General features: G+C 37.9%; 1 protein-coding gene and 3 long non-coding RNA genes across 4 annotated transcripts; all 4 read left to right on the top strand.

The window, feature by feature from the left end:
- Positions 1 to 5,587: 5,587 nt before the first annotated feature.
- LOC121343276 lies at positions 5,588 to 27,144 on the top strand. Its single transcript, XR_005953676.1, has 3 exons — positions 5,588 to 5,778; positions 12,187 to 12,365; positions 27,061 to 27,144. It is a non-coding gene; the product is annotated as an uncharacterized LOC121343276 (long non-coding RNA).
- A 459-nt stretch (positions 27,145 to 27,603) lies between these two features.
- LOC121343279 lies at positions 27,604 to 30,938 on the top strand. The gene is made up of 3 exons (XR_005953679.1): positions 27,604 to 27,718; positions 28,630 to 28,748; positions 30,719 to 30,938. It is a non-coding gene; the product is annotated as an uncharacterized LOC121343279 (long non-coding RNA).
- Positions 30,939 to 35,976: 5,038 nt separating this feature from the next.
- Positions 35,977 to 111,391, top strand: DNAH11 (dynein axonemal heavy chain 11). Its single transcript, XM_041418255.1, is given in 23 exon segments — positions 35,977 to 35,986; positions 36,832 to 36,898; positions 36,900 to 36,989; positions 37,825 to 37,981; positions 38,065 to 38,128; positions 38,131 to 38,224; positions 38,872 to 38,912; positions 38,915 to 38,975; positions 39,793 to 39,931; positions 42,087 to 42,175; positions 42,274 to 42,472; positions 43,882 to 43,952; positions 83,971 to 84,022; positions 84,490 to 84,675; positions 85,446 to 85,547; positions 89,535 to 89,601; positions 94,882 to 94,964; positions 99,243 to 99,402; positions 99,836 to 100,089; positions 101,461 to 101,558; positions 108,574 to 108,649; positions 108,651 to 108,766; positions 110,714 to 111,391. Coding segments are annotated over 23 exon segments (2,691 nt in total). The 3' UTR covers positions 111,129 to 111,391.
- On the top strand, positions 43,205 to 55,142 carry LOC121343277. Its single transcript, XR_005953677.1, has 5 exons — positions 43,205 to 43,657; positions 43,882 to 43,947; positions 49,505 to 49,590; positions 53,934 to 54,090; positions 55,008 to 55,142. It is a non-coding gene; the product is annotated as an uncharacterized LOC121343277 (long non-coding RNA).
- Positions 111,392 to 121,047: the final 9,656 nt, after the last annotated feature.

Below are 121,047 nucleotides of genomic sequence, written 5' to 3'. Positions count from 1 at the left end.
GGAAGGAGAAACTGTTCTTAACTGAAGTGTATTGGAGACCATAAATATTCAGAGATTTCTTTACCCAGTACACATTTTACAGCATTTCTGGAATTTTTCACTTTCTCTCTTGCATCTGTTCCCTCATGCATCTGTGCTGTATCCTAGCCTAGGTTGCCATTAGGACCTCTCTCATTGCATTTTCAAATGCTATAGCTTTTTATTTGAATAACCTTTTGCTTCTTGCTAAACACATTGCAGAAACACATAGACCAGACAAAAGAAGTACTCTCTCTTAAATACTTCTATTGGAAAACTCCTTTGGAAAGTATTTCAGTTGAATGAGATCTCTGTTCCATCCCCACGTATTATGGAAGCTTAGTCCAAGCTGCAGTTTAAAATAAAAGTTTGCAGGGCAGGGAGTGTTTATCAAAAAAATGTTTGTGCTGCTGATCTAAAATTCTGTTAAGCATTTATTTTTATGTTGTTTTTAATTGAATGCATAGCTTTGTGTCACTTGTATGTATTTTAAAGGAAACTCTTGGACCAAATAGTCCAAGAACTCTTGGTTCTTCTTCTTCGAGGAACCTAATTTCAAAGTTGGCTGACCTTTTGGTGTTGACACATTTGTCAAAGTTCTAAAAGATTCTTAAAGCTACTGAAAGCAAGTGGCAAGAGAAGCATTCTCTGCATAGACCTAGACACATTCAGATTTTTTTTTAAAGTAAATTAATTAACAACATATTGATTTACTTTCACAGCTCAGTTTCCTAACTTAAACTGATGCTGATATGTGTGTCTGCTAAGTGGACCTATATATCTTTCAGGACTTAAAGGCTCTTGAGTTTGTACATCAAGTATATAAAACACTATTCACTTGCTAACTCCTTTTTGTCAGCCTTGCAATAATAGATTTATTGATATACTTATACTATATTTATATATATATATTTATATACTTATATTTATTTATATACTTTATTTATTATATACTTCAGCCTTGCAAATATAGATTTATTGATATACTTATACTATATTTATATATATATATTTATATACTTATATTTATTTATATACTTTATTTATTATATACTTCAGCCTTGCAAATATAGATTATCTGCTTACCGTTTTAAAAATCTAAGGGATTAATATACATAATTAAACAGGTGAGTGGAAAAAAGCAAGAAAGTGAAAGCCAAACCAAGTGAAGTAATTTTTTCCAGTCACTCATTTTACTTTTGTACTGTCGCAATTTTTGCTTAGGTATGCCTGGTTTTTCATCATTTTATGTCAATTCCTAACAGGAAACTTCCGTAACTAGATGTGGAAGAAGTGTTTATTTAAAGGACAAAAAAAGGTAGCCAGAGCATAAACAGGATGCTGGTTGGTGTACCTTTTCCCCCTAAAGTCTTCCATTTTTATTGACGGCAGTCACTACAGTTTACTGCTGCTCATAAAGAGAAAAGAAGTCAAGATAATTGAAGCAGGCAAGAATTACCTGAGAGTGGGATGAGAAGGGTGATAAAGTACTTAATTAGGAAGAAAAAAAAAAAAAGAGTACATTACGAAATAGGTGACTGAAGAACTAAAAGAAACCTGAATGGAGTCTAAAATTATACAACACGAACAGGAAAAGCAGTAGTTACCATTAGTAGTTACCATGTGGAGCTAGAAAGAGGTGGAGTAATAGGTAAGTCCCTTTGCAAATATACATTTTTTTATGCTTTTTACTTTTGGCACAGCACATGGTGCTGGCAGCTTCTTTCTATCTTGAGCAGAAGTCACAGAGTACTCAGGAGAGTCACTATTGAAAGGTCTTTGGAAGTGCAAATTCTTCATAGTGTTTGTTTTTCTAACTGCTGGACTTGCAGAGAGAGTAGAATATGATTAAAAGTAGATTCCCCTGGGAGCTGTGCATGGACATAGTAAATGTCAATCATCCTGGATGTTACCATCTGTTTACATTAAGAGAAGCAATCAATTTTTGCACATTGCTATAAACCAGAGAGATTTTTCTACTTACATAGAAAAAATTCAATTTCCCTCAGCTTTTTTTCTCTTCCTCTTTTATAGCAGCATGAAACTACACAGAAATAAAGTTGGTAGCCTTGATGGAATAAAAATACTCTGGTTTACATGGTAAGAGCTTAAGACATGAACTAATTATACATTTAAGCTCCTGCTCTTAAATATGAGCAGAACTGATTTCACTGGCATCCAACATCAATTTACTGAAAACATTCAAGTGGTGTAGTTCAGATGTATTGTAGTAAATGTGACTTTTGCATTAAACACAATCCACACTTCTACATTGGCATCTCTAAGTTTCACTTTTGTTGAAATAAGTGCCTGAAGACTTTTCCGAAACTAAGATTGAAACCTTTGGGTAGTCTTCTATTTTTACACTTATAGATTTCAAAATTAGTTTGCCATTGAGGGTGACCTTGCTATTTAATATTGCTATTTAGCAGTAATAATTAGTGATTGCACCCTTGTTCCTCCTTTAGTTGTGACTGTTCAATAGCCTCTGTGTTCTGCTTGTTTTAGCACAGTAGTCTGTTACCACACTGTTAGAATAAAATTTCTCACTCTTAAGAATTCTAGTCTATATTAGATTGTTATCTAATTAATTGGTGGTAGCTGACATGGTAATATGCATGTGAAGAGTAGAGAGCTAGAGAACAATGGAGTATGTAACAAGCCAATATGTAAAGAGGCATTACCCACAAAAATGCTAAATTTAATCCTGTCTCTATTTTATCTCATTCATTCTTTCAAGTTCTGCTTGTGCCCTGTAGGAAAAACCAAAAAAAAGAAGAAATCATCATCTGTGGTCTTGAGGAGATATCTAGCAAACACACAGGAGCACATGCAGTGAAAAGAAGCTGACTGAGACAAATATTTGTTGCAACAAACCCCTACCAGCTGGACAGCAATGATACAGGGAGGAAAATCAAAAGTGAAAGTTTTTGTGGAAGATGATAACAGATTTCAAACGTGTTCAGACAAAGAATATGGAGATTACCTTTTTGTCATATTGAAGAAATAAAAATACATGTACCACAATAATCTGTATGTACCCCACGTACCCCTTCATTGAAATGACTTGACAGAATGTACCAGGTGATCTCTCAGCTGAACTAAACAAAGCTTTCCACGAAAATTCTACAGGCAGTTTTTAATAATGATCAGAAAATTACTTTTTGAAGGGGCCAACCTTTTTCATTTCAGAGAACAAATGCATCTATTATGTTACTTCACTGAGATCTTAGAGATCAATATCTTTTTCAAGTCTAGTTAACTAGTCAACTGTCACCTTATATCCCTCAAAATGTATTATTGTGATCTCAAATTACTGTTGAATTTGTCTGTTAACAATCTGTTAATTGTCCATCTGACTGGCCAACTAAGAAATTCAAATATCTACTCTATATATTGTGTTGAATATATGTATTCATTGTGCTACAGCTCCAGTTGCTAACTAGAAAATTTGCATCGAACCTTTTACCCATATTCTTGCTGAAGCGCACTCCTAGAAGACTTTCTGCTGAATATTTGAGATAAGATTTAAAGAAACAAAAGTATTATCAGAAAACAATAAGGCAAGTAACTCTTGAGGACAAATTATGAAGACAGTCACTGAGGTTGCAGAAGTCAGGAAGATACTTTGGTCAACTTTTAGGATATTTCAACCTTGTTTGATTATAGATATTTTAAGTTTTCTTTAAAGCATGTTTTATTTTATTTCACCATAGGGAATGGGGAAATTACTTGCCTTCAATAGATAGATAGATAAAATTTTTTCAGCAGTGCCCATTTAGTTTGTAGACTCCTGTGGCTGTGACCCAAGAGACAGGTTCATCAAGGGAAGCCTGGAAAATCCCCTGTACTTACACCAAGACAGGTGTTTTCTCTGCCACTCTGTGATTCCAGAAAAGAGAGAGGAAGCACAACCTTAGCTGTGAGGAGCTATATTGCACAGATCAATGTCTCCAAAGAGCATGAGAAGTAAAATTTAAAAAAAAAAAAAAAATCATTTTCAGGGAGAAAGGTTAAAAAGTGCTCTGAAAGTTGGTTAAATGTTGACCAAGTGAAGCATGAAAAGCAAACGGATGGCACTGGTGAGAGAGCCAAGCTCCCAGCCCTAGCAACACTGCTGAATTCTGGCTGACCCCTGCAGAGGGGAAAGTAATCGCCTTCTCTTAGAACATAAGAACAAAGGTGCTCACAGAAAAGAAACCAGGGGAAAAATGTAATGTCCAGTGTGCTGCAAAATAAGGAGAGTAAAATTCATCAAGCAGCACTACAGTTTTCTGCACAAAGAAAGCAAGCCAGCTCCAGAGGTCTGTGGGGCAGCAGCCTGGCACGAGGTGGGTTGCTGGGCATTGCCTCACTGTTAGTGCTCAGCTCCTGAGAGAGCTGTACACACAGCAGCAGAGAGCCCTGTGCAGTCACAGGTACCGCTCTCTAAGGTACATTGGTAGTAGACTCAACTCACAGTTCCATCCTAGATGTTTTCCTGAAAATAATGCCATGATCACAGAGGTCTCCAGATGCCCATGCCAAGAGCAGGCACATATTTTAAAAGGGTGTTTTTGCATTAGTCACATGATAGAAATCAACTTTTTCTGGGATGAGTGGCTGTCTACAGAGATGGTCTACAGCTTGCAGACCACCATAAGCTGGTAGAGGCATGAGCAGCCTCTAAGTGCCAAACTGAAGAAACCTCAGAGGGAAACCTGTCACACGCCAAGTGAAGCTGGCTTTCCTTGCAGCTGACATAATGGCTGTTTTTCTCAGACATCCACAGATATTTTGCTTTCACTGGGTTGAAAACATGTATTATGAAAATATCTGTGTTTTGTTTGTGCCTAGTCAGATACAGTTAGGCAGCTTTAGCAGCTGTGAAGGCAAACACTAGTGACCGGTTTTTGGGTTGTTTTTCTTTTTTTTTTTTTTTTTTTTTTTTTTTTTTCCTGCAAAAAGCACGCCAAGGAGCAGTTTTAAATCCCGGTAGGAAATGTTTGTTGCACAGTGAGCATAACTTCAGAGAGCAGCTGTCCTCCCACCGCGGTGGAAGAGGGGGTTGCTGCTCTCATGGCCTGAAGTTTAACTAAGAGTTGCCCAAACAAAACCGCTGTCGGCGCATTGCTTCCTCCTGAGCCCCTTGTCCTTGTGTCCCCGCGGGATCCGGTGGGACCTGTCCCAGTGGTTGTTCTGAAGCCCCGAATGGGACTCGGACATTTGTTGTCCGGTTTGTGTCTAACCACTCCCTCTGGACGCGCTGTCCTGGCATCCCCAGGGCGCGCCTGGGAGCAGGTACGGGCAGGCAACAAACAGTTAATTTATGGCACTTTTGTACACATTTGAGGAGAGAGATGCTGAGACGGAGATTCGTATTTCACACCCTCCCGGCGGCGCGGGGGAGGATGCGCCGGTGCTGCTCCGTAGGGACTCGATGCTGTGAACGGTCCCGAATTCCCTCGAACCCCGCCGCGCTGCCGTGCCCTCCGCCCCCGGCCCCTCCCGCATGGGCTCCGCTCCCGCCCCGGGGCCGTCCGGGCGGGGAGACCGGGCCGCCTCCGCTCCGCCGGCGGAGGGAGCGGCGCCGTGCCCCGGCTGCGGCAGCGGGAAGGGCCCGGGGAAGCCATGCCCGGGGAGACGGGAACGCGGTGAGCGGCGGGACGGGACGGAGCGGCGAGGGGAATGTGCGTGGGGGCAATAAATGTCTGAGCCCGCGGCAGCGGAGCTGCGTCCCGTGCCCCAGCACGGCTCCCGAGGCGGCCCCGGCAGCGGCAGGTGAGAGGGGCCGGCCCCGAGCCCCCTGTCCCCGGCCGAGCCTCCTTTTCCCGGCCGAGCCTCCTTTTCCCGGCCGAGCCTCCTTTTCCCGGCCGAGCCCCCTGTCCCCGGCCGAGCCTCCTTTTCCCGGCCGAGCCCCCTGTCCCCGGCCGAGACCCTGTCCCCGGCCGAGCCTCCTTTTGCTGGCCGAGCCCCCTTTTCCCCGCCGAGCCTCCTTTTCCCCGCCGAGCCCCTTTTTCCCTGCCCAGCCCCCTTTTCCCGGCCGATTTCCTTTTCCCCGCTCCGCGGTCCCGCGGGAGGCAGCGGCCGGGCAGCGGCGGGGGCCGCCGCGGGTGCCTCCTGCCGGCCCACCGGGCGCTTTTTTTCCAGGGAATTTCCGAGGGTGTTATTTCCCCCTCTCCCGGGGTGGATAGTAGGGAAATGCAGCGGGTTTGTAGTTCTTATTTTCGGTTCCGAAGGGTTTGTTATTTTGCAAACCTGAAGAGCGACCAACAACCAAGGCAGTGAGAGTGTTGTCTCCTGATGGAATTTAGTGTCAGTCTGAAAAAAAAAAGTTGTTTGATTGTTTTTTTGAGGGAACGAGGGTTGGACAAAACCTCAGACTGATTCCACAGCCTTGGTTTGACCAGCAGAGCAGGTTCAAAAATTAATTCTTGGTGCATCTTTTCTTTGCATCACCATGAGGCTCTGCTTGTATCTCTTATTCACTAAGCTGGATGCATTTTAAGAATAGTTTAACTCTGCTAGAACCCAAGAGGTAGAAGTACTGATGCTTTACAGTGTCAGTCTTCTTCCTGACCTCTTCTCCCTTGACTGTGAATGGTTTTGAAGGTCTTCTGTGCCATTTACTTTGACAAAGGCCATTGATTTCTCTGCTGTACAGGCTCTGTCACATCTGTGTTGAGAACTAGAACTGCAAGAACTGTATAAAACTCAGTCCCAGTTAAAATATTTGTAGCAAATGAGTTGTTTTCATGACTGTAGTGTCCAACAGGAAAATCTGTGAACACTTCAGTTGTGCAAAGCACCGCTCCCCTTCTCCCTCCCATCCTTCTACCGATGGAGTCATGCTTATGCACTCAGTTTAGCCTGTACTCAGTAATGGCTGTTAAATCTTTCAGGTAGGCTAAAAGCATTTTGATTCAATGAAAATTTCAGTTCTGTATTTCTGAGCAAGCAGAGAAATTCACAGTAGCTTGCAGAGCTGCCAAGCCGTGAAATACTGAGCCCTGGCAAAGAAGATTCTGAAGAGGTGGTTTATTTTTGGACGTGAAGACACAATTTATGATGAAATTATGCTGTCAGAAATATTTTCTAGTTCCCACTAATTTAAGGAGTCAAGTATATACAGAAGAACATAGCTGAGAGTCTTGGTTCATCTCCTAAATGCAACTTGCTGGTATCTGATTCTATATCAGTTATGTACCAATAAGGGTCTCTGGAAGATAAGACTATACAGATTTTTGACAGGACGGAGATGACTAAATTCAGTTATGTATATTAAAATATGGCACTGATGAAAGGTGTTATGGCATATCCAGGGATGGTTTTCAAAAGATAGTGTGTATGATCATATTTCCAAGCCCAGAGGCTTGGGAAAGGTCAATGAATATCTGTAGGAGAGCTGGAAAAGCAAGTTTAGGAGGAAAAATAAGGAATATGTATGTTTGCGTAGTATAAGTGTTCGGGAAAACATTTTCTGGATTAGAAACTTTCCTATTTACATATCATGTTTTCTTCACTCTGTCCAAACCAAACGTGCTGAGGTTCTGGCTTCTATTATGCATCAGTTGTTGGAGAGCTCTGATGGGCAGCTGAAACCATCCTCATCTTTAGTCTGTCTGAAGAGAAATGTGGTAAAAATGTGGTATTGTCAAACCAATAACCTGCCTCTCACCTGATTTGGGTGCCATGTGTGGTGGTGCAGAAAGCTGTCTGTGCTGTGAGGAACACTACAGAGTACCTTGGGATGGAGAGCATCAGAAAAGACCTTCAGTTTGGGGAGCTGGCTCGAACACTTCTCCACCACACAGTGGCTTTCGTAGAAGAGGTTTTTGTGTCTGAATACTTGTGATAAAGCAGGAAAAAAAAAAGAAAATAAAAAGAGAATGATATTTTAACTGGCACCAGAGACAACTGATGCAAAATAGCTCTTATGAAAGTGCCTCTTTTTAGAAAGTAGCTATCCCACTTCTAATGTAATCATCAGAAGTGACTTGTTGCTGGAGGCTTAGTTCTGTGTACTCTTAGTTCTGTGTGTCTCCCTTTCTCTCTGTTGCCTTTTGTATAATGGATGTGACTGCTGTCATCTGAATTGTTTACTGCATGAAAGATATGTTCTTCCTTGTGCTCTAGTCTCCAGAGCCACCCCCAGCAGAGTGCCAGGTGATGCACCTCTTGTCCAGTGTACATCATTGTGAGAGATGAGGCATGAGTCACTTCCCTCGTGGGCAGTGTGACTAACTGCCTCTCCTGCATGTGGAGCTGCCACACCAGAGCTGGGCACACGAGGAATCATCACCTCCACTCAGCTCCCTGATGACGACATGATGTAAAAGCAGTTTATTAAGCTGCAAGATGAAAGACTTTTGCAGCTCATAAAGGGGGAAAGCTCATAAGAAGATAATAAGAGAAGGAATATTTAATTTTGCATGAGTCTTCCTAAAATTATGCTGCTTCTGAAATGTAAATCAGAAGAGATTTGTACACAAGATTTCACAATGTGTCACGTAAGAGTTATTAGGACTACACTATAAACACAATTTCTTGTATAAGATTTTCTTAAAGAAAAACACCTTTAGTGTACATGTCATAAAGCTCTTTAGAAATCTCTTGCTTTATTAATAATATGTAGAAGACACTTAGAATTAGGACTAGGTACAAAATATTCAGGATAATTTTTGTGCTGTAAATGTTCTGGCACTAACATGAAGTACTTAGTTTTCAACTTTTCAGCTGAGTCTATATGAACACTTTGAAGAAAAAGGAGAGAGAGAGACTGCAAATCAGACCAGACTCCTACCTTTGCAATAAAATTTCACTTAAAATTGCTTTGAAAACTCTGTCTTATAGCAACAGTGGATTTACACTTGGTACAAAAAGGCAACATCATGGATTAAAGGTTTTGTACTGTTCTTTCCAGCTCCCAAGTCATGCCTCTGGTCCTGATCTTGACTTTTTGGGTCTCTTTTCCAAAATTTTGCAAAGGTTTGACTAATAAAAGTAACATGTTTTTAAATGTAAATACTCCAGTCCTGTGGAAAATTTTCTGATGTACAGAGGCAGGTCCAAACTTTGGCTGGAGGGAAAAGAATGTAGTGATTCTTGTCCATAGCTTAGAGTTGAGGAAACCCAAATTTAAGACGAGGAAAGCCAAGCAGTTTTCACAGAGGTTTTTAATTATCACTCCTGCATTTTTATGGAAGAAAATGAAGTTTCAAAGAGGGAATAAATGTGTGCCATTTTTGCTACAGTATTACAGATATTGTTATAAATACCAATGGCAATGGCAGGAAGATGAAAAGTATTCTTTTTGTCTGCTAGTACTTTGTTAGCAGTGTTCAGATTTCAGGCTGGTCATTATCTTTTCAGTTTGATCTTGAGAGGCAGTGGTTATGAATAGGGGCAGGGATAGAACCACAACTCCCCCACCGAGACGGAAATCTCCTCCCGCTTGAAGCCCATGACAAAACTCCCATCAACATCAAAGCAGAAAGATTCCAAGCACAGCAACCTGAATGCATCTGAAATCCACTGTTGGGCAGCTTGGAAAGGTCAAGGTTTTTTTCAAAGATTAGTAGGGAAAAGAAAAAGACCCAGAGCAAATCATGACAAGCATAAAGAAAAGAGGAAGTTGACGGCTAAGTTCACAGTTCATTGCTAAATCTGTGTTTATTAAGGAAGCTAATTTTTGTAAAAACTGATACAGGCATTCAGCTGGCTTAGGTGTTTCTGCTTCAAATGAGAATGGGATTACTTTTTTCCTTGGCTTGATGTTAGGGAAATAAATATATAAGTTTTGGGTGTCACAAGTGGTATCTGTAGCACTATTGTGGCTGTTTACTTAACTAGCATATTCTGCAAAGAGAAGACAGGATTTCCCAGATCACCTGCTAAAGTTTCTATCTTATGTATCTTGTAACTTTCAGTTTCCATGTTTATGTTATTTTAAAAAACAAACCAAAACAACAAAGTATTTGTAATCACAAAGTGCTTAAAATTTATTTTAAAATATTTTACAACCTTTTGCAAAGGAGAAACTGAAAGAGAAATAAAAGGTTTTGACATGAATTTACTGCTCGCTCAGTGTGTACACAAAAAGAATTTAATTCATAACTTTGGTATTTAAATCCAGTAGTTACATCTCGTAATATGGCTTTAGTGTTCAAAAACAGAAAAATAACCCCTCCAATGACATTTTTGCTCCTTTTTCCTATACTGGAGCAAATCCAAACCCTATTAGATTTATGAAGGCCGTTAAAGGTTAAGGAGTTTATTGTGTTAAGGAAGCATAAATTACTTCATAAAGCCACAAATGAACTCATTAAATTAATGTCTGCCTTATGAGTCTCCAGGGAGCACACAAGCAGGGTAAGGCATGCCCTCCTCGTGGATGAGATGGGAGCTGACCAGCGTGACAGATGTCAGGAGGCTTTCAGGAGGGGAGGATGGGCTCTGGGAGAGCAGACTTCTGCTGCCCTGGAGCAGCTGCTGGTGCTCAGGGGCAGGCTAGGATGGAGCCTGAGCTTCGAGGTGCTGGAGAAGCTGTTTGTTGCTCTACCAGGCCCTAATAAATTAGATTTTGGGAGAAGGATGATGGTTAAAGTAGACAAATAGAAGTGCTGTGGTTTTCATCCTAGCTCCTCCAGGTTTTTTTGCCCACTTGCTTACCTGTTGCTTTTGCAATTGTTGGTCATTTATGCTGAGGTTGTTCTTGTGCTGTTCATGTCTTCACTATCAAAACAAGTTAAACTGCACCATGAGTTTGTAACTACTTATGCAAAAGCAGACTTTCACCACTATTTTCCTTATTGCTTCCTTATGTGTTATTTTCCAGTTTCTTCTTCTGTAAGTCACTGGCACAGAAAGGAATCAGTGGGACACATTATGGATGTAGCAGCACACCTTTAGCTGCACAGAGCCCTAAAACTGACTTCATAGCAAGGGTTCATCACCCTGAATTTGGTAACTCAAAGGTTACTTATCAGTTTTGATGTTTGGCACTGAAAGATGTCTTAAATTTTTGGTACAATTAGTGTTTTTAAAAGTGCAATTGTTTTGTCATATTGAAATATGAATTTTCAGGAATTTATATTTTGGGTTTATTAATTTCAAAGGTAAGACTTAAGCAGTCTGTAGAGAATTTGGAATCAGTTGAAGCTACACTTCCAGGGTACAAAATAGGGTTATTTACTTGAATTACCTTTTAAATGTGTTTTCAATAAATTTCACTTTTCTGTTGCCTTGAGCATTTAAAGTGATTTAAACTTATATCATATTGGGCATCTTATTGTGTTTGATGAGACTAACACTAGTATCAAAGGATGGTGACATCAGAAAGGAGAGTGACACTAATTATTCAGGTGTGCCTCTCTTACCTGCAGAAACAGCAGTAATATGAGCTGTGTTCCAGAGAGCTCACAGCTTAAGCAAACCTAAGTCTTGATTTCAGTTTGGGACTGTGTAAAGAGATGATTGATAATCAGTTGTTGAATAAATTAGGTTTATGATCCTGTCAATAACAAATGACCTGAAGGCTCTGGCCAGGGTCAGCTCCCTGCTCTGTGTCATGGCAATGAAGCAGGTGTGCCAAGCAGAGTAGTGTAAGTACTAAAAACTCAGCTAAAACCGAGGCAGAACTGAGGAACTGGCTTAAGTGAAAGGAAAAAAAATGAAGTGTGGAACAGAATGTAAGCTTTAATGCTCCATAAATATTTTATTAAAATGCTTTGTTGTGTATTATTAGTTTCTCTATTTGTAAACACTGGCAAAGTGTAATCAAATCTATTAAATAAGATCTATTTAATATTTTATGTTTATGTTAACTCTCATGTTTATTTGGAAAAACAAATTACCACATAACATTAGGAAAGTAAAATGCAAGTTTTTTCACTTCTGGAATAACTGCAAGGAACCATTCAAAGGATCTGCAGCCAGTAATTTTTGAGAAGGTGTTTGGGCATGATGTTGATTAATAAATACAGCTGAAATATGATCTGTGTCTTTATAAACAGTCTTTTAGCTCTGTCTTCAGGATTTTTTCTTTTTTTTTAATCTTATGCTAGTCAGAGCTAAATTCTGAATTTCAGTGTTGTTCATCCTTAAAGTGCATATAGGAATGGGGGGTGAAGAGCTCTGTACTGTCATGGATTTACTTTGAAATTCAGGGGCTGTCTTTGTATTTTGCAGACAAGGTTCTAATTCCAGGACACTGCTGCATGCAGTTGAATCAATGGTGATCACAGCAGATTCCTGACACTGTGAGAAGAAATTCTGCTGTTCTTCTGCAGGGTCTTCATACGGGCCTCCAAACTGAGCTGAACTTCTGGAAAGCAAGAAAAGACAACATTTTATTTAAAAATAAACAAGTAAGAGATTTCAGATATTTCTGCAAACATCAAGGAGAGCTTTCTTTTGGATTGTCTTTCTCTATGCACTTTGAAAAATAAGGCACCAAAACAACTTTATGTTGTTTTGTTTTTGCAAATAATTTATAGTAGTTTCCCAAAGTAATCAGGGTTTGCATAAGTTACAGAAGAAAACCTGAGTTAAATATAAGAGGAAGTCAATGTTGAGGGGTTAAATATCTGTAAGGGATTCTGTTGTTCTCATCCATCTCTTCTAAATTTCTTCCCATGACGTTTCTCACACTCTGGAGAAAATGAGTTTGAGAACAAAGTTTATATTCAGGAAATTATTGCCAAATTTAGGCATGAATCATACAATGTTGAATAATGATAACAATCATGGCTTGTTATAAGCGAAATAGCTCTTTTTAATTCGAAAGCACAGGCAAGGTTACTTACTTTCCAAATTGTTGGGAGCTGTGTTATTTCCATGCTTGTTATTCATAGCGTTGTGATGCCATGATGGCAGGTGAGTGAGAATTGTGAAGAATCCAGTTCATTCCCCACTTTTTTTGACCTTTCCAAGGATTTCAGCCAGCATTTATCAGTCTTTATTTGCTAGTAGGCTTGGGACATATTTATTCATTAACTCTCTGAGCATACTTGTAAGCTCTATATTTTTGACAGGCAACCATGATCTCCAACTGTTTTCTTTTTTGTAAAACTATAGTTTCAATGTTGTTGGATTTAAAAAAAAAGTGTTAGTATCTTAAAAGCCAAAGAAAGCAGCTGTTACCCAGCTTTCCAGGACATTCTCAAGGAAATAGAAGATGCTAAGGGTCAAATGAGTGAGATGCATATTTTGTATTTATGTATGTTGTAAGTCACAAACTACTTGGTGCTCAGGTAGCTTCAAGTAAGGATTGTAAACCACCTAAGCACCTAAGAAATAAATGTTACTTGGTACACAGGACACTATTAAAAAAGACATGGACCTAGCCTGTCTTTTAACTGCCTAATAAACACTAAAATTACATTACAGATACTTTCAACCAGTTTTAGATTATTAAATTTGAAGATGAGATGAATAGTTGTCAGATAGTCATCAGGCATACAGGTACTGTGTACTTAAGAAAAAAATATGCTTCTTGTCTAGAAACAAATTCTCTAGAAGCCATATAACCTTTTCAGGACGGGTTGCTGCTCCTTACTCTCTTTTGTTGGTATAAGTTTGCTGCCTCTTTTCTTATCACATATCTTAGTAGGTATTTCTGTTTGTGAATTTCAAAATGCTGGTAAGAGCTACACAAGCCAAGAAAATATGGGCTTTGCAAACAAGCTGTGAATGACCTGCCTTGAGGCATTTTTTGTGGTCAATAAGCTTTCCCCATGCTTCCACTGAAACCAAGTGGACTGCTGGGGGCGTGAGCACTTTTGAATGTTGGCAAGCAAAGACATTCTGTAGGGTTCTCTGTTCTGGAGTATTTTGTTGGTCAGGAAGTAGGAGAATTACACATTGTATATGCATGTGTACTAGGTTTGATTCTGAGGTTGGGGAAGCCCTCTTCTGCAAGTTTACTAAGTGATAAAATCTAAGAGGACTCAATTGCCTCTTTTGTATTTGTTGACACAACATATGCCACAGGAGAATTAGTGCCCAAAAGCTATGGCAGTGTTATGTCAAACAGGTGAATAAATTTCCAATATCACTTTTACTGAGAGGAAGGAACTCCCTTTGCTGTGTTATTTTCTGAATGTTCACTGTACAGAAGAAGAGTCAGTCTAGCTGGGCAGGTTGAGGATGCGCTGGAAGCACCTCAAAAGTGAGAACTGCATTATGAGATAATTATAAAACTAGAATCATTAGAGATAAAAATTTTAAAATATAATACATGTTGGTGTTTGTGTTCATATATAAATTGAAAAGTAACTTTATGACTGATGTCATGACTATGTTTTGAAAAGTAACTTCTAATTTTTTTTCCTGTGGTTCATTTATTTACACTCTAGTCTAGATTGTGTCTTTCACCAAAAATCTTTTCAAAGAAGAAACTGAAGAAGCATTAGAACATGTAAAAACAGCTAAAACTACCTTAAAAATCATTAAGGATTTATTCTTTAATCACAGAAACATGTTGGAGAGTTACTTTGCCTGTGCCAAGGAATTTAAACCATGGGATTTCACATTTGAGATGTTATTTTCCAGATTGGATATGTTCCCTAAAAGCTCACTGAAGATGGAGGTATGGCTTATTATCTCTGCTGTTGGATAAATACAGTATCTGAGAAATATGGGCTATTCTCAGTCATGCAGACAGCAAGTCTTAGATTTCTACTATCCAGAACACAAAATCACAGTGCTTAGAGGAGGGTTAGGAATGTTGAACAGTATGAGAATGTCACATGCTGTGCAAGGAGCAGACTAGTAATAGCATTATGAGGAATTGCAGAGGTGATTCCTAAATCCACCCCTTCTTAGGGTTTTGGAAGCTGCCTTAGTAAAGTGCTGGTCTCCACATGCAGCCCACAGCTTGAACTTTCTCCTGAGCATGGCACCTGCCTCTGAACTAAGGACTCATCTATTTATAGATATAAAAATGTAGTGCTTTAGGCTAGTCCTTGGATGAGACAGAACCCCCTTCATCTTCTTTTTTAAATCTCGGCCTTTAAGCAAGGGAAAATGAAAAATCTGAGGTCAGGAAAGAAGTGTAGAATATTTATCTATTATTGTGGTTAGCCAGCTGTGTAGGATGGGAGCAGCCATTGCTTTTGGTTCCTGCTCCTGGGGCTTTTTTGTTGTTCTTTACTGAAACGGGAAGCAGTTGTAGTAGGACACAGGACTGGCAGCTGATTAGAATTACAGAATCATAGAATAGTTTGAGTTTGAATAGAACTTTGAAGGTCATCTAGTCCAATTCTCCTGTGATGGGCAGGGTCATCTTCAACCAGATAAGGTTGCTCAGAGCCCCATGCAACCTGGCCTTGAGTGTTTCCAGAGATAGGGCATCCCCAGCTTCTTTGGGCAATCTGTTACAGTGTCTCACCACCCTTATACCAAAAAAAACAACTTCTTCCTAATACTCAGTCTATGTCTACTCTCTTTCAGTGTAAAACTATTATCTCTTGTCCTGTAGCAACAAGTCCTGCTAAAAAGTTTGTCCCATCTTTCATATAAGTCCCCATTAAGTACTGAAAGGCTCTGATAACGTGTCCTCAGAGTCTTCTCTTCTCCAGCCTGAACAATCCCAATTCTCACAGCCTCTTCTCAGAGGAGAGGTGCTCCATCCCCCCAAGCATCTTTGTGGCCCTCCTCTGGACCCTTACCCTTCCAGGAAATGTGAAGCTCACTTTTGGGGTCTGAGCTGGAAAATTATGTACTTTAGCTCTGCAGTTATTGAGATGGTGTCCTTCTCCATCCTACCTCCACAATGGTGCTCCACAAATGACTATCTGAGAAAGAAATCAAATCTTACAGCATCTGACAGTGCCCACCAGCATGATCTGTGAAAGGGATTTGGGGTGAATGTGTTGGATCTTGGCTGTCTGTCGTCAGAAAGACAGGTTGAGGTGATTTTATAGAGAAGAGCATCCTGTGCCAGCAGTTTCACAAAGGTGGGATCTTGTTCCCATCAGAGACGTTGTGCACAGCCATTGCATGTGAAGGAGCTCTTGCTGGCAGTCTTGGTTCTCCTCAGTCAGGTGGGGCCACAGAGAGCCCTGCCCCGTGCCAGGGGTGAGGGGACTCTGTAGATGACAGTGGTGAGAGCAGGGGTCTGCAGTGACCAGGGGTCTGCTTAAGGAAGCTTGTGCTTTGCTCATAGGGAGAATCGCTGTTCTGATTTCTAGACATACAAGAGAAAAATTATTTTCATCCCTTTGGGGCATAAAACAATTACTTCATTCGAGTGAAATCAGAGGCCATAGAAATTAATTTGGCACGTTACTAAAGAGGCTAAAGTGTGTTCAGTTTTATTCCTCTGGGAAAGATTTAAGTTTAATTTTCATAGCAACATTTTCTGTTACTATAATAAACCATGTGTTTATACATGAAAGTACATGTTTAGGAGTGTTTGCTCTTTTTCATCTAGGTCTTTTTTAACTCAATCTGCTGAAATTGAAATGCAGTTAAATGTGTATGCTCCATGGGACAATTCATTTCCACTTGTGTTTTAATCCTGGAAGTGAATCAACCAGGATGAATCCTTGCTGGAAATACCTTTTCGTTCATAGAAATTATTTAAGATAGCACAGGCTTAACTGCTCATTCTGCCAAACCAGAAGGGAAAATATCAAATTGCAAAGACCCATCTCAAACATAGATTTGTTACTGACTTTTCTGTAGTTATTTTTTATTACTTTGATTGAGGAAATCTCCATTATTGTGTTGCAATTTCAAAAGCTGAAAAAACTGGTTTTTGGTGGACTCAAGGGGCATAGTTAAAGTGAGCAGAATGACTGAATAGTTTCTGGAAAGCTCTTCAGAAAGGGAATATGCAATCCTTTAGGTTATAGTAATATGTTAACATTGTACCCTGTACAAAGGGTGTTATTATTTCCTTGTTAATTCAAAAGTATCAGTATCACAACTTGGAGTTGTGACTCTGGGAATGTTATAGTGCTGAATTGAACTAGAGAGGCATGAGATGGGCTTCCAACACAGCTGGGTACAGTGTCTACTATTTGTTCTTTAAAACAGAAATTAATTTTCTTAACATTAGATTTCTGGATGCATTTTCCTAATCAGGTAAATTATTTAGAAGTGTTACATGTAGAGACACATTCAGATGGCTTTCACCAAAGATTTTTAGTGGATAAACTAAATTTAAATGAATAAAATAAATCTGGATAAAGTGAAACAAAACACCGCAGCAACATTGCTGAAAATTAAAGAAAAACTAAAGAAAAGAAGGTTATTTTTTCACATATAATATATAGAACTGTAAGTTCTGTAAGCTTTTTTCCCTGAGTGCTAGGATGGAATTTACATGCAGTTCTGGTGCAGATACAAAATCAGTTGATTCTACTCAAAAGACAGAGAATGTTTTTAAAATGTTAGTTTATAGAAGTGTCTTGCAATTAAAGCTAAAATAATTCCTAACACTATGCTCACCAGCAGTCATGGTATATCTTTAAAATAAAATAGAATATTTATTACTGTACTTTTTTAGACACTTTGTTTTGTAATTTTGTTTTGTTATTCTTTTGTAATTCTCAGAATTTTGGTGTTAATTCATTGCTACAAATATCTGTGAACTTGAAAAATTAGGTTTTTGGAAGGATTTAATCCCCTTCTAACATAAATTCAAATAAAGAAGTACTCTATCATATTATGTAGTTGGCTTTACTGCCTGCTGGCTAGAGCACTTAGCTGGCAGGAGGGCAGCCAAATTCTGTCTCGCCTCCTTCATTTTTACCCTGCAGCTTTGTGGAGCAGGGAGATATTGATTAAATTCCACTTGAAGAGAGGGGGCTGGTGAAACCCAGGTGTGTCCAGCTCCAGGTGCAGATGTAATGGGTGCCCTGGGATGACTCTCTTCTTCACTATCCTGATCCAGAAGGGATTCTCCTAGCTGTGTCCCTGCCATTTCCCTGTACTTCTGGCACCTGTGTACCTACAAGGCTGCTGCGTTTGCCCAGATGCAGACCATTAGAAGGTGGGCTGTAAGCTTTGCTGGTCTCCAGGAGCTTGGATCTGCTGTGTGGCAATTTTGGCAGTGTGCTAAGGAGATTGCTGCATGTGTGGGGAATGCTTTTTTTTTGGTAAGGTGTTATTTAAACAGGCAAATTTTTGGAAACAGAAACAAATATTAAAATTGTTAAAATGATAAATACCAAATAAAAATAACTTGATAAATATAATAATGATACTTATAAGAAAAGGATTAGCAGAATATAGAGATTTACTGTTCCATTAGATGGGGTAGGAAGTATATTCTCTGTATGCATACACTGATCTTTTTTGCAAGTGTGTATCTTAATCTAGATTATTAAAAACCCAGAGGAATGGTTATAAACCAGATCTAAACTAAATGAATGGCACATGCTTAGTTCATGCAGAAGTCTTGTAAAGTTGTTAATACCTTTGGACTAAAATCCTGGTCCTTCTTTCAAATCCATAGCAAAGCTTTCCATGTCTCAGGGTCAGGACTCACTCTACTGTAGTTCTGAATTTCATTGCTCCTGATAAAATCCCTTGCAATTCACAGTAAATTCCTGCTGATCCCTGCACAAAGCTGCCTCAGAAAGGAGAAGTGAATGGCAGCAGTGACCTACTGCTGCCTTTTTTCTTCCCTCTGAAGCACCAGGAAGCTCTGAACCAGCCTTGTCTGTGGCAGATGTGGATTCAAGACACCCCTTCTGAGGTCTGTGTGCAGCTTACCCGGTCTTGCCTTTTCCTCTGGAGGATTCCCTGCATGCTCAGTATATAAACACAAATTTGGTGACATGCTTGGAAAACAGTTTGAAGCTGCTAGGTAGAGTACAGCAATTTGGCCAGATGTAGACTGTAAGAGGGTTTGAATTGATCAATTTTTGAGGTGATGAGTGCTTCCTTAGTGACTTGACTTACTCAGGACAAAAGCAGGCTTTTAGCACAATTCTGAATGAGCATTCTGCATTATAAATTTGCTGGCTTTCCAGCTTATTGCCAGGTAAAACACAGTCAGTGAATATTAGTTTTCAAGTCTGAGCCATTCTTCCTCATGCATGCAGTCTTAGTGTTGACAGAAGAGGTACAGGTGAAATACCAAGCACCAATTATTGCGCTGGTTTTACTGTCACCACTAAAATATTTATTTTTCAGGTTCTTTAGAAACTATTTGCCTTTGGGTTTTACAATCCTAATCCAGATCTTTATCAGATAATAGCTGTCATCTTACAGTTAATTTATTTGTCAGAAGCTTCAAGTTTCGTGCTGTTAAGTGCATGATATATGAATAGTGTCCACATATTTTCAGGAACAAGCCTTACACGCTTCTGGATAGGCAGGAATGTGTTTGGCTAAAGTGTGAATGGAATTGCCTGAAAACCTGAACAGAGGAATGATCTGGTTTGTGGTGTGACTGGGGTGGGTCTGATCCCAAAGAGGATCAAAGTATGCTTAGCTTTCAGGGCATAAATGTAGGCTTCTCAGACTTTCTGTCTTAAATGGATTCTTGATGAGTTAAATATATGTGGCTAATATTCTAATTTAGCCACAGAACTATATCTAAATTCCTTTATTTGCCTTGGAGAAGTGCAGCAGTTCATCCCATCATGTGCTTTGTGTATATATGAGTGGGTTTGTATTGTGTATTTAAAAAAACTCAAACGAACAAAATCCATGTTAGTTGAGGGATGGAGGGAGTTAGAAAGGAAGAAGATTCTTAAATAAGCAAATTCATTTATATGCCTGTTCAAAGATGCTGGGTTTTTATTTAAATGTCCATCTCAGCTGCTGATACTTCTATTTGTTTGTTTATTTATTTTTCAAGTGGCTTACAACATAAAAGAGATGCAGACAAGCTGCAAAGAAAAAACTTCTTGGAGATTGTGAACGTTTAACATATTTAGGAAAGTAACAAATGTAGCTTTACATGTACATGTTGCTGTTTGTGTTGCTAATGGAAAAAAGCAGAAGATGCTGGAGCTCTCCCCTTAGAGCCAACATGAGCTTGCATTAATATGCACATGTATTTTCTGTCCTGCTATTATTTTTCCAAAAGTCTTCATCTGTGAACGTGGTTAATTACCTTGAGTATTAATAGAGTACATCTGTGCTGTAGAAAATGACTTGTTCTGTTGTTTGATACCTGTGGTAGCCATGGATTAAGATTACCTAATTAAATGTAACAATGATTCAGAATCAAAAGATACTGTTTACTTTGTGAGTTGACATCAAGAATTTGAGCAGCTGAAGTCTGATGTGCATAATAACCTTCTTAATGATACTACACAGACATAATTTGGTCTTGTAAAAAACTGTTGAGAAGATCTTTATTTAACAGGAGGGTTAAAAGAATGAAACAGTATAAAAGTAAGGGGAAATATAGATGGCTGTACCTCTTACTATGCTTCTCAAACAAAGATGTCCCTAGTACACACATGATTTTGCAGTGGTACACTTGCATTATATCTTAAACTGTTATTCAAAATAAATCTGTATTTCTCAGAAAATGCCTCGGTTGCTAACTCAGTTTCTGTTAAGAAAACTCCCAAAACAACTATCACTTTTAATAGTATAAATCATTGCTTGTTGGTTCAAACAGCACTGAAAAAATCTCAGAAGTGTGTTCAATGGCAGAGGTGAGCTATGTGTTTAACATACCATATGCCATCCATCAGATTGTTCTGCCATTGGAAAAACATGCATGTTATTCTTTTTTCTGTGGTTTTTGTTGTTGGATTTTTTTTTAACATTGCAAGAGTTTGGAGATGATTATACTGATTTTAAAGCCAAAACACTGAATCTTGACAGATGTGTTGCCTCAGTTTTGTGTAGGATTTCACGACTGTTCTAGTTTAGAATCTGTGTTCAAAGCCAGTATCCATATACATGAAACTGTTTATTTATAATTAGGAAGATAGTTTTGTTCATTGCTTAAATTACAGCCTTAGTTAAGCTATTTGTGAATTGAATGCCTTGAAATACTGACATATGTATTGCAGCTGGGAATCAAACCATGTTCTATGATTCTGTTCTTGCTTCAGTGATGTTCTGACTGCAGGTTCCTTCCAGAAGTTAATCCATAGCTAAAAGCAGATCTAAAACGCAATTCAAAGAAACAGGAAGATTTTCACACATACTGTATGAATACAATACATACTGTATTTTGCACTTGTTTGCATGAGGCACAGAGAATCCATGGATGGAGGTGTGTCCAGGCCCTCCATCCAGTGAAGCACGTAGTTAACCTGGGTAGTTGGAGCATGTTTCTGCTGGAGCATGTATGATTCTTATACAGGAATAATGAAAACCTAAGATAGGAAAGAACTGATTAGAAACAGTTCTTCAAAATACGATTTAGGTGTTGTCATATGTCGAACACAAGTAAGTGAAGTCATGTTATTAAGAAGGAGGTAAGTATGTAAATGTTCAAATGAGTGGTTGTCCTGAAAGGCACAAGGATGTGAAATCTCACATTTCAATTAGCCTTGATGAAACCTCTAGTGGAGTATTGTGCTCAGGCATTGCACTTCAGGAAAAAGGATCTTTTGATAGTCATTGAGGCTGAAGAAGAAGAGAGAGAACAGGCATAAATCTTCAAATACAATAGAGATTTCTGCATACAGTAAGGAAATAGCCTGTATATTCTGTACACCCAGAATATACTGAACTTAAAGTGTATAAGGTTCAAGTCTGACGACTGAGAAAACCACTTTATGCCAAGCATAATGAATTGCTAGAACAGATTGCTAGAGGAGGTGACATTCATTACTGAAAAATCTTCCAGGGAGAACTAGAAAAACCTCTTTTTCAAATTGCATAGGTATAGCAAACTTCTTCTTGGAGCAGGAACATGGACTAATTACTCTTGAAGTCACTTTTAGATGTACATTTCTATGACACTGTATTACACTCAAACTGTGCCAGAGTATTGCAAATTAGTTGTGGGTATAAGGCTGTAATAATGAATATTTAGCTACTAATTTTGAATGAATGAATTTTCCTTAGGTAGACACTTCTGGCATTGTTAGCAATTAAATGAGTGTCTTGCATTTTATGTTTACCCTGTTTCCTTCTAAACTTGTTTTCTCACTGATTCCAGATAATACATACATTGTTACATCTACTCTTTCAAAAGGCTGATAACTTGTCTTAATTTTACACATACCAATGAGAGTGGAAGGTGACTTAAAGAAATCACTTCTCTTCTGCTTGCCACTTGTTTGGTAAGCTTTTACAGGAGTAGGCACTTTTTTCTCTATAAAACATTAGCTTACAAGACTTGGAATTTTCATGAGACTCGGGAGGAAGAGCCTAGTGACTTATGAGAGAGAATATATCGAAGATAAAAAAAAGAGGAGAAAATGAGCAAGTGAGAAAATTACAGGATAGAATTTTGCTTAGGAGGTGGCCTTGATCCTTGTGTCCCTTTCAGCTCAGAATATTCTGTGATTCTGTGTTTTAGAAAGTATCCAGAGTGTGGGGTATGTGTCTAGATCTGGAAAGCCTAGTTGCATACTTTTTAGGATCTGAGCTAATCTGTAATTCTTTAGCATTCTAGAATTCATCTGTTGGGGACAATTTAAGCACACATTTAGAAATATGTGGTTTGTTGGTAAGCACATGACAATTACCAACAGTGTAGCTTGGTTCAGTGCCAATCTCTGCACTTCAGAAATATTTTGGATGAGATTTCATGTTGAGAGTATTACAGAAAGAGAGCTCTGCTGCTTTCTCTGCTATTTGGGTTTCTTCTCTTTTTATTTTCATTTCAAGCTTTCAACCATCTTGGAAGCTTTCTAAAAAAAAACCCTGTCTGAGGAGATAAGTAGCCCAAATTGCACTATTTCATTGCAATTGTTTAGTGAAGAACTAGATAACTGCAAACGAACATGATGAACACATTAAAAAGGTATTGAACAATGCAAAAATAAAAGTGCATTTTCCTGCTTGTTCATAATACCTTAATGTATATTCTAATAAGTAGGGGGATGAGGGGGAGGTTATAATTAAATCATTAACAAAAATATGCTGGTGACTTTGGGAAAGCTTAATTGTTCTAAAGAACTGAAGGAAAAAGTACAGACATTTTGGTCCTACTTTTCATAGGAGTCTATAAAGACTTTTTTATTTTCTATGGGGACAAGACCTTCAAGGATACTTCTGGGGGACCTAGGCATCCAAGTTACTTGAAAATTGTGCTCTGTCCCTTCCTCTTGTCCTGATCCTAAGCAAACATGCTTTCAGGCAGGAACACAGAGGATGGAAGCTCCTGTGAGAGCTTTAGACACACATGTATTAAATTACCGTGTAATACCGAGTCCAACATTGAAAACTGACATAGCTAATAGCATGCAAGGAGGGGGAAACTAAAACTTTCCACCAGCATTTGTTCATCAGTAAAAGAAAAGAAAAACTGATTAGGTGGGGGTTTTTTGCCTCGCAGATTTTTAGAAAGTCCAGAAAATACCTTTATTTCTCGGAAATACGTGGAGAAGTTGAAATCTCTTGAGCCGTATGAAGATCAGACCTACAGTAAGTGGAATGTTCAGGTGGATTAAATTTCTCAGTTTAATTTAAATCAAACTAATTAAGTATAATCCTCAAAACCAACTCCTGATGGTGAATTTTGATCCTTAGGTGTGTACTTAGAACTGTAATTAAATATGTAACTCATGTTTGTCTTTGATTTCATAGTCAAAAAATGACAGTAATCTTCTAGGGTATGAATGAATCTTAGAATCTTAAACCTCACATATTTTTATAGAATCATGCAATCACTCAGGTTGGAAAAGACCCCTAACATCATGAAATACAACCTTAAACCCAGCACTTCCAGGTCCACCACTAAACCGTGTCCCTAAGTGCCCCATCTATGTGCCTTTTAAATATTCCAGGGATGGTGACCCTACCACTTCCCTGGACAGCGTGTTCTGATGCTTGACAGCCCTTTCAGTGAAGAATTTTTTTCCTAATATCTAATCTAAATCTCCCTTGCCTTTCATATCACAGGCAGCAGTAGCTTGGGATTGTTCAAATCTGTTTTCAAAAGGTAGAATTTGATGGCTGTCAGGCAGTGCTGTCTTAAAGACACCCTCAGCCACCTTTTTCTTTCTATATTCTGCCCCACACCACTCCCAGGTATAATTTTTGTGAGTAGCAAGTGTAATTTTTCTGAATTAAAAAAAATTTGGTGAGAGGAATAGATGGGAAACCACTACAGCTGTAGTGTTTTCTACTGGCATTAAAAGAAGAACTTATTTAACCATTGTTTTAAGAGCAGCATCTGCATATGAGAAATGAGAAACCTTTATTTGGTCTTTTTTGGGATATGCACTGCCAGTCCACAGTGAAATTTCTATTTCTGTGCCTGTCTGGTCTAATATTTTTTGTAGGATTTTTTGATTGTACCTTTAGCTGATTTTCTAGTTATTGTGAAATGATTCAGATTCAAGCTTCCCTTTCTTGTACTTGTGATATAGACAAAAACCACATGTCAAGGTATATTTTTCATCCTGATGGATTTTTTTTTCACATGGTTTACCAAATGTTTTTTTGGGGGGGAGATTTGTGGAATAAGAAAGCTACTTCCAGGTCATCTTTACATATTTTAAAGTGTGTATAGCAGCAGGAGTAGAACTCTCAGTTTCACTGTGTGGAAGATTCCCAACATAATTAAAATGAAGTTTTATGTGATTATACATAAAATAACTGAGTTTATTAAGTTCAAATAGTTTGTACTTACCAGTGATACATAAAATAGATTCTAAAACATTCTAGTAAAAGCTATGATATAGAGTATAGTTTTGGTTAAATAATTCATCCACTGTAATTTCTTATTTATGAGTAGATGCAGGGGTATTCTCACTGTTAATATACTGATCTTACTGGTGTATTCCTACCATGTGTGATTCTTTTTGTTTAAAGAAGATGTTACTCTGTTAAATAGGAATTGCCCAAAGAATAGAGTGCCATTAAGAACAGGGCTCTGTCAGTATAGCACAAAGTAATTCCTCTTCAGGCAGCTGAAATTGCAGTTATTCAGAAGAAAATGCACTTTACTTGACATATGTTGAATTCTGGGTTCAGTCTCTGGGATTTTGTCTCTGTTTTTCTTAATAAGAATGAACATAATCAGTGACAAATGTCACTACCTGTTCTTCATGGATAAGCAGATGGGATTCAGAGAAAGATTTAAAATGGAAGCTCCCTTTCTGTTTGATGCAGAAAATCCATATGTTCATCTCAATCAGGTGATGAGGATTCTCAGAAAAAACATATTTGCTTGTAATATTTCAGTAAAAAAGTGAATGATATTTCAATGTACACATTGAAATATTTGTGAGTTGGAACATTTGGTTTTTTGCTGGGTGTTTTTTCTTTGTTTGGGTTTTTTTTTTTTTTTTTGTTTTTTTTTGGGGTTTTTTTTTTTTTTTTGGTTTTTTTTTTTTTTTTGTTTTTTTTTGGTTTTTTTTGGTTTTTTTGAGGGATTGTTTTGGAGGGGTTTTTGTTTTACTGGTGTTTGGGGAGTTTTGTTTGTTGGTTTGGGGATTTTTTGTTTTCCAAGATGGTGGTATAATTCTAGTGCCACCAAATTCAGGTTTCTTGTTTCTCTTCCAGTGTTGCCTATACTTACAATTTTTTTTTTTTTTTTAATTCTGAATACTTTCTCATGTTCCTTTACACAGCATAATGTGCTCTTGAGTAGAATAGCCTAAAGTAGACTATTAAGTGGCTCTTTTTTAAAACATCATGAGGGGACTTTGTTAACATTTATACAACTTTAAGAAGTGGTTTAATAAGTTAAAGAATGCAAGAATATAAATTAACTTCTTTATATGCAGATTTTATTTTGTGGTTTCAATGCAGAGTCATTTGCATGATTTTGGGTGCTCTGAGAGGCAAAGCGAATGCAGCTTTGTAGCCTCTTTGCCATAATTCTCTCAGCTTTTCTTATCTTGAATCATATATGCAGGATCTATAGATTTCACTGGCAGGTTAAGTAAGCGCAATATATCCTGCAACTGTACTTGGAGCATTCCTTCCCTCTTTCAGCAAATCAAGAGCTTGAGATGCTGGAAAAATAAATGTTTCTAATGCAGGAATCTATCTACAGAACTATTTGAAGTATCTATTCCAGGCTACAAGCACATGAAACAATATTGAAAAGTGCAATTGCTCAAGAAAGTGTGGGATATTCATGTTTATATAAATGTAAGAGTTTTCTTTAAATTACTTATAAATTACTTATGAGTTTAGACTGTATTTGAATGTTATATTTTTAATTTGATCCTAGAAGTGCTATAGTTTTGATTTTTTAAAAAAAAATTAAATACTGAAGATTTTACTATGCCTTTTGTTTTTGAAATAATAGTTGCTATGTTTTAGGATACCCAGAGTAAAAATATCTCTGTTCCCAAGTCAACCAATTTCAAGATAATCCCAAAGCAAAACAAACTTTGTCGTTTCCTTTAGAGCTTTTTTAATACTCAGAACTGGATTGGTTAGTTTAAGTAACGGAGTAAAAACTCAGAAATCCATAAAATCCAATTCAGAACTCAGAACTGTATATTGGAAAGCTCTACAAATCTAGAAGCAAGAGTCCAGAAAATCAGTGTACAGATCTGTATGGGGAATCAGTCTTGCAAAGTTCTGTTTCCCTCAAGATGCTGCCTTCCATAGGCAAGGTTAAAAATACATGTACTAGATCTTCTTTCTGTAATTTTGTTGGTAGCACCCCCAAGAGGAGTTGCAAAACATCTTCCCAAAATCTCCCAGGTGCACTTGTATGTTACCTCTTGGTATAGGTGTGTGTCTAATAGCACAAGAAAGTTGTGCAGGTATATTTTTATCAGAAACATGAAACTGTTAAAATGCTTGGTCTTTGAGTTGAATTTAGAGAAGATGGATTATTGTGTGTGTTTGAAAAGTAATGGGGGTGTAGGAAAAAATTTAGGCCCTTGAACTCTTGCTGTAGGGTGGGCTTCCCCCTGCATCCATTTATCAGGTTTGTGGCAGAAGCTTGTCTTCACCAAATGTTGTTGATGCTTTTATCTGTACTTTCTGTTTCAGAGCAGCATTGATGATTGGACTAAAACCCAGTGGAGAGAGATTAATGTGGAACAGATGGATGTGCGGCTCAGAAGGTTTGCCAAGGCATGTCCCACAGCCATCTATTTCTGCAATTTATCTGTCTCAGTGCCACCCCTTCCTCACTCTTCCCACCCACTTGGATGTTTTGGTGGGTTTATTACTCATGTCCAAGCTGAATGTTCTGGAACATGCTTTGTTCTGGGGACTTACCTTTAAAATTTTATTTTTCTGAATGGGTTTGCAACCCCTGTGGAGTTGTATGTAAAATCATGCTGTCACTTTGGTGACTTCAGGCAGTATGGGAAATAAAAAAAGCGGGTGGGGGTTTATGGCAGACCCCTCCAGGCAACAATCACTGTTACAGGTGGAGTTTGCAGAGGTTCATCTGCTCTGCTCATCAACATAGCTCCAGAGGGTTGGGAGCTGCAGGGAAGCCACTCATTTTTAAAGGGAGGGCACTTCTTTTGCTTGAAATATTTCAATGTTTTGTTGACAGTAGCCCTGCAGAAGAAAATTCCAATGGGACAAGAGAAGTATGAAGTAAAAATAACAAAGACTCCCCAGACTATTTGCAGGACAGTGCAGCTGTGCCTCACAGACAGCACAGTGGTTGAATACAAAGTCTTGAACCTAACAGGTATAAAGTTTCTCCTTGTTTCATATTTGTGTAATTCAGAAATGAGTTATCTTTATTGCATGCCCATTTATTTGTCTTTTAAGAGAAAAATCAGATTTCATCATAGATGTCTTCTCTTAAATTGCTTCAAAAGTGTGAACTCCACCTCCCCATTTCTCATACTTTTTTTTTCATCAAAAAAAATCCCACTGGTTTTGGTTCATAGTCTATAACATGGAGAAGTTGTTGGTTTTCAAAATTTTAATAAAATTCTTTTGAACCATTTTGAAAAAAATATTGAAGACAAATTTCCATTTCTTTTTTTTATTTTTAAAATTTAAAAATTGTGAAGCTGAATGCGTAGCAGAGAGTGTAACAGAATTTTTCTGTTTTTCTTCAGTATACAATGTTTAATCACATACAGTTTTCATAAAAGCACATTTAAACTTCTTTTAAAAAAAAAAAAATTGACTGTTATCTTCTCAAATCATTGGTAAAAATTTTAAGGTTTTTTAAATTTAATTTTATTAATCCTACCAAATAGCAACAAAATACTGCAAATATCTGCATCACTCCCCAAGGTTTCTAGTCTCAGATACTGAGTCTGTATTTTATATCAGCTTCAATGGCAGCTGTGCAAATAAACTTACCTTCAGTATTATAAAGTACAGAACTCCAGAATAAAAGACAAAACAAAGCAAAAAAACCAAACCGAAGCAAACCAAATCTGTAACAGCATCAAAAAATATTTCTGCTAGGCTGATGAAGTCCACACTTTGGTGGCAAATCTAAAAGTGTATCTGATACCTAGAGTGCATTTAACTTATTTAATTGTGTTTTTTATTTAGATTCCATTTGAACACTTTGTTACATGCTTATGTCGGACTTTTTCATTGACTTAATTTGCTCCTTGCTGTCTCTTTTCTTTACAGGTTAGGCTTTCAGTAGCAGAAGATCTTCTCAGACCTTCTGGGACTCCAGTTTCATAAAGGTAGATGAATAAGTCAAGAGTGTAGTTGTCAATGCTGTGCAAGAGTTGAGTACTGAAAAGGTGAGAGATGTACTTTTTTTCCCTTCTGTTTTTACAGAATAGTATTTAACAAACTATTTGTTTGGGTCTTGTTTCAAGAAATTAATCATAAGAACTAAATATTTTCATGTGACTTACCTAGGTATCAAAATTCACAGCCTAGCAAAATGAACTTCTTGTCTGTGGTGTAGTTTACCATCATGTGAATCACATAAAATTCAATTAAATTCCTCGGTTCCAAATATGAAATGTGATATATATAGAGAGATGTTATTATTGTTCTTATTATTCCCAGACTTTAGAAGAAATCAGCCAGACATGGTCTGCCATGGAATTTTCTTACCAAGAGCATAAAAGAATATAAATTCCTTTAATAAAGTCCAATGAACAGCTCCTCGAAACTTTAGATAATAATCAAATAAGAACTTAATTATTAGAAATGTTATTACTGTATCAATATTATTCACTCCCTTGATATACTTGGTAAGTTAAAACTTTTTCTTCCTGAATCTTTATTGCAGATTTATATTTTCTCCAGATGTTAGTACTGGGAATTTACATGTATGCTGTGCAACTATACATATTCTAAAAACATTCCTGTCTCCATGTAGGACTGAAAAAAATAACAACTTTCTCAGCCTGTAATTCCTTCAATTTTTAAAAATCCATTAATAATATGCTGTCCATTTTCAGTGTTTAAAGATGTCTTCTCTTATGATATACAATAATAACAACTACAGAAGAATTTGTTAAGCTCTTATTAGCTTTAGTTCTTCTGTTTGATAAATAATTTTGATTAGTGCAGTTTTTTGGGTTTTTTGGGGTTTTTTTTGTTTCGGTTTGTTGGTTTTCCTAGTTTTAGATATGAGTGATTCTGAAAAGTAAATGTGTGGTATATTTCATTGAACAAGTGAAAGGCTGGCAAAGTAAATTAAACATGGCAGATTCCGTCATTTCCATTTGGATGGAATTTCAATGCATGTGGTATCTTCATCGTTATCTGCCTTGTTTTCCTTTCACACCGACTGGCAGTTCCTGGTGTCACAATTTGAGACAAAGATCTGGAAGTCACTTCTTCACACATCTTTAATATCTTCTGTTGCTTACTCTTTGTTAGCTTTTTAACCTCCTGGAGGCACATAGAAATACGATACTGCTGAGGTGCAGAAATCTTTTCTGCAAAGTCCATTTATGAAAGTGATGGTTGAAATACAACTTTAATGGCTGTTATTTATTAATGGCTTAAGGTAACTACAACAATCAACATAAACTCTTGAACTGACACAAAGCATTGTGCCTTAATTGTTCATTCTGCCCAAAAGAAGTCACTGAACCCTTGCATAGTAAAGATGATAATTTTGTGTTGCCAGTATACCTGTAATTCAATCCACAGATCTAAGGAAAGTCCTCATCATGTACAGTTCTGAAAATCTAGTATAGGATTATGTTCTGTAGGGAGCTTCTGTGCTTGAAATATCAAATATATTTCTAATTGTTTAAATCTGCAATTTAGAAACATTGACAGCAGCATGTTTCACTATATGCTAAAAATGTATATTTTTTGTCCAAGTTGAGAACCCTGTTAAGAGGAATGAAATTATTTGTGGTGTTTAACATGCTGAAGTTTCTTCATGGTGCATATTGAAAAAGGCATTGAGCTTACATGAGCAGAAATACTCTAAGTTACTAATTCTGCTAAAATCTGTCATTTTTATCTTGTTGAAGAGTTTTAAGGTATCATCAGTGATATTTGCAGTTCTCTCTGTTCATCTTACTTTTCCTTCATATTCACTTTAAACACTGTCAAAATATGTGTCTGTGGCTTTAATTATTTTTCTTTTTCCATCTAAGAAATAGAGCTTAAAACAAGCTGATTAGGTGTATTCTTCCAGCTCTTTTCCCCATGTTTTTCTTGTCCCAGTTTAGTAAACCATATGAAGTAGAAAAACATTAATTTGAGAGTTGAAATAGCTCTCTTTCTTTGTGTACAGCTGTTGTTGACTGACAGATAAAGAAAATGTGATGGAAGCTACAAGGAAGCCAAAGGTGTGTGGAAGCTCTGAAGCTCTGCAACAGAGGTAAAATTTCCTGTATGATTACAAACTGTTCCAAAGTGTAGTTCTGCAGCAAGCAGGAAATGAGAGCTGTCAGATTGTTTCCTTTTTGTACAGGTGTGAGATGTCCCAATCATTTTTTTGTCATTTGTTCCTGTTTGACATATTGGATTTCTGCTGCTTTTTACATGACCAGCTCAACTTGAGGCATAGGCTTGTTATTTAGGGATGGCATGATGTCAAAATTGTCAAAGGTCTTAAAAGTGTGTTCTGTTTGGATCAGATTCACTTTCTCCCTGTCCGTACTCTGGGGGTCTTTCTTTCACACCTGCAACAGGATGTGGTGGATTTGTGCAGCCAAAGTCCTCCTTCCACACACTTGCAGGAATGCCTTGAACTTGCCACCTGCACTCACTCTTCCTGGCTTTAGACGCAGCCATGTTTAGAGTCACAATCTCTTTCTTCTTGCAGGAAAATGTTGCAATAGGAAGTTAAAAAAAAAAAAAAAACCACACAAACCTGTTTCTTGACATGCCACTTCTGTTCTGAGAGATACCAAGCTAATAGCTGGAGTGCATCACTCAAACATAAATAAATATGGCTTCTTTTTCCTTCCAGATAGGCATATCATTGAATATTTTTATTCTTAGTACTTTTTGTGTCAATATCAATGTGTGTTTTCATGTTTTTAACTCTTTGTACATCAAAAATAATACATCTACCTTTTTAAAAAGTGGTTTCTTTGCTCCCCCACTCAAGTGATTTTTATCTACTTTTTCATTTGATGCTTTGTTGGTTTTCTTTTTAAGTTTATCTGCACGTTACTGCCCTGTTGAGTTAGAAATTTTTTTTTTGTCATCCTTTACTTCCTAAGGCTGGACTCTTTGGAAGGTTGAAGAGGAGTTTCCCTTGCCCAGACTTACCTTTTTCTGGCACAATTCCATTCCCCTGGTTTCTTTGGTCTGAAAGAAATGTTTCCTTTCATTTTCTGGAAAGGAAATGTGAAAGTCTTGCCACCTTCTCTGTTCCTTACAGCTGTGTTCATCATTATTATTTTAAATCAATAGTGGATTGTATTGTTCTGTTCTAATGTTTGGTCTGATTTTTACCTTAACTGGGTGGGAATTCCTGGCTTTAAGGTGATGGTTAAAATCTCTGTCTCTTTTTCAGACTCTCTTTTTGTGAAAAAGCTTTGGCTTTATACTTAGAAAGCAAGCACATACTTTTTCCTTTCTTCTGTTTTGGCTTTTCAGCAGACTTGCTAGACATCCTTTAAAGAGGAGCACAGCCAAAACAGCTGAGCCACTTTGTGCATTAATGTACTTAATTTTCTTTACAGAAAGGGAAGTTTTCCAGCTAACCTGTGAGCTGATAATATCATTGAACTGCACCTTTGTTGTGAACAAATTTCTAATTTACTTTGAAAATAGGAACATTTTGCCTAAGGAATGTAGAAAGCATTTTTTTTCTCCCAGCTGAGACGAGTACAAGGTGTTCAGCAAGAAGAGATGAGAGACATGTTACAAATCCTGATCTGTCTTTGCTGGAAATTTAGCCACAGAGAAGTTGCATTTATTTGGATTTTTGGGTTGTAGGTTTGCAGGAATTAGAAAAGGAGAAGGTCAATGAGATCATCAAATCTATTCTTCTTCTAGCAGGGATTGGGATTGATCAAATTTCAGGCAAGCAGTGCCTAGTGATGATAAGTAACACTGGAAGATCTGTGGTGCCTGCTGGGCTGTTACTGACTGTGCTGCTGCCCCTTGCATGAAGAATGCTTTGTAGCTATCCTTCCATGCTCCTCCCTTGAACAATGATCTCCTATGTTTTCTGACACCCATCTCTATAAAAACACAGGCACTTTGATGTATTTCAGAAGCTTCATACTGTGTTATCTCCATGCCAGATGATACTCCTGGCCTCGGTGACTATCCAGCCACAGCCATCAGTTCTCTGCGTGCTGCAGCTTTGAGTGTGCCTCAGGCAAAACCTTTTTTTGAAGGGCTGTGACTTGTAACTCAGAAGAACTGATGCTTTCAGAGGTGATGAAGGCTTGAACATGGAGCCTTTTCAAACATGATGGTAGGCCCTTACAGACTCTCCATGTAACTAAATCTCAATGATTTGTTTCATTCACACATAAGACAAGAAAACAAGTCTTCTGTTTTAGGTGTCAGGCATAGAGTGTGCTGGTGTGTAGACAGTGATTTTCAAATTCCATGGTCTTTGGAGAGATGTGTAGCTAAAAAAGGCATTTAGACCTTAATAAGGCAATTTGTAGAATAAGCATTAGCCATAAATAATAACAATTTCAAGACTCCTCAGTTTTATATTGATCTTTGTCCTTCAGACCCTTCTGACAACTGACAGAAGTGTAATTAACTCCATTCACTGATTTATCATTTTGGCCCAGCTTTTCCCCATAAAAACCTTGTGTGTAGTAATCATGCAACAGTCAGAGAGTCATCCACTTTAACAGAGGCATGCATTAGTGTGATTGACACAAATCTAATGTAAATGGTTTCCTTATATATGTGGTATTTTTGGATGCAAATAGCCCGTCATCTTACCAAACTTTTTGACAATCTTGCTGATCTTAAATTTCAAAAGAATACAGAGGAATACATAAATGTTGCCCTTGGGAAATACAGCACAGAAAAGGAGCATGTTCTGTTCCATGACACATGTAGATTTAATGATCAGATATGTTGAGTTATGTGAAATCTCCTTAATGAATTTTGCCCTCTTTGGGATGTAGATTAAATAGATACTTTCAATTGCATGAAATGTTACTTTTAGTTGTATAAATTTGGAAAAAAAAATAACGAACCTAGAACATTTTGTTACCCAATACTGTGTAAATTACTATCATTTAATAAATTGTCTATCTTTCTCTTGTACATAAAATGTTTTTTAACAGAAGGATACACAGTTTACTGTTTGGAAGTAATGAAAATGAAAATACGAGTACTAAAAGTCATAGAACTGATCAAGACTATGGTTGGATATTACATTTCTCATACTTTCTCTCTCCTGCTGCTCTTTTTACCTTGTCTTCTGTTACAGTTTCAGATCCCCTCCTGTCTTATCCTTTAGCACACACCTCTCCAAACCTCCAGCGCTCTCACACGTCTCCTATCAGCTGAACCTTTCAGCTGGTTCTGAGCCTCATATTTGCCGAGTGGCCAGCCAGCAGTGTGCTAACAGGGTGGCTGTAGGTCAGGGAGAACAGATCAGCAACTTCTGAGACAATAACTTACTGTTCTCAGAACAGTGCTGAATGCATAAGCATCCACGTTGCATAAAATCAATGTTGCCCGTGGTTCTGATGATTGATTGTCACAGCAGGGAGGCCCCAGACTGAATGGACAAGTATATGCAGCTTGCTTCTTGGAGAGTTTCTCCAAGATAGAGCTATGTTTGAGCACATGGAGACAGAAAGTACTGTATTGTCTGAGCCTCTACTGGGGCTGTGAACACAAAAAACTTCAGGCTTTCATATTTGGAGCTTTAAGACAGTATGTCTGTGTTCAAATCAAGTGGATATGTAAAAAAACCCCCAATATCTGATGTCACGTCTGAATCCTGCTGAAGGTACAGTGACAGAGAAAATGGATGGAAAATCCACTCTCATTTCAAGTTTGCAAAAAGTGCTGATGTAACAAAAATCCTTTGTGAAGATTAATGAGATGAACTTCCTTTATTTTTAGTACAAAATATACCATTATGCATAAATTTATGCATACTTGGGGTTTTTTTGCTTCAAAAGGTCTTGATTGCTACACCTTGAGGAACCTGTATACAATGCAGTACATTTCTGCTCCATGGAGGCATGAAGAGAGGCAGAGAGAACAGTGAGTTTTTGACCACCCAGCCCAGGCTGAGCTTAGTACTTCACAAACCTGATGGGTTTTAGATGTAGAAATGGCATCTGGCAGGCTGATAGAGAGCTTGGCAACAGCCCTCAAGGATTGCCACAAGAAGCAGGTTTGGACATCTCCTTTTTGTTTAATTCACAGAAAGTAAATACAGCATGAAAATAGTCATATTGGTATAGTTTACATATTAAATGTTAAACATATGAACATATTACTGGAACATATTAAACAATACAGCACCTACTGAAAAAAGAAACATGGCTTTTTCTTCAATTTCTGCTACCTCATGGGCATTTTTATCACATCTTAATTACTGGGATTTTGTAGGATTATTCTGAACTGAGACAAAAGCTAAAAGTGAACATTCTGCCACAATGCTGTGCTAAGAACAGAGTACACATTCAGTATGTATGCATACAATCCAATACATATATACCCATATTTTTGTGTAAGGAAGCCAAAACTATTCGGTTTGTTTATGTCAAACCAAGCAGTTTACGTCCATGTTTAGTTTTAATCCCATTTCAGAAGGATACCTTGTGCGATTTAATGTTTTGCTTTACCCTTTTTTACTTCAAACTTCTCCTGAATGTTCTTCTCCTGCTGTGAGGACTCTTTCTCTTCATGAAAACTTTCAGTAGTTTTGGTTTTGTTTTCCAACATAGAATATCTGCTGAAGGGAAATACAAAATAGGAAAGAGACTTTAAAGAGGTCATGAATATCTGACAGAATTATCTAAATTTTCCCTGTAATAGAAAATGCATTATGTCTTTCTGTTGATATTTCCATGTATTTTTACATTTGCCTCCTTAGAATTACATGCAGTAGCTGACATTAGGGTTTTCCCCCCTATTAATATGAAACCTGTGTAATTCCATAGTCACCTTGTATTACATAACTCCATGTAGTCATTTATATCGTATTTTGTATTCATCCCCTTATTGCTTTGTCTATTTTTAAAATGTCTCTGATCTTTCCTAAGGACTATTTTTAGTTTGCCAATAAATGTTCTTGTACAATTAGTACAATTTTATAAAGTCTGGTACATATCGCTATGGAGATTATAACCACAGAATTTTCAATTCCATTTCACGTACATCTTCTCATCCATCCATTTCTCCTACCGTGCCTAGCTGACCATCTGCAGCATTTGTGCTCACCTGGATTGTTGCTGTTTTGGAGATGGTTCAAATTTCTGTTTAAACCAGGATTTCTTCTGGCATCTCATGCTGAATATCAGAAAATTTGTACGTACAAGCCAGTTTTTATGGTGAATTAATTCATGATGTAGGCAGAACTAATTTCTAGAAGTAATGATGGTAGAGGGTACTGGAAGCCATCTGGTTTTAGAGGGTTCCCTAAATCTTTTCAGGTCACCGAGCTAAATGCTCTTTATTACCATGCTGCTTGGAGAACTTTCCTCGGGTGATCATTAAAAAATTATGTCCATTTGCACCAAAGATGTTCATGGCAGAGAGGTATCAGCAAGCCTTCAAGCCCAGAGGGTGCATGTTCGAATCAGCTATATTTTGCATTCACAGTTTGTTCTGCCTTCAGTAATGCACAATGTGTTTTGCTCTCCTTTCAGAGGCATGTGCACCTCCAGGGCTTCTCCTCTTCCTGTGGTGGCACCTTTTAAAGGTGCAGACAACTGAAATTTTGAATGTTTATTTCAAGCAAAGTGCTCACTGTATGTATAACTTTAGCTCAGGTAAAAGTAATGCTTTTGGTTTGAATGAACACAATGTTTCACTGGATTGGAATTGAAATAGGAAAGAATTCTTATTTTTCCCCTGAGCCTCAGAAATAAAAAGGGCTTTTAAGGTGGCATTCAGATAAGAGGAAACAAGGCTTGAGGAGTAAAATGAAACTCATTGTGGTCAAAGTAATGTCAGCTCCCTTGCAAAGACTGCATTGTTTGTATGGAGAGCCCTTGTGTTCTGCTGTAATAGCTCAATTAAAATTATCTTCTATTACATTTGCATCTGTATAAAAGCACAAATGCCTCGAGGTGCATCTAATCCCTTGTAATAGATTGTAGTAGTTATTAGTCCTAAGTGGCAGGAATGAGGTGTGAGGCCTGCTAATGACAGCCGCAGCTTTCTGATGAGTGGCACTTATACCACCTGAATAGCTCCTACCTGGCATCATGACTCTTTGATGGCTCTTAGGTCTCCAGTTCCAGAGCTTTTGCTTGCTGTCACAGGTATGCCACAGATGGGATGTTGTCCAGAAACAGTTTTGCCAACATTTGTCATGCTCAGTTTCAGTACTTTTATGAGTACTTGGGAAATACCCCTTGGCAAGTTATTACATCTTTGACTGACAGGTAATGACTGCTATAAATAACAGTGCCTGCTTTATCTGTTTCAGAAATGAAATGTTAAATGTTTCTTAAAAGTTCAGAGTTCTCTTCTACCTCATAGGTATATTATGAGGTTATCAAGGCACAATATATTTCAGAATCTGTGTGCATGTATGTGCACATACTTAAGAAATTGTATGATTTTAATAACCACTACCTTTATAAAAACTGAAATATTTTTGCATAACTTAAGCTATATAATCATTGTCTAGTCTGAAGGGGAATATGAGCAGATCTTTGCCAAGGTTAATCAGGAGTTTTCAGCAAAGATTTTTTTTCATTTTTAAAAGTCCGAACCATTGGGTTTTGTTTTTTTTTTCATGCCACATACAGTGAAACTTTTTCTTCTGGGCATGTTTTAGCTCCAATATGGAATTTCTTGTTTAAATAAGTGATCAAAAAAGATACACTCAGGCATCCTGGCTAGCTTAATGCTTTCAAACCTCAGCTGGGAGGCCAAATTCTGACGTTCAAGTCTTTGAAATTCTGACATTTGAGTTGCTGCTTTGAAATAAGCAAAGCAGCAACTACAGCCTCCTGTTTCCTGTCCTGTGTGATCACTGATAGGATCTTCCTTCTTGATAAAAAATATTGATGTAGTTAGTTTTCTTTTCTTTCAAAGTAGTACCACACCATGATTTTGCATGAATATAGAAGAGATACATTTGTGGTTTAGGTCATTAAGTTGTAATGAGAAAGTAGACTTGGAATCATCCATGAAACATAAGGGTTATAAAAAAAGCTCCTGATATTGTAGAAGTTCATTGCAATCCAAAAATATCCCTTTTCATATGTTAAGGTGTCCTATTACTCCAGCCCCGGCTGTCCACCTAGCAGTGAGTGGTGCTCCTGCAGGACCAGCTGGCACAGAGAAGACGGAGACCATGGAAGATTTAGGCTGTGCCCTTGGTATGACAGTGAAAAATTTCATCTATTCGGAATACATGGATGACGAGGTGAGATATTCTGTTAAGCAGTATGGAGATTGCTGTTTAGCTTCTTTTTCATGTGAATTACACTGGAAACTGCTGCTTTCAAGGAAAATATGTTAAATATTTTAATTTTATCTGTAGGGAATATCTCTAAAGGTTTGGTCCAGCCAGGAGCTTTGAAGAATTCAATCATCTCTTGGTAGAAGTCTAGTCAATAGTGGCAGTACAAAAAAAGCCTATCCACAATAAAATTAGGAAGAAAAAGAAGTGAGTGTGCTTTGTCCTTTGCAGGCTATAAATTCTGAACCAGTAATATCTTCCTCTGAAGTTCCTCTGAAACTATTTGTAAATGAAAGACTAGATGGTAACACAAAATCATCTGTGTAATGTACTACCCAAATTAACTTTCTCTTCAAACTGTAGGAATAAATGTGAGTAAACCCTGGTCCTACCAGATTACAGTTAAAGTTTTGCTATTGAAACTGGTTCAAGTCCTACCATGTGAGATTGTGGCACCCTGTGGGTGAGAAGTTTGGAAGGATTCAACTTTGCAAGAAACCTCAGTGGTTCCAGGACTTGCCAGTGCTTTTGAGACATGCCTTATTTTTCCACTGTCCTATATTCACCTTTCTCCGTTTTGGGTTTTTTTTTTACTCAATATTGTCTCCTGGCCTTTTCAAACCCTCTGTATCCCTTCCAATTTTCTTTTATTCTGTTTCAAAAGGTGATTCTTCCTATAGACATGCTTCAGCCACATGCACTGTCTGTGGCTCTCAGTGTTTTCCTTCTGAATTTAATGCCAGACAGATTACTAAAAGCTGAAATACCTCTGCTTGCTAAGGTCTAATAAGTTTTCTTTTTTTGTAAGTAGTATCTTTCTTTTAACACTTCTTCGTGTTATCTTTTTTTAACAGATTTGTATTTCTTAGTGACAACATTACACTGAAATCCAGAGCTGAATATTTATTACTATGATCCCTACATGTGCAGGTCAGACAGAACTATATGAGAACCTTTGGTTCCCCATTCATACTCAAATATGACAAAATTAAAACTGGTCTTTTAGTTCAGCAGTATATTTCTGGATGGAGAAAAAGAAGAAATATTGGTGTTTTTTTCAGTAGTAAGAAAGAGCTCTGAGGGACAAATTTGCTGGTTTGTAACTGGCTTGAACACAAAAGTCAAGATCTCCTTTTTTGCTAGTATGTAACTTAAGTAATGATTATTAATGAGGAAATTATGAAATTGTTTAGCAATAACATTATTACTTCATGTTCCTTTAAAAATGAGATTTAATGAGATTTTTTCATTTGTGTCATTACAATTTCTGGGTTTTTGTTCTAAGAGTTTGAGCAGTTATATTTAGAAAATAAACAGTAAAGCCTCTAAAGGCAACCAAGCCTTCACATAAAAGCACTAAAACTTTCCAAAAAATTTGAAAAGCTTTAAAAAAGAAAAATTTTTGGCAATGGTTGTGTTGTACTTGGCTTCCAGGCCCTGTACAGCTGCTGGCTGTGCCCCCAGTGATCAGTGACAAGTGCCACCACTGCAGCCTGTGCCTGCTCTGAATTTGGGCAGTACCTGTCTGTGTTTCTCAGATGCCTCTTTTGTGCAGCAATGTTATGGAATATTAACAATCAACAGTGCCTAATTAGCTCATTTGGCTTTGAACTAGGGTCCTTGTCAGCTTTGATTGACACTCTTAATTGTGACTCTCTTGAGCTCTGTTTTTTAAAATGTTTGCACACATCAGATATTTGATTTAGCTGACTTATTCTCACCATGTTTAAATACTAATCTGTGTATTTGGATTATGGGTTTTTTCCCTTCCCTAGAACCTGTGCCATGGTTGTCCCTGACATTGAACTGGTCTCTGAAATGATGTTGGCTGCTGAAGGGTTTATTGGTGCCTGTTTGTTAGCCAGGAAGTTCATCACCTACTAACCTCTCTGCAGGGAGCTGCTGCCTGAACAGGTGAGGGTTCTCTGGGCTTCTGGATTTCATACATATCCATTAGCACACACTCCATACCAGTGCAGCTGAATATTGCATAATAGGAGGGATTTATGCACATGGTCTTATCTTGTATTTTAAAGGCACTTTAAATCACATGTCCATCCTTAATAAATCATCAGACATGAATTTGGAAAAAAGTGTCCTTTCTTCTTACCTTTGGATGTTTGTAATGTGTTTGTTTTGCATCAAACAATTGTATATCACCACTTCATGCCTGGGATGACTGCCTACATTGTGCTGCTGTGTAACCCCCATGTAAATAACCATCTTTTGGAGAAGAGAGTAACAGAGTATAAATTATTCTGAAAAACACACAGCGTATTGTAATTGAATGAACGTGTCTTGAAACTTTCCCCAATAAAAGCAGTGACAACTGTTTGAAAAAAAGGAGGGAGAAAAGCATTTCTAAATAATTTAATTATTATACTAGAAAGAGGCCATATTCAGAAATAATATCTTAAAAATGCAAACCTAGAAATTGTATGATCTCTTCCCTGTATGTATGCTGGTTTAATAATCTCCAGCTCTATAATTTTTTGCAAGATATTCCTAATATTAATTTTTATCAATGGAATTTGAACTTGAAGAATCCTTCAACCTTAAGCCATAAACTCAAATAGCAGGCAGGGCCTTTATGAAATAAAAAACAACTTCATTTTCATGCCTGCATAATTTTCAAAATTATGTCTAAATATGCTGAAGATTTCCTGACACATCCTTGCAATTTTCTAGAGATAATGAAATTAAACCATGCTTATCTAAAGATAATTAATATTGTTTGCTCCACTAGAACAAAGATTCCTTGAGTGTAATGATTACTTTGTCCTGGAGGCACATTTTGAATTGAGAAAAGTAATTTATACTATTGTTTGCCACTTCAGTATTAATCATAACACTAATGTTTGAAGCAAAATCTCGAATGCTCTTCTTTGTTTACTTCTTAACTCTCATTTGGTTTACTTTTGATGGACATGGGAGAAATCAAATACCTCTGAGAAAAAATTCTGGGCTTCTGCATAAAATATACAGCAGTTCAGAGAGTTCTAAGAGTATTGCTCCAGTGTTGGGACTTTTAGAATTTTAAATATTCCTTTGGGATTCTAGCCTATGGAAACTGCTGCAGAACAGGGTTATCAGGCAGGGCTTTTAGTGCATATGTTGTCAAGGGACTTCTAGTCCTGTCAGGCTATGGCAGAGAAGTCCTTGTACACTGGACAAGCCACTCACCAGGCTGCTTTTAAGATGCGTATTCTGCTCTTTAACACGCTAACAACAAAAAAAAATTTTTGGGGGGGGGGGGGGGGGGGAACCTAAAAAAATAAAACCAAAAAACCACCAAAACAAAACAAAAAACCCCAAAACACACAAAAAACCCAACTTGCCTAAGTCTAACCAAAATCTTATTAAGCGCAGTCTATTCCTAAATATCCTGGTTTCATTATCAATTCTGTTTTAACTTCTTTTCCCAGATGTACCATTTCTAAAATGTGGAGACTCATTTTCAATGCAGATAATAGATAAATAATAATTTACCTCAGAAATGTTTTCTTGCTGATCATGAACTGTCCTGAGCTTGGAAATTACTTTTCTTTAAATTCTTTTTTGTGCTGTATTTAGTGCATTTGATTCACACTTAGAGTTACCACTGTCATGGAAGAGGATAGAGGCGTGGCATCTGTCAATTTCGAAGGTGTATGTTAAAGTTGTGAATTTACTTCCAGTTTTGTTGTTGTTTTGGGATTGTTGTTTTTTTTTTGTTTGTTTGTTTTTTTATGGGGGGTGGGTGGTGGAATTGATAATACTAATAGGCTTTATTTATATTAAATTCCTAGATGTGGCTGCAGAATATGTTTTCAAACTTTACTCAGCTGGTAGCCAGTTAAGAATGGGGAACCAAATGATGGAATACTGAAAATGAAATGCATATACAGTTATATATATTTCAGCCTTTTATATTTTTTAGTCAACCTCTAATACTGACCAAAAGCCACTGAAAGACTACAAGTGAATAAATGTGCCTTGTTTTACTCTGTGTGTAGAATGATTGTTTTCTTCATGAACATTACCACTTTTATTTCATGTGCTGACATGGCTGGTTAAAATGTCTTTGTAGGGTTGTTATGACTGGGGTCTTCATGCTATCAAGGCAGTTTTGGTAATTTCTGGGTCCCTGAAACAAGGAGACAAGAGCAGACCTGAGGATTGGGTAAAATATGTTTCTAGTGTTTTGCCTTTGAATAAAAACAGACTCCTTAAAAAATTATTTAATGTGCTTGTGATACATTGTTTACCCTCCTTTTCCATGTGCTTATGTGAGTCTTAAGAGACTTCAATTTGCATAAAATAGTGACAGATGATATCCCAATTTTCACAGGCGTGATCAGTGACCTGTTTCCATCTCTGGATGTTCTGAGGATGGGGAACCTACAGTCTGAGCAGATGGTTAAACAATCTACCCTGGAGCTGTACTTGCAGCCAGAAGAGAACTTTATTCTCAAAGTAAATGAATTAATTGTCTTTAATTACTTAAGATTTTTTATCAAGATAATTGCCAATGGGTTGTTTGTATCAGACATGAAGATTATTTTTGAGTGTGTTGAAGCATTGATAAAGTGTCTCTCAGTGACTCAGTATTTCAAAAGCATTTCATCACAGCAGTAATGTTCTTCAGTATGATAAATATGTCCAAGGAAACATGTGTCCTGTTTGGAAAAGCTGTGTACAGTGACAATCTAGAGTGACAACAGCGTTTGTTTGTGCACGGTAAGAAGAATTTGCATTTGGCAGCGAATTCATTATTGGTCAGATATTTATAGTGAGGTAAGAAGAGTAAGGGAACAAAAACATAAATAAGAAGGTGTGGATTTGGAATGCGCATGGTTACATGTGACTTTTATGTACTCTGGCTTTTATGAAAAGGATAATGCACGTTATGCTCTACACATGACATGCATGCAGGTACGTGTATGCATGCATGCATACTCACAAGAATTAGTTGCCCGTAAGCTAAATTTAAGCACTAATTTATTCTAATTACATACAGAGTGAAAAAGTGAAACATAGAAACACTGGTTAGTGTACAGACCAAATAAAAAGTGTATTTATTCCCACCTTCCTTCAAGGAACATCCACATCTGCTGTATGTGGCAGCAGATCCTTACCTTTATTGGGGTATATTGGAAATAACCAAGCTGGTTGAATGTGACTGATCAGAAGATTTATAAAGGATTTTGTGCTTTTCTCTCTTGTTCCATTATCCTGAACAGAAGGGTAAAAAGCAGTAAGGTATGTCTTGAGGTATTATGAACTTCACAGTCAGCCTTCTACAGAGTATTTTGTTTACCCTGCTAACTGGGTAAATCAGAAGACAAGCACTGAGGATCATGAACTTGTTCCTGTTAGGCTTTGGAAAATCAGAGTGAATACTCTTCACTAAAACAGCAATCCACAAGCAGCCAAGCTATTTCTAATCTGTGACTCATACAACTATTTCTTTGGAAGTAGTGTATTACTTTAGGAGACTGACTTTGTATTTTTTGAATTCCAGCTGTACAACTGATTGCAGAATCCACTCTGCTAAAGCAGTGGCAAAATTGTGATAACTGTTCTGTATCCTTGGGTTCTCACAGTCCTGCTGGACTGTGTGGCTGTCTGTCAGAACAGGATTTGTTCTCACTTGCTGAGGTAATTGCTTTAATTCTTTTGCACTAACTCTTTTATCATTTTCTGAGAGAGCGTGTTGCTTGATGCAACATTAGTTTTGCTGAGGCAAATCTGCCAAGAAAGTGCACTATTAAAGGGAATAAGAATGAGGAGGGGGGAAAAAAAATCTTGTGAACAATTGTCTCTGTGATAATAACTACAACAGGAGAGGAGGGAGCTCACTGTGTGTCCCTTCTGCGTGGTAGGATGTCAGCTGGAGGAGCAGCCGGCAGTGTGTCACTCTGTTGGTGGAATTGCAGGGAATGGAGAGGGTAAGGTACATTCCTTGCTGTGCAGCATGTTTTCCATCTCACCTTGTAAAGAAACTGCCACGGCTCTTGCATAACAAATTCTTCATGTTGCCTTTGCCTGAGGCTGCAGGGTAATAACACAATGCTGAGGCCACTCGGTCAGCCACATGATGAGCAATAGAAAGCTCAAACGTTGCAAGCAAATTCTACACTTATGTGTTCTTTGCATGTCCCAAAGGACAGTTAATCATGGCATGAAGTAATGAACATTCAATCTGACAGATTAGACTGAGTAATACTTTGTTCTGGAAGGAGAAGCAGGATGTTTTAATTAGACTTCTAGAAGGACATCATGGAGTGTCCTGCCAAAACACTACACACATAATTCTAATACATAATGCTTGCTTATTTATGCTACTAAATGCTGGCAACTGCATAGATTTTCTTCTCCATTTAACACTTTCTATTAGAATTGAGTGCAGAATATGACTATTACAGACTGGGAATCTCCTTTCCTATCCTTAGGCTTAATGGAAATTTGGGGCGAAACTAGCATAAAGACAATAATAAATTAATGTAAACTGTTGGCTGAGTACAGGGATTCAGTCCAAGATCCAGTTCAGTAAAAAGTGAAAAATTCCTACTATATGAAAATAGTGTCACTAACATTCACCCTGCTCCTTCCCTTCAGGTTCTCAAAGTTCTTCATCACATGTATATGAACACAAAAGAAATGCCCATTTGGAATTAATTTAGTTCAGAAGTTCTGACAGCTGATGAACTGTGTGGTTTTGTACACCAGGAAACCTGAGAGTGGAAAGATGGCAAGAAACACATGTGTTCTTGCTAGGATGTCATTCTCCATGCAAAATGGACAATACCAGAATTCAGAGAACATGCAAGAGATAGAATTCTTCCATTTTTCTGAGGTTTTGATGCAACTGGGCGTGGGTGCAGAGAACTGGTGGTTTGGAAAGGCTAGAGGGCAGGGCAGGATGCAGGTAGGCAGAAAGTAGTAGCCTGCACAGTTCTATGCAGCTGCCTTGAAGGGCCTGTTATTTTCTCCTCAGACCCACGGTACCTCCCTTATATCTCCCACGTCATGAAGACTAGTGACCAACTCTCCTGTAACCAAAACAGAAATAAGTCACTATTACTTAAAATGCAGTCATTTTGCTGTATTGAGTGTTCACTGAATTTTTTGTTATTTTAAATAACCACCTAATAAACATACAAAGGAGGAAAACTTGGGTTTGATGTTACAAAAGCTTCTTGTTTCAGTGATGTGTCATCTTCTGAAGTTTTAATTGCAATACAATGTTGTTGTTTAAGCACTTAAGCGATAAGATTCTATTGAAATACAATTTGTAGTTCTGTCATCTTCTCTGAGAGAACAAGCAAATATAACCCATGAGGGGCCAAAAAGGTTTGTTTTAAATAGGGATATAAATCCTATGTAGACTGAGTCCCTCAACACTGTTATGGATAGTAACAAGGTGAGCCTTTGAGACACAATTACAGTGGCTTTCCCTTTATCTGTTTTCCCATTTCTTCTTCCTCTATTTTTCTGGAGACAGTTTTGCACTGTGCATTCCTTTTTCTTTTATTCTTATTGTTTCTTTGGTTTTTGCTATTGCTAAGTAATATTTAATACCTAATTAACACTTTATGTCTTGCCTATTTGGCACAGAAAAGAGCCTTAAATTAGCCTATGAATACTGTATTGCTGAATGTGCCTTCTAGATGTGAGCTGATGTAACTCGAGGTATCAATGATGAGATTATTGAAACTGGTATTTGGAAAGTCTCTCAGTAAAATAGACTTAAGATTCCATTATTGAAGTCCTTGCATCACTGTACTATGGTAGTACAGTTTTAGCTTTTATATTTTTCAGATTCTGTGCTGCTTTAGTGTGTGGTTCTGAGCTTCATATTAAGGAATGGTAAGCTCTCATCACAGAATAGCTAGACAAAACAATTCCTTTCTAGCTTGGGACCAAGGACAATCAATACAAATTTCAGGCCCAAGAGCATAAAAAACGGTGGAATGAAGAGAGAAAAGCAAGGGTGGGACTTCATAACCTAAAGCTATAATTGGACAAGTAATTCCAGTAATGCAAATGGACCAAAACTTATAGACGTGTGACACTTTGTGACCGGTCATCCATTTTGTGACCATTTTGGGTCCATCTTGGGTATAGCCCTGGCTGGGCTCTTGTACTGCCCAAAGTGTGCCCATTGAGGCCTTTTAATAAATACCTACTTTATTCTTTAACTCTGTCTAGTCTCTGTTCTAGGTCAGCCTTCACAAAGCATCAATGGAAGGTTGGTGTAGGAAATCTAAATCAGTCAGTCTAAGCAGAGTAGGATACAGACTTCTTTCCTTCTTATTAATTATACAGCTAAACCACTTTTGCGGACTCTGAAATGCTGGAATGTAATGGAATCCAAATCTAAGATCTGAATGTAACCTCTGGAAAGTGATGGGAGTTTTATGCTTTCCTGTCTTAGAAACTTAAATACTAGTAATCCTCTGGTTATTCAGCAAGGTGCCTGGTGGGGTGAGCCATATAGTCTAACTTTATCTGTGAAACAGGAAGTGGCTTTTTTGAGAAACATTTTGGAGCACCTAAATTTAGACTTCTGCTCTGAATCATCTTCTGATTATTTCCATTGTCCTTGAGAGAGATTTTTCTCTCCTCTGCTTTAATTTGCTTTCAGGAGAATTCACATTGGCAAAGCAGGCTAGTCCCCTTTTAAATTAATTAAACTCCAACAAACTCATACAAGGTCAAGTAAAACCTTTTGGATTTGTCACCCTCTGTGATTCTGGTAAAAAAACTCTAAGGCATGTTCAAACAGAGTTTGTTTAGCTTGTTTAAGGAATAGTGTATGCATTGTGTTGCAGATAATCCTCTGTGGGGTTGTAATAAACATGACTGCCTTGATCACGTTGTTGTTAAACAGCATATTTTAACCTTCTTTTGCTAAAAAGTTTACTGATGTAAACTTTGCCCTGACAGAGTCATAGGCACACATTCATTGCTTGTAAATGTGCCTCCTGTTCAGGTACAAGTTTAAGAGCTGCTGCCCCAGCTACAATATCCAGAGCTGGTATTCATTACCCGAAACCCCAGCACCTGCAGTAGAACCTGTGGGTATCTGATGATATTAGTTGGCATTTTTAACATCTAGTTTGAAGATTAATTGGAACAAACTCCATCATTTATACTGAGTCTTCCTTCTAATTTTTATTCTGTTAATTTATTATTTATTTGGTGGTCACATATATCCCCAAGGAGGCATTTCAGAGAATTTTATCATCAGTTAAGTGGTGTTTTTTCCTCTTTTGTGCGTACTGCTTAATCCGAGCAGTAATGTGGAGGGTTGACCCTGGGTGAATGCCAGAAGCCCACCAAGCCACTATTACTCCCTCTCATCATCTGGACACTGAAGAGAAAAATACGATGAAAAGATTCTCGGGTCAAGATAAGGACAGGGAGATCAAATACTCAGCACACTGTCATAGGCACAACAGACTCAACTTGGGGAAATTAGTTTTATTTTTTACCAATCAAATCAGAGTAGGGTAGTGGCAAAAAAACACCCAAAATCTTAAAAATACCTTCCTTCCAATCCTCCCTCCTTCCCAGTTCAACTTCACTCCCACTGCCAATTTTCTCTCCCTCTTCACCCCATTAGCACAGGGGGATGGGAAATGGGTTTGCAGTCAGTTCATTGTTTTCTCTGCTCCTCCTTCCCTCTCAGGGGAAGTGCTCCTCACACTCTTCCCCTGCTCCATCACAGGGTCCCTCTCATGGCAGACAGGCCTCCATGAGCTTCTCCAGCTTGAGTTCTTCCCTTGGGCTGCAGTTCTTCACAAACTGCTCCAGCGTGGGTCCCCCGTGGGGTTACAAGTGGTGCCAGCAAACCTGCTCCAACGTGGGCTCCTCTCTGTGCGGGTTCACAGGTCCTCCCAGAAACCTGCCCTAGCACAGGCTTCCAGCACAGGACTTCAACCTTTTTTAGCCATCTACCAACTTCTCAGTGGAGTACCTTTTATCCATAGTAAGAGAAATTCAGCCTCCAAGTCCATTTAAATCATTGAAAGTAATGCCCACAGCAGCTGTGCACCACAAATTGAAGCCTTAACCTTTTCCTATGGCCACATTTATGCACAGATAATTTTTTGCCAGCTAAATTAGCTTCACACAAACAAAGTTTATGAGATCTAGAGGAAACAAATCACTTCTGCTAGGCATTTGAACAATTTATAAAGTTAGAGTTGTATTTCTGGAAGACAAATTGTAGAAGGTATGATAGCATGATATATACCTGTCAGTGGAGGATGGAAAGCATGAGCTGTTATTTGTAATCACCTCAGTTTGAAGGTATGGTTATTTTGGTTATTTTTTTTCCCTTTTTTCAGTGTGTTCTGCATAGAATATTTGCAAGTGATTCATGGTGTTTTGGTTGCATTAACTTGTACTGTACAATTTTTTAATGCTTCGATGAATAGGAATTTTCCTGGGGAGATTAGAAGTCTGTGGACATAGAAACATGGATCTGATGATCAAAAGATATAATCAAAAGATAAACTCCTGTTGTCTTTGAGGGTTAATATTTTATAGGAAAATACAGAGCTTGTAAAATAAATATTTACCAGAAAATTGAACTTGGAAAAGAAAGATTTATCACGCAAGGAAGCTTTTAGGTGCTCACAATAAGTAAAGCTGTTTATTGCCAATTCTGTCCAAATGGATTTAGGTAAGTTGAAAGCCAGGCCAAAAATTAATTGAAATCATTCAGAAATTAAACCACCTACATCTTTCACCAGTCTTTGCTTCTCTAACAGTTATAGGGAGACTGGTGTTCTGTAAAGCCTGAGGTGGAACAAATGCACTTCAGGTACAACCAGATTTCAAAACCTTCCTATTATAAGAAGCTGAATAAAAATTTTCAAGTAGAAATATTGTGTAAAAAGTAAAACAATTTTAGTAATTCTTTGAGAATAAAAGAATGGTGTATCCTGCTTCATCACTTTTTTGGATTTAGTCCTAGCCAGAGAAAGAGACAGAAATTACAGTTTTCTTTTAAAAGTAAACTGTGATGTGCAAATGTTTGGGGTTTTTTCCCTTTCAATTTTAGTCAGTCTTTGTTCACACATTTTAGACTGTACATCTCTAGTACTTCATTGACTGACTCGTAATAAAAGGCAAAGCATTCTTGCTTCTTGGAAAAACAGTGTTTATAGGTAATAGGCATGGTGCTGTCTCTGAAGACAAGCTCCAGACCAACAATCCATTCAACTACCATGCAACATCAGCAGTGCTCCAAAGTTCCATACAGATGTGAGAAACTTATCTTCCCTCAACAGCAGAGATAAAATATATTCCACAGTTTTTACGGTGTTATCACAACCATTGGCTGCTGCTTGTCTGGGCCTTGGCAAAGTTCATTGCTTTGCAAACTGGAAAACTTTGAAAGTTGTGGCAGGCAAGGGGAAAGGAGGAGGATGAAACTGCTTGATGCAAACTGAAACTGACACTGTGCTCCCACAAATTGCTGTCTGATTGCAGATGAGAAAATTTGGCTTTACCTCTGTTCACAAGAAGCCTTGAGCCAGCCTTAACCTAGCCTGGGTGTCTCAGCATGGTGTCTGTAGGTAAGCCAAAATGGACAGTCAGAAGTTGAGTTTACTTTTGCCAGGTACCATAAAACATCCAAGGAGGGTCGATCCCTGTCTGGTGGAGTTTGGAGTCTGTAGATGAGATGGATGCAGATCAAAGGAAATGTTAATATAACACACAAATGGAGAGGGCTGTATGTTGGCCAAAACTGTTATACTGGTGGTAGATTTTGGAACAAGAGGAGACAGACAGTCAAAGCAAAATAGGCTCATAAAAGCTGTCTGTTTTGCTCTTCATGAAGAACATGATCAAGGGAGAGCCCAGCTGTCAGTGGATATGCCCTCGTTGCCATCCATTTTTTTTATCCTTCCTGTAAGTTGAACAGGAAACAACTATACAAAAAAAAATTGTGCCCTCTTTTTTCATGCCATGAAAAGCACTAGAGAAGTAAGTTAATACACTGGCTTGTCCTTTTAAATGTCTGGGACAAGATAGCAAAATACATTTTTCAGTTTTAAAAACTTTCTACAATTTTAGAAGTCTTCAGAAAAAAATCTTTAAAAGCATTTAAGTGTGTTTGATGTGTAGTTTAACTGCTTTTGCAGTCAGTTACCTAATTTTCCAGCCAATCTACATTGCTGATAATGGATTGCATTTTCACCAGGTTTAAAAAAGTAGGTATAAATCCACAAATCTTAATTGAATAAGCTTTTGCCCTGTTTTCTCTTTCATATCTTGTATTAATTTCTTCTGTATTCACATCAGATAAGCAAAGATCATTTTGTCTTCTTTATATCTTAGTTTATTCTTTGAAGTGTTTCCAAATTCATGTTAACATAGAATCCTGCATTAGCAGAACTTAATCGCCTTTTTCCCATCAAAATTAATGGAAAGATTAGGAGAAAAGAAATTTGCTGTGCCTCAGAGTGAGATCATAAACTGTTGTAAACTGTCATAGCTCCTTTAATGGGGCATCAGCCTTAAAAGCTTTCAGAAATTCCTCTGATCAGGGAGGGATTTTTCAGCTAATGACTGCCATTCCAATACCAACCACAGCCATGGCTCTAGAGTACAAAAGCATAACACTTTCCATTGCAAAGAGGAGCTTATGAAAGGAGCTCCTGGGCAGCAAAGGCTGTGTATTCTTCTTGCAGGAAACTTAAATAAACCAAAGATGTGAAGTCAATATCACAGAGGCTTGTTCTCCAAGCATGCTACACCCACCAACGGTCTCGTGGCATAAAATTTGAGAGTTTATGAACCTTTAAGGATTTGCTGTGAAATTTTAGTAGTATTCCTTCACATTTTAAGTCAGTATTGTAAACCATCCACTGCTTCTTCTAAGAAAAATTAAGGCATGTAAAAAGCAGTGGACTCCTCTCATTATCTGTGGCTCTTCCTTCTGTCCACCACTCTTGAGCCAAGTTCCTTTTGTTAAATGCTCTTCTACCGAGTCCCTCCACTAATCACAGCAGGTAGCTGCATGACAATCCAGAAACAAGTAATTGTGTTCCCTTCCCATTGCATTTACAGCATTGTCTCAGTGAGCTGTGATGGAATGACATGTACTGTCATGTGTAGATCAAAATGATGGCCATTATTTTTGTGTTTGTGTGTCCCAATATTTCTTCCTGGTAAATGCATTCAAGTGATACACTGAAGTGCCTTCATGTGTCTTAAGCCATCACTCCAAACAATTGTCTGGAACAGTCAAATTGTGGATTGTTTTCATAATGGAAAGAATCATTCACATCAAATTGCACAAATGAGCAATCTAAATTGTCTTAGTTCATAAAAAAGAGCTTAAGAGATGAACTTGTTAAAGTACAGTGATTAACTACTGTTCATTGCTATGTTCTTTCCATAGTTGAGAGGTTAAAATATTTTTCTTACAGATCATATCGCTTTTAATCTGCAGTATTTTCTGTCAGTTCTAATCTTATCTGTAGCCACATAACATTTTTTGAGGTATCTGCTAGAGTGGGTGAGATTAGCATGTAGTGTAGGGTTTTATTTAGCATTCCCCTAGGCATATGACTCACCCGCTCTGCCTCTAGAACAGCAGAAAAGTTGAAAATGTTGCTTGATGGAGGCACGTTCTGATGCAAACTAATATGGATACATTAATTCTGGGGCCTCAATAATATTTAAGTCTGGAACACTGCCACAGAGAACAAAAATGTGCAAGTGTTTATAATTGTGGACATTATTTAAAATTTAGATCAAGAGAGATGATTCCCAGTGTGAGGTTTAAAATTGAGCTAAAAGAACAAAATCGTCTTTTATATAATTAAGAGACTTTAGGCCTTTCATATGCACATAGTTTCTGCAGGAAGTTTTTTCCTTTTGTGGTAGGAAAGCAGGGTAAGTGCAAACACAGCTTTTGCCCCTAGAATTTATGATCATCCAGTTGCAAATATGTTGAGGTTCTCCATTTCTGTCCTGTCTTCCGGCACACCTTCACTCTTTATCTTCTTGTTTCACTTCTTCAGTCAATAACCATCCTTTCAGCTGACTGTGACTGGACAGAAATGGCCTTGGAAGCATTTGTTATCTTCGTTGAGATCGCCAGTCAAAATCACCGTTGAGGTTTGCAGATGATTCATTTCACTGAAAACCTATGACAATGCTTCCGTAGTCCCACTGGAAACTGCTTGCAGTGACGTGTTTGCTTATTCTGCTTTGCCCAAGGCACTCATAAGTCTGCAGTGAGTCAGACTGTGGCAGTGCTGGGATGTCCAGCCTTCAGCTGTCCCTGTGCAAGGGCAGTTTCCATTTCCTACAGGCTCTCATGGACATGTTATCCAGCTTTTAAATAAACAAGACAAGTTCAAAACCATATAATTACATTTCACTCTTTTATTTTGCCCAACCCAAAGTATTTTAATACACTGTGCAATAGAAAAAAAAATTAAATCTGTAGTCTGCACTTTTTCCTCTTCTACTTACTACACATGGAACTCATAATTATTTTTCCTTTTTTTTTAAAATACATATAGGCATTTCTTATTGACAGATATTAAAGTCTTATTAAATTCTGGCTTTCATCATCTCAAAATCAATAGCAGGTGTATCCCAAATTCATTATTGACTGAATAAAAAAAAATCTGGGTTAAATGTACAAAACTTTTGAGAAATCTTTTTCCTCTTGCCAAAGAGTATGGAGTTTGTATTAAATGCTCTGCTGTGCTGTAAGGATTTTAACCACTGTATTCCCTAAGTGTTTCATAACCCTCTTTGGTTCAAATCCCAGCTCTGAGACAGAGAGAATTTAGGCTGCTTTTTGAAGATGAGAGCCTCAGTCACTGTGACAATACTGAAGTTTTCATTGAAGTCCACCTATTACTGTGGTTTATTTTGTGCAGAATACTTTCTGTGATAATTTGAACAACAAAAATATATGACCTAGGAAGGAAGATTGTGAGTTTGTTCCAGTTCTGCTTTAATAAATTCCTGGTGTTTTCTGCAGGTTTTTGTTTCCATGCACAAAATTGAAAAAGTGCAATTAGAAATCAGACTTCTGTGAATGATGAATCTCGTCATACATATCTGTGGAATACTTCACTAAGTGACAAAATTGAGGATCACATAGTACCAGAGTTCAGCATTATAATAGTTCTTAATAAAAGTTGTTTTATTCTATGTTTTCAACATGACTTAGCAGCCTTCTGTAGCTATTTTTTTCCCTTACACATCTAAGGGAAGTAGTGCAGTTGCATAAAAATTGTATAAACTCAAAGGTTTATGTCTCAATATTTTGCAGTTCTGATGAATACCTAAGGGTCTTTGAATTAATTTGTTCACTGTTATAGTAAATTTGTAAACCTGATGGTCTGCACTGACCATCGTGCAAGCACCTCGTTTTGGGGAATAGGCTGAAATTTAGTACAATCACCTTAAAATTCCCTTGTCTGGGAGATATTATTGCATATTTTTGCACTTTACATATTTTCCATATTTTTGCACTTTACATATTTTGGTAAAGATCTTATTTAATCTTTCCCAGGAGAAGGAGAAAATAATCTACTCACTGATTAATTTTCTGAGTCTCAGGATACCTGGGGATTTCACATTCAAAGTATTTCAGTTTTAAAGTATGCAGATGGATATGGTGTGAAACTTTCAAAGGCTGTGTAGTCAATCAACTAAATCAGCAAGACTTTTCTGAAATTCAGAATCCCAAGGTAATATATTCTTAAAGACTATCTGTGGGTTTCATTGATTGCTAAGGATTCAATAGTTAAAAAAACCTCCCAACCTTGTACATGGTGGAATGTTTCAGAAATTTTAGCCAGCATGATTTTGAATTCTTGATTTTGTTTAATTTCAGTGTTGCTTCATGTGGTAATAATTTCTATATCTTTGTGTTACATTTCAGGGGTGTTTGGAAGAACATGGTCATACTGATGTTCCAGTAAAAGAATGAGAAACTTTTCTGTTTTATTAGTGATCTGAATATGCCTGAAGTGTGTAGATATGAATTTGTATGTGACATGCGGTGACATGATGTGACAGCATATTGATTGTGGACACTGGTGAGCATTTACTTCTTACTTAATGTTACAATTTTTGTGGTTTGGTCCATGATGGCAACCATAAATCACAGATAAAACAGAAGCTTCAAAACTAATGGATTAAAGAGAAAAGCATATGTTCCTGGGAGGTTATAAACTGTTTTAGAAAAGAGAAGCAGAAAGTGAAGGGGTTATAGGGTCTTGGAAGGAAAGTATCCTTCAGCTGCTTTTGATGGAGCTGCTGGATGTTGGCCCCACTGATTGACTGCAGACAGCAGGGATGGCTGAGATACAGAAACTGATTCCCTAAGTTGCAGGTGTTTAGCCTCTAACCCTCTATGTTTTCTTCACCTGTAAAGACAACAATTTCTTCACCTGTAAAGACATCAGACAAAATCCATAGAAACTTTACGATACTGGTTCAAATGAACAGTCTTTTTCTGCCATGAGAATAACAGCATAGAAGATGGCCACTGAAAGTCATTCAGTTGATTTGGAAAATTAAGGTAATTACAGAATGACAGAATCTTAGAACTGTTAGGGTTGGGAGGGACCTCTGGAGATCCTCTAGTCCAAGACGTCAAGGCAGTGCCACCTAGAGTAGGTGACAACCTTCTTACTTTCCAAATGAAAATGTAATTGTTTTGGCTATTAAAATATATTGTATTCCTTCACCAGAACCTGTGTAAATATAAAGTTTCCAGTCCAAAATCAACAGATTAGTGTTTTAGTTCATTTTGTTACAGGAAGACCAATACTCTGTGTAAAGACTTCACTGTTATGTGAAATACATATTAGATTCTCGTTCAGATGTCATGTCTTCATGTCATCTTATATGACATGAAGAAAATACATGACTTACAAAGAAAACATTTTGAATTATCTGTACTGTTCTTACATCTTTTCATGCAGATGAATTGTATATTTTTTTTCCCTAGGTCATACTTCATCCCATGAAGAAATAACACAAGGCATCAGCTGAATATCTTGATAAGGAACAAGATGTAAAGAGAGAAAACAAAGGAAGTGACAACTCAAATCTGAAACATCTCTGGCTTGGAGAAATCAGTCAGGTCTAACTTGGTGACATGCAAAGCTAACCTCTCAATACTCTCCTATTTTCTTCCCAAAACTATATTCTTTTTGAGACAGGAAACCTTTTATTCTTTCACAAAGATTTCAGAGTTAAGATCTCAAAATCTTTAGTGCTTAAAAGGGTTGTTGCTTCTTTCTTTTGAATGGTTTTGAATTCTTTTAAAACAAAACCTAGACAAAAATTAAAAATTTCAATTTTTACAAAACAGATCAAATCAAGTAAATGCTGACCATTAAATTCAGGAATTGAATATAACTGGTTAAGAATTCTAAAATAGAGTGAAATTCATTGCAAACACATGGAAAGAAAGAGAATGCATTACCTTATGAAGATCTGGGAAGAAAGTATTTGTTGATTTGAGCAGGGAATAACTGCATTATTCATGAGTTTTCCTTTTACAGTATTTCTTTTAAAGACCTGCTTGTCCTAGTTGACATGTGCACTATCATCTAAAGAAACAAGATTCTCTTCCCAGCTGGAAAAAAAGAATACAAATTTCCAGCAACTCTGAGCCTTTCAAAAGTTTATTTTATTTTATTTATTTATTTTATTTATCTCTATCCACTTTTTAGGTGGCCTCCTTTTAATTCACCAGGAGCTGTGTCGTTTGGAGAGCCAGAAGGAGTATTGGATAATGCAGCAAACAGAGGAGCATGTCCCCCATACTCCATGATAATATTTGCTGTTTTTTTTCTTATTGAGATCAGCTACTTTTCCTCTAATCTGTGATGAGTGATGATTGTGTGCATTCTCAAACTGATTTGTACTTCTTTTGACCATGCTTTACTCATCTCCAAGTGTGTTTGGAGCCAGTTTCATTACAAAAAGACCCTTTATCATCAGAAGCTTTGTGAAACTGTGGTATCTTTATTGCAACAGAAATTTTGAACAAAATATTATGTGATAGAAAATGTGTGATTATTCTTAATTTTAAAATGTCAATCCCAATTCAATACTTCTTGGATATTTGTATTTCCTGTGGGACAGAACTGTTGATTCTTCAACTGAGGTTAAGCCTGGAAATGTACAGTACTTCAGCGTTTTGTCACTAATATTAATCAAGTTACATTTTCTTTCTCAGTTCTGATAGGCAGAAGGTAACTATTAAAGGAATTCATAATTTTCAGTATGTTGCTTTTATGAATCCAGCTGCTGGGAGCTTCATTATCAAGCCTAAACTCCATCTAGGGTTTAAAGTGTCATATTATACCAATCCTGTATTTAATACGTGAAATAATTACTATTTAGCTTTCCACTACAATAGGTAGCAGATGAAAGGTAATAGGAGAAAATATGGTGTTTGAAATTTAGTGCAGGTTGAAAATCTTGCTGTTCTTATAGCTAAATGGAAAGAGACACACTAGATTTATTATGACATTGAGAGTTCCCTGAATTGCAGTCTCATGTGGTCATCCACCTGTCAGATGTGCCCTTGGGGCTCATAATCAGACGTGCAACTGCTGTGGAACTGCATCAGGGATGAGGCTAGAAATGAAGTATTTTCTGTGACACACAAGTAGATGTATGCTCACCAGGCTGTCTTGTCACTTAACACTTCATTGACTCTTATCCGCTGTCTGATGCTGGAGAATCTTCACCTCCTTTTCCCATTTTATTCTCAGTGACGTTTTGCAGTATTTGCCTCCAACTTCCTGTCTTCAGGTTCCCTGATTACCATCTACAAAAAGGTAGTTGGCTTCCATTTCCAGCCATAAGCTTTTGTTCCACCAGTAACCAAGAATATTTGAGCCGTAATACAAGCAGACATATATCTTCACCAGTCAAGGATTCAAAACTTCCCAGCGACTGATATGAGGTTCCACTGCATCCTTAATATGAGAGACCTCTCCAAGGGCCTTCAGGCCTATGTCATAGGCTAATGTACCTGACAACACTCTTTTGCTGATCTTTACAATCTAATGATGGACGTTGGATTGTGGGCTGGTGAAGAACAGATGCTTTTTGTTCTAAGTAGAAGATAGTCCCTGTCCTAAAGTGATCGTGGTCAGGTAGATCAGATGGGTAGAAAGCTGAGACAGAAAATGCATTTCGTGGAAATGTATCAATGGTTTGCAAAGTTTGCTGTGCTTACTTTTTCAGTTGGTTTGTTTTTGAGAAGAGAAGATCAATATTTCAAGGATAAAACGACTTTTGGAAGAGTGGGTAGAACAAAACAGAGATTGAAGAAGCTCTGAAACAGTAATCATAAAATCATTTATGTGGCAAAAGACCTCTAAGATCAACAACACCAGCCATTAGTCTAGCACTGCCATGTCCACCCTTAAACCGTGCACCTAAGTGCCACATCCACACATCTTCTAAATACCTCCAGGGATGGTGACTCAACCACATCCTTGGGTATCCTGTTCCAGTGCTTGACAATTTTTTCCATGAAGCAGGGCTTTCAAAGGGTAGCTGAACACCGGGGCAGAGATTCAAGACAGAGGGAAGGACACAATAGGGTCAGCAAATCCTGCCCTTGCTTGTAAAGACATGTGAGTCTGATCCTGGTTTGTTTTTATCTGCTTTCCTGTTCCTTGGAGTGCAGCTCTGTTCTTTTACAGAATATTTTTTCCTCTGCCCACCCCATGGATCACTGTGAAGGCAAGGAGGCAAGGGCTTGTCAGGTCCTCTTGTACACCCCAACACCCTGTTTTGGGGTGGTTGCACTGGCCCATCATGCATGTTTGCACCGCTGCTGGCATGAAAGCTGGGAAAGAAGGATGTTTGAGGTGACATTGAGGAAGTGCTAATTTTGTCATGATGACATCTCCTGTTTTCTAGGGCAGTGTTGAAAAGCAGGACTAGTGACCATGGAAGGTCCTGGCAGTGCTGATGTTTCCATGTGTCCTGTACTGCCCTGGAGCTTCAAGCCATAATGGCCAACCCAAGTGTGCCAGTCAGCGGAGAGCAGACATTTGTTTTAACTACATTTTGCACGTTCAACTGGCTGGAGAACTTGCTAATTTTAGAGATATCTTGGTCCATGTTCAAGAATATATAGATTCAAGCACAATGTCTACTGGCTATCTACTAAGTATAACTAATGTCTTTGCAGAATATATCTGTTAGCCTTCCTTAAGACGCCCTATTTTGATGCCAGATGACAACATTACAAAAGACAATATTTTTTTATCTTTAGAGCATTTTGTTTGCTACACCCAAGTGCTTACAACAACCAAATGATACTCATTGTCTCTGGTCATGAGTCAGCACATGTCTGTGGGGATAAACTGGTGGAAAAAGACTGTAATTTCTTTTATAAAATGGTGATGGACACTACAGACAAATATTTTGAGGAATGTTAGTAGCTGGAAAGTATTTTGCCATGTGCCAGCAAGTTAAAAACTGAGTGGTGACAGGTCTTACTTACTGGAGCTCTATGTAGCTGTGGGGAGCTACTTGAGGAGTTCCTAGGGAGCTACATTGACATGCCTGCTTCTGTGAGCCCAGCCTTGTCTAGGGTGCCATGCAGTGGGTGTAACTGGAATATCTATAAAGGGAACATGTAATCCATCATGATGCTGTGCTTGCATGAAGTCATTGCTTTTTGCTGTTCAGGGCGTGTTGTGGTGCAAACTCATAACACTCTTAATGGAAGGTTTATGCAGGGCACCATGCAGCAAGAGAGCTGATAAATGGACTTCATTGGTGCCCTTGTGGAAGAGCAGATTGTGCCTCAGTGTTAAAAATAACCTCCATTTTGTTTGTTTGAACAGAGATTCACTGGGGTTTTTTTGCACTCCACAGAAATTAACGCCATATTTTCTGAGGCTGGAGAGATAATCTATAATGCTGTATATAGTTTGTCTTATCATTTAATTAGTTAATTATGTAGCAGGCCTTTATAAGAAAAGCAATATTTGTCTTTTGTTACCAGGAAAGGGAAAATGCTTTTAAATTAGATTGGTTTAAAGCAAGGACAATACCTTAAGCATACAGTAAATAATGCCACTGCATAGCTTACCTGGAGTTGCTTTGCTGCCCAGCTGCTGTACATTTCAAATCTAAACAAGCCAGAACTTCTAAGTGTCATCATAGATTTACTTTATTTATCCATAACTTTTTTTTTCATCAGATACCATCACTCTGGTCATGTGTAATATCAGTGATTTCCAGAAAGAGACAGAGGCCCCTGCTGGCAGAGATTAGCTTTGCTGAAGCAGTTTGTATTATTTGCAGCATCAAATGGTTCAACACACAAACTTTTCTCCTCAGTGAGTTGTACCAGGATTTCAGTGTCATCAGCTTTCACTTTGCACATAATCAGACAGGAGCTATATAAGAGAAGGTACTCTTGACAAAGCAACCTATTGTAGGAGTTTTGCTCCAAGTGGATTAAAGAAATGCTTAAATTTCAAAGATAATCATGGGGACCTTTCATAGGGACTGTAGATTTTTTTTTTTAGGTTGATTTAGAGGTTGATGTGATAATCATCAGACCTGCAGACAGAAGCCTTCTCAGGTATCGCTAGTTTTGCTTGAAAATGTTGGTAAGCTATTATCTTCTCTCTAGTCTGGTGACTGAGAGTGGTATCTCAGTTTGGCAAACAAAGTGGCAGGCTGTCTTAGGCTTACAGTTTGGCAGTCCTGGAAAAGTGGTTGTGAAATTAAATCCTGTAAGTTTTTTCTGCACCTTTTTGTTTTTTGGTTTTTTTGTTTTTTTTTTTTTACAGATCCATTGTGAAATCATGAATAAGACTGACAAAGTTCTACAGTGAAGTCAAAGAGAATTGGCTTCCAGTACTGTTTCGGTTGGACAGGTTTTTAGCTCTTTATTAGATGCAACCAGATTAGACACATTATACCTTTATTTAAGAAGGTTCTCATCAATGTTTTTTTCAAGGCTATTTTCAATAATTTTTTTCAGTGGCATGAGACACAAAGAGAATGAAGGGAATGTCTCAATGATACATGTAGGAAAAATTAAGCAAAAAGTCCAACCTGCTGTCTCCAAGCTCTGGTCTTTCATCCCTTAGAAACTGCATCTGATGTTAAAAAAAAATGACATCTTGAAAATAATTTTAGATGCTTATATAAATTATTATAATATAAACTACAAGTGATTTCTTTCAATGTCTCAAACATAGTTTTCTGTGGTAGAAATTACCTCAATACACACATTTCAAAATTTTAGCAATTGGATCTTATCTAATTTTGGGCCAAGTCCTCATCTGGCCTCATGCCTCATATGATATTCTATGATCAGCAAATAACAGTATGCTTTAATTAGTCTGGGACAGATATTCCAAGAGTTAATTAAAGTTTGATGCAAATTTGTCATTAAGTGATTTATCACCCTTTCTGGTTCAAAGAGCCAGATGTGAAATTCTCATGTGCTCCTACAGCCCAATCAACCTCCTTTCAAGTTCACTGGGTCTCTGTTCTGGGTTCAGTCAGGGCCCATCAGATTCCTGGTGGGATGCTTTGGAGCAACTCAATGTAAAGAATATGTAACCAGACAGCTCTGCTCCTTGGCAGACCTTCAATATTTGATAAAGGAAAAGAATGGTTTTTTCCACTTGCTGGAATATTGCCAGCAATAGCAAATGCTGAGGGGAGGATAATGTACCTTTAGGTGTCAGGAGAACATTATCTCAAAAACAGACAAAAAAAAAAGAAAGAGTGAAGGGATAGAAGGCTTGGTGAAATAAAAATGAATTGAGGAACTTTACTGAGGAGGTTGTTGAAGTTATTTTACATTACTGTTACTTTATTGATGTTTGTCATCAGGTGCTGAATTAGTCCTATCTTATAAGCTTCTAGAGGTTATGAACTTCTGATTGGAGTAGGTGGTAAACAGCGCTTGTCTGCACTGGCAGGATACATGTGTTCCCTGGAGGTTTTCCAAATTACACAGAAGAAACCAGTGCCTCAGGATAAACTAATAGATATTATTTTAGTCTGTTGAGTTCACCACTTCAAGAATGTGTTTTGTTGTTGCACAAGCTTGATAAAATCACAGGCAAAACAGTGGAATTTACACTAACAACTCCTATGGTTCCTGTGGTTTCGAGCTGTATCTCTTTTCTTTATTTTTGAAAACTGTGTGGTCAAAATATATTTTACTGTCTGTCCCCTTATGTGCTTCACAGAATTTTAGGAGCTTTCCACTTTTTGCAAGGCAGCTGCTTCACATGTTACAAAGATGTGGTTGGAATTCTGGTGTTTATAGTTAGTGACAGTATAAATTTTTGTGTGTCATTGAACATGTATTGGTTTAGGGGTGTAAAGTTGAAGTGGGTGAACATACGAAAATATTTCGTCCTTGTTGCATGCAAGTCCTTTAGTCACCTAAACCCCATATGCAGAGATTAGGAATGTAATTGAGTGAGATGTTCTTATCAGGTTTACTTGTAAGGCTGAGCCCTGTGTGAGCAAACAGCAAAGGAGGGAACACTTTTGGTTTCACTCCGTGTGGACAAGCAATATTTCTGAATCTCAGATGTGGCTGAATAAGGATCTGATTGTGGCCAATTTGGTGGATGCCAGTCCCCAAAAAGCCCTTCTGTCTCCTTGGTCCAGGGCCAAACTACCAAGGCGTGTGTAGCTCTAGGCTTTCTCAGTCTCTGGTTTTCAGGGGAAGGTAGGTGCTGTTCTGCTTTGAAAAAGGCAGTGTGCTCTTCAGTGTGTTCATGGTGTCTAAATTCTTGTGCCCTTCTTCCCTGCTCAAATGAGGTGCACTGGTAAGATGTGGACTTACGTGATCATTTCCTCCCTACTGTTTCCAAGCAGGAAAATTTCTAAGCCCCTGTTAACAAGCCTGAAGATTTGCTTTGCTAAGTTTTGTGACAGCTTGGTCATAACAGCCAGCATTGACCTTATTCTGTATTTCAAATGTGGTTGCACTCAAATGCAATGGATGTGAGTCGGTTTCTTTCTGGAAACCCAAGCTAAAAAGCATTCCATGTTTATACCACCTGGTGCCACACCACATCTCCCTCAGTGCACACCTCTGTTTTGTTGGGGATTTTTGCAGATAAGAAAGCTTTCCTAAAATAGATTCACTAAATAGGCACACCTCTGTTTTGTTGGGGATTTTTGCAGATAAGAAAGCTTTCCTAAATAGATTCACTAACAAACAAAAAAAAAATGTCTTTCAGAAAAAACAGAATTTAAAATGGATCTGATTCTTCAATGCCATTCCCACACATTTTTTGGTATGGTAATGGCTGTTCTTGATGTGAGCTTTCATGGCTGCAGTATCCCTTTTCAGTACATTCATGGGGAGATTTCTTCAATCATTACCACTAGGTGATGTCAAAACTTTAGTGTCTGATACAGGAGAAAAACTGGCAAACTGCATTTCACTTTGGATGTTATTCAGCAAATTAGTGATATGTAAATAAACTGAAAAAAGTCAAGAGAAGTCAGCAATGTGTTGCCACCACAAACATGTATTTCACACTTTTTCTGTATCAACATTTTAATAGAATATGAGTGATTGCCTCCTTTCCTTACAGGTAGATCTTGCCAGTTTGTACGTCAAGATGGGTGCCAAGAACATGCCCACAGTGTTTTTGCTGACAGATGCCCAAGTTCCAGATGAATGCTTTCTTGTGCTGATTAATGACTTGTTGGCATCAGGTGATTAAACCAACAAATTTCTTGAAAGATCTTTTCCAATGACAAATGATCTGTGTTTTCCTTGAACTTTAAAGAGATTATTTCTCTTTCAAGTATTTGTAAGGAGAGATTTTAGAGAGGCCATATCAAGTCATCTGACCTGAGCATTAAGTCAAATTTGATTAAGAAAGCATGGCCTGTTGAGGAGACAAATTGCTAAGGCTTGTCGTGCAAAACTGTATTGATTTGGGAGGAAATGAGAATGTTTCTTTGACTTAATGTTATTTTTGCTTTGGTGTGATTTCACTAACTTGAAGCAATGTCATCATGACTGTACAAGTGTAGCATTTAGCAATGAAGCTTCACCTATGTTTTGAAGATTAGAGAATCTGGAATCTGAATGTGGGGGTGTGGGGATAAGATGGAAGAAAAAAATGCACCTCTGGACAGCTGGAGTGCATCTTGAAAGAATTTTTTGTATATTTACTTTTGCAACCAGACTAGTGAACAGTTTAAACAGCCTGTGGAAAAAAGAACCACCATTCTGAAGGGGACATCATTTAGAAGTGAACTTCCTATCAGGGAAAATTCAAAACAAAGTTATTTCCTATCCCTTAAAAAAAAAAAAAAATTTTTTTTTAAAAAAAAATTTTTTTTTAAAAAAAAAAAAAAAAAAAAGAATCGTCCTTTTAGGCAAAAAGACATAGGGATAAGGAGGAGACTGTTTTGTTACTAGATATATGTAGCATCATACTGTAGCTCTGGTTATGTGCTTAAACCCAGTTGGGCTAAATAGCATGTAGAAGATTATGTGTCAGTGCTACCTACACCTTTGTCTTTTCACAGGAGGGGCTCCAGATCTGGTCAGTTTATCACTTCATCCTGCAGTGATGAAGACATGAAGGTCATAACTGCAGCAGTTAGAAAAGAAGTCTGAGCCCTGGGCCTGATGGACATCAGCGAACACTCCTGGAGGTGATTCCTGAGGCTGTGGCTGCAGTAGAAAGTAAGGCATATTTCAGAGGCAAGAAACAGTGATGAGCTGATGAAAATAGCAACATATTTCAGTTATCTCATAACCCAGCATATATTGGCATACTTTTCTTGAAAGCTTACTTGCTGATGTGTGGCACCGAATTTGCCTCTCCTGTGTTACCTCTGTAATAACCTGCCTGTGTGGAGGTTGGTGTACACCAAGTTTTGCTCCTAGATCTGGCTGTAGACTTCCTGCCTGTTCACAGGAAATCACACAGCTGCTGTGTGTCTCAGTTTCATGTCTTATAACATAATGAGGCACTTCAGAGAGAAGATGTTCATGAGGAGTCCATGGTGCTGTTAATGCAATTGTAAATACTCTTCCTGCTTATACACGTAGTAATTCTGTACGTGTACTCAACTCTCAAACTTTTACACAAATGATTGGAATTTCACAGGAAATGTTATTTTTTTCTGCTTTTACTATGTCATATAAAACTGGAAAAATTAAAGTACATATGTAGGTGTTTTCAGATTTAAAACTGTTTAGCAGTACACAGTATGATACCATAATTGCAACAATTGTCTCACCTAAACTCTGTTTTAGAGACATTGTTTTGGAGGGAAACTGGAGCTCTCTCCTGAAAGCTGGAGAGCAGTAGCTGGGAAAACTGGTTTTGCAGTGGCATCTTTAGAAACTTTCAGGTTGTGTAGGCTTCAATTCACTCATCATCTGAAACATCTGTGTAGCTGATAAGAAAATGAGAAGTCTGAAAACCATTAACCCTTAAGAACGAGAATGTTTTGAAAGGGATATCTGCCTCATACCTTTTGTATTAAAATGATCTCCTTGACTGGGGATTAGAAGAGCCTTCCCATAGCAGATTATTCCACAATGATCTTCTATGCGAGTTCTGTTTCTCAATTTTCTGAGGTGTTTAACCACCACTGTTCTAAAGAGCATTCTGATTTGACTTTTTACCAAGCTCTTATACTTTTTAACATACCACTTTCTCTTTTTCTCCCCCTCCTCTTCCCTTTTTTAAATCCTGCTTAGGTTTTGCTGAAGTTCCCTCCTAACTCTAATTTTGTTACCATTACTTCTTCATTCCACAAATTTATTTTGCAACTTAAAGGCCAATGGAGACTTGTATACAATCTAGTGTGACATCTTCTGTATAATTTTCTATTTTACAGACTCCAGTGACATGTTCAGTAGTGGTGCTTACCTTCTGCATTTTTATTTCTGACAGTGCTATTTGCCTCTGTTTCATTACCATTGCGTTTGTATATTTTTATAAGAAAGGACAGGGAAAAGTTACTTCTAATACCTCTCTTCATTTTCTCCTCTCACATTTTTACCCTTTATGCTTTCCTTATTCCCATAGTAATTTCTTATATTCTTTTCTTTTCTTTCCCTTTTTTTTTTTTCTTTTCTTTTTAAGGGCTTTTTAAAGCCAGCTTTCAAACTCCTTTTACCTTGCAACAATTTCATCAGACCCCTACTGTGCAAATTAGCACTTCTGTAGGCAAGAACAGGAGATACCTATTCATGTTTCAGGGGAGCAAAGTAATGACATTATAGTAGTGAAGGAGACATAAATTTTGTGAGTTAACACACTGCTAGATATCCATATGAAATTTTAGTTAGTGCAGGGTGACCTATCACCTCCTCATTTCCCTAGATTTGAATAGAATACTAATATAATGAGAAAGAGAACAAAAGAATGGATTCAGACAGCTTCATGTTAAAGCTCAGTGAAGTGATATAGTCTAATTTTTCCATTTCATTTTAGAAAAATCAACATCCTACATTAAGCCACATTTTCCCTTGAGCTCACTTATAATCTTACATCCTGCAGTTGTGTTTATGATGAGGAGTCTGTAGCTCAGGAACCAAAACTACACAGTACTGTTATTTGAATCTCTTTGGTTTTGTGTTGGTTTTGTTTTGCTTCTTTTCAGTCTGATGTTACAACCAATTCTGTTGTCAATGTACTGAGAACACACCATGTAGGTGCAAATTTGAGTCGAAATTATGTCAGGTGAAGACAATGGGTGATACCATTATAAAACATTGGTCCACAACTGAAGGGTATCTGATAGGCACCTGAGAATTTCAAAAACTTTCATAGCAAATGATGACATAAATTCTAAAGGAATAATGATGCTCAAACAAACAAAGTTGATGAACACTGTAGATGTTAATGTGCTGATAGGTCTAAGGCACAAGATGAGGCATTTCTGGAGCTCAGTCATTTACTTGGGTTCTAGAATTTTTTCAATATCCTAAATTTCTGTGCAGTAATCACTCTTAAATACTCTGCACATCACCAAAATTTCTTGGAAAAGTAAAGGCCAGAAGAAGCAATTGTTTCTCAAAAGCATGAATATGATGAGATCAGACAGTCTTGCTGTCTCTGGAGCTGCATCTGATTTTACTTTACTTTACATTACTTTTTTGGTCATGGTAACCCTTCAGCGTTTCCCCAAAGATGTGAACACCATGCCTGAATGCCTTGCAGCCCTCATGCCCTACACAAGCATACCCTTAAATGAACTCTTTCCAGTAAGTATGCTCTTTGCAGCATTTCATCTTTGCGTGTTTTCCAGGTTCTCACTTCAGTCTCCTCAGTGCTCTTGAACCTTACTATACATTTCAAAGTCAGACATGATTTTTCTTTTGGACTGAATCTCTATTATTCAGTCCATGTGCAGCCAGTTTTTTTCCTGAGCTGCTGATGGGTTCTTCAAATACTTGCTCCTCCGTCCTTGAGCAAGTTTCTTCATAGTGTATTTTCCTCATATAATGTTTGCAGTCCCTCAGTGGTTGTTGAACTAAAGAACTAAATTTTCTGGTTTTAGGGGAATGCCATTTCTCCAGTTTCCTTCCAGCTTGTCATGACTACTTTAGTCATCACATCCTTATAATGGTCTCCTCTTCTATAGTCCTGTCAGGATTTAGCTGGCTCCCCATTTTCTATAGAATTTAGTAGTACAGTAATTTCATGCTTCAACCAGAATTAAAGTCAAACATAGGCAGAGTGGGTGTCCTGCATTGCCACAGGCAATCTCGTCCATATTTTTATTATTTCTTTACTTTTAAATTATTGTCTTTCATTTCAAAATCCTCTTTCATTAGGACACATTAGCCTTTTCCTTGTGGTTTGTCTTGCTACTGACAGAACATCTATTTTTATCCATGAATCTGAGAGGAACTTGTGAAGCCCCATCAGAGCTCAGTTTTGGCCAGCTTTCATGGTTTTTCCTTTGAGGGCATAAATACACATCTATCTGCTCAAAGGCTTAAATCTCAGCCAAAAAGAACTATGTTTTTAGGGTTTATGGTTCTGTGTTAAACTAATGCTGACCCCAGATTTGTTTTGGGTTTTGGTTTTTTTGGTTTTTTTTTTTTTTTTTGTTGTTTGTATTGTTTGATTCAGTAGGGAGTAGCTATCGAGGATTTCTAAGTTCTGTAGCACAGAAAACATCTGTTTCTTCTGTTGGCAGGCTCTTACAGAGTTCCTGTTTCTGTATGAATAGCTCCAGGGTTTTCTGATTTGGATGTCAGCCATCTCTTCTTGAGCACTCAGAGAGCTGACTTTTAAGGATACATCTGTATTAGTAAAATTATGAAGGGCATTTTGTGGTCCTGAGGACTAGTAGCATGAAAAGGCTGGTATCCATATGGCTTAGCTTTACCCATGCTCTACTCACAAAATGATGGTGGTAGCATAGAGCTGGGCAGGACTAATTCCTGGTCTGTGCAGCCCCTGATTTCTGCAACAGCATTGCTTAGTTTCATACGGGAAAACCATGAGAGTGCACTGACAGTTAAACAGGATGGGCCCCGTCAGACCAGTGACCAAGTATGTGCCAAGGTGCTGTTTAGTTTTCTCTCTTGCTCTGTTTGAAGCACTTAGTGAACCTAGAGGGTCTGCATATTTGAGATGAGCAGGAGGAGGCTGAGCCAAAAAAATGAAGTGTGAGATGCACATCTGTAGTGAGAGTGACATGTGTGAGGCTCAAATAGACTCTTGAGAAAAGAGGAGAGTTGTGTTCTTAGGAATAGTGAATGCTACACGGAAGTTGATACTGATTTCACAAGATAATGGTGCTTTTTTCCCCAATGATCATCTTCATTACTCCATTCTGTGTTTAAATCTCAAAAATCCTCAAAGAAAAGGATGTGTCTATCTTTGAAAACATACCACATCTTTCTATTTCTAGATTAAATACCTTCACTGTGATATTTATATCCTGGTTGTCTTGCAAGACATTCTCCATTTTTTACATGGAGAATTTCCTATTCTTTGGTGTTTTTTCCTTCTGTCAAATTAAACTGTGATGTATGGCTTGGACAAAAGATAAATGTTTTCAAAATAAGACCCTCTTGCTTATGCAAAGATTGTACAAAATGTAGTCAGTAATAATTACTCAATTTTCCTCACAGCTCTCTTGCTAGCAGATCACATGGCATCTTCATTATTCTGTGTGCAAAGCAAGCAGTTCACAAGGTCCTTTGTAGTATAGAGAATTCACTGGGGAGAAAGCAGATGAACCCTGAAAACATGCCATATCAAATCTATGCCTGGTGTGAATTTACCAAACTTCACTAAAGCTAAAGGAGAAAGAAGGGTTATGCTGCGGTCAGGATCTGGTTACATTCTTTCTGTGACTACCTTTCCAAGTATATGCCGTATCCTATACTTTTGTTCACAAAAAGTAATTAACAAATTGATAGTTATCTAATCAGGGTATTATATTATATCCAGGGCTGTGCTGGAATTTCCTGCCTAACAACACAGTATAGTAAAAATCTCTTAGCTATGTGTTTTAAGGAAAAATAATGGAAATTTTGAATAGTGTGTCACAGTTTGAGCTCCAGGGCCAGATATTCCAAGAAGTAATTTATTAAATGATTGAGAAATTGTTCTTCTACACTACATTCTGTCACAATAAACGACAAAGTTTTTGTGTAAGTAATTTATTTTACCTATTACTGCATTTTTATTGGATTTGATAATTTCTCTTCATTCCCATTGCAATTCATTCCCATGAATTGCAGAATTCATTTACTTTCTCTCTTCTTAGCCTATTTAACATTTTAGTTCAATTGTTACCTACTACTTTGTAAACCTGCACTTGTAAAATTGTATTTGCACATTTGAATACATCTGCCAAGGGCAAGGAGAGAACGAGAACAGAGGAGTTCTGGGTATCTGTTAGTGAATCTAGAATTCAGATGCTAGAATAAGGTTTAAAGCAAACAATCCTAAAAGCCCAGTATTGCCTTCTCAGGGGTCTGCAGTTCATATAAATTAATGCAGCTCCTTATATATGCAAGTAATTATTCTAAATCACTCCTAACAAATTACATTGGATAGGGAAAGCATCCTCTCCCCTAAAGTTCAGTCTACGATAGATATAAACAGCAATCATTCCATGCAAACAATTTTTCAATAGTCAGGGAGATTAAAATGTTGCTTAGAATATAAGACTAAAGAAAATACTAAATTCTGATTTTTTTTTTTTTTTTTGGCAAATGGCCTGAGACTTTGATTTGAACTCTTCTTACAGTCCAGTACTTAGAGAGTTAAGTCCAAATATGAGCAGTGTGAGGAGCGTAGGCGGGTGTAGCAGATGAAACTCAAGCAAGTCTGTGTATGGTTTGCAGCTTTGGAGGTGTGAGAGATTCAGTTTGGCACCACTGCTACAGCAAGGGCACTTGGAACTGCACATCAGAGCAGGGACAGGGCTCTCCAGGTTCTCCATTGCTGCTGCTGCCATAGCAGGGATGGTGTGCAGGTCTGAGAAGGCGGCCACTAGGGGAATGAAGAGGAGAATATTTGGTTCCCCAGGCTTCAACACTGCTCACCACGAGTCTTGGTGTTACAACTGAGAACAGAATTTTTTCAGAAAATGAGGTGATATGGGGGAGAAACATCTAACTGAAGGATACATAGTGTAACCAAGAACCAAATTCAGAAAACTCAATAATGTCCAAGAGTTGTGAAACAGACCTAGCAGATTCTTCCCTTACATTTTCTCCTCTTTTCTGATTCAGAGTTTTGTGGTAGAGACCATTTATTCGTGTATCTTTTTGTTTCTTCTGTGTGTGCCCATCTTTATCATCTGCAGTAAATTCCAAGATCTTTCTGTGTCTTTGTACCGTTTCAGTATAATTTTCACCACTTGGCTGGAATTCTACTTGGGCATTTCTGCCATTTGCCTCTTCAGACATTCAAAGTAGATTATTCCTTCTGTACCTTAAGCCAACTTGTTGATTGGCCCATCTTTGTAACATTCCTGGACAACCTGGGTATTCTTTGTTTGACTTGGTTCTACTATCTAGATTATTTACATAAACTCCTGTATTGTGTTTTCTAGTGCAGATATGTATTTTTAGAAACTATGAGATAGTGGCAGTTCTTTTCCGTCTTCCACTTTATCTTCTTTCCAGACACCATTGAACCATTTTCCATTGTTACTATCTCCACATCACTTTATCTCTTCTGGCTGCCTTAAAATTCAGTGAAGTATTGAGCCAGGTCAACCTCTTCCTTTCATTGCTTCTTTTTTTTACTTCTTTTCTTTCAATTTTCTGCTCTTCTTCCTTTTTTATCCAGTTTTTTCTTATAGGAATGTCAATTCCCAATTAGCTTAAAGGAAGAATAAACTTGTTGCTTCCCTGTCATGCCTGAGGGTTCTCCTGGCTCTTGTGGCTGTTGGACAAGTTATAAACTCTTCTGAAACCTTTTGGATGTTTTCTATTGGAATTAATAACATCAGTGATATATAGTTTGAGAGGCCCTGCACAATAAAAATAGCTCCTTTAGTAAGAAGCATAGAGGAGAGTCTCCATTCTTGTCTTAACAGCCTGATGTCTGTCATTTTACCAATTAACCAAGAGCATATACAGTAGCTGCAGTAAGGAGGTTCACAGAATCAGCTGAGGACTAGAACAAATCTTCCTTCTCAAATGCAAGCTGCTTTGTGTAGACCTAGTCAAGACCCAGTCAGAGTTTTATTTTCCTTTGAATATTTTGGCCTACCCTTTTTGTACATCTCTTTCCACTTTTATTAAGAATGATCCCTTAAAATTCCCTTGCAAGCTAAGATCCAAATCTTCTTTTCTTCGTACTCTTTTAGAGGGGTTGCACTGCACATAAAGAGGCTTAAATAGATTTAGAAACTCAATAACAGGGTTTCTGTCACCATGACCAGCTGAATGAGCACCTTTTGGCTGTCTGCATGCCAGCCAGTCCCTGTGCCTGCCTTATCATCTATAGCTATCAAACTGAGAAACTGGTACCGACATGGAGAGAGCGGAAGGAAGCTACAGAAGTGCCATGTTTGTTCAAGGGAAAAGGAGCAAAACCTATTTACCCAAGGTTGCTGACAAAGTTTATTGGCTGCTAAATTTGGCTTGGAGCCTCAGCTGTGTTCAGGCTGGTGCTGGACCATGGTTCATTGCACGCCTCTCTTTGAGGGCCTCAACTTGCCCTGTGATTCTTTTCTCTCCCTGTTCCCTCCCTCCCCTCTGCAGATTGTCCTGTGTTCCTGTCCCATCCATGCCATGCTGGGAACTTCCCAGCCATAGTTAACTGCCCTGCTATTGACTGGCTTCCTCAGTGGCCATGGGAAGCCCTTCCCTTCAGCAGCAGGAGGTTCATTGAGGGAGCTGAGGGAGTTGAGGTACAGTTTCAAGCTCGTCAGTTTCCTAAGAAAGCAATGGAGATCACTGAAAGATTGATAACTGAATAAGCTTGGGAAAAACAACGCTCTTTTTACTCCTTGCTGCATACTTATTGCCTTTGGTGTTGTTCAAGTTCATCCCTGCTAAAAGTTGAATTTTAATGGTATGTCACTGCCTGGTTCCTTCAGGAGATTTCAGGGAGCTGTCTAGCACAGGCAGTGAAGTGAGGGGAAAAGAAGCACGTAATTCATAACACTGTCTTTGCAGAATCCTTTTGTCCAAGTCTTTTTAGGATCTTATACACACAGAGTTCATTTAACCCTTTCCAATGCAGTTAAACATATTCACTAGAGCTGTAGCAAGTAAGGCTGAAATACTGCTGTGCACAGTCCAGGTGAACCAAAGACTTCTCCATCTATTCAACAATTAGACAGGTAGAATTTTCCCCTGGAAAGGCAATCCGTGGCACCACATGACAAATGCATTTAGCACATTAATATCTGGGCAATTATTCTCTTCTTGTTGCTGATTGATGCACAGTGAGGCAGGTTTGTTTCCAGAAAAAAACCCAAACAAACCACATGCATTAGTGAGTTTCTCTTCAGGGGAAAGGAATAATCTCAGATTCTTCTAAGAGTTTTAGCAAGCTGCCTCTGATGTCGTTCCTAGCATGGGACAACATGGAGCAACTTCCATGCTGGCAGCAAGACTGCTGGAGTTATTCGGGTAGAGCTCGAAAATGCTTAATTTCCTTCAGAGATTGCCATTGCAGAAGTTTCACTCTGGAGTGCTGTTATATTTGAGACCATTTATTTGTATAGGGGGGTTTTAATCGGGTAAGACTGAGGATTTCAGGAATTCCCAAGGAAGTGGCGTAGGGTTTTAGTTGAGTGCTGCGCCACTCTGCAGGCAACTCTGCATTTGCAGTGTTTCCCCTCCTTTCAGACCCATACAAAACACAGCAATAGTCGTGAAATGAAGGTGAAGGAGAGGGCGAGGGATGCCTGGTTCTGCTTCCAGGGGGGCGGCGGGCGCTCCCCCTCCCGGGGCCGTGCGGGGAGCGGGACCCACCCGCTCTAGGCTGCGGGGCTGCCGCTCCGGCGGCGCTCCGGCGGCACACGGATGCCTCCTGTAGGACTGCAGGGGAGGGAGAGATGCTTGCAAATAAACTTGGCATTTGTGTGTTCAATCAGCTGCTCCTGCTTTATTTTAACAGACTTCTAGTGTCATCAGGATAGTTATTTGTTGTCTAGTGAGCTGGGGGGGATATCCAATTACATTAATTTTTAATGTGATGCCAACTCCTTATTTGAAAGAAACAGATATGTTTGCATGCAGAAAGGAGATTTTTTTTTTATTTAAACATTATAATTCTTTTCTTTTTAGATAATTAATAAAGATTTCTCTGATCTTAGCAACTGTTAATGAGTTTCTGCTTTCACATTGTTGTTAACCGCTCCTGGTAAGTATCTTTCTTGTTTGATTCCCAGCAAGAGAAATAAATGTCAACTAAAAGAATGACACTGTACTGACAGGGAAGTAAGGGGTTTGTGTCATCAATGTACATAAAGCAGTACTGGGTGTGTGAGTCATGTACAGCCGATGGGGAGACCAAAAAACAAAGAGCAGAATGCAAAAATTAATAGGATGAGGCAGGGCAAAAGTTTTAAAGTGATGAGGAAAAGGTGCTCAGAACAGAGGCATTGAGGTAACAGAGAAGGTATGTCAGTGTTGTGGGTGGGGAGAGAAAGGGAGACAGGAAGAAAAAGCAAAACCGAAGCAGAATGGTAGGAGAGGTGCAAAGCAAAGGAGGAGCAAGAGGCAAGTCAAGGGAGGATGCCCAAGTTAGTAATGGGAGGGGCAACAGGACAATTGCAGAGATGTATTAAGGTATCAAAAGAACGAGAGAGGCTGGGTGGAAAAGGATCACCCTGAAGAAGAGGGAATCTTAGAGTCTGCCGTCCCCTCTCCATCGAAGATTTATAGGAGGTGGTGTCCTCTCCTTCTCTCTAGTGCTGGTGTGTTAATGTGTCATTTTGCTTGCTCCGTTTTAGATACTTCAAGAAAGTCCTTCATTTGTTCTTGGCACAGAAATCTTGTTAGCTAGTGCTCACCTGAGTCTGGCTCATGCTGTGCCTTATCATTGATCAGCAGTGTGAGGTATGCTACTGAGTGATTATTTTGGCATAATTGACACTTAGCTCCTAATTGTCTTTTTCACACTTTCAAAAAAAATTGAGCAATAGTGGTTGATAAAGGATTTTTTGTTTAGTGCTATATAACAAAATTACAGATTAATTTTAGTTAGGGTAGCTTAAAATTAAGCTAATGGGATTTTTTCTCTTAAAAGTTCAATACAAATATGGCATCATATTTATATTGCTTTAATAAAAAATGGAAAATTTCTCAGTTTAAATGGTGAAGGAAAACCATAAAAAGCTCCCAGTGATTATGGGAACTGAAAAGGTAGTTTTGGGAGGTTTAGCTTGGAGGTTTTTTCCCCTCTATCTCTTTGTTTTCAAAAAACAATTGCCCTTCTGGAAGATGCAGTTTATCCAGGGAAAGAGGTGGGTCAGGTTGAGCTCAGCAGGGAGATGGTGAGCTGCACAGTATGTTCTAGGAAGGGTGCTGCTGTGAACATCCTTTTTAGCCTGTGTGAAAGTGTCTGAACACAAAGAACAATGATCCCCCCGATCGTGGTGTCTGTTGGAAGCAGGTATTGCAAGACCCTCATCCTGGGAGGATGTGGGCCAAATGTGTGGGTTAAGGACAAGAAACAGTGAGTTCAGAGGTATTTGAAGGGAAATGGGAAGTATCAGAAATCTAATAAATTCTGATGTCTTTGATTTCTTGGGGGAGAGGAGAGGAAAAGAGCCCTCTTCTGTTTCAGTACTGAAATTGCTAAGCTTCATTTTAAAAGAGCACAAGAAAAGAACAGGGTGTAGCAGCTCTAAAATCCATGCACTGAGCTTCACGAACTTACAAAGGTGCTTTTATTCCTCATTTGATATAAGATATGGTCGACAGTATTTTAAAATAATCTGTGTCCAAATTCAGCATGACAGGCACCCTCCCTTTCTTACTTTCATCTGGTGTCACATATCACTCAGTGCAGAATAAAAGGATCAGGATTCTTACTTCGCCTCTTTGAAAATAACAACCATGTACATCTCTATGATCTTTGAGTATTTTATTGTTGCTGTCTTTTATGCTGCTTTTCTGCTGCTTAGCACCAAACAGCACCCACTGTTAAGCATACCAAGGATAAATTAATTATGCTCTTGGTTCATCATACTCCAAGATATTTTATAATGTTCAGTGTGACAGAGGCCACCTGGAGTAATATTTTGCTTTCTCTACTTGCCTCTAAAACTACCCCCTGTCCACCCACTCATGCTTCCCAGTTACCTTTTCCTTCTAGCACGCACTGGCTTTTTTTTTCCCTCAGTTTTGATAATTGCCTGCAACATGTGTCAATTTTCAGTGATATTGGTCTTTTTTGTTCTTTGTTTCAGCTAGCTCAACCTAACTGTAAAGATATTAGATTTATATATTTGATAGTAATGACTATTTTGCTTCTTGAGAAAAGATGGAGGATGCAGGCAAAATCCCTGTACAAACTACCCATAACTTGCCTCTTTTTTTATGTTGAAAGTCAATCAGCTAAGGCCTAGAGTAGAGAGATTGTATAGACTGAACTTACTTCACCCTCATATTTTCTTTCAAAATGTATATAGGTTTAATGCTCAGTTGTCTTTAGCACTAATGAATGGTTTTGATTTGTACCAGCCTAATCTTCATTTTTGGCTTCAAGCTACTTTATGTTTTCTAGTGAACTGCTGTTAAATCAGATTTTGTTACTGTATCAACTCTTTTTTGTTTGCTGCTTTTTTTTTCCCCTGCAAAGAAGGCTAAATTAGCAATAATAATTTCCTTTGCCTACAACCCTGAATGGGCATATATTGAAAAGTACAATGTAGTATTAAAAAAAAATCCTGGAGATAAATGAATGGCAGAATAAATAATTTATGCTAATGAAATTACTGCAATTAGTAGTTCCACAATGACCCTTTTAAAAGCCACAGCTGTTAATGTCAGGAAGTGCTGTCACCGCTGACCTTATCATAAGTGAAAGTGACAAATTGAAAATGCAGGGAAGACCAATCCTCAAAGAGGTCTGTTCGGGAACGATTAGTGTTTTCTGAAAACCAGTGTGAATTACAGCCAGCTGCTCTCTGGCTCGGCGTGTCTCCCATGCTGTGCCATTTTGTTAAGCTCGATAACAATAGTTATTTTGCCCCATTGAGACAAGTTGTCTCGGGCCACTTCCAGCTCTACCGGAACCCACTCCGTCCCTCGCTGATTTACAAATGAAACTGTTGTTAGAGGGCTTTTCAGGGCTGCTGAGTAGAGACCTCTCATAAGGATCATGTGTGAGGAGGCTGTCTTTCACTGGGAAGAGCTCTACTGCAGGGTGCGTATGTGTCGCAAACAATGAAAAAAGGAGAAAAGGGCTGAAATGCATTTCAGTTGGAAGCTAAATGCTGCTCAAATCTGCATGAAATGTCTATTCCTGCTGACTAGCCTTCCTTTTACAAGTGATTTTTCAAAAGATGAATTTGTGCTACTTTGCTTCCACTAATGATGTTCTGGTTTTTCCTGTTTGCAAAGCAATTTGCCTCCGCTTTCCCTAAATGCAAATCATTCTTTATTTAGTTCTTGCTTTAATTTCTGTTTTTCTGATCATAGGTGAAATAAGTATTCTTCTAAACTAGCTCAGAAAAGGCACAAGGAAATAATGAGTTTTCTTACTGAGAAAAATGGCAAGCCTTTCTGCAACAACCTGATTGTAATATTAATGATGTAGGCTTAAAACATTTGACTGCATCAACAGCCACTCATGAGCAATTTTCCCAAAGTTCCCTAAGCATTATTGACAATGCTTTGGTAAATTATGTGTGACTTTCCTAAGAGTTGGTGTAGCTCATTTAATTCATATTAATTGATTTTTAGGCTTCCCTTGATTAATTGAACTGGGTTCGTCTTGTAGAGAATGCAATAAATAATCATTAAAATGAGGGAGATGTGACTCCACAAATGATAAAGTTTAAGTGTGCTAGAAGTCATAGAGGACAAAATGAAAGTTAGTTACAGTGATGGAGTTAAATGGGTTTTCTTAATATTTCCCTTTTAATTTTGCATACAGTACTCTTGCTTAGACATGTATATGATTTTATTCTGTTAGTGTATGTGGATAGGGTCCTTTGAAATGAACAAAAATTATTTCTGGAGATTTTCTATCTCTTGTTTAGCCTGGGAAAGCATACTCTAGTTCAAAGGACTGGAGTGATATCTTGTAGTTGCTAGTTCAGTTTTCGACAAATTTAGAAAATGGACCTTTGATCCTGAACCCCTTTTCTTGCTGTCAGAGGTGAATAAAGACAGGCATTTTATCTCTTCATTTTTCTCAGAAACACATGACTTAATGACCATCTGGTGCTGTTTTAAATGTGCCTGGCCTGTTTTGATTTTTACGTAGTACGCAAAGAGAAATTTCTGGCCTCCAGCTGCATTTTGGTCTCTGTGATGAGAGGGAAAGCCCATGTGGTGCTGTGTGGGACCCACTCCAGGGCCACAGCAGTGCTCTGGGGTCCCTTCTGCACTGTGCTGAGATTTGCTTGCATCTGGAGTTATAGTTGGTGGTTTGATGCGTGGCTGGCACACAGGGAAGAGCCTCCACTGTCACAGCTGGAACTCCAGGAACCTGAGCTCTAGGAAGTCATAGCTACTTTTCTGCTTAATACTCCTTGAAGCTGATAGAGGGTAATTTTAGCACAGAAAGTTGCTGATTTTCTGACATTTTATGGTATCTAGAGGCTCAGCCTTAGGGGGAGAACTCCACAGTGGTCTAAATCCTGCCCTTGTTACAGTTTGTTAGTCTATCTTTCAGAAGCACAGGTAAGCAGGGGTGGTACAACTTTGGAAATACAAATTGTGGTGTCCAGTTCTGTTCAAACTGAAGTTGATGGCAAAGATGCACTTCACTCCAAACAGGAATTTGATGATATATGAAGTGTGTGAGGACCAGTGTGATTAGAGCAACCACTCTACTGTGTTTCTTTAACCTACAGAAGATTTCTCTTTGACAGGAGTTCCAGAGGTGAAGTAGAAAATCCATAGTATATTAATCCTGCATGTAGCAGTATAGTGAGCTGGTTTAATCTCTGCTCCTAGTTTTTAGGAATGCTTATTAAAAATAATAAAGTATGTTGGATCACTGAGCTGCTGTGGCGATGACTTGATGAATGCCAGTGCAAAATTAATTAATTTATATGCAAAACAGCTGGGGAAGGCTCATTTTGCTTTAGTGTTTTTTACATGATGACCGCATTATATTTAGGATAGATTGAAGGAGAGTTTTGTGAATAAGCCATCCTTAGAAACGTACATGGACATACTTAATTTATATAGATATACTTAATTTTGGAAGCATTTCTTTGTTCCTGTGTTTCCATTTGTTCTTTTTCCTTGGGTATGTACAGCCACTCATCCAGAACTGCATGGTTTATGGGGATTTTATGGTTTCTGCCCACACCAGTGTGAATGTCCTGAGTGCCAAGTACAATAAGCAGTACAATTGCACCACTCCAAATAGTTTTCTGGAGCAAATCAGGCTTTATAATGTCCTCCTAGACAAAAAAACAAAACAAAACAAACAAAAAACCAAAACAAACAACAACAACAAAAAACCAAACCAAACAAACAAACAAAAAAAACCACAAAAAAAACCACAACAAGAGGCTACCATAACACATGGAACACTTGGTAAATGGCATGCAGAAGCTTTCTTCCGAAAGGGGGCAGCCAGGGGGCAGCTTTCCAGGTAAACTGTGAAACTCACAAACTTTTCTTTAATTCTTTATAAATAATCTTTGTTTTATTGAAAATCATCATCATCTTTTCATTAGACTGATTAGTTGTGGAGTGGCATTTTTGTGTTTCATTGACACTACCTGATTTTTGAAACTGAGGTGGTTTGGTTTTTTGGGGTTTTTGTTGGTGGTGGTTTTTTTTTAGTTTGTTGTTTTTTGGTTTTTTTGTTTTTTTTTTTTGTTAATAGAAGCTCTTTAGCTGCCTTTGGAAAGAGGAGACAATCCATTTAAGTGAGGACAGAGTCTGGAGGGAGGGGGAGTGTAGTGGAGCTACTGTAAAATGATGGGAGGGAAGCGAGTGTCTCAGTAAAAGCTAAACCCAGGGAAAGAGAAGAGGCAGCTCCATATGTATGAATTTTGAGGGGTAATGAAAGCAGGGGGAACATGTGTGAAGCCTTTCCATGAGGTGCTGTCACCTGCTTGTGAGGCCAGTGCCACTTAGCCCCAGTCAGTGCTTCTGCTTGCAGTCCCTTGGTGGTTGACCAACCCACAAAGACAGAAAGGAGGGGAAACACTGCTTAGAAACCTTTACCCCATCCCACCCATACACGTGTTCCCTAATCCCCTTTGCAAATTCTGAAGACAAACCATAATGCAGCGATTTCTTTATTAAAAACTAAAATTCTGTGTGCTTTTTTGCAAATGAAATGCTCAGCTGCAGGCTTTGCATAACATTGCATCTTGATGCTGCTGCATGAGGTTAATAATGGGAGCTGGCTGGCTTATTCCCACTTTGTCAGCTGAAGGCCTTCTGAAAAATGGTCAACAGAAAAGAGTGGCTGAGTTTTTAAAGTCTGTTTTTAATAAAGTAGCCCCTGGTAGTAAATTATTAACATGCTCTTTTTTCTCTGATTTCTAATTTGATGAGGACCAAATGGTAATTGGACAATTTCATGTGCTGCATGCTGTGCTGGCTGACAGACCCAGAGCTCCAGGCACTGTCTAGCCAGGCACTTGAATACTGAGCCATTTTTGCCCTGCACTCTGGAGCTTTACAGAAGAACATCAAATGAAGCACTGTTTAGTATTTTTCTTAAAGAAAAAGACATAAAGTCACCTCAAACAAATGGAAAAATAAATGAGTGGAGAGATTTCGGATCTCTACAGTCATCTGTTAAAACTCAGTACTACAACTTTGTCAAATAAAATGATCAAATTTTGAAAAGATAAATTCAGTTTGTTTTGTAAGACTTCAGGAGCCCACCAAATCAGGAGAGTCCTCAACCCCTTCTGTGTGATTAAAGTTTAAACTCGCTAATATTTGTCTTCCACTTTATTTTATCAACCCTATCCAGATCAGATTACCAAGATCCCTCTGGTTAAAATATATCTTGATTATCTCCCAGACAAAATGATTGGTAGGTTAGCAAAAAAACCTCAAACCATGCCAAACTCACAGTTATTTGAAAAAATTTCTTTATATGTGATATTGTTGCTGGATATCTTTATATGAGTTTCTCAGCTGGCAGGCAATGAATTGCTATTTCAGCACAACAACAGGTAGTTTTTGTTCAGCAGTCTCTGAGCGTGCCTCAGCCTTTCAGCAAAGCTCTGCTGGAGTTATCTGCTCAGAGGGAATACAAAGCATTTTCCGTGGCATCCCTCTGCCTTTGCATTGGCGCCTTTGCCGCGTGCAGCAGCTGCACCTCTTTTGCACCGCTGAGACACCTGAGTGCAGCCCCAGCCTCAGCAGCAGGACAGACATCTGAGCTGCTCAGGAGAGCCACAGGGTCTGTGGGATGTAAAAATTATTTACGTCCACAAAATTCTGTCAGGTACAAATGGAAAAAAAAGATTAAAAAAATGAAAAGACAGTGCTGCTTGTTGGAGACCCACGAAACATGAATTTTGTTTTCAGTTCAGCTTTTGGATCTCAGAACCATGCCTAATGTTCTGAACAATGCATTACCTTTTGCCCTGTAGGTAGAAGATCTAAAATCAAAACTTGCTACTCAAGAGGCAGAACTGCAACTGAAAAAATCAAGATACTGAAGCTTTGATTGCTAAGATGGGGTTTCAAACTGAGAAACTAAGCCAAGAAAAGGCCATTGCAGAGGCAGAGGAGCTAAAGGTCGGTCTAATTCTCCTATTTACTGATGTTGAGCTATATTTAACACAAAATAAACCTTTTTCGGAGAACAGTTTTGAACAACTTCCTCTCTAGGGAGCATAAAGTCTAAAGAATTATTATACTTACACGTGTAACAGCATTTCACACCATGATGACCACTTGACCTTTCTTTACATTATGCCTTTTCCTAACCTTTTAGCTGTTTTAATGAGATGAAAGAACAATAAATACTGAACTCATTCAAGCATTTAGTGGATGTGGATCTTGAGAATCAGACCTATTTGTAATAAGTAAAGGTCAAAGAGTCATGTCTTAGCACTTCAGATTTCTAAAGTCTTTGAGGCTCTAGGTAAATTGAACAACTCAATTGATACAGTTCATTCCACCATTTTACAAGGTACAAACCTTGAATCTTAAGACTATAATAGCATTCCTGACAATATATGTCTTCAGTGTTGACTCTCCTTTTTGCTTTCAGCTCAGCCTATTAGCGTGAGTTATCAACATCTGTGTTGGAAACTCAAAGGCTCACATGCTTTACTGTTCACCACAGAATGAATAGAAATGCATAATTTCATCAGGAGTCTAAAATTTCCATCTACAGTTGCAAGCATGGCTTTTGAAACAAAGCCCCAGTAGTATGGAGTGCTGTAAAGTGAGTTCCTCTGCCTTTAGAGTCTGGAAGCCTCATTCAAGTATGACATTTTGCTGCAAAATCTCATGTACATTGTGTCATTGACCAGTAGTGGAGAAAGGAGTTCTTAGTTGACTTGTAGTAGTTGTTGATAGCCTGATTTTGACATATGGAAACTTCAAGTTTCCAAGGATTTTGTAGTTTCCAGATATTGACCAGCAGGGTCAGACTGTCCTGTCTAAACATTCAAAATAGCCTCACATTTTCTTCTATTTTGTTTCTTAAATACTTACCACCAGATGATATTTAATACCTTTCTAAAAGCCTTGTGTCTAATCCTAATTTTACTGAGAGAAAAGTAATTTTTGATACTGAGATAAATGAAGACATGATCAGGACCTTTATATTTCTCTGGATTATGCTAACTACAGACTTCAGCCTTTTGCTGATCCATATCTCACCTAAGACTTGAAAATGGCCATGAAGTTTCAAGTCCAAATCATGCAATTAAATAAACTTGTACAAATGGGATCCAATAGCTCAGCATCCTACCAAACACTTTTCATGTGATTCTTTTCCTTTATTGGTTCCATATGCTTCTGATAAATTTGGATGTTCAAAATACACCCTTAACACAATTTTAATTACTTCATTAAGCAGCTAGGTGAAACACATAGAGTGATTATTGTGAGATAATCACATCTTTGGGCCACTTTGTTTCAGGGATGAAGTTCAGCACCTGACACTAATGATTACTGTACTCCACTGTTCATTGCTTTATTGCACTTCTGAAATGTTTTCATTGGAAATGAAAGCGTCATTTTGTGCTACATTAATTAAAACTGTTTCATAAGGTTAATGATAGTTTCTAAACACTAATCTTCTCTCATTTTTTGTTACCAAAAGAAGCCCAGCAAATGAGAATACATCTTTAGCTAAGTAATTTGTGAAGACTCTTCCTAATTGATTAAAATATGTCACCCTTTAAAAAATTATTTTTGCTTTCCTGTTCTATAGATTTTGAATTGGAGTTTACAAGAGCTTTTTGGGTTTTACAACCTTAAGCAAGTAAATACTTTGGAGGTATTGACTTGGAGTGAAATATTACTTGGAGTGAAATATTACTTAAGAAAGAATAGGTGAAGAATCGAAATCACTTTAGATCCGACTTATTAGGAAGAGTTCAGTCTGTTTTCACATAACTGTGGCAGGGCTGCGCACCTGTATAGTAATGAACAAGAGTTTTACCATGAAAATGACACTGGTAAGGTTTTAAAATCGTGGACAGTAATGCTGCTGTCATTTTGTTGGCCATTATTGTGCTCTGAATGTTGTCAGCCAGAGCAGCTTACACGTGAAAGTGCATATGCCATTGCCTTTTAAAAGAGGACCTACCCCTTTAAAGACAGAAAATGTGCAGGTCTTGGTGTAGGTATATGTGTGTGACAGTGACACCAGCTGAGAATTAGGAACATATCATAAAACCTCCATCACAGGAGATGAGGGAGATATTTGATTAGTGACTTGTCATTTATAATGTAGTGCATATTGATTTTTAATATTTGTTATTGCCACAGACAGTAGCTGTGTGTGTCCTGTCTAATAAATGTGTACATGGAAAATGTCCCCAACAATTGTAGAAACAGGTTTTGTAAGGGTATTAAATTTTTACAGAGGCTTGTTACTGCCAATGCAGAGTGCTTGATCCAAGTATTAACATCTTGATCACTGTAATATCTTCTTTCTCTGTAATTAAAGTAGGTTTAAGCAAGACCTGACAGGAAATGAATTTGTGAGATGAGCGTGAGGTACATGGATAAGGATGAACCAAGAATAACTGACTTCAACCTCAGGCAATGTATCTTTAAAAGTGTGTATGGTAATCTTCCAATTACACAATCGCTGGTGATACAGAATGCCCCCCAGGTTTACTCTCCCACATAAATTTGCAACGATGAAATCATAATCCGCTTTTAAACAGATAATTAAATTGTTGCAGAAGGTTGTGGAGGTACTCAGATTTCATGTAGGACTGATGCTAACTGATGTAAACTCACTGATCTAAGCCACTGTTAAGCCAAAATAAGTGTCTTGACAAAGCTGCTTGAACTGATGATTATTCAACTTCCAAACTTGAAATTAAGTATAGTGTTTCCATATAGCGTATTTCCATTTCTCCCATTCCCTCCCTTGTTCTGACCTATGGTTTCAGACCTGATGAATAAAAAGAAGGCAATTTTGGCAAAAGATGGAGGCTGGTTTGACAAATTTTTATTTGTTTTCCTATATGTTTTCCTATACCTCAAGACTGGAGTGAATATTTTGCTGTTTAGGGAAAGCTCCAGTGAACCACTGACCCAGTCATTGCCTTTTTGGTATACCCTCTGATTATCTAAAAGAAAACCCTTTGAAGGGGAAGAAGGGGCAGTGAGGGGAAAAAAGTTCAAGGGTCTCAAAATCTTAGCAAAAAGTCTTCACTCTCTTGTTTAGCTCCAGCTTTTGCATCTGAACCTAGATCATGAAGGGCTTGTAGCTTACTACTGCAATGGCAATGGTTGCTGAGTTCCCCTCTGTGTTCAGTAACTCCTCATCCCTCAGGCATGGCAATCACACCACTCACTTTGGTATCATCTGCAAATTTACTGAGGGTGAACTTGATCTCACTGTCTGTGTCACTGATTAAGATATTAATTTCTTCTGGCTGTGTCTCCTCCCAGCCTCTCATGCATCCCCAGACCCCACACCAGCATGGCAGTACAAAAGGCAGAAAAGGCCTTGGCTCTGTGTAAGCCCTGCTCAAAAGTAACAAGAACATCTCTGTATTATCAACCCCGAGTTTAGCACAAGTCCAAAACACAGCCCCATACCAGCCACTCTGAAGAAAATTAACTCTACCCCAGCCAAAGCCAACATCCTGTCACATTAAAGGAACGGGCCCAAGGACAGAAGCTGGAAAGCCACAAAACTCTTTATAGGAAAGGTAAATATCTAATGGACATCAGATAATATCTGAGATGAAAGAAGAAAATAACAGTTAAAAAAGAGAGTCAGAGAAAAAGAAAATAAATCACATCTTCATTTTCTTGCAGCTTGAATTTAGGGGGAGAAGATTTGACCCTGCATCGCTCTTTTCTGTGTACTTTTGGTGACAGCCTGAGCACCACTGGGATTTATTGAATGCAGAACCAGGAGAAAATGAAAGGGAGAACATTTCATTATATTTATCCAATTTTCCCCTAATTTCCCAAGCAAGACATAAATCACAGATTGTATTTGTGACAGTGAATACTTCTGTATTTTGGGGAAAATATTTTTGCCTTGTACAGAATAACATTTCTAAATCAATAAGCTAGTGCAGGATTCCAGTTTTACCTTTGAGATGAAAGTAGGATTTAGCTTCTGCTTCTGAAAAAAATTGAACGTTACATACACTGGAACTTCTCACAGGTTGATGACTCTTTGCAAGATTTAATCAGCTATGATAAGGAGCATATCTCTCAGCATTTTCTGAAGGTCGCCAAGGAACATTACTTGAAGGATCCAGACTTCAACCCAAATTATGTTCATACAGAATCCTTTGCAGCAGCTGGTCTCTGTTCCTGGGCCATCACTATGGTAAAAATCAGTGAGGATGTATATATCAGCTCTTGAATTAGCCCTGATGGGGGAATTTTGGTTATGATTTTTTTTGTTTTTTTTATTAGACTCAGCTTGGTGTTCTGGGGAGCGTGAGGAAATTCTCAATCACCAGAGATCAAGTGGGAAGTGCTCAGTACTTGGCAGTATGTATGCATGTATTTCCTTCTAGTAGGAAGTGGTAAAAAAGATGGAGCTGTCCACGACTTTTCAACTGTCGTTGCAGTTGTGTTACAGATGCAACAGTTGGGAAATATTCTCCAGATGTACATGGTCCACTTGAAACATCCATCCTTGGTCTGGCTGTCTGGAGTATGAGACAGGGCTTATCGCTTGTGATTCCCTGGAGCACCTGGCAGCAGAATTTCTCCATTCATCCTAGAATGCTCATTTAATTACTGAACAGTAAAAACTTATCAATTGTAGATGAAATCTACTCAAGTGTAATGCCTGTCTGATTTCCACCTGTATTCTAAAATCATGAAAGTTATACTTATAAATTAATTCTATTTGAAGAGTAGACGCACTAAGGTTGCATTCAGTTCTGCTTAAAATGTCCTTCTATAGATTATCATAAAATCTGCTGTAGTCAGTAATGAAAGAAATCTTTGCCTGACTCACTGTTATGTAGAAAAATGGGTCTAAAGCAAAGATGAAAGACTACTGGGATTATCTTAAAGTCTTTCATCAGGAGTAATTTGTAATTTCTGTAATAAAGTGAGACCAATTTCCTCTCTAATGTATCATTGTGGTATGTCTTGTTCAAGGTGTATTGTGAGAGAGAACCAAAATGTTGTGCACTGGCTCAGGCTAACACTGAATTAGCAGCAGCTACAGGAAAGCTAGAAGTCATCAGGAAAAAGCTTCTTGTAAGTATGGCTTGATTCATAAACTTCATTCTCTAACACCTTGAGCCCCCTTAATTTCATTAATATTTTAAATTTATTTTTCTTAATGTGTTTTATTTTTATTGATTTTTTTACTACCTAGTTCAAATATTAGAGGCATGCTCTCATTAGGAATTACCACTATTTTCCCCTCAAATGTACTGAAGAACATTCTGCAGTTTGGGTGGAAGCCCATGAAGCTGTTTACCCGAAATAACTGAATTTCCTCAAAGCCATCTGGGCACATCATAACCAATAGGCTAATAATTGGAATGGTGGTTGATAAAAATAACTGACTGTGAATTTTCCAAGGAATGTATGCCAAGTTTTTATACCAGTAGTGACCTACTGCAGTGTAGCAATAACATCCAGAAAGGACTTTAGAAGCTCACACTCATTTGTGTTAATATTTGTCATTAAACATACAATAAAAACAGCACCAAATGTCTGATTTTCTGAAAGACCCACAAACACGGGTACACGTGTGTGCTCGCATGCACACAGAAGAGGAAACTTCGATTAGTCTTTTACTGACAAGTGTCTTGTGAGTTAATGATGTAATTGAAGACCACACTTGTCATCAAGTATCTATTGAACTTTTGAGAGGGATTATTTGTTGTGTAAGTGTGCATTTAATGGAGTGACTGCAGCACAAAGCACTCTTAATACAAAGACATCTCATGGTATCTTGGGAGATGGTGGGTGGAAGGAGTTTCTGCTGCAAGCTAATCAACCTTACTAAGCAAAGAAATCTTCAAATGCTTTGAAAGCTGTGACATTAATTAGGTTTAAAAGACTTTGACTTTGCCTCTGAACTTTTTGTTGGTAATATTTAGATCTGTAACCTCATAGTTTAAGATATCAAGCAATAAATAAAGGCTGAACAAATCTGTAATGAGGCATTTATTCTCATTGCTTTCTCTTGAACTGGCACTTTAAAAGAATGACAAACATTCACTTCTATGGAAACCCTTGCAAGCCTGTGAGTTACGGTATTTTAGAATTTAATTCTTTATTTCAGGAATTTCCTGGTTTTCTTCCTGCTATTTTAATATCCATTTTTTTCTTGTTCTGAAGGAGATAGAGTTTTAATGGCTAAACAAAGATAGATTATACCATCTGACTTTATCTTCTGATCCCTCTGACCCCCACCCCAAAAATCCCATCAGCTGTTACATCAGGTATTTTTCTTCCCTGTGAAACAGCCTTAGCCTTATGACCTTGGAGCTGCCCATTTAGATCAAAATCTACCCTAATGAAGCTTGTATCTGCACTAAAACACAGCTTTATGGAAGCATCATGTTTTTTATTTCACACATCTATACTGATGTGTGTCCATTAAGTACAAACACTTTTGACAAAAATAGTCATCTAGTGTTGTTTTGGGGAGATTTTATATTTTTTGGGTTTTTTTAATACACAGCAGTCAACCCTGAAACTCATGGAATCTTTTATTGTTTTAATGTGTTCCTCTGAAAAAAACCCACTAATACATCTCTTTTCCTTGCCTGACAGTATCTCAAATAACCTTTTCCTGGTTTAGGAGACCTCGCATTCAATCAGCCTCCAAATCCTAATCGCACTTTTTTGCATTTGTTTATTTCCCTTTTTTTTTTTACATTTGTTTACTTAACCTTTTTTATGTTTATTTACATATTATTTTATGTTTATTCTTTCCTCTCTTTATGCATTTTTCTGAGGGTTGTTAGCAGCACTATTTCTCTCAGCTGTGCTTAGTTCCTAATAGGAAGAATTCTGCACTACAGGTGAAGTTGCAATTCCTTTTCATTTGTCTGTTTCCTGTGCTAGTTCAACACTTGTCATACTGTCATTTACTATGAATATTTTTACTAACCACTTTTTAAAATCCATACTGCCAGGATTCCCTTTGCATGTTGGGAGGATCCCATTAAAACTATAATTTTTATAACTGATTCATACCGTTGCTGATCCACCTGATGAACTTTTCTAAGGAATTGTAGCTTTAATTTTTAATTCTCTAGCAGGTATTACTCATAATAATAAGCTCCAGAGCTCATGAGGTTGTTGAATTGATAACTCTACAGTTGGACAAATTCATTGCTGACAAATGCAAAATAACATATTTGAACTTTTTATGAATTCTTCTTGATTGCTGTTCATTGATTCATAGCTTAGGAAAGAAGACATGGGGGCTGATCATAAAGAATTTAAAGACAGCTTTGAAGTTATTCCTGTACTGAGTTGAGAGTAGGAGTGGATTACCCTCAAAGATCCTTCTAAACTATATCATTTTATGATTCCAAAAATAAAATTGAAATTTAGTTAATCCAGTAATATTTTATAAGATTAAATTCAGCAGAAGAATGAATAGGAAATAGCTGTCTAGGCAGTGTATCTACTATATATGCTAAGATCTATTTCTAACATTTAAGTAAGTGTTATATAGTAAAAACTCCTGCACACATCACTCAGGAAAACTTGGTTTTGACTTGTTTCTCATAACTGACTTGTGATTAGTCCAGAAATTTGAAGATGCCAAGAAGAGATTCAATTTTATGAAAAACCTTAAAAAAATGTACCCTTACATAATTCATGTCATAGTCTACCATTTCTATACTGCAGATTATTGGCAAAATTATTCTTTTTGAGGAAAATTATTCTTCTTGGGCATTTCTCTATTTGCTTCTTGTGGTCCACTTGTTGCATTCATCTCTCAGGAAGAATGCCCAGTTACCATTTTTAGGTGCTCTACTATAGAGCCTCCAATCACTTCAAAAGCTCCAGTTACGGTGCAATCCTTTGCACAGGCCAGTGCAAAATATTGTGCATTCTAATGTCTTTCAAATTCCAGATAGGAATAGTATTCTCATCTAATGTGTCATCCTTTCTTCCATTTGTGAGGTGATTGAAGTTACTGAATTCCACAAACTGCTTAACTATATAGATGCTATATCCAAACAGCTTCCAAACACTTGCACTAGCAATGATTTCTGTATCTATTGTACTCAAACCATATAATTCCTCAGTAATGGAAAGAAAACATTAAAATGTTATTTAAAGAAAATATCTGAGGGTGATTGAAGTAACCTAGGTTTTAATTACATGTCTAGTTTTATCTAATAGCTGTGTGGCAGACTGGAAATTATCACAATGTCTGTAAGTAGTGCATAGCATTAAGACACATATAAATGACATTGATAGCTTCCCGAGGACTGGCAACTAGAAGGAAGAAAAAAATAAATTACAAGTTAGCATGCACCAGAACCTCAAACAATCTATGAAGCTTAGAAGGAATTTTTTTCCAGAATTGTAACAAGTCAGGATTGTGACACTCACTTTATAAAATGTTAATTCAAAAAGTTTCACCTATAGGAAATTATATGGTTGAGAGATGTATTTCTTCTGATGGTTAGTGCCTGGTTTCCTGCCTGAAATATTAGAGGATGATGAGTGACTGAGTTCATTAGAAAAGTTCAGCAGATGGAATGAAGTCTGCAGACTGGTGAGTACAGGATTCCTTCCTGTCTTTGCACCTTGCTCTCTGGGCTCACCCTTTTTCTCCATGTAAACATGTACAACATGGTCAACAGTGAATAAATTTCTCTGCAGATTTTCATCCCTATTCAGTGATCCTGAACTGCACTGCTCAATGTTACATTTAAAATGAGCTCGGCTTCCTCAGCTGGAAACTTGCATTAATCCATATGCTAAAGGACATGGTGTGCAACATGCTGTTCATGGGGATGGCTGTTGTGTGCAGCAGTAGCATTAAACAGAATTAGCTGATGAAAATTGAATTAGCAGAATTAGCATGAAACATTGACATTTTACTGTCATCCATCTTTAGAGTTCAAATAAAATGCAATAGATATTTCAGGCAGTTTTCTTTGTCTTGTCTAGAGAGTTTTACATCTAGCAAAGTTTCAACAGTTCAATTTTTCCAGCCATGGTACTTCTCGATCTGCTTGATTTCATTTGTCATTTCAGTATTATGTAATGTGGACCCCTGGCCTATGCAACCTGTTCCACCTGGTTCATGTCAGGCTTTTTAAAGGTAAGATTCAATGTGTAAGGAAGTCTGTGAAATTAGTATAAAGGGAAGGCAAACTTGTATTTTTTCCTGGGAAAAGAAAAAATGAACCATGCATTTCTTAGCAACAGGTACTTAGATTTTATTTACCTTAGCGGCTGATAAACCTGTGTAGCCCATCAACCTGTAGAAAGCTCTTAGTGTTTGACTGAGTTGTTTGAGTAAACAACTCAGAGTTGTGTCTGTAAAAACAGGAATTCTTCTAATGTTAAAGGAAGGTCACTCTCTGTATATGGACACTTTTTTTGTGCCTGTCTCTCTGGGCTATCACTCGGCTGTATCCAGTCAGCAGCATTGGCCCCTATTCTTCAGTTCATTTCTTGCCCTTTTCCCTTTATTTGCCTGTCTCTTTTCCATCTTCCTCTATCAATTTTCTGAAGAATAAACCTGAAGGCAGAGCATCAGATGCCAGTGATCTCTGCTTCTGCACTCATGAATATTGTGTGCTCCCTCGCTCATAATTCAGCTTCTTTCTGTTGGCAGAGAGAGAGAGGCAAGGAGAGTTGTACGTATTTTTCATACGGAAGTTTTTGTGGCCAGCAATTCTCAGCGATGACAACCAGTGCAGATGTTAGTAATCAATAACACACCTTCAGTCTAGGCAGCACAGTTACTGACCTCCTTTCACTTTTCATGGGCTCCAGAATACATCTTTAAATGGGAAATGATGGGGGGATCGGCTGCCCCTGCAGTCAGTTCGCAGACAGCGCCAAGCTGGGCAGGAATGTTGGTCTGCTGCAGGGTAGGGGGGCTCTGCAGAGTGAACTGGACAGGCTCTCCTCCCAGGCAACAAGGACAAGAGAAGACGGCCTCAGGTTGTGCCAGAGAATGATTAGATTGCATATTAGGAAAAATTTCTTCACCAAAATGGTTGCCCAGTAGAGTGACCGTCCCTGAAGGTATTTCAAAGATTTCTAGGTGTGGCATTTGGGGACATGGTTTGATTGTGGGCTTGGCAGTGCTGGGTTAACCGTTGGACCCAATGATCTTAAAGGTAATTACTGACCAAAATTATTTTATGGTCAATGGGCAAAATTGTAGTAAATATTGTTACAGTAATATTTTCTGATGGTGAGTATACACGGGCTGGTACTAATAATAGAAATACCCTGTGTAATTCAAACATTTTAAATATTCTGAAGATGATTTAAAAACATTCTGTGGAAGATGATGGCTATGAATCCTTTCTTGTATGTTAAATTTTTAATATCCCATCAAGTTCAACAATTGCTGTATAGTAAATTGATTACAGTAAATTGAATTACAAGGTAGTTAGGAAATATCAAAAAGGATTGTTTCTTCACAAGTAAAATTACAAGTATTTTTAGTGGAAATAAATCAGATTTCCATCCTTCATGAGACTAGTTATTTGCTAAAAATATTTATGAAAATTATGACTATTACATTCATATATATTTTACAATAAGTTTGTCTATACTATGCAAGGAAAGAATAAAGAAGTAAAATTTAGTAGTGGTAAGGCTAAAAAGTTGGGCCAAGCTGATCCTTTTTGCAGAAGTGATACAATTTGTATTATTTATCATTACAATCATTGTTATTAATATATGAGAGGACTTAAAATATACTCTGTGCCTGACAAGAATTATCCAAGGACACAGTCCAGCGGGCTTACTAAGGAGAGTAATGTCACTCTGCTGTGATTTGTGGAACAGAGTTTCCTGGCACTAGCTTCCTCGAAAACAAGTGTATTTAAAATACATGGTTTATCCCATAGGGTGTGGAATTTAGGGTGCTGGAGTATAAAATGCAATATGTATTTCTGCTGACGCTAGCCTTTATTTATGTTGCATGCTATGAAAAGATGACAAAAGGCAATGGTGTGTTTTGTAGTGACAACTTTCCTATTCAGAAATCATAGGATAAGAACTGCTGTGATAAAGGAGACTATTATGTATCAAAAAAAAAAAAAAAATCCCACAGATATTGAGGCATTGCTTACTGTTTCTCTCACTCTCTCATCTTTACTACCTCAGCCTTTGATGGATGAGTGTACTTGAGCTATAGCCAGCTCTGTGTTAACATGCAGGCAAACTTGAGGTGTCTAGAAATAAGTCTCTCCTAAAAAAAAGAGTAGAGAACTGTTACTGTGGTCTTTCTTCTTATGCCTTGAATGCTAGATTGATGAGTTTTACTTACAGCCCTTCTCTGTTAGATGCCCTTACTGAGGGTGAGTCCTCATACTTACTAAGTCCTCATTATTCTCTCATTTAATATTCAACCTTCTTTTTTAAGCTATAAGATGTATCTTTCCCCCTTTGCCAATAAATTTCTTATTTTAAATTTATAAATAAATTCTAAATTTCCTGGCTGCACACCACCAGTTCAAGCATCAAACCTGACAGAAGAGAGCCAAATCTCTGATCCTGCCAAAGAGGTAAAAACAGCTTTTGTGGAGGTATGCACAACTTGTTCCTGCTGCTGTTCTTTCATTAAACCCCACAGAGGAAAATTTTGCCCTCAAGTGGAACTCACTGTTTTTAGTTCTGTATGTTACTCTAGAGAAACAAATTGGTTTGAGGTAACTGGTTTTGAGGCATGTGCAGCATGAAACCCCTGAAAGCAAAGCCAGGGATGTTGCTGCCTTCTGAGCAGAGTGCAGAGAATTGTGGTTAAAGGTGCAGATCAGTATGCAAATCTGCCCATGAGCAAATTACTAAATGTTTTTGTGTCTTCAGGCTCATATGCAAAATGCGAATAATAATTCTGTCTTGCATTTTTTTGATTTAAATTGTTGTTAGTTAATGTACTTATGGTGGTCCAGGAGCTGCAGGAAAAAACCCACAGAATTTAGCAAAACATTTCCTCTGAAGTTTGTGTCGCTCAAAGTTAAGGGTACTGCATAAAATTATTGTAATTAAAATATATTATTTGGAATAAAAGTAATAATACTTTTAAAAAACAAGCAAAACCCCCAAAAAACAAACTATTTACCCATCCCTTTTCTGCATAAGCTCACATCTTCACTTGAGATAGCAGTTGAAGAGGCAGTCCTATGTCAAAATGATTAAACAGAATAAACAAAATTACTGGGCTAGCCAACAGGTTGGTTAAGCAACCTGAGGTAAGAAGATTTTTCCTGAATGTTCATCTTAGTGTGAGTTTTTAAATAGTTGAAATTCTTTGTTGAACAGGAGGCTGAGTCTAAACTTTTGAATATTGTATGGAGAAAATAGGTGGGGGAAGTGCAGGGTGGAAAAAAGGAGACAAGATGACCATTATTAGAAATCCTTTAAATTAAAAAAAAAAAGACCCAACCAAACAACCCCAAACCACAAATAAACTCTCAATAAAATTGTGTGAAGTAAAATGTGCTGCACCACAATTTTATTTTCTAAAAATCAAGTATTGCAGAGAAACTGATATTGGCATGATTGCTAGAGAGAAATCTCAATAACGAAGTCACCACATTTATACACAACTGTGAACACATTGTGACAGCCTGGGCAGCCTCTGGTTAATGAGCAGAAAGACTGAATAATCCTCCAGGTCAGGATGGAGCCGCCCTGCATCTGCCCTTGTTGCACTTTAGATTGCAAATAAGTGGAAGGCACCCATCAGATATTTGCTATTTGCTTTTGGTTTTTTACAGAAACTAATAATTTTTAAATAAGAATGAAATGTATTTATGTTAAAATTATATATATTTCAGTGTGATTATTAGCTTTATTTGCAGACAAACATCATTAAAGCTACTGCATGCCTATTTAACAGAACCACTGGAGCCAGCCACAGCATTGCTAAGCAATCTCCCCTTGGTCTTTACAGAAATTGTTCTGTCTCAATTCATCATCTAGAATTTTAACAATTCCTTTTTTTTTTTTTTGCAAATATGTGTATATGACAGGAAATAGAAGGTACAAGGAATATTTACACTATGACATGAGTTCCCAAGGCAATCTGAATAAATATTTTAAGTTGGATTTCTTAAAATCCCTGTGACCTTGCTTTCTAAGATCACAGTGTGGATACTTTTGTTTCTGCAAATATCTCAGCAGAGGCTAGCAATCATTATTAAATCCGTTTGGAAAAAACTACTGTAAGGGCATAAAACTAATAAAAACCCCCAGCTGTTAAAACAAATATTTTCTCTATTCCTAAGTTATAATGCTAGAAATGTAAAATATGTAAACAATCTTTCCTTCAGTAGAAAAAGAGTGAAGTTGATGTTACTATCTGCATATGAAAACTTTTGTTTGTCCCAAGACACCTGAGATGGTCCCTATTGGCCTGGCCTTGCAGCCCTCCAAAGCCTTTGGAAGCTCTGTGCAAGTCAATGGCCTTAGCCCATGGTTAGGCTCCAGGTCTTGCAGATTTACACATAGTTAAAAGAAGTTTATTTCCAAAATTTGAGGTTTTATTAGTGATCTTATTGTGTAAGTTAACGTGGAAAATATTGGGAAGGATTAATTGAGAATGTCAAGCCTTTTCCTCTGAGAATAAATTCTTTTTGACTAGAACAGGAGACAGTTAACTTCTGAAAAGCATCAAGACTGATGATTTTGTCTATATAGCATTGACCTGGAAGCTCAGCCATTCAGACTAATAAATCAGGCAATTTATATTTAATCATTAACTAACTCCCGAGCTGAACAGCTATTCAAAATTAGAAATGGGTCACCCCGGCCAGGATGACATTACAGGCAATCTATAATGCATTAGAATAAAATTATAGTGATTTTTAACTGTCTGGAAATTTATTACACTGCATGTTCCAACTCTTAAACCCTTGTTAGCCAATGTCACTAGTGATTTATGGTGCTTGGCTGGTATGGTAAAATTACTGAAGATTTAAATAGACAATCATTCTATGTTTAGCAAATCTTCAAATTTCAAAGCTATTTTGGAGAATGAGGTGGGTACTCTTTACTGTTTATGACTTACCCATCAGTGACAACAAGAAAGAATGGATAAATCAAAAAGCCCTCTTGTAAATTAATGGATTTATTGTCTTGTTGCCCTCAGTTAATGATTTAAAGAAAAATCCAATGACTTCTGTAGGCAAAAAGGGATGTCTAAAATACTTCAAAGCATAAATGCTAGATTGCTGTTAGAACCTTTATCAGGAATGGACCTTTACTTGTCACTCTTTGATTGTCTCTTATGGATGGAACTGGGGTTTAGGAGGCCTTGACACACCAAATTCCTGTGTTTATATTGTAAAGCACATACATGCTAACTCTTTAAAGCAGCATACTTTGATTAATGATATTTCTATTTTCTTAGTGGACCTTCTATATTCCTCTTTTGCAACAAAAGACTTTGAGACTTCTGTTGAGAATTCTGTGTCTGTCTTCCCAACACTGAATGTTTAACCATTTCAGTAAGTATTTCTGATTTTTCTGAAAAACATAAGTGGAAAATACTTCATGAATATAAAATTAAACAATTCTTTTATTACTTTGGTTTTGTACACATCGAAAATTGTGTTTTAGATGAGAATGAGTTGTTCTTTGAGATTGCTTTTATAATCTGTACAGCTTTCAGAAATGAGCACATGTAAAAGTTTTCTTTTAAGCCCTGAAGTAGATGACACCAGCGAAAACCAAGCATTTAGTATTAAATTACATGAAATATAGAGGATACTTTCCATCCAGAGATTTACATTGATTTAGATTACGTCATGTAAAGGACTGGAAAGATATTATTTGATTACTATCATTGCTCTGAAAAACAAATGTCTATACAGGCAGAGCATAAATGGCTGTCCTTATAAATACTTCTGGAGCATTTTCCTTCTTTCATCCTGGCCCTTTCTCTGCTTCAGTCACAGCAGAATGATTTCCTGATGTTTCCCTAATGCAAGTGAACAAACTATGAGAAAACTTTATTTCATCTGAAGTATTTCAAACAGTACAAACAAAGAAGAAAGGTTATGACAGTTTATTCCTATTTTACATCAAGAATTTTATCCATTTGAAGATTACTCTCATGGGCAGTCAATTTTTACCTTCCTCTCCATGTCGAAGTCATTTGAGCATGCATTCATGCATAGTTTCATTCCTTTGCTGGAAACTGTACACACAGAACAATCAAAGCATAATGTGCCAAAACTGCTGGTTTGGGTTTATGCCATGTCACAAATCCTGACTGAAAAAGAGAGGATCTATATCTTAAATGTTCATTTTCTTTAAAGAGAATGCTTTCATTTTCTGAAATTCTTTTGTAACCAGCTTAAATTTCAAATAGATGGTGGGCTGTCTTTATCACATAACTGGAATAAAAGAACAGCTTTCCACATAGATGCTTATAATAAATCATCAAGATCTGAGACCATTCCTGACTATTCATCCTAAATATCCTAGGGTCAGCATGGTTAAAATGAACTCTGCAAAAGAACAAGGGAAAGCAGGGCTCTCTGTAGGGAAAAAAATATATATTAAGAAAATTATTCTAAAGTTAAACTTTGACAGAATCATTGCAGCTGGAGGGAACCTTCTGAGATATTCTAATCCATCCTCATTGATCAAACAGGGTTGGTTAGACCAGATTGTCCAGGACCATGGAAATTCCACAACCTTTCTGGGCAGCCTGTGTGTTTGGCCACCCTCATCTTTCCTCCTGTCAAAATTCCAAATCATTGCAGCCTTAGCTGAGTAAGATGTCTGTAGTTAGTGGGTAAAAGAAGAAAGATAAATAAGAGCAACAAACCCTTCAGGTCTTCCAGAATCGTAGAACATTTTGGGTTTGAAAGGACCTCAAAGATCATCTAAGTTCTAAATCCCCCACTGCCATGGGCAGGGATACCTACTCTGCTGCCTTTCTCCTCCCCTTGGGGGGAAAAAGTGTGAAAAGCAGAAAAAGTAGAAGTGAATCTTTATTGAGGTTGAAACAGCTTTTTCTTCCTCTTTTTTGTCTTCTAATATTTTTGTTTTCTTACCTTTCCTGAATGTTCCTGGAAATGCCTGCACTGGCAGTAGGACACCAGGTGCTGCCAATATTGAAGTGTGTCCACCGGGCTTTATCTGATATAAACAAAAGCACCAATTACTGAAAAAAGTCATTATAGAGAGTGTTTGACAAAGAGTTATATCCCATTGTTTTCAGCTTCAAAGGTTTGAAGTCACCACCAGAAATTCTGGACTGTTTCCAGCCTTTCCAGTCTTTGGAAGTGTGTCTCTTACTGATGGAGTACTTCTCCCATTGTACTTTGTGTGCTTCTGGTTAATGGCATGGAGATTAAACATTCTGTCACTTCCATGGTGCTCAGGAGATAACATTTTCTAATTTTGCTCTGCAGTCCAAAAACGTGTTGGAGCCAGTTCACTGAAAACCTCAAAGCACAGAAGAAAACTTTCATGTGGTGACATCTTATTGACAGCAGCATTTGTGTCTTACTTTGGACCCTTCATAAGACAACATCACCAGGAACCAAAGGAGCATTTCTGGATTCCTTCTCTAAATGTACAAAAAGTAAAATTTGAACTTCAGATGTGTGTGCTTAATTGAAAATATTTGCTTTCCAGGATATGTACATATGTACACTAACATAACTTATATATATATATATATATATATATATATACACACACACACACATATATAGTGTGTGTGCACACAGGCATACTTTCCTCAGATTACAGGTATCTCTTGAGGGAAATGAAAGAGAGAGGTTCTCTGGCAGAAGAATATCCCTTCCCTCACTGCCAAAGTCTGTTCTTTGTGACACCTTTGTAACAGCAAACGCTGTAAAAATGATAGAGCTGTACAGAGAGACCTATTCTGCTTAGCCTCTCAGCTCCAGGAAGAGCATGTAGTTATGATAATCCCCATTTTTCTGCACATGGAGGAAATCATGAGAGTACTCAGTAAATGCATAGTAGTTCCAATCTTTGCAGTTGTCTCTGCTAAGCTTTCTCCTTCCTTACTTTTGAAGCTTTGGACCATTCTTCTATTCCTTAGTGCAAATGTTCCTCACCCCTTCCTACTTGTTTCCTATTTCTTATGTGCATTATATGATGATTAATGTCATTTTTTCTCAGAAATATGTGAAATGGGCAGCACTTACCTCATTTTCAATCACAGATCTATGACACAGCAGGTGAGCTGAGTTATGAGGACGCTCTGGAAACAGATTTAATGTCAAATTCGAGTTTCCAAGGTCAGCACTTGGAACTGTGGGGGCATCTCTTTGTAGACATTTGCTTTGTGCTAGAGTTTAACAGTTGCTAATTTGTCTGGAGCTTTGCTTTACCTGGAACCTCTCCCTGTCCTTTTCCACCAAGAACTTGCTCGCAGATAAAAACCTTTCTCAGAAACCTCCTTCGACCTTACAGCCTAGGTAGAAAAAATTGCCCTGTATATTTTCAATAGTAGGACTCTGGAAATAAATGTCATTCTTAATTCTTTTAAGATTCTTCTGAAATGGATTGAATATTTTTATGAATAAAAATAAACCATACTGTGATGTTTTGCTTTTGCAGATGCTTTCACTGAACAGCAGTGAGACAAAATACCTCGTTTCACTTTTGTTTTCCTGCAAGTGAGGAAGAGTGGAAAATAAGAGACAAATACACTTGAAAAGTTATGTTAAAATAGATGTTTATTAATAGTTCTCTACAGGAGGAACAGTAAGTAGTTCTATGTCATTAAGTATCAGCAGATATGGTGACAATAAATGTACCTATATATTCAAATATTTGTTGTGCATTGTGTGAAAATTAATATTGGGAACACTAATAATACCCAAGTGCTATTGTTTTTCACCAGGAAGTATTTGAGATCATGAAAATTATTGTATTGGTTATCTTACAGTCCAGAGATAAAACAAATCATGTATTCATCTTTTGATATATTTAGATGAATGTGTTAGACATGGGAGATAGATATATTGCATGCTTACAGAAGGGAGTATATGCCTGCTGGGAACTTTGTGCTTGTATTTTCAGCTCATTCATCAAAAGTTAGGTTTATTTTGGGGTCAGGGATTAGAACTAAGAGTTAGACACTTTAAGGTGGTATGTGTTCTGTAATACTATGGTAACTATGACACTGTGCCACAGAAGCTGCACTAGAGGTACAATGCCATTCGTATTACTAATAATTGTGCAAATTTAGCTCAACTTAAATATGTGTAATCTTTTTCATTATAAATCACTGTCAGATATACATGGGGATTGTTTTTTGTTTCAGTGTGCACTTTTAAAAGAGGTTTCAGTCTAAAAGCTAGCAATGAGGACTAGACACATCCAGGGAGAAAGAAAAATTTGATGGAAGATTTTTTAAGATACTTCTGATATGGGGGGAGAAGGTAGTTCAGGTTTAATATTGATGATGCAATGCTTTCCTTTATTTATGGCTTTTGAATTCAATCAAAAAATCACTGATAAGGAAGCCTGGAATAACATCATGAAGGACTTGGTGGGGTTTTGCCCTTTGCTTCAGTAAGGAAAAAAATTAATTCCAGGCATCTGGTACAGTTCTTCTATTACACTTCCACCAACCCTTCTTGTTTGTTCCAAACAACTTATTTATTCACTCTCTCTTATTCTGTTGTGCTGCATTAGGCATTTCTCTTCCCACCCATACCCGTTTGGTAGGCAGTGGTTTCAGACATTCCATTTCTATTTTATTTCATCTCCTTGCAGGTGCCTGTGAGCGGTTGGCACCCAGCAGGCATGGCTGTGAGATGTGACAGCCCCCCAGTGAAGGGGCGCTCACACGAGAGCTTTGCTGCTGCTGCTGCCCACAGGGAGCTCCCTGGCTGCCTCTGCCCCCGGAGATGGCCCCATTCTCTGCCTTTTGAGGGTAGCTGAACTATATTAATAAGATGCCATGGGAATCCTGCTTTAATACTTTTTTTTTTGTGGATAAATACTGATTTATGTTCCAGAAATAGGTGCTCAAAGCATACAGAAGCATTGAATTTGCAATATCAGAATACAATGACTTTTATAATATATGAAGAATTTTTAACTTTATTGAACTATAAATATTTTTATGAAGTAAATGTCTTAAGAGAAAACCCTTTTTAAAAATCTGTTATAAATATGATAAACTGCTCCTCGTCACTTTCCTTTTATCTGAAACTCCACAGGGATCCTCCTTACTTTTCTGCCTTACTTTAATTTATATCCCCCCAGTTATCCAGTGCATTTCACTGAGTCATGTCTTGCTGCTTGGTAACCTTGCTGGAAGATTGTATTCCACTCTGATTCTAAGGCTCCTTTTCCTGCGACAGAAGGCCTGGACCCGATTGCCACGTTGAGGGATGATGCTACGGCTGTGGCATGGAGTAACGAGGGCGATAGAATGGCAACAAAAAACACCACTGCTCTAACAAACTGTGAGTGCTGACCTCTGATGATAGATCCCCAGCAAGAGGGAATTAAATGGGAAAAGAATAGATATGGAGCTGGCCTTAAAGTCGTAAGTCTAGGACAGAAAGGATATGTGCATGATGAAGAATTGGCTTTTGTGTTTACTGCCTTCAAGGTCCCCTAATTTCCATAAGGGATTTTCATTGGAATGCACTTACTTAAAGAATTGAAATATTACAACAATTCTGCTCATTTATTCATAGCATCATTTTCCTTTTAAAATTGTGCTTGAAAAGGCGCCCTTCTTATGCTGTTTTCAAGTGATGAGGAGGAAATGAAGTGGAGGTTGTTGTGCACTTCTTGTGTGGGTCAAACCATGTTTTCAGCAGGTAAAGTGCAAAGCCTGGTGGTAAAACCTTACTCATGCTCTACAGTTTGGTCAGCAGACCACATCATGTGCACCTCACATGCATGTGCAGCATTCAAGGCAAAAGCCAATATTGGGTCATTTCCCGGTAAATAAACATATTTTTAGTTCTTATACTTATGACTGAATTATATGTTAGCTGATAGCACTGACATGTAACTGATCTCTTAATGAATTTTCTTATGTTTACTTAGATTTAGGGAGATAATGCTCCATTTCAAAGGGTGTTCAGTTTTTTCTACTGAATTTCAGATATAACACACAATTACACAACACACTAAATGGTCATAGTAATGCCTGATTTTTAAAATAGGTCTTAATCATCTAGCCTATGTGCTCATTTGAATCAGCTCTTTTCCCTCATCTGTCCTGGTTTGGTTTTCGTTCTTTTTCCGACCCTCACAAATAGTCATCATTTTTCATTCACACTCAGTAGTACCCTGCTCTGTGAAGCTATATTTTCTGGTTACTTATCTTACCATTATTATTTAGTCCTTTTCCATGCCCATTGAAACAGATTTCTCCCAAGTTACTCAGATTCTAATTGTTCTTGAAGTCCTTCAAGGAAATAGTTATAATTTAAATGAGGAAATACCAAAAGCTGTAACACAATAACATCTATAGATAGATACAGATATAGATATAGATGATATAGATATAGGTATAGATACAGATAGAAATATAGATATAGATATATGTTCCCCCAACTTTCTATGTCAATTCCAGTGTCTTCCATGTGGGGCTGTATCCTCATATTTGCTTACAAGAAAAGCCACAGCAATATATGTTTGGGGTTTTTTGTTTGTTTGTTTGGGGTTTTTTGTTGTTGTTGTTTGTTTGGTTTGGTTTGGTTTTTTTGTTTTTTTGTTTTTTTTTTTTTAATATGAGGACTAGCAAGAGCATCGGTAGAAAGATTTTGAACTCAAAACTGTCAAACTCTTAAACACTGGGCAATTCTTTGTGAACAGGTGTCCATGGTTTAACCACGTGCTTTTAGAAAAACCTTGCCATTTATATTATATAAAGAAAATCTTTCTATAACCAGTATTTATCTAATATTGCAGGGGGGAATTATATTTTTCAGGTAAAGTTTTCTGAAGACCACTGAAAGAGATTTAGCTTTTGATGAGACTGTACGAATTGAAAATATGTGTGACTATTGATGCCATACTTGATCCTCTGCTTGGAAGACATACAGTTAAAAAGGGAAGGTACGTATGCTTGAGTGATCAGAATTTTTCCATGACAACTGGATCTATATTGCTTTGATTGCCACATTTTGCTTAGTGCTTCAACTCCTCATATAACAAATGATTTCTTTTTAAAATGCAATGGCTAATATCTGGAGATGAGTGGATATTAAAATGTTAGTATCTGCATCTGATTAGATAGCAAAATTATGTTCTCAGTTTCCAAATTGGACTCAAAATACTATATAGATGTGTGTTTCTCAAACTTGAGTGGAATTCTTTACTTCATTACTTTAAAAAAAAAAAGAGTAAAATAAGGAGTAGCATATATTATAATTCGGCTCAAAAGACAGGAAAGTATTTCCTTTCCTTGGAAAGCAAGGGGGAAGGTGTTGGAAACAACGGGCTAGATTTGGATTTAACAATAAAGAGTTTTCCAGCCGCAATATCAACTTAAGGAAACTGTGCCTTCACTATGCCGTAATTGGTTTTTCAGCCACCTCATGAAGTAATGAAGCAGTTTTAAAAGGAAAAAAACTATATAGATGTGTGTTTCTCAAACTTGAGTGGAATTCTTTACTTCATTACTTTAAAAAAAAAAAGAGTAAAATAAGGAGTAGCATATATTATAATTCGGCTCAAAAGACAGGAAAGTATTTCCTTTCCTTGGAAAGCAAGGGGGAAGGTGTTGGAAACACCTTGATTTGGATTTAACAATAAAGAGTTTTTCAGCCGCAATATCAACTTAAGGAAACTGTGCCTTCACTATGCCGTAATTGGTTTTTCAGCCACCTCATGAAGTAATGAAGCAGTTTTAAAAGGAAAAAAAAATGCAAAAACAAACAAACAAAAACCCTGGAAAGTAAGACAAATGAGGAAAAACTAATATGGTAGGACACAGGGCAGAAATAAGTAAGCCAGAGGTGGGGACTGTTGATGTTGTTATTGCTGCCAACCACCCATGCATCAAACCAGTGCAGCTGATCCTGGTCACAAATTCATCATGGCAGATGTCACGGTGGTGTTAGTGCCTGCTCAGTTTTCTCCCTAAACTTAAAAAGTGCAATTTAAAATATTTCTTAAGATCTTATTTGGATACCTTTTAGATACACATTTTCAGGGTGGTAATAGAGAAAATAAAGGAGTTTGTACTAGGTGCCAGAGAATTTCAGTCTGCAATGTCTTCCATAACTTCTCACGAAAACTTCAGATGAAATTGTTGAGTCCTCAAGGCAGATATCAGCCTAAAGAATAATGTTGATTTGTGGTTGCTTGAGAGTAAACTTATTAAACCTCACTGAATATTTCATCTGATGAACTGAAATGCCGTGTTTCTGCTCAAATATGAATTTAAGTCAGAATATGTTCTGTTCTTGTTTGCAAGCAACTCATCAACAAGCTAGATTTTTCATGTTGGAGAATGTGATGTTTATTATGCTATAAAGCCAGACATACTCCTGGGGCATTTCTGGATGGATCACACATGTTAGTCAAAGAGTGGTTAGAGTGCTTGAACAGCTTCATATTGTTGAAAGTGAAAATATGAAAAAAAAATTATAAATAAAGACGTTATCTTATTTTGCACAGGTTGCCCAAGATTTTTCTCCCTCGTTCCCACCCTATATTTCAGGCATTGGTGCCTGCACAGTAAACCTAAGCAGTAAAAAACAGCTCAAATCTCCTTGTATACATGGAGCTCCTGGAGGATGCACTCTTGCCCTACACTGTGAGACCTTGAAATGATCCCCCTTTGTTTCACTTCTCTATAGCTGTATTTGAAGTACTTCAGAGTAAGAGCATACAGCTTGCTTTTCAGAATCCATAGTGAAGAAACTCTACTGAAAATTAGTATTATACTGGTCTAAAAGAGAGATCAGAATTTTCGCAAGGTGACAGACTTTCAAGGAATGGGAGGATGTGAAGGGATGTGAAACAACAGAAAGAAGTTGGATTGAAAAGGACAAAGGCCACAGCAATACAGCTTTGCATTTATTTAACAAGGGCTTCCACATAGCACAATAAAGTTGTGTGTGTGGACATAAAAGCAAATATATGAAGCTACTCAAAAACAGGTTCTTCTGTTGAATATTTACATGACCTGGCATTCTGTGCCTGATTGAAGATGCACAAGTCACCTTTGAGGGGCACATGTGCCTGTGTGTGTATAATTATAGATATATATATGCATATATATGTACACACCACAATATATATATACACCACAATATATATGTACCCACCAATATATACCCCATTTATTTCCAAATAAGCAGTTTGCCTCATTCTTGATTAATTTCTGGGGTTTTTTTTATTTTAGTAGTTCTGTCAGGTACTTTGAATTTTTTCTTCCTAATAAAGAAAGACTAGAAAGGTATTTGTGATAGATATGGTGCAGTCCAGCAGTTGAAGTTCATTAATAATTGGAATGTTGCAGAGTATGAAGTAATGAATACTAATTACTCCTTTCATGTCTGACAGCACCCCATGGACCAATACATCAGCCCAGACTTTAATTTGGTTCTAGTAATGGTTTCATCAATAGTACATTAATTCTGTGTTTGAAAAGATGTACAGTTGAACCTGACCCACACAGTAGATACCACTGTCATAAAATGGCCACATACTGACAACAACTGGATAATTACAAATAATTAAATCCACTGAGCTTCAGACAATCCTAATTTTAAGTAAAATATATCTTATCATATCAATCGACAGAAAGCATAGCAAGGGAGATTTATCAACTTGTACTCCTTGCAAAGCAAATTTACTAGCCTGTTTATTAGAGAACTTGCTGATCTGTGAACCACATCATAAAAGTACGTCTCCCCTTCCTTCTTTGCAAGAAGGCTCTTATGTTTCACTCCTGGATATTCTGCAACAGCAGCTCTTGGTTTCTGAATGAAGCCTGCAAAAGAAATTCTCAGCCTTCGAGAACTTCAAATGAATAAATTTATATTTTCCTCAAAATCAGCTCACAAAAGGGTGAACTAAAGGTACTTGTTATCTCTGAAAAGCAGACTTCATGCTGAAGTGCCTTAGTACATATTTAGAAGCCTAACAAATTTTAGGTGTTCAAATTTGGATAAATTTTTAATTTTGGAACTGCAAAACTGCTCAGTTGTTTCTAGTGCACTTTAGACTGTGGCCATATCTTCAAAATGGCTTTAAAATGCTCAGATTTTTGTTAAAATATTTCAAGGTATTTGCTTTGAGAAGGAAAAGGAAGAAAATAATAAAATAATTTTAAGAAAATATCAGTTGTAGTACATAGCTTTATGTAAGCATGAAAACCACAAGACAAAAAGTAAGTAAAATTTGGGTCCAACATATTAGCAATGTATGCAAAAATTATTCAAGATGCAAATACTTAGGGGTTTTTTGGAGCAGAAAAACCAAGGCATAAAAGTAAATAGGTACCAACTCTATATGGTGTTGTGTTTTGGCCTTCACCTGCTATAAAGGAAGCTGTGCCATTTAATAGGTTTGGTATGGATGGCCCTTAATATTTGAATTTTTACCTGTGTGTGCCCTATCCTGTTTCCCCAGCACGTCTCTTTTGGAAATCACTGGCTATGAGCATTAACTATAACAGATCAGTGTTATTTTGACTCATAGGGGAGAAGATAGAGGAATAAATTCATTGTTCATAAGGCTCCTATTTGCATTTACACAAGGTGTTACACTTGCTGAACTCCTTTGCACAGTCACAGAGGTAGTCATGTCTCTTCAGCTGCAAGATTAGTTTAGGATTTTTAAGATGTCTTGAAGTTTGATTTATGTGCAAATATAGCTTGTATGAACAAGTTTCCATTTTTAAGAGGCATGAGTATTATTCATGAAACAGCAAGAAAATTCACTCCATTTCTCCACAGGGAGAAGCTTTCCTTGCCTTGAACACCTTGTCAGCTGTACAGCTTCAAGGCAGTGCCTTTCCCACTGAACTAGTTTGACCAACTTGCACAGTTTGCCTACTGAGATTGCCTAGTAACAGCCCCATTCTGTGCTTGTTTTCACCTGATTTATTCTGCTTCGTTCTCTGTGTTACTTGTTGGGGTTTGCAAGTCAGTTCCAGAAGGTTTTAATTTTAAGCAGCAGGAACTGAATGAAAGCTCCTCTGGAAAATGTGTTTATCCCTCTTTCTTCCTGCTGAAAAATATTGTTTCCCTGTATTTTCCTGTCCAAAAATTTATCACTTACTTCATTCTTACTGAGCTGATCCAAAACATCTCGCTACAGGAAGCTATCCCACCATTCTGCCATATAGAGTTATGGTCTGTTTTGGAGAACATCTGCCCTGAAAGGTACACTTTCATTTTGTGTTGCATAAGAAGAAAATGTCCCCTAAGAAGTGATGTTGCATAAACTCTCGAGCCATTTCATTATATGAAGTGTTGTTCCTATATTCAAAATTTTTCACCTTCATGAGTTCCTGTCTTTGAAAGACCTAGGCATTGTTACCTAAGGCAGAACATACACATGGGAGCAGCAGATCTGTGTGTCAATCAATCTAGCTTGACAGATCAGACAAGATGTTACACATGTCCCAGTCTTCTCATAGCTGAGTGCTCGTGTTACCTCCTGGAATTTATTTGTTTTTATATTTGCTTTGGCTAAAAATATTTTATACTCAGGGCATATATAGGTTTTTTAAAGCTTTTTAAATCCTTTTTGAATCCCTTAATCTAATTTATTTCAAAATCTATGAGAATTTCAACAGGAAAAAAAAACTAGTGGGGAACATCTCTTTTTAATTTACTCTGTTTGTTCTTGAATACCAGGGAGCTGGGACTCACATGAAAGATGCTGTGTCTATTTCTGGGTAGAGTGGTGTTTTAGTTCCATCCGTTCTGTCTGCTGCAGGTGAGGGAATAGGACATCATGAAGTAAACATTGCCAAAAGTAGAACTTGTCTTTAGAAATTTCTTTGGTGACTATTTTTTTATATTCCTTCTATGATGGACTTCCATTATTCATGCCTATTTTGCTGCATTTCTTCATAATCCAGAATTAAACTCTAAACAGATATAGTTTACTGAAAAAATTAAGTCATCCTACTGGGTTCCCCACTTCTCTGTTTATCGTTGTTGCTTATACTCTTGAACAGTGCAAGAGCAATAACAAAACATTTCTTTTTCCCAAATCCATAATTAACAGAAAACGTACAACAGCTGCAGTAATAAAACCCACCAAGTCATTATGTAGGTTTTGCCTTTCATAGGTGATAATCACAGAAATTGGTTATTTATTGCTTCTGTGAATTGAGAACTCCTAAAGGAAATATTTTAATCCAGAACTCTAAAACTTGTTATATTTCCTCACAGATTTCTGAAACACAGCATGACTCCCTTAGCAAAGGTTTTTCTTCTGACAAAGCAAACTGAAGGACGTGTCCTTTGTCAGATCTCTTGTTTCATCAATGTGTGTGTGTCTTGAAAACAAAGCAAAATTGTGTTCTGTATGTCAAGCTCCACAGTTTTGTCCCCTCCAGCTGCAGTCAGTTTTGAAGGCTGTGGAGAGACCATGTGGCAGAACTGGACAGTGAATTCATGTCCACCTGAGAGAGGCTGTATAATCTGAAAGACATGACCATATGGCTAAATTATTGCAGTATTATACAGGTATAAGCCTGGAAAACCCATCTCCAGTATTTTGCATGGCAGTGTTTTACAATATACATGTCTGATGTTGGGTTTTGTAGAATCATGGGTTTTCCAGCACTAGACATAGTAGGTTTCCTTAAGGAATTCACTTAGGCAGCTCTCTTGTCTTCCTTCTCCCTGGTGAAATGCAGAAGGGTCTTAGCACACCATTATGTTTAGCCTATGTCTTATAGCTAAGGGCATGTCAGAAGCAGGCAAGGGTCTTAAGAGCTGAAACCTGTTTCCTGGCTCTGGCAATGCCCTGTGATAGCCTAGAAATAAAGCAATGTTAAAATTTCTACAGATAGTACTTGTTTTATTCATGTCCTCATGTGACTTTCATCAATCTCATTTTAAGTGTTTAGTATCTATGTTAATGCAATCACTTTGAAAATTGAGTTAACAAATGCCAATTTGAATTTTATGAAGAGTTCCATGTTATAAGTGTTCTATTGGCCCTTTTTTAAACCCAGTTTTATTACTAATATTTGAATCTCCTTTCTTAGCAGAGAATATTCAAAACCATTGCCGTACAGAAAGCACTGGTTTTAGGCTCATGCGTGGCAAGTGAATCCTGAAAATTGACACACTGTTCACTGGGCAAGTCAATGACAAAGAGTTGTGTCACTGGGTCACACCAGACCAGACACATGGCACACACTGTAGTCCACAAGTGATCTTTCGACTTTTTTTGGTGCTATGCCACAGAAGTAGGAAGGTGAACTTCATGTTGCCTCCCTGCTGGGGCTCAAAATGGCACAGAGTGGCTGTGTAGGACAGGCTGCACCCCTCACTGAAGGTGAGGGATCAGGAAATGACAGCTCTTCAGTAAATAAAAGGTGAACCTAGCATAACTCATTCTTTCATCCAACGAATAATTAATTTGGAATGAAACATTTAGTAAATTACCTTAAAAAACATTATTTTTGTTGTTTCAGTTGCCAGCCATTCCCTCCTCTAGTCTATCCATTTGTTATAAACACATGTCCCTGCTTAGTTTTTTAGGCTATATGTTTAAGGAAATTACAGTAAAAACTAACAATAAACTCATTGGCATTTGTTTGAAAATTTGCCTAAGTTTCTGGTAAGTTATGATGATAGACATTTAGCCCTAAGCCAGAGATGCTTCAGTACAGCAGGGAATAATCTCCCTGTGTCTGTTGTATCTATAAATGAAACTACAAAAATTAAGAAATATTCCATGTATTCATTTTATACTTTTGGTGTGTTCAATCATCCTCATTTTGTTTCTTAAGTTGCAGGCACCTAAATTTTGACTTGTATGCATTTGCTATGCTGCTAAGATCATAGAGTACCCATTGTTTGCAATCTGAGATACCTGTGAGGTTTTAATTAGTGAGATCCCCATTCTTGTGCATTTCATTCTTTCCCAGATGTACCAAGACTGAAGACAAAAAATGTGAATTCAAAAAGAATTTTCATCTCATCCTTCACACTAAACTGGCTAACCCTCACTTACAAGCCACAACTGCAGGCTCAGACCACCTTCATTAATTTCACTGTCACCAGGGGCAGGCTGGAAAACCAGCTGTTTGCTGAGGTTGTTAATGCAAGACTCACAAAAAACATAAGGTAGGGACTACATTTTGATTTGTCTATTGCCTGCTCTAAAATTTTAAGTTAAGGATTAATATTCTGTTTGAATCCACTATACTGTAATTGTTAGTAGCCCATATTAGAAATATTTTAAGAGTCTGTAAAGTGTAGAAAGTTCTTTCACTGATTTGTTCAAATCTGTGCTCCCAAAGGGCTTGTCTTGACCTAAAGCTCTGCTAGAAATTAAATTTATTGTTATATTATTCCCACACTTCTCTCTACCGCTTGGTTTGTTCTGTGCACTGCATTTAATTTACAGAGCAGGATTAAAGCCTTCTGCAGTGCTTTGTGCTTCAGCGATCTTGAGCCAGTAAGTGTAAATAAAATTCCATGCCAGTCTGTACAAGGGTATAATGGCACTGTTAAGAGCTAGGGCATTTGGTTAATAAATCACAATTTATTCCTGCAAGGATGCAGTTCAGTGGCTGCTGCAGTCATACCAATATATAGTATGAGGAGAAATTATAAATGGTTAGAGGAAGGACTTTGGGCAGACTGTAATCTATGAGATAAAACCTGAAAAAAATATACTGAGGGGTGTGAAATGGATAACAAGAATACCTCCTATTTCTCTAGTGTGTCTTTCCAGTTATCTCATGTAATTAACTAACTTAATCCACAAAGATTTGCTCCACCTGTTTGAGGTACTCCTGCTTCATGTAAGGGCAAACTGGGTCAGGGAGTTTAATCAGCCCTTGAAGAATGAAAGCCATATACTTGGGAATGAGATCTGAAAACAGCTGTCCATTTACCTCTGCATCTGCACATTGTTCCACCTGGGACTGCCTGCTTACAAGGCTTGTATCACCCAGGGTTTTGGTGTGAGTCAGAGTCTGACTGAGAGCTCCCCACAAGACTAGTCAAGATCTTGCACTGTCAGAAGGTCAGTCCAGCAGATCAGACTATGACAACGTTTTCCCACTCTGTTTGCTGCCAAAGTGAGGTTCTCAGCCGTGTGCTAGTCTCTGGTTTTCTCAGCTGCCACATAGATTACGAGTTGCCATCCCTGACAAGATCACCGTCCTTTTGTGTAGTCTCAGGAGGAAGGGCAGTAGGATAAAGTTCTAGTCCATGACAACCTAAACCTCCTCACTTTGGGTGTGCAGAACCTCAGGTCTAGTATACTGGGACAGAAAGTAAACTGGCCTTTCAGAAATTAAATCAAATTAACTGATGTAACTAAACAGAAAATATAGCTCACAACTGCTATAAAACATTATTTCTTGCTGTGGCTGTTTAAACACAGTGTTTTTGTTCCCTCTGCTAGTCAGTCCTCACCAAGAAGCCAGAACAGTTTCATGACTGAGCTCAGGCAGCTGGCGGATGACAGGTTGCTCAGCCTTCAGCTGCCCAGGGCAGTCTCCTAGACCACAGTGAAATTGTAAAGAAAATCAAATCAGCAAAGTCAACTGCAGCAGAAATACAACACAAGGCAGTAACAATTGAACTGTTTCTAACAACTTAAAGTCACCTGTAAAATGCCTATTCTTATTATTCTATTATTATTATTTTAAGTGTAATATTTCTATAAGCTAGAATAGGAAGAGTCAAATTGCTGCCTTTCCAGAAGGGGCTGTCCTCCCCATATTCACTTTTTTGTATCTATAATATGTTGATGTCACATGTTTGATTTTTTTTTTAGGTGCTTGAATTAGTACTCATAAAATTAATAAATACCAATATGAAATTTGAACAATTGTATTAATATATGATTGCCATGTTTTCCCAGGTAAACAGGCATATTCCTGCAGAGGACTGTTATTCCCTAATGGTTGTCTAAGATAAGAAGCTTTCTTACTTCAGATATTTTCTACTGCCTGAAAATAAAGTCAGTTTTCTAGAGTATATCCATATTATTTTCTGTATGGATAGGACTATTTTGGTAATTGTACAGGATAATCATGGCACATTAAAAACAAACAGGACAGCTGTCACCATTCAGGTAGCTGAAGCCAAGGAAAATGGAGCTCAGGATGACACCACAAGAGAGCATTACAGACTGACAGCTGGAAGAGCATCCGCTCCTTACTCCGGGAGTGTCAGCCTGGGCAGTGTCAACCCCACCTACCAGCTCCCACTGAAGGCAAAAATGTCTCTTGCCAAGTTTTTTTTTCAAAGTGCAAGAAACGGAGTTCTGCCTCCAGCAGTGATGATACATTGGTTATTGCTTGTGCCAGATGTTTGCATTGGCAGGGCTGCGAGTCGGAGGAAAGAGAAAACGATGAGATCTCCTGCTGCTCTGAACCACAGTGCATCCCCACGGGTCTCTTTGTTGGCTGCTTCCATTCTGACTGTGCTTTCTGACTGTGATTGCGAAAGTTTACCTTCCTTCTGTTAAGCCATCCCACAGAGCCAGGAAGGAAGACTTTGGAGGAATTCTGTGCAAACAATTCCCCATCGTAAACCTACCAAATGATCTAATGCAGTGAGTAAGGGAGATCACCCACTCTAAAATTACCAGCTTGTTCAAGTGAGAGAGTCTCCATGCTGAGTTAAATAAGGAAGCAGAAGAGTATTGCTGTTTGCAGCTCTCACCCCTCGTTTGCTGAAAATTTCCTTTAAAAGCCTCTTTTCAGCCTCTTGCATTTTTCACTGCTTGGGTCAGCTCCTTATGGGAGCCTACAGTAGGAAACCAATTATCTTATGAGTAATAAAGCAAAAAAAGCAAAATCAAATAAATAAAAATAATTGTACTAACTCTCAGGCCTTCAATGCATCTTCCACAAAGCAAGCATACAGGTTGACAAATCAGGAGATGTTCAGTGTTGTATCTCTAACCTAAAAGAAGTTGTCACATATTCGACCTTTCTTTTCACAAACCAAGGATTTTTGAAAATTATAAGCTCATTTTCCTGGCCCAAATGGCTTTTCAGGTGAGGAGAAATTTTCATATTGGTGATGATGACATTTACTGGATTTACTGTTTCTTCTCTGGAAGCTCATGCCTGTGCCCAAACCCTGTGCTTGTGTAGTTTCTTACACAGGGTGGCTGCTACTTCAGTATCAACAATAATTGCAGAAATTCCAGAGATGCTACAATGTGATTATTTTCATTGAAAATGCTGCAATATCTTCATAAAGCTAGGTTCAGGATAAACAGCGTGTCTTAGCTGCTTGCACTTGGATAATTAGGGTTTAAATTGATCTACTATATAAGTAAGAAGTAAATAATACATATCCAAATAACACTCAGGCCATTGCTTTTCCTTTTCATTTTAGTAACTGTATGCCCTAGAAAAAGTCAGGGCTCAGGTGTACTGGGAGTCAGGGGTGTCTCTGAAGCAACTCTGATGACCTTTTTCAATTTTGTGTGCGGTCATGGTTCTTCTAAGTAGTAAAGAGATAGGACTCCTTGAACTGGATTCCCTTTTTCAGTTCAGAGTTGAACACAAAAGAATCCTGTTGACATTTTAACTACACAGCCATGGAGTATCATTAGAGTAGTTTGGGAAATTGCTTTTCAGTGCTATATCTTTTTTGTTATTATTTCTGGACACATGCCTCACCTAGACACTTTCAGATAAAGTCATGCATTCTGCCATAATTTTTTTAGTAGAAATAGTGGTGTTTTCAAAGTGGAATTTTCTTCACTATTTGAGTGCCTTTTTCCTTAAACATCACATACTGTATCTTGTGAGGAAATTATGTTTTACCATAATTTGTCCACTCCCCTAAAAGTAGAATTTTAACTCCCTACTGTAGTAAATGTTCCGTACAGGGTTTCCAGTTTTTCATATCTAGATGTTTAACAATGAGCAGACAATCACAACACCAACCAAAGTAAACTCTTACTGTTAATACTGTTTTTTATGTATGTGTGCTTGTGTATATATATATGTAATTTAGTATTTTAAATACTAAATTTAAAGGCAAGTCCTGAGTCCCTTGGTTGCACTAGGGGTTTTTACGTACCTCAAAAATTATCAGTGTCATCCTGTTTCAGTCATCATGCAAAAAGTACAACATCTGCCATGCTTCCAGGCTATGGCAGACAGATGTGTTCAGAGGGGTAGATAAAGATATTTAAAATCCACCAAGAAATGGAAGTGGGTGGACTCAACATAACCAGAAAAGGAGGAAAAAAGCTCTTTTCAGAAACTAGTAATACTGTCCAGGACAGAATGTCGTATGCTCTGAGGTAGGAAATCTGAGGATTCATTTTCCAGGGCAAGTGTGTGTGAGAGTAATGCTTTGCATGACAAATTCAGATCTTAAGAAGCAAGCAAATAACTTCTGGAACTGGGTGGTCAACCAGCATTTGAGATCCATTGCTGTGGTCCTTCACGGCCTGTTCTCCTGATGAAAAGCATATAAAAAAGTAGTGTGGTAAAACACGAGTCACAGCATATTTGAAGAGCTGTGATTGTGATTTCTTTTAGATTGAATATAGGTACCTGAGGAGAGCAGTCACTGATAAATAGACATACAGTAAGCTATCCTCTTAATAACTATAAATGTATTTTTCAGTTCTCATTATGATATTAGAGCTGCTAGGTAACCCCACAGGAAGACAATTTTTCAGATCTCCCTTTTGAAAGTTCTGTGATACCCAGAAAGATTCTGTATGTCTTCAGCTGTGAATACTAACGCGTTTGTTTTCCAGTTGTACTGTTTTTGTCTTTCGGTCCCAAGTGATGGTCCTATAGACCACATCCACAGTCACCATTTTTACATGACTTCTGAGAATGCAAGCTTGGTCCTAGGTATTTATTTTGCCCAAGTGCCCCAGCTTTATGTAACAGTATTGCCTGCATGTAATGAGGTCCTTTTTATTCAGAAGTTGTTATTTTCTGTCATATGGCAGCTGTCCTGCAGGGAAATGGGAAAGATCCTCTTCTCTCTTATTTCCCCACCTGCTTTCCTTCTTGCCTTCAGTTCACTCTCCTGATAATTTCTCTGATGAAATGACTGTCAGTCTCAGATACTCAAGTCTGAGAATGGTGCAGAAGTACTTATCAAGGCATATCTGTTGTGTTTAGCAGATGTTTTGTCATGTATAGAAATTGTGTGGAGAAAAATCTTGGCTCAAGGTACACCAAAAGCACAATGATGGATTTAGTAAAATGCTAAGAAGAGAGCAGTCCAGCCACTCCTGTGCTTTTCATGCTGTCTTCAGGACTAGACCCACTTGAAGTTCACGAGACCCTACATGAGCCTCTTACTTGCTTCTTGTTCAAGGACCACTTAACTGTCTCCCACTAAAGAAAGAACAATTGAGCTCGAAAGTGAAATGGGGCATGCGGGGCTAGAAATGTGGATAAACTGATGTATGGTTATATTCTTGTGTGTATGTGCTTCTGCACATGTATGTGTAGTTATATTTTCTTTATTGAACAGTACAAAGCCTTCTGGATTCATCTGTCACTGGGATGGGATATGCATTACTGTGCGGAAATTGGGCACACTTTATTTTCGGCAGAAGATTCAAGTTCTGAAGTTTCTTCCACCCCCACCATATTCATGGCAGTGAATGGATGAAAAGTGTAAGGCCATAAGCACTACAGTATGAAGAAATTTTTAGAGCATTCCTCTGCTTGGCATAATGAAGGTTTCCTTTGTACTGTTTTCTACCTTTTGACTAGATGAGGGCCAGAGGGCAATTTTCTCCATGCTCATGTAATCTTGTGCCCCCTGTGACTAAATAATGGTCATTATACAAACTATATTCAATTGTATAGGGCTCTGTGGCTTTATACGTAGGATTACTATTCCCCACAGACAATAGTGAGAATACCAGGTTAATACAGCTGTGACCTCACTATGCTCAATTTAAGCTCAGGCCCCACAAGGTGAGAGGCTTGTGCATTTACCCACTGAACCAATCAGTTAAAAAACTGATGTGATATCTACCACATGTTGCTCCCTTTTTCATGAGGGAATTGCTCTGTACCCCCCATAAGAGTTTCTAAAGCTCAGTAACAATGCTGAGCATCTATCAAAATGTCAAAAGGTTCATTATCTTAAAACCAAGGGAACAGATTTCTGCAGGCTTTTTCTAATACCAGCAATAAGGCCACCGTTGAGAGCTCGCAATTTTGCTTGTTGAAATTGTAAGGGTTTAGTGAAGTGCTTCAGAGGAAGTAATATGCATTGCACAAGTGATAGTGAAATTAATGGGGGCATTATCATTCTTTTTCCTTTCTGCTCTGCTAATTTTCCCATCTCCTCCCCCTCCATCACTCACCCTTCCCCAATTATTTCTATTGCAGGCAAAAAGCTTGGGTTCACTATAGACTCCGGAAGATTTCATAATATGTCTCTGGGACAAAAGCAGGAGATGGTTGCAAAGGAGGCACTCAAGAAAGCTGCCCCACATGGCCATTGGGTTCTTTTCCAAGTGAGTGTCAAACTTCCTCTCTGTTGGGGAATACCTCCTCACCTGGAAGGATGTTCCCAGAACACAAAATATGTGGTGGATTACATCAAAAGTTCTAAACAATAATAGTTCTAAGCTAATAATCTTGTTCCATTTGCTTTTGCTTTTGGTTGTAACAGGATAAACATCGTATTAATAGGGTTTTTGTCACTTTTTGCTGAACAGTGCATACTCCCAGGAGGAAAAGGAGGGATAACACAGAAAGCCCCTGTGGGTGCGTAGGATTGCCCTCAGGCACGCCCTTCCCCTGCCTAATTAAGAGCTCCTATTCCATTCAGCAGGCCATAATGGAGACTTTAATGAAATGGGTCTGACGATCCCAGGGGAAGCTGTATAATTAGTCCTGGAGTGCTGCTTTTCTGAGATAGCAGCCACGGCTTTGGCCAGCTTTGTATGGACCAAGAACCCGCTCTGCAGTGGACAAAGAGATCCGTGGGATGCCCTGGCAAGCCGTGGTTTCCCTGCACAGTAACAGAGCAAACAGGAGCACGGCAACCGTAAATGCCAGTGAAAAAAAGATGCTCCCTCCCCAGTGTTTTATGCTCAATAGCCAGTGTTTATATGTGACAACCTGTCAGTCCTGAAGCCAAACGAAAGTGCATGTTCCAGGCCTTGACATTAAGGTGGTTATGGGAATGGGGTGGTTCTCTCCTCTCCTGGTTTTAACCTCAGCAGCCTGCTTTGTCTGCCAACCAGGTTGCCTGGAACAAATGAAGAGATGGGTTAGAGTCAGTGTTTTCTGCCAGATGAAACAAAACCACCTTGGGATTAATGAGGGGCCCTGGTGTGCTAGGCACTGTGGGAGCATGCACAAACTGCACCCTTTGTCAGCAATGAAACTGGAAGTGTGCTTAACCATATTTCATGTGAGTGAGCTAATCATGCCAGTCTGAAAACAACCCTGCACAGAAATGCTGTGAAGGCAAGAGTCAAGTTGGATTTCAGGGAATGTCAGGGTTCTCAGCTGCTCTGGGGGCAGAATGAAAAAATGGGAGTTGGCAGAGGCAGTGTTGTGTCTGAAGCCGCAGGGATGGATGGGGAACATCTGAGAAGCTTCTGGCGTTACCTGCTCCATTTTCTAGCCTGTAATGCCTGGCTTTTGAGGGAGGAGAGAGGCAACAATTTTGCTGTAAAGGTTTTTGATAGTGAAGGATTGTGGGAAGTCTGAAAGGAAACTCTATGAAGATGTTGGGCCAAATCCCAAATAGCGCTAAGCTAGCTAAAACTATTGCGATTTGGATGCATTTAGTGCTTCTCAAGCTTTAGTCTTCTGCATTTGGATCCTGTAAGCTTATATTTCAAAAAAAAATTGGAGCAAAAAGATGAGGTATTTTCCTATGGATTTTATTGGAGGCTAGACAGTATATAATTAAATATGAAAAAGAAAAAACCAAACCAACCTACACCTGCTATTCTGACTGACCTAGGAAATACTTTAAAAAATACTTTGGCTTCAGATCTTGCAAAAGCAGTTGGCACAGTCTTCTGCAAACTGGCAGAAGAAAGACTGACTTCAATTTTTTTGGTGTCAGGTTGCACTCTTCTGTCACTCATAAGAAATATCTCAGACTCAGATATCTGATACATTGAATGTTTATTTTGTTACTATATTAAGGCTTTAATCACTTCCACTTTCCATTCAATGGATGCAGCCTATATGACAATTCAGATGCTGCCAGGCTGCAATCATGTCATGTGATATGAAAGCCTCCCTCTCTTTCCATTCCTCCATTCCTTTTTCTGTGTGGCAAAGGACAGTTTGGGAATATCCTCCCAGGAGACCTCATAATACAGTGATGCAGCAGCCAGGATGTGAGTGATGTGTTGTATTCCTTGGCTGTAATTCCCCCTGCGCTGCATGGAGATTGCCAGCGCAGTCAGGAGGTTCTGGCACGTCAGTGAATGGCCAAAGAAAAGATTGTGGATGAACTGCAATTTGAGTTGAAATGTTAGTACCGTAACAAAGAAATGTGGAGTGTGGGCTAATGGTGTGTTTAAAACATCTTTAGCCCTACCGCATTTTAAACTTTTCTTGATATTCCTGTTTTTCACCAGGAGGTGCTTTGGAGGCAGATACTTTTCCATTATAACTCTCTGATCTGTCAGTGTCTTTCCACTGTCTTCATGTATTTAGGATTTTAAAGATAGCTACACTCTGAAGTAGGTGAAGGCATGTTTTCTAAGCAGCAGGATAGCTGGAACCATTATCTGTCTAGCACTTCTGTCTTGCTCCTGGTATGTCTTGCACATATTTTGTCCTAGGTCCCAGTTCTACAGGGAATTAAAGAGAATCCAGGTGTCTTCTGAGCTATGCTTGTCTTTTTATGTGATAACACTCATAACCACAGATTACTTAACCCTGAGTATGATATTTTCATTAGCTTCAGAATCAAGGCCTTAAATTTTAGAAGCTAATGGTGAAACCTCAATACATACCAAGAAATGACAATGACTTAACTGTTACCCCATTAAAAAGTCACAATGACAGTGACTTAAGGACAACAAATTATTTTTTTGATTTTGTACAATAACCATATTGGCTGTTTCTCAATTGAATATTCACCTAAGTATCTGAGTGGTTCAGAACCTTGTACAAACTCCTTGAACAATACATCATCCTGATTTCTGTGTCTTTATCAGTGCTTAGCCAGCTCCAGCCACAGAAGAGCACATCATTCCCCAAGGAATACTAGAAAATTCAATTAAAATTACTGGTGAACTTCCTACAAGGATGCTGGCTAATTTCCATGCTGCTCTCTATGGTTCTGACCAGGTAAAAGTAAGCTATTTTTTTTTCCTTTTGCTTGATTTATTCACTCATTCCCCTGTAGGGGACAAGTGGTAGCATTGATGACCATTCCGTGGGAGACCATCACTTGGGACCGTGATTCCAAGCTAACCCGACAGCTGGAGGGTGCCAGCCCTCTGTACCTCTGTGTTTCCCATCAGTGTTGGGCAGGAGAAAAGGTGTGACACTAACACAAACATTTGTACTATTCAATATAGACATGCACAGGTATGCATACAAAGACAGAAAGAGCATTTATTGCACCAGCTTTAACCAGTGGTGCACTTAGGGAAAAAAACCTATACATGCTCTTTCATTCAATGGTACTCACATATTTTGCTCTGCTCTAAATTTGCCTAAATGCATGGTCATGACCGTTCTCCCACAGAGCGGATTTACACACCTGGGTGTTCAGGCAATGGCTCGGTACCCTATGCATGGGTTCCTGCAGTCAGGCATAAAGAAAGGAATTAAAGAGTAAGGGTTATGTACTGTCTGTTTTGTATTTTGCTCTTTCCCTGTGTAAAGTTCTGCTTGGTGGCTGGAAAGAAGAAGGAGGAGAAAGAAGAGATGAGAATGTGGAGAACAGGCACGTCACAGGTTGTATGTAGCCTCCTTCCCTCCAGATCCTTGGTTATCCCTGTGTGCTACCCCAGGAACTTGCAGAAAGATCTCCAAGCCCAGTGTGAGTCAGCTTGCCTGCAGCAGTGGCAGTGCTGGAGCAGTCAGCTTGTTCTCATCAGCAAAGCCGACCGTGCTGAAGGCAGCCGTAACTGCACATTTTCACCTTCCAGCAGGGTATTCTCATGTAGCTGCTGGAGCACAGCACACATGAGGGCAGAGCTGGGATGTGAAAAGGGTAAGAGTTCCTTTAAAAAGAAATACTAGCCAATGCCAGGGGGAAAATAAAAGAAAAAAAGGAAAAAAATCTAAAAAAACCCAGCTGTGTCAGAGGTACAGATGGATTGATTTTCATGGTATGGGATGATTTGGAAAGATATTTGTGAGAATGGAAGAATAGCTGCGGTTTCGTGGCTGAGCAGCTAACTATTAATACAGCATTTTGTTCTTTTTTCAATTTTTTTATGACTTACTATAATAATATTTTTAATGCAAAGCTGAAAAGTCTTCAGTCTGTGTTTAGTGAAATAATATATATGTATATATTTGAATTAACCAATTTCTAAGCTTTACACTTTAGAGAACTCTCTTTTCTCACCCACTCTTCTGAGCCATAGGTGTTTGTGGCTTACCACAAATTCCTGTGCAGGCACTGTCTTTAATATATTTCTGGTTAAGGGTTGGGGGTTTTTTGTTTGTTTTTTTTTAATTACAATAAGAAAATCAAAGTATGCCTAATCCAGACGGAATATATTTCATGGGTTTGTGGTTTTATTCAGGGTAGAAACTTGTGTTGTATTTTTCATGGTTGAACTCAGCATTCTGATTTAAGGCGGTATTTTTATCAGACATAAAATCCTTCACCTTTGCCCAGATTCTGCTACATGTTGTTCAGCTCAGGATGATCTATTTCCTTTTGAAAGACAAGAGTTCATCCCTCTGATGTTCCCTCCACACATCATTATTTTCAAGGGTAACAAAATTAATTTTGTTATGTTTATTACTTCTTAAACTGAAGGATAAAATGTAGAAAAATATCAGAGGCATAAGGATTAATTTCTGCAGGTTTTACAGGCAAATGCTGAATAATTTTAAAACCAGATGAATCCCTGTGCTGAATATCATCTTGCTGAAATTTTCTGTTAACACTATAAATAATGGGGGCAAAAAGAAAAATATTGAACTTCAATTTCAAACATGACTCTTTGGGAAATGGTGTAAAATTTCTAGGAGTTTGAAGGCTTTTTAATAAATGTTAAACTAGTAAATTTTCTTCTTGGGATAAAGTCTGTAGATGACTTAGATAAGAAGCTATAGTGGTTATCTGAGTAATATTTATAATCTTCTAGGTAAAGACTCTGTTTTTGTTGGTTTCAGTAGCACAACAGTTCTCCTTTCCTAAGGGACATTTGGGAATTAAAATGTCACTATCAACAATCTGGGAATTACTGAAAAAAATACTGCCCGATAGCCTCTGATTCTTTAGAAACCTGTTTCTCCCTCTCCTTCCAGCTCCAGCCTTGCGAGTGCTCCCTTTTGGCGGCTGAGGCTGGCACAGCTCTCAGCAACACTCCCTTTTGCTAGTGCAGAAGTTACTCCTTTTTTTTCTTTGACAGGGGATCCTTGAAGTGCATGCCAGAGAAGGGGAGTTCAAAAGCATCCGTTTTCCTCTGTGCAATTTTCACACTTCTGTTCCTGGGAGGCTGAAGCTTGGCCCTCGGGGCTGGAATGGAAGGTACCAGATCAGCTCCTGAGATCTCCGTGCTCAGCAACTGCTCAGATGCCCAGCAGAAGGTAGGAAGTGGTCAGGTAGCCACACATCGAGGTCATTTCCACTCAATCACATGTTTATACTGAATAACGGGGACACAGTTCTTTCCCTGAAGCTGTTATTTAAGTAGCTGGCATTATGTGATGCTGTTGGTGAGTATGAAAATAAACCATGTCAAAGGGAGGTTGTGGTTGGTTTTTTTTTTCTGGCAGTGGATGCTTGAACTTTGTAATATAGGTAAAACCAGTTCCACATCAGTAGCTAAGGGGAAAAAAATGCCCTTCATTATGTTAACAAAAACAGGGGTTTACATGTGCATATATGCCAAATTCATTAGGCAGGTAATGAAGCATTTGCACAAATGTAATTACAAACAGCAATTCTGACAGTTCATAACACTGCATTAATAATCACTACAATTAGTTCTGATGATGGAAGCAATTTACAGCACGTCACATGTATAAATAATGGTGCATTTCCTGAATGTGTCATTATTATGTATTAAGGATGCCACCTTGTTGTGACTTTCTCAGTAATGTTCCCCTTGAGTCAAAGTTAAGGATACGAGAGTGATTTTTTTCCTGAGCTACAGTATATGTCATACTTGTATAGTTTAAGTACTGAGTTGAGGTAATTTGTGTAAGTTCTGTATGTGAAAATGTGAAATGTCTAAATAAAAGGCAGTAATTATTTGTTACTGA

This window comes from Onychostruthus taczanowskii, unplaced genomic scaffold (assembly GCF_017590055.1).
Source record: "Onychostruthus taczanowskii isolate IOZ18803 unplaced genomic scaffold, ASM1759005v1 scaffold59, whole genome shotgun sequence".
Classification (NCBI taxonomy): domain Eukaryota; kingdom Metazoa; phylum Chordata; class Aves; order Passeriformes; family Passeridae; genus Onychostruthus; species Onychostruthus taczanowskii.
Note: the sequence above shows the minus strand (reverse complement) of the source record. Positions and strands in the feature narration are given on the sequence as shown.